The 144,179-nt window shown below is 37.9% G+C and overlaps 1 protein-coding gene across 3 annotated transcripts; it reads left to right on the top strand.

The window, feature by feature from the left end:
- The first annotated feature begins 47,213 nt into the window (after window positions 1–47,213).
- Window positions 47,214–124,832, top strand: ITGB8 (integrin subunit beta 8). 3 transcript variants are annotated; one of them, XM_045827538.1, is made up of 14 exons: window positions 47,214–47,351; window positions 74,899–74,984; window positions 83,368–83,539; window positions 90,132–90,378; window positions 91,762–91,927; window positions 92,516–92,674; window positions 103,108–103,203; window positions 105,355–105,444; window positions 109,258–109,392; window positions 110,807–111,212; window positions 113,533–113,758; window positions 116,222–116,325; window positions 119,219–119,382; window positions 119,477–124,832. In XM_045827538.1, exons 1-14 carry the CDS (start codon window positions 47,225–47,227, stop codon window positions 119,597–119,599), a joined length of 2,301 nt encoding a protein of 766 aa, XP_045683494.1. In that variant the 5' UTR covers window positions 47,214–47,224; the 3' UTR covers window positions 119,600–124,832. The 3 variants fall into 3 exon arrangements, with proteins under 3 accessions (XP_045683494.1, XP_045683495.1, XP_045683496.1); XM_045827539.1 differs by having other exon boundaries at window positions 47,228–47,351; window positions 83,381–83,539; XM_045827540.1 differs by lacking the exons at window positions 47,214–47,351; window positions 74,899–74,984 and adding an exon at window positions 82,470–82,488 and having other exon boundaries at window positions 83,381–83,539.
- The last annotated feature ends 19,347 nt before the right edge of the window (window positions 124,833–144,179 follow it).

Below are 144,179 nucleotides of genomic sequence, written 5' to 3'. Positions count from 1 at the left end.
TAAAAGTCTTAAAAAGGATTCACATTGGTGATTTTAAGGCTAAGGCACAGATATGGTCTTTCTTTTTCAAGATTAAGAAGAAACACATTTTTCTGCCCTGTACTTATTAATATGTATGTACTCAATCTCATCATAAATAAACATATTCTTTTAAAAATAACCAACAACATTTTATCAAAAGATGTTTAAACACATGGTGGAGGAATCTTAGGGAAAACCCAGAGGCTGAATCCAATTTATTCCAAGAAAAGGACAGGAAATCGAATCACTAAATAAACTCACTATTTGTGTTCTTGAAGTATTGCTGAGTTTGTGCATGGTTTGCTTACTGGTGATATAGGCATACTTCCTAAAAACTAGTGCTGAACTTTTCTACCTAGTCTAGTTACATGTGTTGTGATAAGGGAAATTTTTGCTTTTCCAGACTCTAGAAAATCTCCATTGCATTTTATATGTCTCACTATGTACAATTTTCTAAAACACAACTTCAAAGAATATATCATTGAAACACAAATGATTCTGGCAGCCTCATAAAGGATCTGATCCTCCTCTATGGGTAAAGGTGGGAAATAATCAAGGAGCAATACAAAGCATGGCATCACTTGAGTGCTGTCATAGTAGCCAGACTTTATTTTATTTTTGGCTCCAGTTAAATATTGTTTTCTTTTTTAATAAGTGTCTACTTTTCCAATACCAAATTTACAAAACAGCTGACATCAGTATTTATCAAGGTATAGGCTTATATTAAATTATTTAATTTTAATATGTAATATTGGTTGTCTTTGTCACCTTCAGCCTTTAGCAAGTGATGTTGTGACTGGCATCGGGTAATCTAAATCTTTGCTCCTGACAGGGCTCTTTATTCACAGGAAACAAACCTTACTCAAATTAACAAAATAATTGGGAGTAAAAAAGAGAAAACTGTATTTGAACAATGATTTAAAAAATTAACAAAATAAAATAGAGGTTTATTCAAAAATATAAAATATCCCAGAATACTAAGATAGAAAATGAAGTGTAGTTGGGCTTCTCGTGACCTGGGACTGCAAGATTGGAAACCAAAATTACCCAGTCTTTAGAGAACTGTCTAGACTGTTTTTCTCTATTTTACTCTATGAATATATTCAATCTGTAATATTTTGTATCATCTTCCTCTGTTTACCCATTTTTACGGTAGCCCAACATGACTATAAACCCAACTCTGTGTTACCACCAGTAAGTTCTATTGACTTACTCTGAATGACTCAGGTTCCTCAATAACTTGATTTCAAATTCCTAAAATAGATGTATGATTGTTCCTCTCTTTAATGTCTACTGCAGATTATCATAAACATCTAGTCAATGTATAGGTTCATTTAGCTGTGACTGTCTGAGATACAGTCAGGTGATCAACTGGAGCTGTGGGGAGGCAGACAGTGATTAATATGTGTATCACCATTTACTAAATACATTTTTGGGATACTAACATAGAAGAATCTCTGCTTCTTCACATATAAAAATAAAAAATGTTTGCTTCATGTTCACATTGCTTACCTTTAAATTTGATCTATAGGAACAAAGAATTAATAAAAAAACACATGGGCAAACATAAAGCATTGGAATACGTCCAATAATAATACATATCTACTACCAATCAAACTGTTGATAAGGAAACAGACTACAGATAAAAAAGTTTCTTGATTTTATGTCAACCATAATTTAATAAAAAAATAATGACAGTTTTTCAAGATGTTGGGGCTTAATAAAGCTCATTTTCAGTTGTCACTTAGATGAAATCAAGACTTTAATATAACCCAACTATTTTTTCTTCCCCAGTCATTCAAGTTTTAGTTCCTTTTCTAAAACAATTATGAAATGATACTTTCACCTTGATATACAATGTTTCAGAGATATACATTGATTTTTAAATCTAGTTTAAATACTCCTATTATTGCATGTGTGTTTATTTGGCTTGGAATTTGGGCACTTTCTTTGAGTTTTCTCTGCTCCTTTATTTCTATTTGATTTTTCTATAGTTGCTGCTGTTTCTGGTTTATTTTGTACTTTCTATTTTCTAGAAATCTGGTGGTGGTAAGGACATGAAGATAACACAGACTAGAGAAGAAGGAAAGTAATAAAAGTTCCAAGCTCAAAGAGCAAATGAGATTCATCCAAAAATTTGCTAAAACAAATGGAGCTCTATTGAAACATAAGTTATAAAGGCAGATGCTTGAAGTCTACATATTTCCTCTCATTATTCATTTTGGGATGAATGCTATATTCTTTGTAGATTCAAAATATTCTCAGAATCCCAAGGATGTTATGAGCCCTAGCAAGGACATAAATAAGCTTTTGTCAGTGGCAGAGAGATCTTTTTATTCACTAATTATAATAATCCATTGAGTTTTTAGCATTTCATATTTATCAATTATCATTTTTCCCCAAATTCAGTCATAAGTGTCTATGGGTGATATTGTCTTAATCAATCAGAATAGAGTATAGAACTAGCTAGGTTTTTAAAAGGCAAAATATTTACGTGATCTGAAGAGAAACCAGAGTATCTAGCTAGGATTTTTTTAAAATGTTTCCTACAAGACCAAATTAGCAAAACTAGGAATTCAGCATTCCTTTATTTCTGTGGAAATGTCCAACACATTATCCACAAGTGAAACACTTAGTATCAATGAAACCCATATGATAAATGACACAAAAAATACATGATTTTTAAAAGGAAAGTTGAGACTTCTAGTCAAGATGGTGGCATGGGCAGACATGGCTCACCTCTTCTCACAACCACATCAAAATGACAACTATAGAACAACCATCACTCTGAGCTGTCAGAAATCAAGTTGAATGGAAGTCTGACAACTACAGAATTGAAGAAACCACATTCATCCAGAATGGTAGGAGGGGCACAGACACGGAAAGGGCTGGTCCCTCACCCACGTGTAGTGAACAAAAATTCAAGAGGGATATTTTGGGGGCAAGTAGTCCCAGCCCCACACCAGGCCCCCTCCACTACAGGGTTCCAGTTCCAGGAAGATACGTCCCCACAATTTCTTGCTGCATAAACAAGCAGGGGCTGAATCAGTGGAAGAAACTTCTGGAGCCCCAAATAGTTCCTCTTAAAGAACCCACACATGGTGAGTCTTAAGGAACTCAGACTCACTCTGAGCTCCAGTACCAGGGTAGCAGCTTGAAAAGCACTAGTGGCATAAAGGGAGGAACTGAAGTATCTGTCATCAAGGTGAGTAGAAACCATTGTCCCTTTTATAAACCCTCCCCCCAAGAGCTGGCAAATTGGTGCCACATCTGAGACTCCATCAACCTGGCTAATACTATTCAAGCCTCCTTGGAGATCCTCATAGACTCTGCCCCACCCAACTTATAGACCCGCCCAAGCTGCTTTTCCATATGAATGGCTGGTCTTAGCTTATGCTTCACAACTTCGTAAATCTTCTCCAACAAGCAACAGCTGGCCTCAATGAGCCAGCCTAGCAGCAGCAGTCAGCCTAGCAGTAGCCAGCCTAGAGTCACGACTTCATTTTACCTGTGAATCTCCAAGCCCAGCACAAGTAGCAGCCATTTTATATTGCTTTAAGCTCAGGCAGGGTGGCCCCAAGCAAAACACTGGTGAGGGCTGACCTTGGCCTGTACCACCCACAAAACTCCAGGGACAGTGTACCCAGTGGACAGCTACAGACCATGCAGGAGCACCACTACCATGCCCCTGCACAGTTGATCCTCCACAGAGGGCAGAGATTGATGGTAAGTGGTCACAGCCAATCCTTGCAGCTGACTGGCGTAGGTAAATCCCTTCCATTGATCTGCCAACAGCAACCAAGTCTCAACTACTAAAGGAGGGTGTACTCAGCCTACATGAATGGCACACCTTGAGTACCCATCTTGGGTGATAGGGGAGGCTGTGCCAGTGGGCACCATAGGACACCTACTACATTAGGCCACACTACCAAGACATGGAGTCAAAGCAGCTCTACCTAATACATAGGAAAAACACAGGGAGGCTGCCAAAATGAGGAAATAAGAAAATATGGCCCAACTGAAAGAGTAGATCAAAACTCCAGAAAAAGAGCTAAATGAAATAGAAATAGAAATCTATCAGATACAGAGTTCAAAACACTGGTTATAAGGATGCTCAAGGAACTTAGTGAGGACCTCAACAGCATAAAACAGATCCAGTCATAAATGAAGGATACACTAATTGAAATAAAGAACAATTTACAAGGAACAGCAGTAGAGTAGATGAAACTGAGAATGAAATCAATGATTCGGAACATAAGGAAACAAAAAACAACCAAACACAACAACAAGAAGAAAAAAAACTCCAAAGAAATGAGGATAGTATAAGCAGCCTCTGGGACAACTTCAAGAGGCCCAACATTCGTATTATAGGAATGCCAGAAGAAGAGAAAGAGGAAGAAATTGGAAATCTATTTGAAACAATGATGAGAGAAAATTTCCCTAATTAGAGAATGAAATAGATGTACAAGTCTAGGAATCTCAAAGAGTCTCAAACAAGATAGATGCAAAGAGACCCACTCCAAGGCACTTCATGATTAAAATGCCGAAGTTTCAAGATAAAGAGAGAATCTTAAAAGCACCAAGAGAAAAGAAGTTACTTACAGGGGAGTTCCCATAAGACTGTCAGCTGATTTCTAAAAAGAAATTTTGTAGGCTAGAAAGGATTGGCAAGAAATATTCAAAGTCATGAAGAGCAGGTACCTACAGCCAGGATTGCTCCATCCAGCAAAGCTATCATTTAGAACCAAAGGGCAGATAAAGGGCTTCCAAGACAAGAAAAAAACTAAAGTAGCTCATCATCACAAAACTATTATTATATGACATGTTAAAGGGACTTGTTCTTTTAAAAAAAGATCTAAACCATTAACAATAAAATTGTAAAAAATAAATATCTATCAACAATTGAATCTAAAAAACAAACTAAGCAAAGAAGAATAGAAATAGAATCAGGGATATAGAGAGCATTTTGATGGTTGCCAGAGGAAAGGGAGGTGTGGGGTAATGGCTGAAGAGGTGAGGGGATTAAGATGTACAAATAGGTAATTACAGAATAGCCAGGAGGATGTCAAGTACAGTGTAGGAAATGGAGTAGCCAACAAACTTATACACCTGACTCACAGGCATGAACAATGGTGTGGGGATTGCCTAAGGGAGTGGAGGTTGCTGGGTGGAGTGGGGCAAGGGAGGAAAAACTGGGGCAACTAAAATAGCATAATCAATAAAATATAATTTTTAAAAAAGGAAAGTTGATTTTTAAAACATTTATTGAGCCCCTATATAAATAAGGCATAGTATTTATAACAATAAAAATTTCTGAAGTCTAGAAGAGGATTTGCTTCCAAAGGACAAAAATTCTTTATGGCAGATAGGCATATAAACCTGAAAAATAACCAATTTTAAAAGGCAATATAAGCATTATAAATGTCAAAAAAGTAAGAAGAGTGAGTGTCATACCAATTCAGGCAAGAGAACAAAAACTGATTTGAAGACTGGTTAGGGATTTCACTTCTCGAAGAAACTTAAAATTAATATTGACCTTAAAGTTAGGAAATATTTGGGAAAACAATGTAGCATTTTGGCCAGTGGGTGAGTGCTCAGAAGAAGACTGAGAGATAAAGTTCCACAGTCTGAAGTGGGAGAATTGGTTTAAGAGCCGTGAGAAATCTGCTTGGGGAAACTGCATTAGATGGGTCTCCGTCACCACACACACCGGCTCCCAAAACCACACTGAAGTAACAGAAACAAAGAAGTTACAAGATGAAAACCACAAAGGAAAGGGGGATCAGCAATAGATGAAAAATTTTGAGGGATTTCTGTAAATAGAAAGCAGATGAGATAAAATTGGCATAGAAACCAAAAGAGAGAACCCCAGTTTACAGAAAAGAAAAAAACCAACTACTGAGCTTATGAAAACTTTGGAGTCTTACTCTAATCTTTCACTTTGCCTCCTCTCTGTAATTCAGATTTATGGCTTCCACTATCACCTATTCAATGACTCCAAGGCACTGTATGTCTAACTCAGAACTCATCATTTTTTAGTATACAGTTCAGTATTATTAAGTGCTTTCATATTTTTGTGCAAGCATCACCACCATCCCCCCAAATATTTTCATCTTAAACTGAAACTCTATACCCATTAAACAATAACTCCACATTCTCTCTTTCCCTAACCACCTCCCAAAACCATCTGCTATTTTCTTTCTCTATCATTTTGACTACTTTAATTCACATAAGTGGAATCACACAGTATTTGCGACTGGCTTATTTCAGTCAGCAATATGTGCTCAAGTTTCATCCATTTTGAGCATATAACAGAATTTCCTCTCTTTTTGAAGCTGAACAATATTCCAGTGTGTGTGTGTGTGTGTGTGTGTGTGTGTGTGTAATCACATTTTGCTTATCCATTCATGTATCAATGGACTGGGTTGCTTCCATGTGTTAACTATTATAAGTAATGCTGCTATAAACATGGGTGTACAAATAGCTCTTTGAGACCCTGCTTTCAATTCTTTTGGATATATACCCAGGTTAGTATTGGTGAATCATATAGCAACTCTATGTTTTATTTTTTTTACGAACCACCATATTGATTTCCATGGTGATGACATCATTTACATTCCCAGCAACTGTTCAACAGAGTTCCAATTTCTTCATATCTTAACCAACAACTTATTATTTTTCTTGGATTTTTTGTGTGTTATTTTTAAATAATAACCATCCTAATATGTGTGAGGTGCTATTTCATTGTAGTGTTGATTTGCATTTTCATAATAATTAGTGACACTGAACATCTTTTCACATGCCCATTGGCCAGTCTATTTATTCATCATCTTTGGGGGAAAGTATTCAAGTCCCCTGCCTATTGTTGAATCAGGTTCTATGTTCTTGTTGCTGTTGAGTTTTAGAATTTCTCTATACATTCTGGGTATTAAGCTCTTGTTGGACATCTGATTTGTAAATATTTTTTCTCATTCTGTGGGTTGCTTTTTTACTTTGTTGATGGTGTTTTTTGATGAACAAATATTTTTACTTTTCATTAAATCTTATTTATGTATTTTTTATTTTTTTTACTGTGTCTATGGTGTCATCTTCAAAAATCATTGCCAAATCCAATGTCACGAATCTTTTGTCCTAGGTTTTCTTCTAAGAGTTTTATACTTTTTGGTCTTACACTTATATGTTTGGTAAATTTTGAGTTAATTTTTCTATATGGTGTTAGGTAAACTTCTCTACTCTAATCTTTATCATTTCCTTCCTTCCTCTCCCTTTGGGTTTAGTTTGTTCTTTTTCTAGTTCCTTAATTTGTAAACATAGGTTGTTGATGTGAGTTGTTTCTTCTTTTTAAATATAAACATTTATGGCTATAATTTCCCCCTTTGCACTGTTTTCACAATATCCCAAGTATTGAGTTTTGGTATGTTGTGTTTTTCTTTTCTTTCAACTCTAAGTATTTTCTAACTTCCCTTGTGATTTTTCCTTTAATACATTGGTTGTTGAAGTGTGTGCTGTTTAACTGCAACAAATATATGGCTTTTTTAGTTTTCTGTGTTAATTTCTAACTTCATCCATTGTGGTTGGAAAAGATATTTTGTATAGCATTGAACTTTTTAGAATCTAGACTTAATTTATTATCTATCCTGGAAAATGTCCCATGTGTGCTTGAAAAAATGTGTATTCTGTTGTTGCTGAGTAGAGTGTTCTTTATATGTCTGTTCGATCTAGTTAGTTTACTATAAGTTGTCAGTTTCCTTATGTAACACCTCTCCGGCTGTCCTCTCCATTACTGAGGTGAAGTATTGAAGTCTACAACTACTATTTAGAACTACATGACAGTTTTGTTTTTGTATATTTTGATGGTCTGTTAATAAATACATAAATGTTTGTAACTGTTATCTCTTTTGCTGTATTGAATCTTTTATTAACATATAATGTCCTTTCTTGTAAACTTTGTTGACATGAAATCAATTTTGTCACATATTGATTGGTATAGCCACCCTGGCTCTCTTTTGGTTACTATTTGCAAGGATAATATCTTTTCCTATCCTTTCACTTGACCTTACTTGTATCTTTAGATCTGAGTCTCTTGTAGATAGCATATAACTGTATCATATTTTTAAGTTTTTAATCCATTCTGCCGATCTCTGTCCTTTGATTAGAAAGTTTAATCCATGTACACTTAATTACTGATAAGGAGAGACTCACTTGTCATTTTGCTTTTTATTTTCTATATGCCTTATGCCTTTTTGTATCTCTCATTTCTTGCACTAGTACCTTCTGTTGTATTATTGTTTTGTAGTGAAGTGTTTTAATTCCCTTCTCATTTTGTTTTGTGTCTGCACTTCTATGGTCAGAAGCAGTAACCAGCAATCAGAACAGAGTCCTGATGTTTTGAGAACAGGATCCTTATTGCCACTCTGGCTCCTGCAAGCTGTGTGTAAACTGCTTCAGGAACATGTGCATGATGGCCTAACAACAGGCTGGGTGTGAAAACAGGTAGCCCAGAAGTAATGAAACTGGCTGAAATTAATCACAATGTAATGTCCAAGCCTTCCCCTGGAAGCAGCAAGCCTTCAGTAAACTGCAGAGCTCTAAGATGGTTACATGAGACAAATTCTGCCACTGTAACTGTTGTCTGGGTGGAAAGCTGGACTTCTGGTCCTTTCTACTGCACCATCCTCCCAGAATCCTCTCATGCCCACATAAATGTTTTTAACAGTCATCAGTAGCTCCCTGTACTTGCAATAAATATAACAGCTCATTGGAATGAGAATATAATTTTCAAAAAATAATTTTTAAGTGAAGATAAAATATGATGGCAGAACCATTTCCTATTGCTTTCTCAATACATTTGTACAATTTTGAGTCTTTTTTCCCCACTGTTTCCAAAATATACTCTAGTAGATGTGTTGAAGAATTAGTATTGAATATTTTTAACAATTCTCATTTTCAACATTCTTTTTTATATATTATTCTGCTTAGTGACTCTCTAACTCAAACACAAAGCAGTGTGCTTCCCCTGTGGGTTCCATGAATATCTATTTACAGAAATGATTTTCTTTGCCTGGATATGTGGCCTGCAGTATCTAAAGTATTCACTCTCACAGTCCCAAGTTAGACATTGGGAAAGAGCAAGAAGTAAAAAGCAAAAAGTAAATACCATCTGAGTTATAGCTTTTAAAATGTTATGTCCATATGACATTTAAAAGAACAGTAGTCTGTGAGGTAAGAATAAAACCAATGCACAAAACTATAATGTGATATAAATATCACTATGTTGTTTCTGAAATGATAGGGTTTGAAGTATGAAAATACATGTTCTGACCTGAGCAATTTTGTTCATTTGCTTATGATTATGAACAATGGTGAGACTGAAATAGGGGATTCTCCTTTCCCTTGGGAAATCCCTACTTCTTCCCTCTAAGAACTGAAAGGGGCTATCTCCATGTTATAAGGCTATGGGGGGATTTCAGCTAACTCCTGTGGGCAAAGAGATGGAATCAAGCATTCCTCAATAATCCTTCTGATCAACCACAGATTTCTCATAAGCACCTTTTGAATTCCCGTAGGTCCCACTGAGGGATAAGTGGGCAAAATGGAATTGCCACATTTAGTCATCCTTATACTGATTGCCACTGATTGTAACAGCTCCTCATTCTTCCTGAAGCCCAGACCCATCTGGCACATGTCAGAGGGTGTGAAGTAACAGGAGGCCTTAATGGTCACCGTAACTTCCTGGAAGTCTGGATCAGCTCAGTACTGGTAGGGAGCAGGATGCCTACCGAATCAGATAGCCAGAAACTTGTTTCCATGCCACTACCAAAGTTATGTAAAATAAAATTTCCATTAATTGCATGGAATCCCACCTGTGTCACTTATGGAAAACCCAAAGAACCCACCTCCCTTTCCACCATGGTCACCAGTGATTGAGCTCTTTAGTCCTAGTGTCCCGTCTACCCTCTGCTCCCTTTCCTCTGGATGCTTCCACTTCTGCTTTCGGCCCAGACCTTTCCACAGGTCTTTGGAATCTTCCATTCTGAAACACCAACAAGCAAACCAAATCCTCTACATCCTTCAATATTTACCCTCTCCCAGGGCACGTCCTGCACCATTTTTTTAACTGAAACATAATTTGGATGGGAGGTAAATTCTTTCATGTCGATGTCTCCAGTAGGGTCTGCACATTCTCCCATAAGCAACATGAACAGCTCAGCCTCTGAGACGGGGGTGCCATCCTCCTGGCTCCCTACTGCCACTTCCTATTGATTGCACATTTATTTTCATTGAAGAAGCTTCTTCTCCTTTTAAGCTCATGCTGTCTGGCTTTACATACATTTATCTGAACCTGTTGCTCTCATCTTCTAATCTTCAAACGATTTCACAACATTTAATGAGGACATTGTCATGTGACCCACAGTCTTCATCCTCACCTATCCAACATCCTATCCCACACTCAGTGATTCAACTGACCTCCTCTATCCCAAAGATAGACCTCCAGTTGAATGATCTCCTTTCAACTCCTAAAGAGTACTTCCAAAGTCAGACCATAGATGTAGTCAACCTCTAGAATTAATTCACCTCCAGAACCTTAAACTCTGACTTACAGTCCAGTATCCTAACTCTTTTATCCTATTAAAAAACAGAAGGAGGGGAAAAAAGAAAGAACAAAGAAGCAAGGAAATAAGGGAGGGAAGAAGGAAGAGTGAGAGGTGAAGGAAATTCCGTTCATCTTGTCTAGTTGCTGTTTCCTTTCCTTTCCTTCCTTTCCAGCCACATTTCTTAAAGGAATTATCTGCCCTCCCTACCTCTAGTTCCTCTCCAACCCCCCCCCCCCGCCCCAGGTTAACACTGTCTTCCTAATCACTTGATACTACCTCCTGTCTGAAATCCTTTTTTGGTTGGCTTTCCTGACTCCTCTCTCCTCCAGTTTTGCTCTGAGTATTCCTCATTTAGTTCTCAATACTCTTCTTAACTTTTAGTGGCTCCCAGAGCTCCAGCTGTGTTTACTCTGTTCACTCTTCTAAAACATCCTCTCCTCTGTCATTACTTTGCCCACCACTGGTGTACAATGACTGCCCAGTCTATAAATATGAACCCACAACACTCTCCCAAATTCAAACCAGACTTTTGTTTGCCCCTCAAATAGCTGCACTTCAGTGAACTACAGATATGTCAATATCAATGTGCTCTTTCTCCATTTATTTATGGAATACATCATACCACACAGAAACAGGTGCAGCCACAAGATAAAATATCACAGGACTCAGAGCTTTCTTTTCCATTTCTATGGCTGCTTACTAAAACATGAATTATTTCTCACTTGAATTGTTGCAATCACCACCTAGGTTACATGTCCAATGCTGTCTTTTTACACCTTTATATTTCATACTCACATCTCTTTTCCTCTGAATATTTAAGATATATAACTAACAGTAAAACTTTTCTAAAAATTTGAAAAAAAACACTGATACCACCTTATACAAAATTTAAGAAGATGGTATCTCCTTTTGAACTGACAAAAAATTTTCCTACTGCTCTGATTTGTTAATAAAATCTACATTTGTGACACAAACCTCCCTATATTATTCTAGTCAAATGAGAAACCATTGCAGCAAAGGTCATTAGAAAATCATTTCAGAAGTCACTAACTCATTAGCATAGTTTAAAAAAAATAACTTCAAGAATATTGTAATATTGATTGATCTAACCAAACTGGAATTCTAACAATAGAAAAAGGCATTTCCAAAATAATGGTCAAGTGTATGATAAATGAGTTAGTGGTATGAGCAGGACATCTTTCATTTGCCATTCAGATCCATTATCCATTCTTCTCTATTCTGTTCTATTCTGGGTGGCTGTTTGGACAAAGAAAAGAGAAAGAGAGGAGAAAAAAGTTGGATTACTTCTTTTCCAATTCTTGCCTGTGTGATGATTAACTTTATGTGTGAATTTGGCTGAGCCACAATGGCCAGATTTATAGTCAAACATTATTTTGATTTTATATGAGAGGGATTTTAGATGAGATTAATTTTTATATGGTGGACTTCAAGTAAAGCAGATTGACCTTCATAAAGTGGGTGGGCTTCATCCCATCAGTTCAAGGCCTGAACAGAATGAAAGGCTGACCTCTCTCTGTGGAACACCCTGCGTGTGTGTGTGTGTGTGTGTGTGTGTGTGTGTGTATCCTCTCAGTCTTGCTGTGTGTGTGTGTGTGTACACACATCTGTCTGTCTGAAAACAGTCCAGCCATTGTTAATATAATGAAATATAATGAGAATTGTTTATGTGACATCAAGGTAACATAGCAGACAAATAGAGTGGACTGGAATGTGCATGTGTGAACAATGACAGCTTCACTGTACTAGTCAGTGGGGGTGGTAGATGCTACTGAGTGAACATGTGTTGAGGTTCCGGAAATTAAGATGGAGCAGCTCATGGTGATTGGGAGAACTGTGTGAGGTCCCAAGGTCCCAAGACCTACTTTGAAGGGGACTGAGGCATCATTGTCCTATATACAATGTTTCTTGTATCTTGTATCTTCTTCAATATCTCTATTTTTTCATAGTACATGGCTGGATGCCTTCTCTATGAGAGGGAGTTTGAGAGGGAGATGGTTCTTTCTTTGGAAAACCCTGACAAATGCACCCAGCTTCAGCACTGAGTATTTGAAAGTAGTTCATTCCCACCAGTACTACAGCTCTGATTAAAATGGCCTCTTCTTCACTTTTCTGTTGTTCCAGCTCTCACTGGGCCAATCTATTGTCTCCTTTGTTCATTGGCCATAAAGGTGGTAATGTCTCCCCCCATTACTAGTTTCTGGTGTCTTACCACCCTTTATTTCTTAACACTGCCCACACCTCTGAATGCAGTCCTTTCATTAAAGAAGTGGTTCTCAACTCAGGCTGCCTGTTGTGATCAGCTGCAAAGCTTTTAAAAATCCCAAGTGGCTAGGCCATAACAAGACCAAGTAAAGCAGAACCTCTGGGACAGGACACAGCATCAGTATTTTTTGAAGCTCCCCAGTACTTCCAACGTATAGCCAAGGTTAAGAACCACAGCATCAACGTTTCATTTTCAGTCATTTGAGATGAATTTGTTTCCAGCCACAATCCCAACCAATGTGTTGTCATCATCTAATATCCCCTTCTATAAATTCCTCTCAGAGTCTAAAGAAAAAAAAAGATTCTTGAAATCCTAGAAGCATTTATTTCTCATATTTTTCATATAATTATTTTCTATACTACTAAGGGTTATTTTACTTTTAAGACTGACTGTTTTACTTCTCTCCCTTTCTCTCCAAATATCACAATTCATTCATTTGTGCCCAGAAAACTGTCTCCCAACTACCATTCTCAGCCACTTTTTTATCCCCCTGCAATTCTTACAGAATAATCTTTCTAAAAATATATCTGACCATGTTGTGCCATGATGCAAATTTAATATTTCTATTAATGAAGATCTGTTGCCTGTATGATAACTTGAAGCTTCTTGGTTAGGCATTAAAACCTCTCTTCACCCATCACAATCTAACATTCCTAATTGTCAACAATCTTCCACTATCCCTGATCCCTATATCTTATACTCTACAAAACTATTGCTTGTTTCTTTGACTCCCCTTGTCCCTTCATGCCTCCTTTTCATATTGACAAAGATCATTTTTTCTGCCTGAAACTCCATTCTGTTCCTCAGCAGCCTGGCATTCAGTCTTTCAAGATTCAACTCAGATGTCACCTCCTCTGTGAGGACATCTCCTGGTTTTCTGTAATTCCTAATAAAGGGTAACTACTATTTGTTAGTTCTCTTGAGGGATTGGGGAGATTTCCTGAAAGAAGGGACTTGTAAACTGGGACTGAAGAAAAGAATGAAGGGGTAAGGAGTAAGGGATGGAGAGCTGGAAAAGAAAGGTTCATAAAAGCCCAAAGATGGGATAGCATCCATACCACATGTGTGAGTAGCTGCAAATATGTTTGTATGGACAAACAAGAGATTGATGAATAATGAGCCCTGTAAGAAGTTTTGTTTTAATCCTAATAGCAATGGAGTGTTCAACTTTACAAACATCATTTGCTGAATAACAGAAAATAAATTGGAGATAAAAATTAGGAACCACTAGGAGACTGTCACAGAAACCCACAAATTTCTCACCTGAGATAGGTCAGTGGCAATGAAAAAGAAGGCATGTGGCCCTGGCTGGCGTAGCTCAGTGGATTGAGTGCGGGCTGTGAACCAAAGTATCGCAGGTTTGATTCCCAGCCAGGGCACATGCCAGGGTTGCAGGCCATGGCCCCCAGGAACTGCACATTCATGTTTCTCTCTCTCTTTCTCCCTCCCTTCCCTCTCTAAAATAAGTAAATAAATCTTAAAAAAAAGAAGGCATGTAAATGATTGGATCAAAAACTGTGGTACATTTACACAATGGAATACTACATGGCAGAAAGAAAGAAGGAGCTCCTACCCTTCATGACAGTATGGATAGATCTGGACAGCATTATGCTAAGTTAAATAAGCCAGGTGGAATCTGGGCTGTAGTGGGGCTGAGTCACCTGGATGATCTGATGTTTTGTCAAAAATCTCTGTATGAAATGTGATACGTGAGAGGGCACATTGTGGTGATGAAGTTGCCAATCACCAGTTGCCCATTGCTGTAGCCTTCTGAATCATCTGAATAGTTTCTGTGGAGGAATGTTGAAGCTTAATGCAAAATTTGATGCAGATTCATTGCTCTACTGGCTCAGTCATTTTGAATGTGATGGCAACACAGTACACATGCACACTCAACAGTGTCTACCACCCCCACTGAGTAGTACAGTGAAGTCGTCATTGTTCATGCATGCACATTCCATTCTCATTGGCTGCCAGGTTACATTGATGTTTTGCAAACCGTTCTCATTATATTAACAATGGCTGGACTTTTTGTGGACATACCTCGTGGTATATGTACAAAATCAATTACTATCAGCCATGGAAGTAAAAGTCAACCATTCCTTTGTTTCCTTCAAAAGTTACATTCTACAACAGCTTTTTCTCATTCCACTATCATATTTCTTTTTCTAATTGACAGGCTTGCTGGTCATTTGAGTATATTGTTGAGATACTTTTTGTCTCAAAAAAATCTTTTGTCAGTGTATAAAATGGACTTTTCATGAACACAGCAAAAAAATAAATAATGTTAAAATGTTGGTAACTAGAAATAAGGATAGAATCTTCTTTACTAGCTTTGCTGTTGTCATAAGAGAACACAATCTGACCTATAGCACAACTCAGAGTAGAACTTTATTAAAGGATTTTGCTTTATATATGGAAAATATATTGACTACAAAAAGTTAAGAAGTAAACATTTCTATTTCAAAATAGTTCTAGTGTGTTATACATGTATTATAAATGCAGTAATGTGGACCATAGTACTCTACATATTGATGATTGAAATGACATACAGTCATGTATAAAGTAAATGTCACTCAAAACCCTCACATGCAGACCAAAATGAGTCTCATTCAAACCATCAGTTTGAGTTTGATGCTCCAAACCTTCCCTGTGAAGATTATTACTATACCTGCATATTTCTTAGGGTTTACATTTTTAGGTCCCTGTTGCTTCTATTCCTAAATCCATGGAGCCAGGTGGCCTGGAATGGATTTTTTCTGGGATCCACAAAAACCCACTCACAACAAGTGTTCTGTGAGTCCAGTAACTTAACTCAGCAGTCATGAGAAAAGCAACATTACCCATAGAATAGCTATCTTCCATCTCCTGTTGCCTCTGCTTTGTCCCCATTTTCATCTCTCTCATTCCTTAATTCTGCCCTCCTTTGCCCCCTTGTACACAAAAAAACCTTATCTCTGCATCATACACATGATTCCTGAACTCCAAATGAGTCCACCTCCATACCTACAAAAACTTACCTCATCTACAAACTTACCGAGGGCTTTCCAAGTAAATTGTGTTATCCATCTGCTAAACAAGTAAAAATTGCTCTGTCTCATCATGCATGTAGCACATGTGAATGCAGAAGACAATCCTGCCTAATGGGGCTGGATAATCACAGACCATGATCTGTTTGGTGTTTGCCATTATCTGTCATTACCTACCATTGTCTGTCACACATCTTCACAGATTTTAGCAAATCATCTGTAATCAAGAAATGAATGACAGTGAGGAAAAAAAATTCTCTTCTAAGGAAGAAAAGGGGGATAGTATGGGGAATTTGGAGAAAAACAAACCATATTCTTGGTGACAATAAACTATCTGAGGAATTTTTCAAATATGAGTACATTCAATAGCTTTTTAGTAGAGTCTTCACAGCAAATAAATAAAGGAGGTATTATAAACCCTCTGTGTTCAGATGAGAACCCTGAGACTGAAAAAGACTAACTTTCTCAAGTTCACAACTGCTAGGTAGAGTAGGTGAATTCCATATTAAATACTGAATTAAAGATTGGAATAGATGTATAAGTTTTCTTGGATATCCCTGTTGTCATAGCTATTGACATCACTCTTTAACCTACATTCTTGTTACTGTACATGCAAGCTGACCAAAAATTAAGCAAGGAGGATGTCTCTCAGTAAGAATTTAGGCTCCTTATAGACTCATGGAAGAGTATTTCAGAAACCCATGGCTTGGAATAACACCTGTTCCTACTAGAGATAATAAGAGGAAAAAAGTTAAGTTTTTACCTACTAAATCAGTCATAACTTCATTGGTTTATCTTAATAACCCCATCACCTTATTTTAAAGTCATGATAAAATTCAAAACTGAACTTGAGTTCGGAACCGTAACAAATGTCTGTGACCTTAACATATTTACCCAGACTTTACCACTTATAGTCATCTCCCAGACAGAGGAAGTGACTCATCACTTTAAAAACTGGAAGTGTTAAAGTTAAAATAAAAATACTTCTTTAAATAAATTATAGGAAGTAATATACTTGTGTTTTTATTAGTCTAATCCCTTTGTAGGCCTTTGATTCTTGCGTACTCATGTCAAAGTTTCACTACAAGTAAGCCTATAATTAGAAAATAATAGGTAAGCAGTAGAGAAGAGCAACTGCTCTTGGATTTACTTATAACACTAAGTTTCATATGAAAATATAAAACCTTACTTATTTAAAAATGAACATCTATTACTATATCTCAAAATGTAACAACATTTCCAAAAATGTTAAAAACAAGAAACCATCAAGCACTTCTTTGATTATAAACAGTCTATGATAAATTTAAAATATGACCATGCTAATTTTTCACTTAAAGATTTATCTATTCTAAGATTCCATTTGAAGGAATCCATTGAAATTAAAAGGCAGAATGACCTCACCACGGATACTCAGCAGGCAAAAGCCATCTTCAAGGAGATGGTACCCAGTACGCAGTACATACTTTTTTATATGACAGAGCACAGCACCTCAGAAGACAGAGAGAATAGCTTCAGATGAAAGCCTCAATCAAAGAGAAACTCAAAAGAAAAAGATAGTGATTTCAAAATGAAGAAACAAGTTTGAAGTCTTGCTCAAAAAGAGGGATTTTGCTTTAAACTACTCCATCGGTGATATCCAATGGTGAAGAGGCTTTGGCATTTCTGACCTTGGATACTTTAGTGCATGATACAAAAGAAGCCCTATACTGCCAAGTTCCATTATGAAGTCCCCATGAAAGAGCGGAATCATCCTGTGAGGGAAAGGATACATACACAAGACAAGTTTCTGCCAGACGAGCAGGCGCTGGTGCCAGCACCTCGGACTTGAGTCAAAGCTTGGCTGGATATAGTATTCCAAAAATGCCCAAATTGAAAGCAATAAAATAAAGACCAAAGAAAATTCTGAAGTTTAAGGTCAAGACCAAAGTACACTAGGAACAAAGGATACAACCTAGAGTTAATGCGTGGTAGGAGAAAAGAAAGTAACTTGAGTATGTTACAGGTGAAGCAAAGCAGCAAGACATCATGTTTTGCAAACAGGGTTATTTTTATGGCTTTCTTTCTTTCTTTCTTTCTTTCTTTCTTTCTTTCTTTCTTTCTTTCTTGTTTGCTGTATAGTAGAAAACATCAAGCTGCATGTTGAGTATGACTTTAAAGTAATGGGATCTTGGAAGACAGTAGGTCTAAATAAACTTTGTTAGACATCCAGTAATAATAGACAAGGCATTTCTTATTCTTGGCTTCTGTTTCCCTTTTCTTTGCTCTGGCTGCTTTCCTGTGGCCCCCACCATAGTTAACAGCACCACCATGGCCCTCTTTGAGCAACACAAAAGCAGAGGGGTCATCTTGACTCTTCTTTCTCCCACTGTACTTAATATCTGTCTTCAAATAGATTCAGCATTTTCAAAACTTAAGTAAGTATGTTTAAAGGGAACTCTTCATATTGTTAATTAAAATGGACAACCACTATCAGTTGCTATAAAGGAAATATATTTTTAAAAAATTCAATAAAAATAAAGCAAAATCATTATATTTTAGCAGAAATCAACCCCTCTTTATATAAAAGACTAACTGATTAGCAAATACCATTTAAGACACATTAGTATCAACCTAAGACTTTCTTCTTAAAGTGATTAACAGATAGTTGAAAAGAAAATTCTTTTTTCCGATGTGACTTATGATTTAACACTGCATACTTGTACAATCAAAATGTCATCTGTAGCCCTGGCTAGTGTGGCTCAGTGGATTGAGTGCAGGACTGCAAACCAAAGGGTTGCTGGTTCAATTCCCAGTCAGAGCACATACCTGGGTTGTGGCCCAGGTCCCCAGTTGGGGACACAGGAGAGGTAAACACACATTGATGTTTCTCTCCCTCTCTTTCTCCCTCCCTTCTTCTCTCTCTAAAAATAAATAAATAAAATCTCTTTTAAAAATGTCATCTGTAGATGAGTGACATACTTTAGGAAGCACTGCCAGGGGTGTCAAATTCATTTTCACCAGGGGCCACATCAGCCTCACGGTGGCCTTCAAAGGGCTGAATGTAATTTCAACTCCTTAACAGTTAAGGAGTAGTTACATTTATGCAGTCCTAAAATTATTTTGACCCTTTGAAGGCAACCACAAGGCTGATGTGGCCCCTGGTGAAAAAGAGTTTGACACCCCTGCACTAGACTGAGAGATAAAATCCAAACTTGAATAGCCTGCTGTGACCTTACTCCTCAACCTCATGTCCTGCCACCCCACAAGCTATATACCCTGATTCTTTTTGACCCCATTAATTTCCCCATTGTGTTGGCTACGAAAACTTTTATGCCTCCCTCATGATGTTTCACATGTGAAGTCTTGAGGGACCTCCCAGGTACGTTTCTCCTAAACATTGACAAAGATTCCTCTTTGACCAAACTCTGAGGTTCCTCTAAGTCCTCTTCCCAGCTAGGCTTCAACCTCAGCCTATAAAGACTTCAATAAATACTGCTACAGTTTCTAACCACTCTAGGCTGCACCCCTAGGATGCCCCTGATGCCTCTTGAAGTGTCTGCCTAGAGGCTGCCAAAGTATTCGCTGTTTACTCCAGCCAACACCTGGAGATAAGGCCCTGTCTCCCAGTCTCTTTGGGAAAAAAGGAGCCCCACTTTGCAAAACACCAATTAGCAAACCCAGATGGATTTCAGTGGACCAAATACCCACTTCCTGCTTTTTGTAATTTTTTAAGTTTCCCTGAGAAAGTGTATTGAACGCTTGCTCACTCCCGTGTCTGCTCCCTTATTCTCCCTTTACAACGCCCAGTCACCTTCGTACAAATCAAAGCTGAGTTCTGTTCACACTGGACTCTTTTCCCTGCTGCAATAGTTATTACTGATTAAACTCTATCTTCACCACCTTAATCATGTCTGTCTTTCTCTCCACTTTGTTATTATTGAGTCCCTCTTACTTGCCACGCTGTGCTCCGAGTGCCCAGATCAGTACCTGCGCTGTGTCTCCCATGTTGGAAATAGCAAACTTCTGTTTTCTCACAGGTGAGTAAAGCGAAAGGGTGAAACAGATAGTGTCCTGTCAGATAAATTTTGGCACTGCATGTGAACTATGTACAAAATAACTAAACTGAGTTTTGTCACATGGATGCCACCCACCACTAATGTGGTAAATGACGGCATACAAAGGAAGGGGGAACTAGTTGTATGGCCACTGTGAACAGGGCCACATGGAGAAGATCCAACACATCGCTTTAGCGTTTGTCTCAAGTTACAAATCATAATAGGAACAGCATACACCACATTAAATTTACAGCTTAAAATAATTTAAAATCTTCGTCAGCTTGTTTTCCTTCTTTCTTAGCTTCATCAGTATCATTTTTTAAAAATTCTAGCGTTTCCAGTAACCTCACATCTTCCCCTTTTGGATGTCTACTTCCTTTTAAAATAACAATTGTCTACTTCTTTTCATATCTTTTATATTAGTAAGAGCATTTCTATAACTAGAGCATGGGGAATTTACAAGCAAGTTATGGGAGATGCTGGGTTTTTACCTCAAAATTTGCTATGTTTTATTTGCTTCAAACTTGGTTGGAGAAAAAACCTACTTTATGTAGAGGCCCATTTTATTCCACGAAATTTAACGCACCGTGACCCGAAGCGCAGTGAGGCACACCAGCCTGACCACAATTTCCCAGGAAGCTGAAGGCTGGCCAGCGCTCCAGCGCAGACTCCAGGAACCACAGGGCAGCTCTGGTTGGTTGCCTGCAGTAGCTTTGAGCTTCTGGAGAGCAGCCACTGCAGCACTCTGGAAATCACAAGGTAGGGAGATGGCACCTAGACACATTTTTTTATGATGTTCTCTCTTTCACTGACGTTTATTTTGTTACTTTTATTTAAAAGGGTTGGTGTCACATCATTTATTTGTCTCACTTAAAGGTGATACACAATAATTGCTAGGACAGCATACTACTGAACACGTAAAGCTAAGGGTGGGGCCTGCATGAGTGTCCTTATTTTGCCAATAATTTGTAAATGCTTCTTCCTATATACAGTGGTACTAGCATTAAACAATAAATGTAGAATTCTTATTAGGGGTTGATCTATGGCAAATCAAGTCTGTTTATTTTTGTGTTTGTGTGTTGTTTTTAATCACCACTTGTATCAGATCAGCCCATTGCCTATAAAGCCTTGTTGTTTCAGTCTCTGCCCCACGCCTCTCCTAGTCGATCTGGCTACAGCCTGGCAATGTCCGTAGTCATTAAGTGAAGCCTGGAATGAACCACTTGTTCCCCGGGCCCAGAATCCAGGGTGCCTGTGGAGTGCCCTGCACATTCACGAACCTGGCAAACTGCAACCACTCTCCCACCCAGCAACTACATTGCCTGGTCCTCATTGTTGGATGCTTGTCCTAGAAACATCCTCCATGCCCCGGGCTGCAACTGGTATCCTAAGCTAAACCACCATTGGCTTAACAGAGGCCCTGTCCCCACGCTAGAATCTGCCTGCACTTCACACCCTGTCCCTGGACAGGGGCTGGAGCTCAGATTCCAAAAGAATGAGCTCTTTCCCTCCCTTGCCTGGAGGTAAAGCCATAGCACTGCCAGGAATTCCTGTTGCTATGTCCTCCTCCACCAGATTCCAACCCCTTATAATAAATTATTCAAGGCCCAGAAGGCCAGTCCCCCTTCCTGCAGATACTGTGATTGTAAATGCTGGTCATTCACCCACTTTAGACCCTTGGTCCCAGCCCCCCTTGCCCGCTTACCTCTCTTTCCTTGACCTGAGACTCAGCACACCTCACTGAGGCACGGGATAAGTCCATATGAGTGTGCAAAGGGCACTCATCCCATAAAAAAATCCAGGAGACATCTTTTTTTATTGAATGCAAACAATCACCACAATTCATCTGTTTGGTGGTTTCTTTTTTAATGAAAATTAAATGGTTACATTTTTCTCTAATGACAAAACAGCATAGTTTCCTTTGTTCTATTGTTCCAGAATGTAATAAGCCACAGGATCAAGTTACTCTTTTTGAGATGCCCTAATACATTAGATGCTAGAGAGCCCAGCTAGCACTCAAGTTTAGTAGTTAACTTTGTGTTATGAGCTTGATTCTTTCTATAAAGATTTCTGTACTATCTATAGTTTGTGCTACTCAGTTTCCATGGCAACATGTTTGTTCCCATGGAGAAACAAAAATGAACACCTAAACAGAGTTGAACTTGAAGATATAAAACTTCACTCAATGAATAATTGGCTCAGAGGCTATTAAAGAACTAACAAAACAAGACAGAAAAGCAGAAAATGTATCTAGGTTTCAAGTTTAAGCTCAAAGCTGACAAACTACTTCTGATTTCTTTTGACCTGGTAAGCAACAAATCATTCTTGGTGTCCTTAATAACAACTTTAAACAGACAGTTCTTTCCCCAAAGGCAGTTTTTAAAACTCCCTACCTAGGCAAAGAGCCTTTTTAATGGTGATTTGATGGTTTATTTTTAGCAATTTGATTCTCATAGTGGCAATTTGTTTTTACATGCATCAAGAATTATTGGAATTTTCATAAAGCTGCCTAAATTTAAGTTAACTTGCTTTGAAAAAATCTATACACTAATGTAATGAAACTGAACAAATGGGCATAAGGTTATTTTTCATAAAAACAGATTATGTTTCTTTCTTTCTTTCTTTAATGTCCAGACTTTTTCAAACCCATCAAATGCCAGTTTATGCCCTTTGAATAGAGCTTGCCAACTGTACATGGGTGGAATTTCAGCTGCCTTGGTTGAACATGAAGGGAAGTCAGCCTTAGTTAAGGCTCACACTATGGTGACAAATTCCTAGCACTATTACAGCAGGACTTCCAATGATACCAGTAAAACAATTCACACCCATCTGCAAGCTGCACTAAAGTGACATAAAGTCCAATTGAAAAACTTGAAAAAGACAAAGCCAGGCGCCCCTGGCTCTTTGCTCTGCAGCCTCTCTCCTCCCTTCTGCCTGCCCACCTCTCCCCACACTTAGACACCTCCATCTCTATCCCACTTCTCTGTTATGTGCTCTCCAGCCTCTGTGTTTTGTTTGCCCCGAAGCCTTGACTTCCTTTCCGCATTCTGTTGTGGTGTTCTAGCTCTACATTTTTCCTCGCTTTTTTTCTGGCTTCACTCTTGTTTCATACTCTCTTCCCTCTTCAATCTTTAGCTTTACTTTCTTTGTCCTTATTTTCAGTGTCCTTCTCTGCCTTCAGTATTTTCATTCTTGCCACCTTTTCTTCCTCTTCTTGCACTCCTTCTTTTCCCGAAAGTTTGTACATTTTGCTGTATCTTTTTTTTTTAGTTACTATGTATTGTTTCTGGGCGCATTCTTTTTCTCTGTCATTCTGTGTACTATTTTTTCCTCATCATTTGAATCCCAGTCTCACTGACTTCGTGCAAACAATTATGACTGGAACAATTTAAAGTATTTATTTAATATAATAAAAGTGAGAAGAAAAGTTAGCCTCAGAAAATAGCATCTTATACATTAAACTGCCTTTTTAAAAATCAGTGTCTTTGTCCTCCAGTAGGCTCACAGTGAATAGAATCAATGTGATCTGTCATCTTCTGTATTTGCCTAGATCAGGCATTATATACAGGCATCTTCTGTATTTGCCTAGATCAGACAATTATTACTTGATTTGGAAATTAGATGTTTATCTTTCTTATATAGACTTTCACCTAATTTCTAAAAGCATGCAATAGTGGATTGCATGTAAAGATAAATGGTCCATTCAGGGCTAAATGCATTGCTTTGAAGTATGAGAATACTGTAAATTATATAATATAATGTAATATATTTATATAATATTTAATATAATTATATAATATAATTTATACTGTAAATCATATATTATATAATTATATAATTTACAGTTACATAAATTATATGAGAGAGCTACATGCAACTAAACCCATCAGCACAGCAGCAGATTCTTTATACTTGGGCACAATGGAAATTAAACTTTAAAGTACATTATATTTATTAAGCACCTAAAAGTCATGCTCATCCATTGATGAATTTTCAATCTTTTTAATCTATGAGAAAATATTGATGTCCCTTAACATCTACTGGTTTTATAGCACTCAAAGACTTAGTCCCTCATTCTCACATATCTTTCTGTTTCCCCCAGTTCACTGCTTTTATATTTAAGTTTTTATCTTGCTTAAAGACCCCAGATTCTGGAAAAAGACCATGACTTAGAAACTAAACCACTATTACATAAAACTCTTTAGTACAGAGAAATTTTCCTTATATTCTTTCTTTACTCCTGATTTAATCATGGAGCCAACACATGCAGAGATGCAAATTGAGCATTGCACAATGGTAGGGGGCCATTCTTGCCCTATGTGTGGTGTCCTGTATGCAGTTGGATTCATTTTGCAGTGCTTGCTGAAACTATGTCATGCTCTTTCCCATCATATGGACAAAATTTTTTACTTTGATAATGTTTGGTTTATTCTTTTTAAAAAATACTGAAATGTAATATTTTAGACTTAAGAAGAAACTTAGAGATCATCTGGTTCCTTTCATGTTACAGAGAAGGAAGACATTTCCAGAGAAACAATTTATAGGCATAACTCATTTTATTGCACTTTGCTTTATGGTGCTTCACAGATATTTAATTTTTAAAAGATTTTATTTATTTATTTTTAGAGAGGGAAGGGAGGGAGAAAGAGAGAGAGAGAGAAACATCAATGTGCAGTTGCTGGGGGCCGTGGCCTGCAACCCAGGCACGTGCCCTGACTGGGAATTGAACCTGCGATGCTTTGGTTCGCAGCCCATGCTCAATCCACTGAGCTATGCCAGCCAGGGCACAGATACTGAATTTTTACAAATTGAGGTTCGGTGGCAAGTCTATCAGCTCTATTTTTCCAACAGTATTTGCTCACTTCATTGTCTCTGGGTCAGATTTTGGTAATTATCACAATATTTCAAACTTTTTCATTATTATTATATTTGTTAGAGTAATCTGTGACCAGTGACCTTTGACATTGCTATTATAATTGTTTTAGGGGAACCCACACTACACCCATACAAGATGAAAAACTTAATTGATAAATGTTGTGTGTATTCTGACTGTCCCACCAACTGGCCATTCCCCATCTCTCTCTTTTTCCTTGGGCCTCTCTATTCCCAGAGACACAACCATATTGAAATTGGGCCAATTAATGACCCTACAATGACCTCTAAGTGCTCGTGTGAAAGAAAGAAGCCATGAATCTTTTATGTTAAAGTGCTACTCCTGTGAAAATGGGGCTGATAAGAAAGCAAAATAGCCTTATTACTGATATAGAGAAAGGTTTAGTGGTCTGTACAGATCAAATTAAGCACAACATTCCCTTAAATCAGAGCCTGATTCAGACCAAGACTCTAACTCTCTTCAATTCTCATAAGGCTGAGATACATGAGTAAGCTGCAGAAGAAAAGTTTGAAGCTAGCAAAGGTTGGCTGATGAGATTTAAAGAAAGCAGCCACCTCCATAACATAAGAGTGTGAGGTAAAGCAGCAAGTGCTAATATAGAAGTTGCAGTAAGTTATCCAGAAGATAATTAATGAAGGTAGCTATACTAAACAACAGATGTTCAATGTAGGCAAAACAGTCTCCTATTGAAAAAAAGATGCCACCCAGAACACCCATAGCTAGAGAGAAGTCAATGCCAGGCTTCAAGTTTTCAAAGGATAGGTTGACTCTCTTGTTAGGGGATAATGCAGCTGGAGACTTTATGTTGAAGCCAATGCTCATTTACTACTCTAAAACTCCTAGGATCCTTATGAATAATGCTAAATCTATTCTGCTTATACTCTATAAATGGAACAACAAAGCCTGGGTGACAGCACATCAGTTTACAATATTTTAAGCCCACTGCTGAGACCTGCTACTGAGACCTGCTGAATATCCTTTCAACATATCCCTGTTCATTGACAATGTACCTCATCATCCAAGACCTCTGATGGAGATGTTCAATGAGATTAATGTTGTTTTCATGCCTGCTAATACAACATCCATTCTGCAGCCAGTGGATCAAAGAGTAATTTCAACTTTCAAGTCTTATTATTTAAGAAATGCATTTCATAGGGCTTTAAGTCCCATAGATAGTGATTCCTGGATGGACCTAAGTAAAGTAAATTAAAAAGTTTTGGGAAAGGATTCACCATTCTTGATGCCAATAAGAACATTCATGATTCATGGGGAGAGGTCAAAATATCAACATTAACAGGAGTTTGGAAGCAATTGATTTCAGCCCTCATAGGTGACTTTGAGGGATTCAAGACTTCAGAGGAGGTACTAATTACAAACGTAGCAAAAATAGCAAAAGAACTAGAATTCAAAGTGGAACCTGAAAATGAGGCTGAATTGCTGCAATTTCATGATAAAATTATAACAGATGAGGAGTTGCTTGTATAAATGAGCAAAGAAAATGGTTTCTTGAGATGGAATCTACTCCTGGGGAAGATGATGTGAAGACTTGAATTGACAAAGGACTTGGAATATTAAATAAACATAGTTGATAAAACAGAGGCAGAATTTGAGAGAACTGAGTCCGATTTTGAAAGAAGTTCTACTGTGAGTAAATGCCATCAAAGAGCATCTCATGTAACGGAGAATTTTTTCATGAAGATGAGTCAATTAATACAGAAAACATCATAGTTGTCTTATTTTAAGAAATTGCCACACCCATACCAACCTTCAGCAACTACCACCCTGATCAGTCAGCAGCCATCAAAATCAAGACAAAACCCTCCACCAGCAAAAATATTACAACGCATTGAAGGTTCAGATGATGATTAGCATTTTTAGCAATAAAGTATTTTAAGTATATTTTATTGATTATGCTATTACAGTTGTCCCAATATTTCTCCCTTTGCCCCCCTTCCTTCCAGCAATGCCCTCCCCCACTTAGTTCATGTCCATAGGTCATACATATGTTCTTTGACTTCTCCATTGTCTATTCTGTTCTTTAAACCCCCTTGTCTATTTTGTACCTACCAATTCTGCTTCTTAAATGCTTTCCTTTCCCCCCCATTCCCCCTCTTCCTCCTCCCAGCTGATAACCCTTCAAATAATCTTCATATCTATGATTCTGTTCCTATTCTGGTTGTTTGCTTATTTTTTGTTTTTGTTTCTTAGATTCAGTTGTTGATAGTTTTGAGTTTGTTGTCATTTAATGCTCATAGTCTTGATCTTCATCTTAAATATGTCCCTTTAGCATTTCATGCAATAATGGCTTGGTGATTACCTTGTCTGGGAAGCACTTTATCTACCCTTCCATTTTCAATGACAACTTTGTGGGATAGAGTAATCTTGGTTACAGATCCTTGCTTTTCATAACTTTGAATACTTCTTGCCAGTCCTTTCTTGCCTGCAAAGTTTCTTTTGAGAAATCAGCTAATAGTCTTATGGGAACTCCTTTGTCGGTAACTCTCTCCTTTTCTCTTCCTGTTTTTAATATTCTCTCTTTATCTTTAACCCTCGGCATTTTAATTATGATGGGCCTTGGTGTGGTCCTCTTTGGGACTCACTGTGCTTCCTGGACTTGCATGTCTATATCCTTTGACACATTAGGGAAGTTTTCTTTCATTATTTTTTAAAATAAGTTTTCAATTTCTTGAATTTCCTCTTCTCTTTCTGGCATCTCTGTGATTCAGATGTTGGTATGTTTGGAGATGTCCCAGAGGCTCCTTATACTATCCTCATTTTTTTAATTCATTTTTCTTCTTGCTGTTCTAGTTGAATGCTTATTTCTCTCTTACGTTCATATCATTGATTTGAATCCCAGTTCATCCCCTCCACTGTTGGTTCCCTGTAGATGTTTCTTTATTTTACTTAGTGTAACCTTAGTTTCTTCCCTATATTTTTGCCATATTCAGTGGGTTCTCTGAGCATACTGATCACCAGTGTTTTGAACTCTACTTCTGATAAGTTGACTATCTCCATTTCATTTCATTCTTTTTTCTGGGGTTTTGTTCTGTTCTTTCATTTGGGCCATATTTCTTTGTCTCCTCAATTTGGTAGCCTCTTTGTGTTTGTTTCTGGTAGGGCTGCTTTGACTCCCTGTCTTAGCACATCTATTAAGTTGTATGGGACAGAGCCTTAGGTAATCGCCAGGGCAAGGCAAGCTGCTTTGCCATCCTGTGGTTCTGTGTAGGGGGCGGGGTCAGAGAGGGGACAATGCCACCACCTGGCTTCTGTAGGTTTGCCCAGCACTTTCCCTGTTTCCAATCACTTCATCCACTTCATATATGCACTGGCACCCTTCCAGCTATTGCCCTGGTGGGGATTCCCAGAGTATATGTGTTTGTGTACATTCTAAGTCCTTGAGGCTCTTTAAATGTACTCTTCTGAGAAATCAGCAGTTTCTTCCACCACCACAACCCCCACTGGTTTTTACAGCCAGAGGTAATGGGGCTTTATCTTCCCAGTGCTGGAACTTTGGTCTGGCCTGGGGCTGGGATCACTCACTCCCAAAATATTCCTCCCAGTCTTTATCCACCACACATGAATGTGGGACTCCCTGTTCTGCCACCACCACTACCTCCATCGCCTCACTGCACCACATCACCTCACTGCACCACACTGCCTCTCTTCCTATCTCCATGACTCTGCCCCTCCTACTCATCTGGATGAACGTGGCTCTTTAAATCCTTGGTTGTTGGACTGGCAGTTCTGGGTGTTTATCATTTTGAGGTTAGTTGCAATTCTTCTTGTGGTTGTGCAAGGAGGTGAAGCATGTCTACTTACACCTCTATCTTGACCAGAGTCTACCAATAAAGTATTTTTAATTAAGGCATGTGCATTTTTTAGACATAATGCTTTGCATACTTAATAGACTACAGTATACTGTAAACAGAACTTTTATATGCACTGGAAAAAAAATTTGAATTGCACCATTGTGATTTTCATTATATTGCAATAATGTGAAACTGAATCCACAATATCTCCAATATCCTGACCATAATTATATATATATATATATACATATATATATATATATATATATATATATATATATATATTCAAAAAAGTCCAGATCAGAGCCAGTTTTCCTAATTCCTAGCCTCAGGAATATCATTTTGAAGATATTTGTGGTGACATAGAAAATACTACATCCCTACCATGTAAATCCCATAGGTACATCTTTGTAGATTTTTAGCCCAACTTTACTTCTAGACAATGATATTACAAACTGTCAGAAAATGGAAATAATTTCTGGCTAATTCTCCTTGTGCAGCTTGCTATGTAATCTAGCAGCATACTAAGTGGTTTTCTGAGAAAGGATGCCATCTCCATTGAGTAATGTAGTCGAGAATACTTAGATAAGGAACTGTTCAATGCTACAGTTTTGTCTGTATTACTTCAGTATAGTTTTAGAATGTTAACATTAAGTAATTGAAATAGAATTTCTTAGGAACTGAGGTGTTTATTTTCCCAATAATATATTGGCAAATGACCAGTCTATTTATCTCCTGTATGGAACATTTCCTTATTAATATCAAATCACACTTTTCCTGGCCTTTCTTTTTACTATTCACCAATAACATGTGGTTTGCACTATAGTATTTTGTCTCTGCTCTGTTGTTGCATATAGAAAGCTTATTAACTCCATGTGTACCAAGTTTGTCTTTTATTTGTTTTTTTCTCCTCTATGATCTTGGGTGTGCATATGGTTGAGGTTAAATGTGAGCTATTTAAGTAGACAAGAATTGGACTAGATAAACTTCATCACAAATGTCCTGACTAACTAGAGGCAAATATCCAAATTTAGTCTATGTTGCTAAACTTGTCTAAAGGATTCATCATAAATCTAAATGCTAACAGAATTAATCATTAATGGTAAAAAATATTAAATGAAAATTACTATAAAGCAATATCTAATAGTGATGTTTTAAAATGCTTCTTCTTCTAGTAAACATACATATTAATGAAAAGAACAGGCAGGGAGGAAAAACTAGTGCATACCATCACAAAATCTTGATGCTTTATAAAAAAATTCATCTCCCCCCCTTTTTTTAAGAATTGAAAGAGGTATCTGATAGATCTGATCATAAACTGTCATGTCAGAAAGCAATGAGAGAAGGACAGAAAAACACATACGTACACCAAGAAGCCACAGCTTCTGGCAGATGTGGCAAACGAGTCAGATCACTGACCTTCTTTTTCCTTCTGGGGCCTTGTGTCAACTTTGAGTGGAGTTTCCAATTGCACAACGAGTATCTGGACAATTTTGACATTTTTATTATACTCTGTGAGTTCTTAAACTGCTACCATTTTGTTTAAAGATAATTTCTCTCAAGATTAAAACAGTTATTTAACTGCCAAGGATAATTAATCCCAACCCCATGACTCAATATCAAACAATTATCTTTCCAGATCTGGTTTCTTAACTCATATTCATAATCAGAATACCTGTAATGAATCAAATTAAGATTTGATTGACTGTTTGATGATATGAACAGTCAAATCCATTTTTTTCTAGGCCTAATTCTGTTTCTTGTACTTCCTTTGTACTGAATTACTGTAGTTTAAATAGCCCGTTTAACACAACTACTTTCAAACTAGATAATAAATTCTCAAAAAAGCATACTAAGGAATTCATAATCATAGCTCTTGGCCGCCACCTAAAGGTTTCTTTCTTGTTTTATTTTATGTAAGACCTACTGTGCATGCCTTTTATAATAACATTGTTGCCTGCAATGTCACATTTCTATATAAGTATACGGTAAAGAGATTACTTATTTCACTATGTCTTTTTTACTTTTGTGTATTTATATTAGCAGCCTATATAATTATATCCACTTCCCAACCTATTCCTCTTTACAAAAGCAATGTAAACTAGGTCCTCTAAGTGGTGTGAAGATTATCTATTCATTCAAGAAAGAGTGTGTTCTTATTATGTGCCACCCCCAATCCCAGGCACATCTTGAAAATAGGAAATTAAGTCATGGTCACTGGTTCAAGAAGCATGCACCAGGTCCAATGATTTAAGAAACTGGATTCTCTTTTGTCACAATCTGGGTTAGAGTTATCATTAATGGGATGTCATGGAGTGAATCTGGTAGTCTAAACAAGGAGAAATGTTTCTGATTTACAACTTTCCAAGGGAAACTCACTGAAACTCAGGTTTATGAAACCATTTCTGACTGCAATGTATGTGCTAAACTCTTTAGATTTCACAGGTATAACCTCTTGATTATGCTTAAAGGTAGATGAAATACCAGAATTAATAATTCCTTGCTCTATATCCTATTCTCACTCCCTTTACTATCCTCTGAGGTGATATTCAAACAGATGGAAAGAATAAGCAGCCAGCTTTGCCAAGAATATAAGGAGACTGAAGGAATTGTCAGTGCAAAAGCCAAAATACTAAGGGAGGGCCGAGGGACCCGGAGCAGAGTAAGCAAAGGGGAGTTCCATGAGATGGGGCTGGAGGAGTCAGGAGGAACCCAGTCATGTAGGTGAAAGACTTCAGGTTGATTTGAATAAAATGGAAAACGATTGTATCAGATTAGTAACTTGATCTTCTGGCTGTGTGGAGAAGGAGTTGGAGGCAGCCAAGAGAAGATGGAGACAGAAATCTAGAACAGAAATGCAGATGGGAGACTTGATGGTGACGTGAGCAAGGGTGGTAACAGCAGAGGCAAAGAGAAGTGAATACATTTGAGAGAATTTTGGAGCTAGACTCAATAAGATCTGGCAGTAGATCAGATGACCCCTTGGTTCTGCCATTCCTTTCAAGATTGTTAGCATTTGCTGATATGAAGATAGATTTGAAATGCTGATACTGTTTTCCAAAATAAATTTAAGTATCTAAATTAGATTTATGTCACATCTAAGCTTTAATTTATCAAAAACAATAGTTTCATGAAAATATCTTATTAGAATTATCTATTTGTATGCCAGTAGAGAAACACTTATTGTCTAACACCTTCTACAAATGAAGCCATCTACAAAAAATAACTTTATGGATGATGAGAGTTTGTCTATTAAAAGCATCAAAGCTTATTTAATTTAGCCACTTAATGGATTTTTCTCTAAAATTGTTACATACTTCTCTAATTTCTTAAGCAGAATATATTTTAAATGAACTTTTCAAAAACTCGGGTTCACCATTTTGAAGAAATAGTTGCTGTGCTTCTGTAATCTAGTAGTACCTCTAAAAATAGTGAGAAAAAGAGGGTTTCCCTACTCTGAAAAATAAAACTTCTGCTTTGAAATAACTGAATTTGTTGTTGTTGTTGCTTCAGTTGCTCCTAGCTCCCACTGTGCCAGACTATAGCCATCCACTTCTGACCATTCTAACATGATGCTTTTCCTCTGCTATAAAGCTGGGAGCTCTGCTATCAGATTTTCAGGCAAGTTAATAGCAGTAGACTCCATGGAAAGTATGAACTTTTGTATCTATGACTGCACAGAGGGTTTTTTTACATGGTGTTTTCTCAGGAATATTTTAGGTCATTGAACTTGCTTGGTCAGCAGAATTGAAGTTAAGGAGATATCCTATGGTAGCATTTTATTTCCCACATTTTTCATGGTTATCCTCAAAAATGGAATTTACATTACCCTATACATTATCATTTTAAGTTTCTAAAAGGATCAGTCCTTATGGCACAACTTCAGCTACACCATTATAAATGTTGCTTTTCATTTGAGGCCTACAGTTTTCAAATGTAACAAAAGCATATAAAAATTGACCATAAAACCAGACTTAAAAAAATCCCAAATTTCTTGACTTGTACTATGTTATCTCTTTCCTTTTTCCATTCTGACATGTATGGAAACTAAAACAAATCAAATGTCCACAAAACTCCAATTAGCAACACTACTTTCAAAGTGTCTTTTGACAAGTAACATGTGCGTATTACCAATGCAAAGTCACATTTGCAACAGCTCTTCTGAATAGCTACATCCCTCGAAGCTTTCTCTGTATCACCACCTTGTTTCATGGAGGGGAAATTATGTAAATATGTAATAGAAATGTGTAAATGATTAAAGCATTTGTATAAACAAAGAACAGTCTTAATGCACATAAGAATTATTTTGAGAAAATCAGATATGGATACCTAAAGCTGACCTGCCAAGTGAGAATCTTTAAAAAGGTGTAAGTCCAGAAACTGGTATTTGAAACAAGTATTCCCCCAGCTTATTGATATTGGTGGTCCTTAGAAGAATCTTTAGATAGCATTGTCATAAGACTCCAGGTAAGCAATCCTAAATGATCTGCCTTTTCAACTTTGTGGCAGATTGTATTTTCCAAAGATGACTGTACCAATACATACCATCCTTTATGCTCTTTCTTTAAGGTGACATTGACATCTCTCCACCAAAAGAAGGGGTTTATGTTTCCTCTCCTTAAATCTGGGCAGACTTTGACTCAGTGGAAGTGATATTATGTGACTTCCAAGACCAATGAATAAAATGCAATACAACTTCCGCCTGGTTCTCTTGGGAGACTTGCCCTTGGAATCCAGCCACTGTGCTGTGAGAAAGCTAAGCAGCCACAAGTAAAGGCCACGTGCAGATCTTTCAGCTATGGCTCCCGATGAAACTCCTGTCGACAGCCAGCCATCAACCACCAGTCATGTGAGTGAGCTTTTAGATGATTCCAGCCCCCCGCATGCGGGCAACCCCAGTAAAGTAGAAACAAGTTCTCTCATCTTGTTAAGGCTAAATTTCAAATCTGTGAATAAAACTATCGTCATCACCATTCTAAGTTACTGAGTTTGAAGAGGGTTTTTACAGAGCAATTGGTAACTAGATCAAATTCCAAATATTACTGTTGCTTCTTTGGTTGAAACTGAAAACCCTAGATGAACCTTCATGCATTCTAGTTTGCATTCAAGGATATTTGATTCTAACCAGCCAGATGCACCCCAGACCCCCTTGACTGGTTTCACTTTAGTTTATAGCCTAGATCTGCGGTTTTCAATCAGAAATATCCCCAGGAGACGTAAGGCAATTTCTAAAGACATTATTATTCTTACAACTGGAAAGAAAATGCAATTGACATCTGGTAGGTACGTAGATAGAAGCTAGGGATGTCAGGTAAACACCCTACAATGCACTGTACAGCCCCTTCCCCCAACAGTGAAGAATCATGAAGCCTAAATAGTGTAGAAGTTGAGAAACTTGGGCCTAGATCTGGTCCAGCAGTAAGGTACTCCACTTTTACCCACGATTCTCTCCACCATCATATAGGTCTGGAGTTCTCAACCTGGACTTGAAGAAATGGTGTGTTGGGGAGTTGGGAGATGAGAAATGGAATATTAGAATTATCTGTGAGGATTTTCAGCCCACACAGGTGAGCCTGTGATACTCAACCCTAGCTGAAAAATTAAAATAATTCATCAAATTTTATTTTCTCCCAAAACTTTTATTTTTACTATAATGTTTTGGTATTTTTAAATACTAACTTTATTTATACCAACTTGATCCCCAACTCTAAATTCTGATTCAAAAAGTTTCTGGATGTCAGTAGTTTTTAAAAGCACCTAGGTGGTTCTAATGTGTAAATCTCAGTGTGAGAAGAAGAGATAGGGGGAGGAGAAGTATTGGTAAGGTATAGAGAATGAAGCTGGAAAATCCTGGCAGGCGATTCTGTTGGCACCTCTCTCCCCATTGCCCCACGGAGAACCTTTGGCCAACATGCTTTCCTTCACTAGCTTGCCATGTTTGGCAAGAAAAGAATCTGGTATACACTCTTACTTCATTCTTCTGCAGTTATTTGGGGTAAAAACAAAACCTAAAGCTTAGTTAATTCTTGTTAAGCCAGAAAATGCTGAACAGCTAATTCTTATATAATGGGCCCAGTCTGCTCCTCATCTCTCCACCAATAATATCAGCTCTCTCCACTAGATTCTCTCACTTGCTTAAGATGGATATAAAACATCAGTCAATATGTCTATAATTTTACCCTTGGAAAGTCAAGCTGAATCATATAATTTATATAATTTTTTCAGTTCAAGATGTTGACTGAAGTTCATAGGTTGCCATCCTGCTGATGTTCATCTCCTTCTAAATAGGAATTGTCTTCCCCCCCCCGAAAAACACCAGTGAGGCATATGCATTGCCATCTGCCTCAGATACTAAGCAGATAGATGAATGTCTGTTCATTTAAAAAAGTGTGAAAAATCCTATTATTATAATAACTACCCTGGCAAAAATGTGTTATTTCATCATGGCAATCAGCTTTTCTGAACATTTGATTATTATAAAAAAACTATTCTTTTCAGAATGTATTTGTTGAAGGAAAACACTAATTTAATAAATTTCTCAACAATTATCGAGTTGCAGCTTTTCTGTATTTAACTCTTTTCCACTCAAGGCAGAACCGGAAACAACCTTTAATGACATAATTACACTTCCTGTCTATAGAAGAGGAACACGAGTGTCTCTGACAGTTTCGAGTGCTAACTGTGCAGTGCATGTGCCTGTCTGTGCTAGAACACAGTCATGATGAAGACCATTAGCTCTCTACTCAGGTTGCCTAGATTTAAATTCTAACTCCACCATTTACAAAGGGATCTTGGGCATGTTATCTTATCTCTTTTGTCTCAATTTCATCTTTTCCAAAATGTTAATAGTACTGATGTCATAATTAGTTTTGAAGACTAAAAGATAATATAAATAACCCTGGCCAGCTCGCTCAGTTGTTTGGAGCGACGTCCCCATGACCAAAGGGTTGTGGGGTCAATTACTGATCATATCTAGGCTCCCCAGTCCAGGTGCATGTGGAGGGCAACCAATCAATGTTTATGTCTCACATCAATGTTTCTCTCTCTCCATTCCTCTTTCCCTTCCCGTCTCTCTTACACAAATGAAAAAAAAAAAAGTCTTCAGGTGAGGATAAAAAAAATATAAATGAAAAGTGCTTAGTATAGTGCCTGGCACATAACATGTATTTAATGAATAAAACATCAAATCTAACTGTCAAATCTAATTGATAGTGACTCTGTCAATAAATGCTTGGGCAACTTTGTCACTTCATCTCTCTAATATTCAATGTTTCATTTGTATTATACAAGCCTTAATTCCTAAAATTTATTATATTTCCCTTTGGACTGAAATCTGAAATATCAATTCCTACTCCCAGGCAAGCTGTTGACAGTTAAGCCGTCTTAGCAATATGGCTTATGTTATCATACCAAACAAAAGTTTCCATACTTTGTTACTAAAATATGAACTATGGCAGGATACATCAAGCTGCTGTGAGAAATGTAGAAGTCTCGCTCTCTCAGGTGACTCTCTGACCTCTGTCATCCTCTTCTCATCTCAGCGTCTACAAAAGATGTCTCCTGCTTGTTCACGTGCTGAGGTCTGGCTTCCAACATGCCCTTCATGGAGGAAGGTCATAGAGCAATTATGCTTCCGGCCGTTATTTCTCTCCCTTCTCTAGAGATATATTATTTGGTATCTGGGTAAAATATTTAAGATGAACCTTTAAGTTCTTCAAACTCTTGTTATCTTTTATCCTTCTAATACTCTCAAGAGTATTTCTAAATAGTTTCTTAAAGGTGCTAGGCCTAATGCCATACTGAACACTTCACGTAAATAATAAAATCTGAGGTTGCCCAACTCTAGGTATATCTTTCCTTAAGCATCTACTATATCGTCAGTGTCCTGTCAATAATAATAGACAGTTACATTATTATATAGTTTCAGGACCTGGTCAGTTCATAGATAACTGGTCAGGGTCTAGTTTCATAAAATTAAAGTGTCTTAATGGAAGAGAAGCTGTTGTTCATATGGAAAATAATATAATAACTGATAAATAGTAATGCAAGAATAAACTGTGTTTCACGTACTCACAACTGTAAACCTACTTTTTCCGCACCCTGTGTATTAGCAAAAGTGGTGAATACAATATGAACAAAGCTACATAAAAATAAAGCAAATAAAATCCACCATGAAAATGTATTATATGCTTCAAATTTTCTATAATAAAAACACGTTATATTTTTTATCTTCACTTAAGGACATGCTTATTGATTTTAGAGAGAGGGGAGTGGAGGGAGAGAGAGAGGAAGAGAAGCATCAGTGTGAAAGAGAAACAACAATTGGTTGCCTCTCCCATGCAGCCTGACTGGGGACTGAACCCACAACCCAGGCATGTGCCCTGACTGGTAATTGAATCTTTGACCTTCTGGTTTGTGGAAAAATGCTCCAACCAACTAAGCCACACTGGCCAGGGCAAAACACATTACTTTTTTAATGAAAACTTTTTAATTTAAAGACTACTTCAAAGAGCAAGTCATTGTAGATTATGCCTAGAGAAATTCAGAAAGCTTTTACAGATGTTATCATTATAAGTGATTCTTGACAATCAAGTAGGACAATAAGAAGGAAAGGGGGAAGAAACCATGCCCAGCTGAGGATAAAGCCTACAAAAAGGAAAGTGAAAGTGCATGTAGAAAAATCAGGATTCTGTTCTGTAGAGCACAGGGTGGATGGAGCTGGCTAGAGGGAAGGGGGATGGGGTGGAAAATGGTGCTGGGAATGTGATGGAGACCAGAATATTCAAGGTTTCAGAGTTGATGCTAAGGATCTTTCATGGCCAGGAGCAGAATTGGGGAATGGCATGAGATAAACCATAAAAAGCTCTTTTTTAAGGATAAGTGTAGATTTGTGTTTCAGAAGAAAAACTCTCGTAGCAATGTGGGGATGAGATGGCTGGGATTTCAAGAAAAGAAGAGAAAAGTCTGAACTAAGGCAGTAAAGACGTTAAATAGAAAGGAAAAGACTGGAGACGCTGCACTGAAGTGGGATGAGTGTAACTCATGAGAGATGGGGGTTAGGCAGCGTACAGCCCTAAGACAGAACAATAATACCTAGGGCACACGAAAAACTTGATCTTCTCTGCTACTTTAGCCTGGAAAGGTTTCAAATTACTAAAAACATCATTTGCAGTTTTGTTGTGACTGTATACCATACTGAAATGTGCATCTTTATAAACAATTTCCTTATGTTACTGAATCTTTAGAGGACAACCCTCACAGACATGACATTAATGCTTCAAATACTTTAAAGATTATATTACATGTTCTCAACTGATTGAAAGTTTGAGCCAATCCAGCCCTGGCTGGCGTAGCTCAGTGGATTGAGCGCGGGCTGGGAACCAAAGTGTCCCAGGTTCGATTCCCAGCCAGGGTGCATTCCTGGGTTGCAGGCCAGAACCCCCAGCAACCACACATTGATGTTTCTCTCTCTCTCTATCTCTCTATCTCCCTCCCTTCCCTCTCTAAAAATAAATAAATAAATAAAATCTTTAAAAAAAATGTTTGAGCCAATCCATTATTCTGCTATAAATGAGTTCCTACTTCAACCCTCTACTATTAGCATTAGGTATTGTCGTTTCAAAAAATCTTTGAGCATTTAATGGATGTGTGTCATCTCAGTCTTTAAATTAGTATTTTTAATAACTGATGAAGCTGAACTTTTCCCAGGTTTTAAGCATTTGTATTCCTTATCCTTGAATCATATGCTGATACTCTTTGCCTATTTTATCTACTGTACATTTTTTTCAGATTTAGTTGCAGGAACATATTCTATGGGATGTATTTTATCTGTTTCTGAAATATTTACAACACCTAAGTTTTAAAGAAATCATCATCAGATTTGTTCATTTGTTCTTTGAAATTGGATAAATTATTTTTTACATTTAGATAAAACTTGTATTACTTATACTGGGAAAAAATAATATGTATAGTTTTGCAGTTTACACTAAGCCCTTCAATCAATCATGAATGTATTTTGGTATAAAGTACGTTTCTAAATTAATGTCTTTTCCAAATAGCTATAAATTGTCCCAACATCATTTATTAAAGTATTTATTCCTGTTCCATTAATTTCAAAACATATTTTGTGTTATATTAAATTATTTTTCATATCAGGATATATTTCTGAGCTATTCTACTTACCAACTCAGTCATTTTTTCTTATTATTACATATTATTTCCAAGTAAGATAATATCTGAAAAATGATTGTTACCAATGCTTGTATTTTTCCATACTACTTATCAATTTACACATACTAAATGTTCAATAAATATTTACGTATTTATTAAATGAATGTTTAAGTTGAATGCCCTGTGCCTAATTTACAAAGAATTTCCTCACTATGTTAAAAGGTCACATTCTTCAAGGTGAAACATGAAGTAATTTTGAAATCAGAGAAGGGGGCTGAGAATGGAAGCATTCCAAGTATAAAAATACCATGTGAATTTGATTAGAATAATTTAAATTTTGTAGTGACTTCATTCTCCAGAGGCAATGTGATCATGAGAAAATGCTGAAAGGGGGAATGTTAGTCGTGGGCTCACTGTGAGTTATTGAAGTTCACAAAGACCTTTAGCTGTATAATGATGTGCAAATCAGTCCACATACCACCATGGCCCAACAGATGAACTATGTCAATAGTGAAATGTTGTCTTTATAATGTCTGCTGATTCCTTTACTTGGAAGAACCAGCCATGGGCCCCTAACACTGCTGTACATTTAGAGTACTGGTCAATGAAACAATAACATTTAAAATGTACTATATACTTACTCTCCTGAGTACATGTAAGTTTAAACATGTTAAATTGTAAATGAAAGGCAGTATGAAGTATATTGTCCCTGTCATGTACAAATTAGTGAAGCTTTCATTTGGTTTCATATCAAAATGTACAAGGATGACTTTAGGCTGAAAGGACTGGAACAATTTTGTTTGATTACAGATATATAAAACTAGACTGTCATAAAAAATGCTAGCTTACAGTCTTCTATATAAAGACATGCTCACTATATCTATTAATGTGGGTAAAGAATTGTATAGTCACCAGAAAAGGAAAGTTATGTATAAAGTAAGGCAAAGATATTTGGTGTTATTTTTATGACAATATGGAAATCTTGAAATAAGCATTTATGCATTTTCAATGGTGTTTATATTGTGAAATTTAAATAATCTAAATTAGCATTGCGAAAACCCTTGGGATAGTATATGGTGAATTCTAAAATGTTTCATTCATGACCTCTACTTTGATTCTCACAATAATTTTCTTTGGTAGCTGTGTGTGTGTGTGTGTGTTTTATAGGCCCTATTTTTTAGAGCAGTTTTAGGTTCACAGCAAAATCGCATGGAAAGTACAGAGAATTCCCATATGCCTCCTACTCCCCCCCCCCAACACACACAAAGGGTCCCCCACTGTCAACATCGCATACAAACAGTCCACTTGTAACAATGAATGAACCTACAGTGACACATCATTATCACTCAAAGGCCATAGTTTACATTAGAGTTCACTCTGATGTTATACATTCTGTGGGTTTGACAAATGTACAGTGACATGTTATCTACCACTGTAGTTTTATAGAGTAGTTTCACTGCCCTAAAAATCCCCTGTGCCCCATTGATTTATCCTTCCCTCTCCCTTTACCCTAGCAACCATTATTTTTTAATGTCTATATACTTTTGACACCAGAATGTCATGTAATTGGAATTATAGTGTGTAGCCTTTTCACATAGGGTTCTTTTTCTTAGCAATATACATTTTAGTTTCCCAAAGTTTATTTATCCATTCACCTATGAAAGGGCATCTTGCTTGCTTCGAAGTTTTGACAATGTGCAGGTTTTTTGTGAATATAAGTTTTCAGCTCCTTTGGGTAATTACCAAGGATAGCAATTGCGGGACTATATACTAAGAATGTTTAGTTTTATAAGAAACCATCAAAGCCTTCCAAAGTGGCTACGAAATTTTGCATTCCCACCAGCAGCAAATGAGAGTTCCTGTTGTTACATGCTCCCACCAGCATTTGGTGCTGTCAGTGTTTTAGAGTTCAGCCATTCTAATAGAAGTGCAGTGCCATCTTGGTGTTGAATTTGCAATTTCAGTAGTTATTTTAATTTCAGCATTGCATAAATAAATGAAGTGAGGTGCTGGAAAGTTAGATAACTTGCCCCTGGTTCTACAGCTGCTAAGTAGCCGATTCAAACTTAGCATTTTTGAGACTCCAAAGTCTTAGTGCTTTTTTATTCTGGGGGTTGCCTTATATATAGACAAGAATAAAATTTGAATTCACACATGGAAGACACCAAGAGAGTACTTTCAGGGCTCATCAATTACCTGTTTTAGTTTAGGTTCCTCCAGAAGAGGACACTGGGACAAGGAAATACCAGGAAGCAGTTGGGAAATGAGGGAGGGAAAGGCAGCCAGTGGAGGATGTGTTTGAATACAGTTACCACTGTGGGCAACTGCACTTACTCCTTTAGGGAACCTGAGGCAGAAGTGCTCAGTATTACTCAGAATGTGGGGTGTGTCAGCACCTGTCCTTGAACTGCTTGAGACTGGTTCAGTATAAAGAATGTATAAAAAGTTAAAGTATTGAGAAACTTTTATAACAATTCTGCACTTTTATGACACTATTTTTCTTAATAACTCAGTTTCAAAGTACCAATCCATGATGGATTGAAATAAAAAACTGGTCTAACAATAGTTTGGGAAGCCCTAGCGAAGAACACAAGGCCCAAAGGGGTTCCATACAAGGAGCAAGAGCTAGGCAGGGTCTTTATCCATCACTTCCCATCAGGTCAGTCCTTAGTTGAGAAGTTTCATCCCCCAGTCTGCCTGGCTGGAGGGAGTGAAGCAGAGTGCCTGGAAGGACACAGGAAGGTCAGCAAAGCATCTGCTGTAGACTTGGTCAGTAAAGAATTTCACAAACCTAAAAAAATAATTCTAACACCACATCTCTATAATCTTTGTGATGATGAGTTAAAGGCTAAATAAACATTAGTTTGCGGCATGCTGTGGAGGGTTAACACAACACAAGTAAAATGTTTCATTCAAAAGTATCCGTGAAGGCAATTAATACTGCCAACCAAAGTATTGGTTAGTAGGCAGGGTAGCTAATTAAAGCTACATCATTGCCCAAAATCCAACTGTAATGAAAAGCTGTAGCATGTGGAAATCAGGATATGTGAGTAATGAATATTTGCCACGTTTCAGAGCTCCCTTCGTCTTGTTGGGAAACAGTATTAGATTTTCCACTGAGAAATCCAAAGGCAAGAGACCCTCCTCCCTACCCTCCGCCTTCAGAAAGCCAGGGGGACTGATATGTGACGAAAGTTCTGAAAATTAGACATTCCCAACCAAGATTCTGAATCATGAACAAGTTGTCCAGAAATGAAGGGATGATTAGAAAGCATTCTTGTTACCCGGCTACTTACTAACACTGCTTACACCTCCTCCCTTGATTTCTGCCCCATCCGATCCTGGTCTCTCAGCCCCCTGCTGATTCTGTAAGCTCCCAATTTCCTTCCAATAATTTCTTGTTCTTTCTTTCCTTCTTTCTCTGTTTACGTGGCAGCCACAGTCTGGCTGTTACTTGAAACCCAAAGTCATCATTGATATGAGGTGGTAGAGAAGAATCAGAGCTTTGATTCTTGCCCACTCAGTGATTCTCTCCAAGTGAGGTCAGTCTCCTCGCCAATCTGGTTCTCAGTTTCCACATTTGTAAAGTAGGATTAAGTCTCATCAGTGTGCTTTCTAGAAAATTAGCCTGTAAAATGTTCCCCGAATAAAGGGTTCTTCTTGGGAGAATCTAGTGTGTTTTGGCCTACTCAAGTTTCTGGAAAATCCGCCAGTAAAGAATTTAATTTAACTTTAACCCAGTACTTCCCACACTTAGTTATGGAAGTCTCGTGGCTTAAAGCAATAACATCTCATAGAGTTAATCATCCACAGGATCACCTGAGAAGAAACACTGGCTCAAGCATTTCCTTTTTCTCTGACTTTGCATCTGATACTGGGGTTTGTCAATAATCACACATGAGGCCTTTGAGGAACCTCTCTGTATTAATCCATTATGGTGGGGGTTATTAAACCTCAGCGCATAACGAACCATCTGAGAAACTCATAATAATGCATATTGCTTGGCACCACACCAGCTCTACGAATTCAGAATCTCCTGCAATACACCGAAGGGATCACTCTGCAGGTGATTATATTGAGGACAGGGTCAGTCCACAGTATGAGGAACACTAACTTATGTAATATTTCAGTGAAAAGTAACTTTCAGTGGCTTGCTTATGTGCTTTATTATTGGAAGAAGCTTGAAGTCATAGTCAAAGTAATACATCCCACTGGCTGGGCTGGATCATCTCTTAAGAGCTGTTGATGAAGCAAGCTTATAGACAACTTGTGAACATCTGCTTAAAGCCTATTAAATAACCTATTAGATACTACCTGTAATACCAACTTCTGATACAGGTGGTCCCAACTTACGATGGTGTGACTTACAATTTTTTAACTTTACAATGGTGTGAAAGCAGTGTGAATCCAGTAGAAACCATGCTTGGAATTTCTAATTTTGATCTTTCCTTGGCTAGGGATGTGCGGGTATGTATGCTCTCATGACGCTGGGCAGTGGCAGCCAGCCATAGCCTGGGATCAGCCATGTGATCGCAAGGGCAAACAGCTTGTCCTCCTCAGTGCGTTCATTGTGTTAGGTGATTTTGCCCAACTATATGCTCCTGTAAGTGTTCTGAGCATGCTTAAAATAGGCTAGGCTAAGCTACGATGTTCAGTAGGTTAGGTGGATGAAATGTATTTTTGACATGGTATTTTCAACTTACGATGGTTTTATCAGGACGTAACCCTATCATAATTTGAGAATCATCTGTTATATAAAATGTAAATATGGTTTTAGCTGTAACTATGAGGTCAACGATTTAGACAAAATCCTGTGAAAAAGCTGAATACACACTAAAAGGAGCATCCCTGCACTCCATCTATAGCTTACTCGTTTCTCACCATGAACTGAGTTAGTGAGGAAACAAGGGTAAAGAACCAAAAAAAACCATAATTCATCTAATTTTATGACTTTCTACCAACTAAAAGAATCTGATGATAGTAAGGCTAGAATGAATAGCTGAAATGTTATTTTCATACTACCTGTGAATTTCACTTGCTCTTATTATCACAAATGATGAAAAATTAGCTGTCAGAAATTTCAGAGTAACACAGGAGAACATGATAAAGACAGGGATTAATCTGGAACATTTTTTTCTCTGTTAGAATTCTTCAAGTAAAAAAATAATTTAAAAATTCTTCAGGTAAATGAGGAAGCTCATGCCACATTTCTTCACAATAAGCTGTACATTTTCTTACAGGAAGAGGAATGAGTGTCATGTGGTGATCAATGACACTTATTGGAAATAAGGAAACTGTTTTGTTCTTAGGCTACTGATTCTATTTACCGTAAGAAAACCCTACCGATGATTTGCAGGGTTCAAGAAAATTCACCTTTATCTTTATAGGCCAAAGTGTACAGATAACTTGTTCATAAATAACTTACAAGGATCACAGTCTCACAGCTAGGATATTCTGTTTTATTTTATTTTGATAACCAGAATTGTAACCTCTTTGTAACTGGGAAGTGGTGATGAATGGCACTGTGTTTATTCTTCAACAACTCCATAAAAGTGGCATCCTGAAATACGTTCGCCTGCGTTTCACAAAACAGAATGCAGATGTCTTTCTTTACAGTAAGCGCATTTACACACACCCTTATAGGTATTACAGGTTGACTTTTTTTTTCCTTATAGCGCTGCATTGCCTCAAGGGTGGCTGCATTCCTTTGGGCTGTGAAATAATCTCTGCGAAATACTTGTACACATGCTACACCCCTGGAGAGTACTCATTAGAGTCTGAATATGCTCATTTCGTGTTCAAATTTCAAGGCCCCATTCCCATCCAGCCACTTTTCAGGCCTTTCCTTTAAGGTCAGGAAAAGCAAAACTCTAGTTCAAACTTGGAACCAAGGAAAGAAAATAAATAGTGAAGCTGAGCAGGATTTCATTCTACATATTTACAGGACATTGCCTGTAGTGGGACTGTGCTTGTAAGTACTGGTCTGTCAGGTTTGCATCATTCGGTTGGTTTCAAGCAAAATAAAAACCGAAAAAACAAAAAACCTGCTTTGTAGATCCAAGGTACTTGTAATTTTCCAAGTGGGTTCCTGGTTTGCTTAGCTAATTCTGTGGGCTTCAGTGTGCAGTCCACACCTGAAAAGGGGGAGTTTTCAATGTTGTGGTTTATTAATCAGGTACTTTCCACTTGTTAACAATTAGAAAACAGAAAGAAAAAAGAGAGAGAGAGAGAAAGCCTCCTACTTGTTTTTACTCCAAATACGGCGATGGAAACTATCAAGCAAGTAAGGAGGGAAACTCCCGCATATTTCACCTTGACCTGGCTGGACGGATCTGATGCCTGTAAGAGAAGGCTGCTAGTGGAAAACGAGAGGTCGGATTATACCAGGGTGAAACGCTCCTGCCCCTGGAGGAAAAAGAGAAGCATCACTCTGTTTCAGATTGAAAACAGCGCCTTGTTTTCAATCCGGGCGGCTGGATTTTTTTTTCCCTCGGCTTAGCCTGGTGGTGACGCGACCCAAGGAGGCGCGCAGCTTCCCTGACAGTTGCCCACACCCGCTCCCTGCTTGCACCTAAATTTCTGACTTGCAGGCAGGCAGAAATGCTCTCTCACCTCCTTTCCTAGCTTCTCTCTTCCGTTTCGCCGCCCTCTGTAACTTCTTTGTTCCGTTTATAGGGAAGGTGACGATTAAGGTCAAAAAACCCACTCCGATAACCCTGCAAAGAGCTGGGCTGTCCAGCCCAAGGTCGATGTTCCCTCCGAGTGGAGGAGCCGAGAGAAATATCGGCCTGCAGTTCGGAGTACAGCCCCTGTGGACTGGCCCAACTCTCCAAGTGCTGGGGAGTCTTGGGGTGGGGCAAAGGGTGAGCTCCTAACTCTGCAAGCAAAGTGGGCAGTGCGCACCCGAGGGACAGAGGGTGTTGGAGGTGGGGAGAGGCTCTGGGACTCCACTTTGCGTACGGCAGCTGCCGAGCAGTGAGTATCTCCAAACAAAGGACTGCGTGGAGCCCGGTGAGAGGCTGGGGTTTGCGCGCAGCTACCACTCGTGCTGAGCGAGTCTCTACACCCGCTAGGCGAGCGCTGGGGTTCAGGAATTCGGGGAGAGAGGGAAAGGGAGCAGAGAGTGCCATTCCTGTTGCATGGGTACGCATCAGGAGATCTTGTGAACTACGGGAATGGCAACCATCGGAGCCAACGGGGAGAAAAGGAGCTGGAGTGAGCAAAACAAAGAACGAGTGTGGGCCGCAGTGACTTCATGCCTCATCAATGTCCCGCCCACGCTACTCCGAGCTTTTGCTGTTGCAGTGGCTGCCGAGGCGAGGCGCTCCATAGCGTGGGGCCGTTTCCTAGCAACTCATGGCCCTAAGTGCGCCTAACTATCCGCACATTGGGAGTCCCCCCGCCCCAACCCCTCACCCTGGGGCCCGGGCAGGACCACACCTCCCAGCCCACCCCCCCACCCCCACCAACTCGCCTACCTCTCTTACTCCCGGGGTGCGCCCCAGAGCGCGCTAGCAGCCCGGGCTCTGGACCGAAAGCCTGAACTGCACTCTGGGACCAAAAGCACCAGGGAACGAAGCTCCCGCCCCGCGAGGCCGGGCTTCTGCACCCCCGCGGAACCTCCCTCGCTCGCGGCGGTGCGCTCCACTCCTGGCCAAGCTGCGATGCCTCGCTCTGTATCCGCCAGCACCGGCACGGGCTTCTAGGGCGCTCCCAGAGCTGCCTCCTCTGACTGCTGGCACCCAGAGCTTTCTTCCTCGCCAGCCAGGACGCTACTGCTTCGACTCTGCCCGCTGTTCAGCTAACGGGGCTGCAAAGCTGCAACTAAGTGGAGTTGGCTTCCCTGCCCACCTGTGGAAGAAACTGGCGCTGATTGATGCGCCATCGACTTTTTTTTTCCCTTCGGCCTCACCGGCGTCCCCTCCCACAAATGCAGCATCACCCACTGAATGTACATTAGGCTGGTTTTTCCCCCCAGCTTCGGGCTTTGTTTGGGTTTGATTGTGTTTGGCTCTTCGCTAAGCTGATTTATGCAGCAGAATTCCCGTCGGCTGGAGAGAAACAAAAGCTCTTTTCTTTGTCCCAGAGCGGGCTGCGGAGCCCCGCTCGCGTCGCCGCCCCGGGCCACTGGCCGTCGGAGGAGGTGCTTCTCGCTGAGATTTCGAGACCCGCCGTGCGGAGCTGGGAGGGCCGCTGGGGCCCTGAAATGCCTAGTGGTGCCCGGGCCAGCGTACCTGCACCGCTTGTTCCGAGCCACCGGGTCCGCCTGCCGGGCCTGCTTAAAACGTCCTACCGACACTTGGTCCGCCCGCGCGGAGGTGCGCCTGGGAGGCGCGAGCGCGCATCCGGATAGCACCCAGGCGGGCGCTTAGCCGGCTGCTCTGCATTATGTGCTGCTCGGCCCTGGCTTTTTTTACTGCCACATTTGTCTGCTTGCAAAACTGCCGGCCAGGTCCTGCCCCATTTCTCCGGGCGGCCTGGGTGTTTTCAGTTATTCTTGGACTGGGCCAAAGTGGTAAGTTTTTCTTTTTCTTTTTTCTTTTGCTTTCTTCTCTAACTCAAAGGTCTTGGGCTGTCACGAAGAGCATCCCGGCCAGGTAAGTGGCCCGGTGTCAGCGTCCTCCCATCTACCCTTAGAATTTCAGAAGGGGGCGGTGTGTGGCAGCGTCCCCCATTACATGTGATCTGAGGGAGGCCAGGTGTCAAGCATTTCCGCCCTGGAGTGACAGCGATAATTACAAGTGGTGATACTGTGTGTGTCTCGTGGGTGCTGGGGAAGCAGTAATAGAATGGACGTTTGGAAGGGTGGGCGATCGTATTTACAAGAGCAAGTTTAGGGGTTCTGTCCCATCCTCGAAGGCATCCTTAAAGATGACCCCCATCTTTCTCGCATATGGAGCTAACCACTAACTAGCTCCCATTTGATTCAAGGCTGAGGATAAATGGGTGTCTTCCGCTTCTGAGGCCATAGAAGAAAAGGATGACGGCAGACAAGTTTCTCCCATCACAGTGACTAGCCTGAATGAATTAAAGTTGCAAAAGTGTTTTGGCACTTTTCAATTATGTGCAAATGTAAGGTGATACTACTGGGTTACCAGCAAACAGTAAAAACATGTAGCAAGTAATAACCGCCAGTTTGGGATGAGTTCATATTGTTTTATACATATGCCAAACAGGTAATTTTGCCAATGCAATGATTGTTGCCAGTTTATTTTTTAATTGACTTTATCTGTGTTTGGACATCCAGTCCTTCAGTTCTATTAGAATCTTTCTCTTACCTCTCCAGGTGAAGGAAAGTTATAATTGTGTTGTAGACTAAAATTTTCTCCAATGCTTTGAACTGGTGTAACAGGTTTCTGCCTGAAGCTAGTTAAAATGGTCAAGTCATTTCCTTATACATAAGGGTTTATACTGGAAACATCCAGCTAACTTCACTTATTTTTTTTGCTATATAGTTATCTAATATTTGTTTCAAAATGAGATTTACCCATTTATGTGAAATGAGAACAATTAGAGTAAATTTTTATCTTGTGGTTATTTCTTTGGCTTATGTGTTGATTTAAAAATAAGTGAAACTTAAGGCAAAGGAAAGAGTAGCATTCATTATCAATTATCTCTTAAGTGGAACATGCATTTGTTACAACAGATTTTCCACTGAGCATAATTCCATCCTGTGTTAATAAGTGACAAAGTATTTTTCTAGATTTAGTAAACACATACACACATAGTAGTAAAATGACCCAAACAGCATGTATTATGTCCTCAAAACATAGGCATGGAAAGAGTCCTACTTGCCTCTAGAATTTGCTAATAATAGTAATAATTTTTAAATATTCATTGTGCTTGTAAAGATTAGTCAAGTTCTCATGTGATAGCATTGTATTTCCAGCCAGTAACTATAACAGATTTGAAGCAAATATTATGAATGGGCTCTCTTGCACCTGCAGTTGTGAAAAGGGAATGCTCATCCGAAATCAGAACAAGGCATCCTTTTCCCAGTCCCTGTCAATGTACAAAGGTTTCTCATGTATGCTGGTTTGCAGTGCAGTTCAAAACATGCAAAAAATTTAAATTACAGCCAGCACAACACAGAAAATTAGAGATCAGCATAAACTGTTGTACTTTCGTGATATAGCTACAAGTCTCAAATTATATGTCCTCACAGTGCAAATTAGACGCTTAAAGCAGAATAGAAATTTAGGTATCAGTTACAAAGGAAATCTTGTTCCCCTGCTCAGTAGTTTACACCAAGGAAATGTTGAGGGCATTAAAGCCATACAAAAGAAACCAGAAACTACACAGCAGTGTAACTTTGGGTTTGATTTTTGAAGTGGAATTTATAGGTCCCAAATGAAAATGGGCTTTTTTTTAATGAATATATTGTGAGCAAGAGGAATATTACTAATAAGGCCTGAATATTCTTCTGATCTAGAAAATTTATTGGAGTTCGTTATTCAGATTTTCCCGGTGGAAATTACCAACAATTAGGGTAACAATAACACTAAAAAATGGTTAATGAGTAACTGGAAAACACTAAAGAATACCTAGTGGTTAATATTTGAAGACTTAATATAGCAACACTGTTATTTCTATATTTGCTAGTTTTGAAAGGTTAAAAATCTTATTTAACTAAATTTTAGAAATAATAGCAATATACAGCAATATAAGTGACACATTTCAGAAAATTTTAAAACATGGTAACTATTACTGCAATGTAATTTCACCTTCTGTGCATAATAAGTTATTTATTATTTTAAATAACAACCAAGTGGACTACCATTGCTTTTTAACTGTCTTATTACTTTACCTCAGAACGTATTTCATAATGTAAGTGTTCTTGGATTTTTTTATGCTTACCTAAAGTGAGAGGATATTTAAGAGAACCACACCTTTATTTGACAAATTCAATCTTCCAAATTATTTGCACACTAAGCATTCAAATTAAGTCTATCTCCAAGCAACTGAGACACTTACTGATTAAAAAAGATGTTTGTGCTGTATATAAAAGCAAAGTAACTGATAAGATTTGAAAATGCCAAAGAAATTCCTGTGCCTCAAATATTCACCTATTACCAAATTATCTGAAATGGATATCTTTGAATTAACATGTTATTGACACTACGTTTCTTCTAATTCTTAATTGATATTATGGAAATTTTGGAACACATGCAGAAGCAGAGTGAATGGTATAAGGAATTGCCATTATACCCATCACTTCAGCTTCATGGGAAAAAAGAGTTCGTCCCTTTTCCCCAGCTAAGTTATTTTGAAGCAAATCTCTCATATACTTTCATCCTAAATATTTCAGTACATTGAAATATTACAGGAGGAGTTACACACTCATTAACCCCAGAACATGAAATTTTTTAGTTGAAATTTAGGGCCACAAGAATGTCCATTACCTTTCATAGGAAGAATGCGGAAGTGAGGGAGGCAAGCAAAGACCATTTCAACCATTTACTTTTCAATGGTTCTATTATGGCTCCTTAAAAGCATTTTTCTTTAAAATATTCATATGTAACAACTTTTGGGTATGCATGTATATGAAGGAAAAAATAACATGGATAAATCTATTTCCCCAGGCAAATGTTGCCTGTGCCAATGGAATCCAGCAAGCATACCTTGTTTGAGTTTGTTGGAAGGATTGCTACCTGTGTCTCTTGAATCACCAGCTTTTCTCTTCTCTACTGGACCACTTACAGCATGTGCATATCCATACAGGCTGTAATATCCCTCTTCTATTTTTCACTCTCCTTTGTAGCCAAAAATCTTGAGTTGTCCAAACTCGCTCTCTCCAATTCTCCTTACCTGCTTTTTTGAATCCATTGCAGTTGGGCTTTCTTTATCACCTCTGCAAGTATATTACTCTGTTAAAATCACAATGACCCCCCTATTGCCAAATCCCATGGCCAACTCATAGTCTTCATTCTGCTTTACCTATTATCTGTCAGCAACGTGACACTGTTGACCACTCCCCCCTTCAAAACGCTTCTTTCATTGGTTCCTGGACACACATTCTCTTAGTTTAAGCTCCTTCTCTGATGTCAGTTCTTCATGTCTCAACCTCCAAACGTATGCGTGGCTCAGGACTCGGTCCTCAGACTTCCTTTTCTGGCTATAGACTAAGTTCTTAGGTGGACTGATCTAGTCTTGGGTCCTAAGTACCATTTCTATGGTGACAACTCCAGTCTGATCTCCAGAGGGTACAGCAAACTACCTGTTCACCATTTCCACTTATGTCTAAAGGCAAAATTACCCTAATGTATTAAAAAAACAAACTTCCAATTTTCTCCCTCAAGCTTGCTCCTTTTATACACTCCTTCATATGAGTAAGTGGTAAGTCAGACTTCCAGTAGTTCAGGTAACACTTTTGCAGCATCCTTGATCTCTCTGTTTCTCTAATTCTCACTAGAATTCACACTTTAAGAAATAGAGTTTCCTTTAAAAGGCAGTTCTACTATAAAAGATATAACACTACAAGACATTTGTTTCTGCCTTCTTAGTCAACCCTAAGAGCAGACTCTTGACCTTCTAGGGCAATCATTAGCCAAGATCAAAATAGAGGCTTTCTGATTTTTAATCTACTTTTTATAAAGTAATTTGCTTTCAAAAGTTCGGTGATAATTATTTTAGTTGATAATTAAGTATAAAAAGTAATCCTGATCTTTTACCTCAATATGTATTTTAATACTGATTTCTATTTAGGCTATGCAAACTGGAATTTGTAGTCACTTCTAACCAAACACCAAGAAAGGTAATAGAAAGACACACTATTCTCAACTATTTAATTATTATTCATTCAGAGTTTCTTAAAGCAACTACAGCCTCATGTCAGGCACTGTTCTGGGTTCTGGAGTTAAAAGAATAATAATAGTTCATATTTGTGACATATTTGCTATATGCCAGATACCCTCCTGGACTTATAATATGAAAGTAAATCCTTTAGTACCCACAACCTCTGAGGTATAGACTCTGACTGTTCCCATTTTATAGGTAAGTAAGCGAAGTAAAGAGACACTGAATAACTTCTTCAAGATGTCTTAGCTAATAAGTGATGGAACCAGGATTCAGATCTCTGTGGGTGTGGCTCTGAACCCTCAGTCACTGTTACAGACTATCCTTCAGGGGTGGAGACGTTCCTACCCTGCTCTGGCCCTCCTCACAGGCAACAAATCCATGAGCCATGCCTATCCAGAGTTTTCAAACTCCTTCTAGATCATCTCCAGAATTCTCTACCCAAACAGCCCCGAACCGTCTTCAGGGCCATCCTGTAGGATGACTGTGCCACCCATTTGCCCAACACTAGGAAAGGGGAGCTATACAAAGCTGGAGGGGACACATGCATGCAGGCTGGAGTGTCCATGCAGGTAATTCATAGGCCATTTTCAATACAGAATAAAACTAGAAGTGAGAGAGAAGCAGGGCAGATCAAGGGTTGGAGGAGCAACCCCTTAAACACTGCCAAGTTCTCAAGTAGAAATCTAAAGCGTGTGAAATTCTAAACTCAGACCTAGCCTTCTGGGGCTTTATAAATGTATATTTATCAAGTTAGGAAAAGAGAACTTATTTTACTTGATGGTTTCTTAGCCCGAGTTGTAAATATTCAGTCTTGTTATGCCCACCACCATTTGTACCCTTGTTTTGTTCCTGAAAAAGTTAGGGGCAGACTTGCCTATTAATTTAAATATTATGGGTGGGGGCCAGGGGTTGACACACAATGAAAGCACCAGAGGTCTTTGCCTAGAGAACTACCTCATGTCAAGGTACTTATATACGTTAGTAACTAAAAGCTTTTTGTTAAATTCTAAGATGTATGCAGATTACACTGAATTGTATTTTCTTGCAAATTGTGTTAGAGAGTCTAGTATATGCACATTATAGATTTAGTTTTATTTTTTATATTATTAACTTAAAACATGTCACAGAAAAGGACATTTTTACTGAAATGAATTAGCCAGATTTGGTTGAATTATTCAGCTGGCATATACTGAATAGCTATAAATAAATGAATGTGTAGAAAAAAACACTGCCTTACCGCCTTCAAGGACTGAAAGGACTAGTTTTCAATTTAAAAACCCATCTTAATGTGACCTGCTTTCTGTTTTCACAGCAAATGGCCATAATTTGCATATCAAAAAAATGAAATGAAAGTCAAAATTGTTTCCATTGGGATTTAATCATTTAATTAAAACAGTTATACAGATTAACAAAACTAATGGGATCATTACTAGTTTTTACTAGGAAACTACTAATACTAAACACACATTAAATTTATCTTTCTTGAGTTACTTTTAAAGTTTCCCAACTAAAATTTAGTTTAAGACATAAGAATAAGATCATAAAATTAAAATTAAGATGTTACCTTATTGGACATATAATCTTAAAATGATTTTTAAAAATATGCTTTTATTTTCCATGCTATTATTCCAAGTATTCAAAGGTCATATTGTAAGGTAGCATATAAGGTCTTAAAGAGTGGCCTTTTGGGCTGACCTTATCAGTAAGCCAATCTTCATGACTCAGTCGTTTTGGAGATGTTATCTCTCTTTCCCAGGTATTTTTGTTGTTTCATTTTCTTTTGTTTTAACGAGCAAATACTGTTACATTTGTCAAAGATGGGCAACAAACGGGGTCTGTTGCCATTCCAGGTCAGTACTGGTGCAGTTGGATTAGTCTAGAGAATGGCCTCCAGAAAATCCCAGTCCCCAGGTAGTTCAGAGTATGGAACCAAAGTAGCAGCCAAAGGCTCATTCAAGCCAAAACCCCTGGAAGAGACTGAGTTTGAAGTGGAGGGAAAGGCTAGCAATGAAGACGGGGGAGGATGAAGACGAGACAACTGTCAGTTCTGTAGCAACTGTGCCAAATAGGTCTTTATTAAGTATGTAAGATGTGCAGTGGCCTTTTGCCAGGAATGTTTTAACGTTTTGCATAATTTTGGACCCAAGTTTCTTTTAGAATAAAAAATTAATGTTTAGCCCTGGCTGGCGTAGCTCAGTGGATTGAGTGCCGGCTGCGAATCAAAGTGTCGCAGGTTCGATTCCCAGTCAGGGCACATGCCTGGGTTGCAGGCCACGGCTCCCAGTAACTGCACATTGATGTTTCTCTCTCTCTCTCTTTCTCCCTTCCCTCTCTAAAAATAAATAAATAAAATCTTTAAAAATTTTGATATTTAGGAAAAAAGTTAGCATGCCAATGTGGAAATGCAGCCAGAGTTGAGGAACTGCTGTTCCACATGTACACGAAGCACCAGGGTCCTATCCTTGGAATGAACTGCATTTCCCCAGGAGCAAGAATGTTTTTTCTGATTTTGATGAGGCCATATATTTAGTACAATTCCCTGGAAACTGTTAAAGATGCTGGGTAGGAAAAGGAGCTTGGTGAAAAGGTCATCCTTATGGAATGAGGTATTACCACTAAGCTTCAATGGCAGTTTAGAACATTATGAGGTCAAATGAAAAAGAATATATTAAAAGAAAAAATCAAAATTCTACAAAAGTACATTTATAGGAAGTACCTTAAAGGGTGCCGAACTAGGCAATGTCTTTCCTAATCGCTGGCTTTAGCTGGGTAAGGAGGCCAGGTTGGCTATGCCTAGGTATTCATTAACTGCAGTAGAACAAGGCATACAGGAAAGTTCAAGCATGTGCAGGAATTGCTGTGGAACTGGCTGTTCTGGTTGGAAACAAAGAACTCATTGTAGCAGAACTGCATTATTTGCAGAAAAATTATCTAGCCAGTTTCTTTCTTAGTACAAGGCACACCTCCCAAGGTATTGCTCTGTTGCCTTTTTGTGCATTTGGTTTGTATTTTTATGGTGAATTGAAGACATGTAGACCATAATTTATAAAAGAAAACTCTCTGGAAATGATACACTGTGCTCAAGTTCCAAGAGAATTTATCTGGAAGACAGTAACACTGAAAAAGACACCCAAGAAGGGACTCAGTTTCAGGCATCCTGAATTTTGGTTCAAAAGGTCCCTTTGGATGAGTGTTTCAACCATAACCATGGAGAACCGGAGCACTAAGGTGAGGGCCAATGTATATAATCACGGTGTCTGATCTTCAAGGTTGGTAATGGAAATAGGAGGACTAAATGTTATTAGTACTAGTCCTTAACTGAGAGGACCTAGCATGTTTAATGCCTCTTAAAGAATCCCAGGCCACATGATGCTCGGTGACATTGGATGGACCTGAGATGAGGTGGGAGAAGGGGAGGGAGTTGCTGAGCATGTACCTGTACCCTACTGTGGGCAGCCGAGAACATTTGGAGAATAAAGTCCAGGACACCCTGTCAGTGTTGATATATACACCCAGGGCTGACCACTGGCTACTTGAAGGTCAGCACAGCATTGATGCCAGAGGCGACTACTCTCTGAGAACAGTGTTGCAGACTAGATGATTGGGTGATAAACTTGTTGGAGTAGAAACTGCTTTATGGGCATTATGAAAATTCAGAATCAAGGATTTTTGCACAAAGCATCCCAGAAATGTATTTGATTTTGAAGTTCATAACAGAAACTTAGTCACTTTAGTAGTAACAGCGCTACTTCTGACTGAATTATTTGGCAGCGCAGAAACGTTTGGTTGGTTAGAACTATCCTTGCTGGATGTTACACGCTGCTTACCGCAGGATAGTCTGCTAAAATACTGCCCAGGCCCCAGCTGGTGTGGCTCAGTGGATTGAGCGCTGGCCTGCGAACCAAAGGGTTACTGGTTCAATTCCCAGTCAGGGCACACGCCTGGGCTGTGGGCCAGGTCCCCAGTAGGGAACACATGAGAGGCAACCACACATTGATGTTTCTCTCCTTGCCTCCCTCCCCCTGTCTAAAAATAAATAAATAAAATATTTAAAAAATAAATAAAAAATAAAATACTGCCCAGATGGCATGGGGTTCTTTTCTCCCACACTGGGTACTTAACAATTCCTTTGGGCTTATTTTTTTAAATAAGAAATCCTATGTATGGAACCAGGCTTTTCTTGACCTTTTGACCCAGTTAGGCACTTGCAGCTCTGTGTTAAAGAACTGAAGCTCCGGAGTACTCCACCAGAACTGGGCCTTCGAGTTCTGCAGAGCTCCCATGGTAGCAAGAACCTAATCACTGGTCAGTCCACTTTAGGGTATTTGTTAGGGGTCCTTATTGACAAGAAAGGAACTAAACACCCAGAAAATCCCCAGAAATTTGTTCTTATACAAACTTTAGAAGCCTGCCTCCCTCCAATATAGTGGCACTTCAATATATGAAGGAATTTGGGTTCAGTTCCCAAGAACTTCACCCATGATAGCACAAACTCACTTTTCTAAGGCTTTGAGGGTTCTGTACAGTTAAACGGCCCAGGGTGGTCCAAATGAGTTGGTTAAACAAGGTTGGATGTTGCACAGATATACAGTGAGCCCCACCCGCCAAAAGATCACAGGAGATACCACATGAACACTGGGAAACTGGCAAGGAATCCCAGAATCTGAAAAGATATTATTGATAACTTATATACCCATGGCATATTTGGGAAAAGTCCTTTCATTCATTCCCTTTCTAAATGTTGGTGCAAAAAGGTGAGGTGTGATGGACACCTGGGTATTTGGGGGTTGGGCAGGAGGTAAAGCCACAGGTGAGAGCACAGAAGCCTAGAACAGAGTTTGGAGTCTGGTTGTCATTTGTTTGGAAATAGAGCAGAGCTGTCCAGGCCAGAAGGGGTAGATAAACTGATGCATGTCTGCATACCCAATGGCTCTGTAACGTAGGTCTGACAGGGCAGGGAGGCACTCTATAAGCCTCAGTCACAGCAAGGGACTAGCTCCTTTCCCATTAAAATATAATTATACTTAATTGTGTATTTTTTAAACAGGCAGCTTGGGAATCTTTAGCAGAAGTGTGGAGGTTGAACCTAAAAAGGGTGATTAGGTGTTGGAAGGCAAAAGAGATCGGAGGTACAAGGGGAAGCTGAGTAGGAACCAGAGGGGATCAGGCATCAACGATTAGACCTGCGGTGTTGGATGTTGGGGGATGATTTCATTTCTCCGGGTGGATTGCTGCTGTTTTGCCAGATTTTACTGATCCAGCTAAAAGGGCTGCCTCTCAATAGCAACCTGACAATACTGTGTGATTTCTAACAGACAGCACACATTCTTGAGCCAGACAGAATAGAGAGGTAATCATGTAATAAAAGGACTTGGCAAATTCCTCAAGTTTTCATTGGCCCTCCCTGTCTCTCCTTGAGGTGACATCCTCCTGTCATCTGCTGCCGTAGCGCCCTGCTTGGCAGCACATTTGTTAAGGTTCTGTTATATCTTTGTGTTTGATGCTATTCTATAAGCTTCACAAGACAGGTACCCTATTTTCAATAGCCTGCATAATGCCATGGTTATAGCAGGTATTAAATAACTACCAACAATTCGTGGATGGATTAATGCTACCCAAATCATTACAATCCCCAATTCCTCAAGAAGTAAAATTTTCTGCTTTTTATTCCCAGAAGATAATGTCTTTTCCTTTTTTGACCTAATCTTTGCCCATCCTCTTCTTTGTAATCAAGAAATCTTATAATAATCTAACAGAGCACCCATGAGAATGTGAAAAAGGGTGATAGTAAAACCCTGGTTACTTAGAGTACACAAGAATGGTGGTATTTCAGTTAATTAAATTCATGATCATTCATATTTTGGCTCTTCTTTTTGAAAATAGTTTATAAAGATATATTTATAAAATTTCTTGTCATGGTAAGTGCATCTTCAACCTTTGAGATTTGAGGAACTCCTCACAGTTATCATTCCATGAGTAAATCAAAAGGTCTTTCCTGAGCACCTACTTAGTGCTTGTACTAGCAGCGGTGGGAACAGAGGAGAAGACATCGTGCAGATGGGAGAGCTGAGCGTGGGGACCTCTGTGGGTACGAGGCCCACGAGAGTGATGTGAGGCTGATGTGGGTGGTCTGGGCCCTTCGTGCTGCAGGGCTTCCGACTTGTGATTCACACAGGACGTAGGTCAGATGTGCCCTGACACCAAGGCAGAACCTTGCTGTCTCCTCTAAATAGTAACACTTAGTTTTAATATTTCCTATGCTTTTTCAGAGAATTACCCTGTGGAGCTTGACTAACTGAAGGTTCCAATTATTTAGATTTTACTACACATACAGTTCACCTTCTTAGGTAGAATGTATTCCCAGAGACTGCCGTAAAATGTATCAGCAGAAAGCAAAATCCAGGTTTTGTATCCTGTACTCCAACAGTACACATGATTAATTGTATCGTCTTCAGCTATTAGCAGAGACTGTTAAATGAGTGTGTAAAGAGGGGAAGAACAGAAGTGTAAGTGTTCATTTACCAAGTGAGTTTAGTAGGGGGGTCAAAGAGTGTTATGTGTGAGTGCTGGGGAGCAGGGGGTCATGGTCAGAGAGAGTGTGAGCAGTAACAGAATAAAGTTTCCCTCTCAAGAGGGGGCATCCTGAGCCAAGTCCCAGAGTTGATTGAGAGAAGGACAGTTACCTGAGCGACACAGAAGTGAACGCATCAGGTCAGAGACAGGAGCACATAGGACATGCTGGTCAGTGCAGAGGAGACATGCATTCACCCTCTCATTCCACAAATATGCTCCAAGTGCCAGGTATTGCCATAAGCCCTGGGAATAGGGCAGTAGACAAAACTGACAGAAATATCTGCCCTCATGGAGTTTACATTCTACTGGGAGAAGGCAGCCCACAGACAAAATAAGTAGAATGTATAGCAAACTAGAAGTTGTCTACATTCTATTTATTTTGTCTATGGTCTGCCTTCTCCCATTAGGATGCGGTATGAGAGCCAAGTCCCTAAACCTGGAGGGAAATATGAACAGGACAGCATCTACCTCAATGACATAACACTTTAAAGGAAGATTTTGGCATTTAAACGTATATTAGAATCCAATATATTCTACAACTGAAACTAAAATCCAATCATTGCTAGTCATTTAACAGAGATTTTTCATCAATAACTGTGAAAAGCACTGTCTAAGGTATGTAAAAGGCCTTAGGAAACAAAGGACAAAAAGCCTTGTTCTGACGAGTCATTTGGAGGCAGGAGAGATAAAATTAAAAGTAGACGCGCCCTGACTGGTGTGGCTTAGTGGGTTGGGCATCGTCCCGCAAACAAAGATCACTGGCTCAATACCCGAGCAGGGCGCAGGCCTGGCTGCAACGGCCCAGATCACCCGTTGGGGCAGTGAGAAGGGCAACTGATGGATGTTTCCCTCCCCCTCTTTCTCCTCCTCGGCCTCTCTCTAAAAATAAATAAATAAAATCCTTTAAAAAAAATAAAAAGTAAGCATGATTATAAGTAATTATATAGTTAGAAAGTGATAACGGCTATGGAAAACAGTAGAGAAGGATTGGGGGGACAGTGGAAGTTGCTGTTTTAAATGCATTAGATGGGATTGATTAAATTAAGAAAGGAGATGTTTGAGCAAAGTTTGGTTTTTTTATTTCTTTAATTATTTTTAAATTGTTGTTCAAGTACAGTTTTTTGCTTTCTACTCCTACCCCAGCCCACCCCCTAGCCCTCCCCACCTCCCTCCCGTTTCCACCCCTCCCTCTTGTTTTTGTCCATGTGTCCTTTGTACTTGTTCCTGTAAACCCTTCCCCTTTTCCCCTAAGCAAAGTTTTGAAGGCAGTGACAGCATTAGCCTTGTGGATACTTGGAGAAGGAGTCAAGAAAACAGAGAATGTTGCCCTGGCTGGTATGACTCAGTGGACTGAGCATCGGACTGTGAATTAAAGGCCGCTGGTTCAATTCCCAGTCAGGGCACATGCCTGGGTTGCAGATCAGGTACCCAGTCGCGGGGCATGTGAGAGGCAACTGATTGATGCATCTTCACACATCGGTGTTTCTCTCCTCTTTCTCCTTTCCTTCCTGTCTCTCTAAAAATGAATCAAACCTTTTTTTAAAAAGAGAGAAAACAATATATCAAGGGATGTAAGAGATGTGAAACAGGTGGGAGGATGGGAGGGCTGGAGGCGGCAGATTGTCGGTGTCAACATCCTACGGGGAGTGAGTTAGACTGAAAGACAGGAGGTGGCGGTCAGAGAGAGTGATAGAGGAAACTGAGATTGTAGAGAGGTTGCAGTTACTGGTAATTACAAGGTCCAAAGCTATGGCCGTGGAAGCAAGTAGTTAAATCAGAGTGGAAGACAAAATAATGGAGAACAAGGAAGTGAGGCATCTAGGTATTGCAAAGATGACCTGTATATACACTGGAATTTCCAAGAACTGAAATAGGAGTACAGTTGGAGAATGTGATGATAAGCAAGGAGTCAGAATTCTCACGAAATGAGAAGACATCACCCTGGGGTCAAAAAATGCCTGTAATAATTCAGGGTTCTGGATGACATAATCTGAGTACAAAGTACAAAAGCGGGGATGGGGAATACCCTGGAAGTGGCAATGAGGGCTAAGGAGGGCAGCTGTCTGCCTGCAGGCCCAGTGTCCTGACTTGTGGGAAAAACATCAGCAAGTTCAAAAACATCATCAGTTCATGAGGTCAGCAAGGGAAGCCCCATCCACAGGGGGAAGCCAGGTTTCATAAGAGCAGAAGGAATGGGAAAATTAGTAGAAAACTGATACAGGGACTTCTTCTGGAAAGGGACTATGAATTTTGGAGAGCACGAGGTGAGGGTTGTGAAGGAGTGCAGAAAGGGAGAGAGTAGACCCTGTAGAGCCACATAGGGATTAGAGCATGTGGGAAAAGGAGGGGCATCTGCAAGTCTTCGCCTCCTTGAAGGGCCTGAAGTAAATGTGAATAAGTGAGATCAATCTCTGGGTACTCAGGCAGATACAGTAGTGAGGCTCTGAGTGCTGAGGGGGTGGTTCTGGAGCTTGTTCTTGTTTTGTGGAAGGAAGGGAAGAGGCTTGAAGAAGCCCTGATTTACCTCTGGTGTGACAGGTGTCACTTAGCCCAGTCTCCTGCCAAGTGGGAGAGGGACTTGCTTTGAATGCCTTGGGATGCCCTTGGCCCCAGATGATGAAGCTGACTGACTGAAGAACTATATATACAATACCTAAGCGTTACACCTGAGGGGGCACAAGCCCACAATGTTTTGCGCTTACCAAAGTGAAAGCGCTTACCAAAGACTTCCCAAACTACTTAAGATCATCTCCTTCCTGGGGGAATTCGTTTCTTGCTAAATATATTTCCATATGTATAATATGTAAATTAGGTACACATGTGCAAAACACACAACTAACTAAACAAAACACAAATAACTAAGTAACATACATACAGATAACTGTAATTCAATGTAGAAGGTAAGAATCACAATGCAAATTTTAAAAGGATTCAAAAGTGGAGCGATCAGATACATCTGAAGGGAACAGGAAGGAAATAATGGCAGAAATGTGTACGTGAGATAAGTGTGTAAATTGCATACTGGAAGGATCGCAAAGAGGGAAATACCCAGGAAATACCCAGGAGAGAGGAGGCATACATATCGGTCAGGACATAGGGCATCCGAGGAGAAGTAAAAGCACAAAGTTAGATATAGGTAGATTTGTTTTAACTTTACTCTTCAGGTAGCAGGAAATAAAGCATCAAAGGCTTTTTATTTGATTGTTTAGTAAAGCAGTGATGTGCTACATTAAGGACAGTGTGTCAGGAAGTCAGTCTGGCGCCGATGTGTATGATGAATCTGAGCGGTAGGTGAGTGAGGTCAAAGACTGTGAGAAAGTTGTTACAATGAAGCACGTGATAAATATGTTTCTAAATTGGGGTGGAAGTTCATTAATGGAGAGATGAATGCTAAAGATGCCTAGGTAAAAGCAAAAAAATGCTTCGTGACTGGCAGGTTGTTAGGGTTATGGTAGAGGGAGGAGTCCAGGTTGACCACAAAGACAGAGGAATAACCAGGAAAATAACATCAACAGAAATGTCGGTCAAGTCAGGAAGAGTTACTCATGGACAGGAATAATTTTTACTTGACATTTACAGTTTGAAGTTCTCCAGGAATCTTAGTGGAATTTCCAGCAGATTGAAAATTTAAGACAGGAACATGGATGGGAGTTTGGAGCTACGGATACTCATAGCTGACATTAGTTTATGAAGCCATCAAGGATTAGTGTAGGGAGATGTGAAAATAGTCAAAGATATAGAAAGATAATCAGTTGTGAGGATGGAAACAGTGAAGTGCCTACTCCCTGTGAAAAGATGGAGGGCATTTGAACACCGCTAAATGCTAGTTGCTAAATAAAAACAGGAAATCATTGTTTGCCTTTGAGTGAGCAATTCACTAGACAGATAGAGGGAATGATCTTGGCAAGGAGGAAAATTCTTCCTCCTCTGAAAAGAGAACAAAGGCAATTTTATTTTTTTTAAGTAAAATTATTTGGCTATGCTAGGTAGTACAAAGGTAACGTTGGGGTCATATCTTAAGTATGAGGACTTGGTGGAAGAGTTTGGGGATGTGAGGAGAAAGGATTAGAATAGCGCATGTGAGAAATGATGATGGAAAGTCAACGAGAGATGAATAAAAGCAAGGCCTAGGGGCTAGGTGAGGTGAAAAAGGATCTTGGAAGAGACTCAGTCCTCGATGTGCCTATGACAGCATCCCACCATAAAGACAGCTTCGGATGCTAAGATTTAAGCTGTTGCATCACCCCATTTGTGTCTGATCTACTACTTATTTTCAACTTTGTGTTTAGAATTGTTGGCTCAGGAGCCTGCCTTCTGTCCTATCCTGTGGCTCCTCCTGAATTTGTCACTCTTTCTACTTCTCTATGGTTTTGGGGCCTGAGAACTCTTTCATGGTTTCATGATCCAGTGGCCCTTTTAGTTTATGAGAATTTCCCACCACAGTCTCCGGCCCCAGGAATTCCCAGTGACTCTGTCCAAGGTGAAGGCAGCGTGAGGTGGGGATGATTTGGACAATGACATGACTCTAGTGAGGCAGAAAGCGGTCAGCAAGGTAATGAATACATTGTCAACTTTAGAAAGGTATCCGGTGATGATAACAAAGATGGGGAAGGACATATTAAATAAGAGCTTTTTTACAAAAAGATTTTTTTTTTATTTTTACAGAGGGGAAGGGAGGGAGGAGAAGGAGAGAAACATCAATGTGTAGTTGCCTCTCTTGTGCCCCCTTACTGGGCACCTGGTCCACAACCCAGGCATGTGCCATGACGGGGAATCGAACTGCGACCCTTTGGTTCATAGGCCAGTACTCAGTCCACTGAGCCACATCAGCCAGGGCAAATAAGAACTTTGAATTCCAAAGGAATAGAGGTTGATACTGTTGGAAGGTGGAGAGTGGTAGAGAACTCTACAAGCATCCAGTGACAAGGAGGAAGTTAAAGTATTGGTTAAAGTATTGGTTGGAGATTTACCCAAAAAATGATAAAATCTGATAAGGCTGAGTTTTGATGAAGGAGAAATAGTAGTTGGACCATTTTGGGAAATATAAAGAATATGGATTAAGAGTTTCATAGTATAATATGGACTATAGATTAGTTAGTTTTATAGTATCAATAATAAATGCCCTAAATTAACCACTTCTATGATGATTTTGTAAGAAAATATCCTTGCTCTTAGGAAATACACACTGAAGACTATGAGGTAAAGCATAGGTAATTGATATATATATATATATATATATATATATATATATATATATATATATATATATATATATATATATGTATAAAGAAGGACCTAGTAAAATTTCTGCCAATCACATTAAATTGGGCAATTATTATATAAAATAATTTAAAGTAATTAAAGTATTGTAGAAGATTAAATTTCTATCCTATAAGATATTTAGGTGAAAATCTTTTGATTATAATTCAGAATTTCCTTTGAATTCAAAAGTAAAACCTTTAAATGCTATGTTAAATCAAAATTGATATAATTTGCAGCAATAAATTGCATCTACTGAAAGTGTCAATCAGTGGGTTTTCACAGATGTGTGTGTGGACCTGTGACACCACCGTTACAATCAGCATACAGAACACTTCCATGCTTCCAAAAGTTTGCTTCTGCCTCCTTGCTGACAATGTTAAAACATGAAGCAGTGAATGACTCTGCATTACTGGGCAACTGATAGACCTAACAGACAGAACATTGGATGGTCTTTAAAAATAATCCTTCCATGTTAAAATACATTACATCTTAAAATATTTCCATGAATTAACAGACTTGTACATGCCTTAAAGCACATGTTCTCCACCCATCCTGTCATTTAACTTACACTATACTTTTTAAAGCATTTTTACAACTCAATGGATGAATGCAGCACATGAATAGGAGGAGGAGCATTTTTCCTACCTCATCAGCAAGGAAGCATAACCTCAGCAAAGTTGAATTATGAAGCCAAGGTCAGAGGACAGGCAGAGCATAGAACAAGTTGCCTGCCACCTTATTCCAGATTTGGCTTCCAAGACAGAACTGGAAATTCACAAATGCAAACAGCAACTACAAACATCATTTCAAGTGCTTCAGCCTAATTAGCATGCAGCCCAGAACCATCCCCTGGCAAGAAGTTGGGGAAACACAGTTGTAAATGGAGAAGCGCTCCCCCATCCTGAAAGAGTGCCAACCAGTTTAATGCTAGCACTTGGTGAGATGTTCAGGCTGGGGCTTTAGTATTAAAACTCAGTTTCCTTGTGCATGGAAACAAAATGAATTACGAAAAGGGCCCTGAAGCATTTAGGGAGTATCTGGCACTAAAGATAAAAAATAATCCTACGGGGAAAATCTAGCTTCTTCATCTCTAAAGTGGGACTGATGACAGGAAAAATAATGACAGACTACTTTTGTGAAAGAATTGTCTTGACCCACATGAGAATTATTATTGAGTCATCACTTAAAGACTGAAAATAGTACAATCAGCAAAGGTTTTAAATTGTACTTTGGTATCATTGTCTTTCTGGTATTCCTGATTGCATGTAGTATTTAAGGAAAAAACGGCTCTATAGTCAGAACTGTGTTCAAAGTTAGTCTCTGTACTTAGTCGCTTTGGGATGATACTTCGCCTGAGCTTTAGTTCCCTATCTGTTAAATGGGTATGGTAATCCTTCCCTTATAGGATTTTCATAAAGTTTCAATGAGATAATACATATAAAGGGCTTGATATAGGACCCAAAACAGAGTAATCACTTAATAAATAGTTTTTATTTTCTCTAATTTTAACCTCTTGTGTATATAGATTTGATTTTTCAAAGTGGCAGAGTAAAATATAATTACAGAAAAACCAAATGTGAAATGAACTAAAATTCACTGTAGGTTTTAATTAATTAATTTGTACTTAGAACAAAAGTCTTTACTATACAGGATATTTTTGGCTGCTCTAATTAAGTGCACACCTGTGATGCGACTTCAGGTTTAGAAAATAGAATGTAGAAAGTGCATTTTTTTACTATCCTTAGGCATTTCTTTTACTTCCTTAACTATGGCATTTGAGGTTTTGACGTGAATTGTGGTGTGATTTTTTTTTTAGGGAGAAAAAGGAAATTCGTACCTGCCAAGAGTTAGAGAGGAAAATAGGAAGAGCCCCTGGAACTCTAGTGTGTTGGATTAAAAACATTATTTAGAGCAACAGAGTGGGAAATCGGTGAATATTTTGGCTTTTATAAAAAGGGAGTGTGCCTCATAAACAGGACAGTTGGAATGTATGGAAAAGTTCCAGTTAAAACAAGACACAAAGCACATGACTAATACTGCTTTTCCAAGTTAGACAAATGCAGCTTTAAACAGAATTTGCCTCTGAGGGGCCTCTGGAGCCCTCCCTGAATCTTGAGATTTGGATCCATTTTGAAGTTCCAAATCTGAAGCCATACTGAGGGGTGCTGTGTTTTGAACCCCATCTTTCTTCCTGAGTTTCTCCCACTTTCTCACACATTCCCACCAGGTGAGTGTCAGAAGACAAGCTTATGTACTCAGGTAAAGGAGCAATTTGCAAAACCGAATGTGATCCTCCTCAGGGATGATTATTATTGGAGACTGAGTACCTGCTGGGCCCACCAAAAGCAGCTTCGTTGTCTAGGAAATAATATGAACTGCAAGGTTGTTTTCAAATGCAAGTGACGACGATTCTTAATATTCTTTCATCTCTTTCCCACATCAGTGGATATATATCAAGGTGTAGGTGGCATATAATCTACAAACAAACAACTTTTAACCAGATTTCGGCATTGTACCTATCCTTCAAAACCTGTCAGACTCTCCTTAATGTGAAGATTCATCACTAACTTCATCACTAACTATGATGTTCTCTTTCTCCTTTCACATTTCCTGTCACCTTGACCATTGCTTTCATTTCTTGTTCTACACCACCAAACTACTGTGTATACACGGTGACTGTAGACGTCAGCTTACCTGGGAAATTCCAGTGTATACCTGCTGCACCACTCTAATTAATGGTGCCCCTTTCAACTTAAAAAGTATTCTCATGTAGACCATAAGTTACACAATCATCCAATGGATGCTGCCATCAAAACTTTTCCAAAGCAAAGTTGATTACAATGTGTGTAAATGAATACCAATGAATGGTTGTGATATGACCCCACCAGAGCACCCTCCTTGTGATGGGCCGTTTCAACACACATGAGCGTCTCAGTGGCTTCACAATGGTTCTTCTTGTAAATTCCAACATGAATAGAGTTTTTATTTATGCCATTCCAGCACACATGAAGTTCTGACTCATGTCGGGATTGCCCCAAACAGGGCAGGGCAGGCTGATGGAATGCATAGCGTTGCCCTAACATTTCCTAACCTGCCCAGTGTTGAAAGTGCCTTTCCCCATCCCCACCCCTTTCCTTCTCCAAAAACCTTTATACTGTGTAACAAGGGAGCTTGACATTTGCCTCTAAAACATAAGGATTACATATAATCAAAGTCTAATAAACCTGGTTAGTGAGAAGCAAAGATAAAGTGCTATTTCTTAACATTGGCATTATAAGGAAGTTCTGCTCAGAAAGAAATTACTTAACCTTGGGGAGGGGGGAGAAACTAACTGGACTGAAATTTGATTTAGATCTAAGCAATAAGGGAAAAAAGTGAATTTCATGTTTTTGCATTTGATAATGGTAGCATTTAAAAAGTGCTATTTCAATTCAGTCATTTCATGATATATTGAATTTAACTAGCCTTGCTTTAGAATGAATCAACAGCACTGTACAATATCAGAAAACTAATTATAACAAAAGGAAATTTGTCACCTAGGATGTTTGTTTTTTTTCATATTTGGAAACATCAAGATGAGTTCATGCATATGTGGATCATTAAGTAAATGTAATTATATTGCCTTTTTCAATAAATAGGTTTTGGAAATTCTCTTGCAGCCATTCGGGCTGCAAGGGATTCGGGCAGACGGAGAAAATTCACGGGGCCATCAGGATGTATGACATGCCTTTACTCTGGGGCGGGGTGATCCACGTGCACCGCAAACCCCGTGTCGTGCCGCAGGAAGTCCCAAACCTTTGTATACTAAATGCATGCAAAGCCGGCAGGGTGACAAGATATTATATAACAGAGCATGATTCTGCGCATGCAGGCCCACACTCAAGGTTATACGAATACTGCAAAGTCACAGTTGCCCAGATACCTGGGCCAGGGAGCCTGACTGACTCCATTTCCCCTACAGAAATGAAGATTCTTTCAAAATGTAAATAATCAAGAGCTACAAAAACCTAAGAGATTACATTGCCACGGTAATCTCAATTTAGAATATCATTTATTCATCACACATTTATTGAGTATGTTCCGGGTGCTGGGTTCAGATTCTGGGCCTAAAGGAAACGTGCAACCACCTGTCCTGCAAGAACGGACAGCCTGGTAGTCTTACTTTTCCAAGGAAAAGGAAAACATGAAAAAAAAAATCTCTTCATAGTGTATGGTCTGTTTTATGTGAAGTAATGTTCTGCTATAAAAGCATTTACATTAATCTTGCTCAAGTCTTTCTCTATACTATAAACACTCAGTTGAATTTTCCTCTTACATCAGAACCAGTTCTGAGAGACAATCCAAAATGGGGGCAGCAATTCCCCAGTGAGGTGAGTGGCACTGAGGGTAGCGTACATTAAAGTCCTTTACTTTTTGCCACCCTTAGCACTGGCTTCCATTGGAAGGGCTCCCTTCAGTCCGGAGATGGCTGCTGCTGGTCTAGACCTTCTTTCGTAGGGGTGCCACACTATTCCCCAGCTGCTCTGAGTTCTGTTCTGGCCATGAATGGCTCACAGCTGCCATCTTCTCAAAAGGATTAGCCTTCATCAGAGCAAGCCGCATGGCTCAGAGATGCCTGGAGATTAACCCACCCTAACCCCTTAGCCCCCTCCAGCATGCTGGCACCAGGATTGACGGAGAGGAGGGTATAAAAGCCGGAACCCTCTGCCCTGAAGGGGCACAACATTGTCGTGACATTTGTGCTCTGAGTGGAATGCCTTGAGGATGACTTCAACTGGACTAACATCTTTGCTCAGCACCTTGTCCGGTCCTGACCTTCTTACCGCACTGGACTTTTCAGTGAATCACTTGCCAAGAATCTCTGTGTCAGGTTCTTCCTCCGGGGAGCTATGACAATTAGACTTTCTTATGATGTCCCCATTCCCTCACCCTTTCTTCTGAGCCCCTATATAAGAATTGAATGTTATCATACCACCACCTATTCCTCCAAATATACCTTTAGGTGATCAAATAAAGTTGTTCACTGGGACAACTAACAGAGAAGACAAGAAATGAGTCCAAGCTGCTTTTCCCTGGACATAAATATGGGTATATGTTTTCTCAAGTGCAAGGAGAAGCAAGCTTATTTAGACAAACTGGTTTTCCCCATAAAGATAACTCATTTTCATTTTAATGAGCTGAATGCTTATTTGCTACAGGCTTGAAACAATCAATATGGTAGAGGCAGAGGAGAATACTGGAGGCTGGGTTTTCTTGCTAAGGAGTAGCACTTTCTGAATGTATAATTTTGTAGCAAACTACAATAATTAAAATGCATTTTTCAACTAATTTTGTATGAGTACAGTTGAAATATGCACTTGTTGCAAAAAATATTTTAAGCTGACATTTTGCCACATGTGTATTATTTTAATTCTTTTCATTATATCTGCTTCTTGGTCTATTTCAATGGTAAAATTATGTTTCATAAATTCTGAATGCTAAGTAAAAGAGCAAATGAAAAATGCTATAAATAAAGAATGCAGTTTTGCATTGTGTTTATAGGAAGTTCCAGGGGGAGAAAAAGAAAACTAGGAGAAAGAGAGAAGCACCAGTGGTTGTACTGCTGCCTTGCTTCCTCTGCTTTCAGACACTGCCTGAGGTGCTGCCTTCCCCTGCCCACATTTCTAGCTCCTCAGAGCTCCCTACACACATCTACCTTTTCCAGAGAGCTCCCCATGGTTCCAGTTGACTTTGGTTTGGCTTCTTGTGCCTGCTTATCCAAGAAATAGCCCTAACCATGCCTTCCCTCCCTGTATTTTTAAAGGGGCTTTTAGGTATCAATTTCTCCATCAAAACTTGGAATAACTGCCCTGGATGGTGTGGCTCAGTGGATTGAGTGCTGGCCTGTGGACCAAAAGGTTGCAGGTTCAATTCCTAGTCAGGGCACATGCCTGGGTTGTGGGCTAGGTCTCCTCAGTTGGGGGCATGAGAGAGGCAACAAATTGCTTTCTCCTTCCTTTCTCCTCTCTCTAAAAATAAATAAAATCTTAAAAAAAAACAACAAAAAACTTGGAATAACTAGGGAATGGCAAGTGATTAGAACACTAATCTATTTCTTCATTTTGATTCTTTTTATCAAAAGATAGCATATATTAAATTCCTGGGTAAAGCGAGCTTTCAATGATCAGGTGATTTTGAAGGTATCTATAAAATTTACATGCACATGATTTACATCTAGAGCAAGGAAATCCCAAAGCTATACTCCAAACTTTATTCTATGTATGCTCAACTAGCCTGGTTTTGAATGTTATCAAAGTAGAACACGTACTAATTATAACGGTGTTTACTTTGTCATTGTTTTTAAAAGGAAGTAGCTTTTATAATTATCCAAGTTTAATTTAATTTGTAGAGTAAATATAATTAGGAAGAGGATACTGCCTGGAAAAAAGTGCTTTTCTGCATTTTTCACAAATCATTCTGTCTAGGAGTAACAAGAGACTCAGAATCATTGGTTCTTAACATTAAGGACTACCATGTCTATCAGTTTTAGTGGCTTCTTTTACCGGATAACGATGGATATCCTTTAAATTTTGTTAAAGTTTTTTGTCTTAGACTTTAGAGCAGAAAAACATTAAACATGTTTCCTAAAACTTTCACTGATCTGATCACTTGATTTACAGAAATATCCCAATCTATCAGAGAATTTTCTATTGCCTTCTTTAGTTTTATTTATTTTTCAGTCCATTTTCTTTTTCCTTTCACTTCTGTAGATTAAACATTCTCAAGAGAATATGGATAAACCCACATCCAAAACAAAGAACACCTAAAAGAGTGTCATAAATATGTAGTAGCTGATTTTTGTGTACTCTAGCCAGTTAACAATGGATATTTATTATACTTCCTGACAGACAGTTATAGCACTCATTTTACATACATCATAAACATTTAATTCTGGGAAATAATTCAAAAATCATTCAGGTTAAGTCAATGTTCACTTTGCAAGAAGTGAACAAAACGAAGGTGTCCCAAGACATTTTTAGAACTTCAATTATATTCACGCCAAAACTGTATTTGTGATAGATGAGACTCATGTGTGTATACCTGATTAAAATGGCTTCGAAGAATCATTTTTAAATAACAAAAATACAGAAAATTTTACCTTAATAGGTATTTTATATATTAGCTAGATTTTTAAAACTTTGCCTTTACAAACCAAGTGACTTTCATTTTAAAGACAGCTAATTACATTTACAACAAATTTAAAGATGCCTAATGCCTCCCTTATTTTAAAGCTAGAATTGAATGCAAGGCTATGAATACATATATGTGTATATATGCATATAACTTATACAATACTAATTATAATCATACTACAATAGTCCCTGTACTCAGTGTCTACTATACCATAAGCTCTATTCTTGGCATGCTTATACTTGCTCATTTCACCTTATATTGGTATTTTGATATATGAGGTCTGTCCAGAAGTTATCCAGCCATGTAATATGAAAAATAGAGCCATTTATTGAAGAAGATGCAAAATACAAGAAACACTGTATATAGGACAATGATGCCTTCAAAGTAGGTACCTTGGGACCTCACACAGTTCTCTCAGTCACCATCAGCTGCCCCACTGTATTTTCCTGAATCTCATTGGCAGTGTGAAATCTCTTCCCTTTCAATGATGATTTTAGTTTTGGGAAAATCCAGAAATTACAGGGCACCAAATCTGGGCTCTAGGGGGTCTAAGCCACCTGGATGTTTTGATGTTTCACCAAAAAACTGCACAAGACGTGATGCAGGAGAGGGTGCTTCATCGTGATGAAGCTGCCAATCACCAGCTAACCGTAGCTGTGGCCTTCTGGGTCACCTAAATAGTTTCCACAGAAGAATGTTCAAGCTTAACTCAAAATTTGATGCAAATTCATTGCTCTACTCAGTTAGTTTGAATGCAATAGCAACACAGTACTCATACTCACTCAACAGCATCTACTGCCCCCACTGACTAGTACAGTGAAGTCATCATTGTTCACACATGTGCAATCCAGTTAACTCTCCTTGCCTGCCAGATTACATCAATGTTACACAAACCGTTCTCGTTATATTAACAATGGCTGGACTTTTTCTGGACCAACCTCAGAGGAATAGTTAGCTCTGTGTTACAGTGTAGGAAATGAAGCCTCAGAGAATTTAGGTAAGTAGTCTAAGGGCACATGATTACTATGGAGCAGTGCTACAAAAATTGGGGACTTTGTTCCTAGTACCCATTTAGCAATGCTACCTCATCACATCTGTTACTTCCAATTATAACAAAATGAGAAAAAGTGAGACTCTCAGCCCATGCTCAGAGATGAAGGGATAGACGTATTTAGCATGTACACACTTACTGACAATATGATATTAAATTCTCTACTGATTTCTGCCATAGCAGCACATTTCTTTAATGATGTGATGTTTGAGACAATTAGGACTAAAAAACGCATGATACAAAAGAGGGTTCTGAGGATATGTGGCTTCAAATATTGTCACTTTACTTCCATTGGCTTAAGAATTTCCAGTACAATCCATTAAAAAACTATCCTTAATGAAAACTAGTGCTAACATATAAAGAACAAGGTGTTTCATTTCACATCACTGGACAAAGAACTGGGCAAGAAGCTACCACTGTCCCAGAGGGAAGAAGAACCACATAGGCACAACCTCTCATGAGGGGTCAGCAATGAGAACTGCTAGGAAACCATGTCTGGAAAGTAGCCTTCCTGTGACGTTGAATCAGGGATGGGAAGGAAATGAGTAGCTCCACAGGCAGATGACAAACTGCCTGTGTCTCTAAACAGAAGTCACACATTGACGTGTGTGCAGTATAAAGACCTGTTTGCACAGAAGTGTGTGTGAGAGACAAACATGCACAGATTCCCCACACATAGTGACAAACAGCCCCCAGAAGGGCATGTCCATTTAGTAGAAAGAATTGCTGTAACTGGTGTGTTATTTTTGTGTTGGGTGTTTACTTACTTGCACATTTTAAAATTAAAAAGAAAATCCTTAACATTCTATTTACCAAAGTGTATCTGGCTTGTCTTCTGTGAGGTCTAACGATGACACTCCCCAGCAATAACATTTGACTATTCCCATGGCGTTCCATTTATGGCCTTCCTCCAGTTCTGCAGAACTGTGAGGCCCACCTCCTCCACATCCATTTATGGGGTATTTTCCAGTAGCTATGTAGACTCTGAGTAATATCAGCTTTGGAACCTGGGAGGTATAGACAGAACCAAAGTCTCTATCCCTCTTGGTCATCATCCTTAGGTGTCGAAAGTTTGAGAACAGAGGATGGCCTAGAACTCTGTAAAGAAAGCGGTCAGAAAGCAGAAGTCAGAGAAAACATATTTGCTTGTACATTCATTATTAACCTCATGTGCTGTGGAAGTAGGAGCCTGATTTGAACTTGAATCTGGGTTAACTTAGGACAGAGTCAGAAAACTATTGCAAACATGAAGACCAGAGTCACAGAATCTGCTGCTTCCCATCTGGAAGACTGAGGTCTTAACTGCCAGAGCAAAAGCCCTACCTATTCAGGAAAAGGCATGGTCAAGTCTGACCTGTAATAAACTTAATTCCATGTTCCAGTTGGGTCAAGTTTAAGGGCTGGTAAAGGTCAACTTTGGTCTGCAAATATGCTTGATTTCTAGACCTAAATCCTTTTTCTTTCTGGGACAAGTTAAAAGGTCACTCCCTCTTCTGAATATTTTAGGAATAAGTAGGTTTTATAGTTTTGCAGGCTAAGTTACATGGAAGGATTCTAGGCTTCGTAGTCTTCATAGTTAGGTGGCCGCACTGGTAGTAAAAGGAGACTCAAACATTAGTTATTTTTTTTTGTCCTTGGTATTCTAGGCCAGTGCATCTATATTAGTGAAGAATTTTTTAGATAATGTATTTTTAAAGTTGATATAAAGCCAAGGACAAAGGGTGCAAGGGAGGAGGTAACAGAACAGCAGGGATGTGAGGAAAGGATGCTTTCGGCTTAACTCCTTGGTGTCTGAGGAGTTATGGGGAAGAGTACTCACTCCGCCACGGTTAGCAACTTTCCGCCGTGATTGCTCCCCTACAGTTCCTCTCTCTTTCTTCCCACTGCCAACACCCATACCCATGGGATGGGAACAGCTAGAGATTTTGTGGGCTCTGTCCTCTTTCAAACTCCCATGTCAGAGTGATTGTGCACACACAGTCTTCTTTCACACCTATTATATTTTTCAAAAGATATAAACACAGATCAGAGTAAGTAAAGTGAGGTGGCGAAGGAACACACTAGATACCATGGCCTCTGGGGAGCCACCCTTAAACACCCCCTCTCCCTAACCCCTGCCCGTCCCTCTGCAGCAGAGTGAGAAGCTCCTCACTGCATTCATAGGGCCTTGGGGATATCTCTCTTGTGCTTATCACACTGTATTTTACTGTTTGCTGATACAGTTCTCCTCTCACCTGGGCTGTGAGCCGCTTACAACCAGCATGACTGGGTTATTTACTGTGCGCCTGTGAGTGAGCTGGATGGGATGTGGTAGTTTCCAGCATCCTTGGAGCGCTTTGTAGCAAATAGAATGCAGAGAGCATGTGGGAAGAATATAGAAAGTATGTGATTATTCCACTAAAAACTCATAAAAGAATTTGACTCATTATATTTTATGTATTTAAATCTATAATGATGAGCCTTTTTTAATGGTGTAAGTAGTGGCTAGAGAGATAAAGGTAAATATTTTCTAGGCATAACTATGTTATTAAAATGTCACAGCCAAGTGTAGGTATCAATGGAAAAGTGAATTGGTAATGATTTTAAAGTGATCCAGTCAGATAAATTACACTAACTAAAATAACTCATTCATTTTAACCACTTCTTTCCCTTTAAAATACTGAATCAATTATCTGGTTCTGATACCCTTTAAGCCAAAATAATCAATATGACAATATTAACCCAAATTAATTACAGTATATGTCCAGCAAGATTATTCCTCAGGAAATTCATTCACTATGACTCAACATGGATTTACATGTTGAGATTGAGGCCTGCATTTGATTATTTTTACAGGAAAAATTCTAAATCCAAAAACACTTCATTGGTTCAAATAATATGAAATACAGTGAAACTTCAGCACATTAAAAACTTTGGAGGGTCCTCTACTATTGCAGCAGAATGCAAGCCAAACCCCCAAACTTGGCTAAAATCACATTTTTACCACTCTCATTTTCCCCAAATAATAACTCTTTAGGAAATGCAGTATCTATTAATAGCTGTGAGCAGGTTAACTTTTCCCAAAGAAGTTCCATATATTTTTTGATGCCATGTCCTTAAAGCTATTGGTCAGTTATTTCAGTTTTCAGAAAACACTTGGTCTAGAATTGCATGTACTTCCCGACGGGAGAGTAAACGCTAACGCCTCATTTTGTCCTCCACACAGAAAACAATAGATGTGCGTCTTCGAACGCAGCGTCCTGCACCCGGTGCCTCGCCCTGGATCCGCAGTGTGGATGGTGTGCTCAAGAGGTGTGCCTATTTTTCCCTTTCTTCCTTTTTTTTTTTTGCTCTTTTCTGTTTTTCTCACAGTTGCCCTTCTCTCTAGCGTAACTTCCTTGCCCTGACATTCTGTGTCTTGAAGGTGCATCAGGAAAAAAAAATACTGATGAGCATCAGGAAATTTTATTTGGTTTTATGCTTGGAAACAGCCTATCTGACTGAATATAAAGTATAACCATTTTATTAGGAAAATTATGGTAATTTAGAAACAAAGTGCAAACCATTTTATGTTTTCCATCTGTTCCATAGAGAAAAATTGGCAAACACAGAAGAGTAACTTTTGCTGGGTCAGAAGGCTTTGTGTGAAATTCTTGCTGCAGCTTTGGGGCATTAGGTTGTGTATCCAAGTTGGATCATTGTCTTATACTTGCTTAGTAAAGAGGAACAAGCTAATTTATTGGTCTATTTCATTTGTTTTTATTTGACATACTTGGAGATAAGTGATTTACTCGATTGTAACACTGTGCATCAATTCTTTAGTTACTTATGGGAAATGGGGGGGTGCTCTTCTTTCCCATGCGGTACAGTTCATGTGGTCTTGTGTAGGTCCACATTCTGTGGAGTGGAAAATAGCTCAGCAATGTTTATTGTTCAAAATTAGTGTTTTATATTCTAACAAGAGAAGCATATCCCAGTAACTTGTCAGTAAAATAATTATAATGCATTCCTTCTTTCTTGGGTCTAAAGTTGTTTTATGAATGTTGTTGGAAATCTTCAGGCAGAACTACCTTATACAGTAAGTTGCAATGAAACAGCCATCTGCTAATTTGTGCTTTCTTTTATAAGACTGCCTAGGTAATTTTGTATTTATTTTATGTAGCTCCTGAAAGTGGAACAGGCAGATCTTTAATGGCCTTTTGCTTGACATGAAGAGAAATCTCTAGCTTTACCTCCTCTAATTTAGCTCAAAAACTGTACCTACACTCCTCTTTCCACCCTCTCCTATCACTGCTTGCTCTTCTGCATCTCCCAGGAGGAAGAAGAAAGGTAAAAAGTAGTACAGGATGGTGGACATTGCATTCTTCTGTGAAGCTAGTCAAGAAAGAGACATGGAGAGGTTTCACAAAACAGTAGCCATGTCTGAAAGTAAGCGCCCCTCCTACTGACAGACTCAAGGCCTCCTGGGCCTTTTTACCAGTGGGAAAATCAGATGTCACTCAAAACTAAGCAGTGCTTTGCCAGAATCCATGGAGCCAAGCAATGTTACAGAGAAGGCAATTCCCAAGTTTCCAAGACCAATCTCATTTCTTCCAGTTTTTATGAGCCAAATGACCACGCAAAATTCACTCCATCCTCTGAGCCTCCTTTTCCTCATCTCTGCAATCTTGACTTTAGAGTTTACTTCCAGGATTTTCTCTCTCAAGAATGTGTCGTTGCTTGATAGTCCCTGACCCTAACCCAATACTGCATTTTAGATTTTTACTGTATCACTAAGGAAGATCCTTAGAGTCATGAAGTTTGTGCCAACTTGACATCAGTTGCTGAGAACTTTAGTGAGTGTTGTTCAGAAGAACTTTCAAAGCATGGTTCAGAAACCCCGTTGTCAGCTAAATGCACCATGCCTGCCACACAGAACGTTCCAGAGGAACCCCTTCTCCATCTCACACTTCTGCTGGCGTGGAAAGGCTGGAGAGTCACAGCTGTAGGAGTTGCAGCGTCAGTCCTGCCAGAGGAGAAGGGGTTTTGAGAGGAGCGGTGGCCAAATGGAAGGAGGCTAGCCAGGGGCAAAGCTGGGGTTGTCAAAACAAGAAAAACAAACCTGTGTTTGCTGTGGGCCAAACCTGTATCAGGGATCTCAGAAAATACTCACATATGACTGGGCTGTTCATGTCTCAAAGTATTCTGTGTAGTGAACAGCGGTCTAATTAAAAGGCTGAAAAAGGAGGCTCTGAAATGAGATCAACTTGGACTCTGATCCCACTTCCATCCATTTCTAACTGCACAGATGTGGGCATGTCAGCTTGCCCATGCTGAAGCTCAGTTTTACCTAGCTCTAGGATGGACATAGTAACTGCACCTATGACACACTGTTGTGAAGACTAAGTGAAATAGTATGTGGGAAGCATTTGGCAAACAGATATTGCCTGCGAAATGGGCGTTGTTATTATAAGAACTTCGGTGAGACTCTGGACCAATTCATTCAAGCTCAGGGAAATCAGAGAATTGCCTGTGTTAAGAACACAACCTTAGGGAAAGCAACCAGCATTAGGACTCAGAAGGAGTTGTCCACTTCCTATAGGCTGACCTGACATCACCAAGAGAAAGAATGTAAGGTTAGTTGTGAAAGGTCAGCCACCACTTAGGCATGCACGCAGCTGATGCCTTTTATGCCTCCATCAGCCAGGGTGGGGGGACAAGGAAAGAAGATGCTGTTTTCTGTGTTCATGAATAGAAGAGATAAACAGTAACAAATTAAGCCTGTTTCATATAATTTTCAAAGCTGATCAAAAGTAAAAGAAAAGCTGAAGAAGTTCATCCTAGCAAACCAGTATTACATGAAATATTAAAGGAACTTCTTCAAAAAGAAGAAAATAAAAAATGTGAACTAGAAAATATCACAGAGAAAAAATCTCACTGACAAAAGCAAACCCACTGTAACAGCAGTGGATCAACCAACACTAAAGCTAGTACACAGGTTAAAAGGCAAAAGCAAGAAGGTCATGTGTAATTACAACAGTAAATTAAGGGATACACACAAACACACAAAAGAAGTAAAATATAATGACCAAAAAAATCCATAAACATGGAAGGGGTGAGTAAAAATGGTAGTGATTGTAGAATGGGTTTGAACTTAAGTGACTGTTAACTTAAAATAGCCTGCTATAAACACAGCTTGGTATATATGAAGCATGTGGAAACCACAAACCAAAAATCTACACGAGATATACAAGAAATAAAGAGAAAGGAATCCAAACACAACATTACAGAAAGTCATCAACATATAAGAGAAGAGACTGAGAGAATAAGAACAGAGAACAACAAAAACCATGAGAAAACGATTAATAAAATGACAATAAGTACATGCCTATCAATAATTACATGTAAATGGACCAGCCAAAAGGCCAATGAATAAAGAAAAAATGGTACATATAGACACTGGAATATTAGTCAGCCATAAAAAAGAACAAGGCCTTACCATTTGGGACAACACAGAGGGACCTAGAGAGCATTGTCCTGGGTGAAATGAGTCATATGATGAAGGACAAACACCATATATTTACACTTATATGTGGAATTTAAAAATGAGAATTAAAAAAATGAAACAGAAACAAACTCATAGATACAGAAATGAACTGATGGTTCCCAGATGGAACAGGGTTTGGAGGGCTGGGTGAAAAAGGTGAAAGAATTAAGAAGTATAGATTGGCAGTTATAAGATAGTGACAGGATGTGAAGTACAGCTTAAGGGAATACAGTCAATAGCATTGTAATAACTATGTGTGGTGTCAGACTTATCGGGGTGGTCACTTCATGAGTGACATAAATATCTAACCACTGTGCTGTATACTTCATACTGATATAGCTCCAAATGTCAGCTGTAATTTAAAGATTTTTTTTTAAGTTGAAAGAAATATTATTGGTATCTTTTTTTCTTTATTATTCATGACCTGAAGCTAAATTAACCATCAGTTAGTTTTAAGTACTTCAGCTGAGAGACTCTTATGACTTTTGAATAAAATTAAACCTAGGACCATATAGCAGATAAAATGACTAGTACTAAGGTAAGAATTACAACTGTACTATAAATAACAAAGTGTTAAAAACCTCTCTTTCTCTCTCTTCCCCTCCTCTACCCGCCTCTCTCACTAACAACAACAAAAAGTAAAAAAGATCACTAGAAAATTTATACAGAATATACAAGGTCTGTTCAGAAGGTATCCAGCCATGTGATATGAAAAATAGAGACATTTATTAAACAAGATACAAGAAATATTGTACATAGGACAATGATGCCTCAGTCCCTGTCAAAGTAGGCACCTTGGGACCTCACACAGTTCTCCCAATTGCCACCAGCTGACCTGTCGTATTTTCCTGAATCTCATCGATGGTCTGAAATCTCTTCCCTTTCAAAGGTGATTTTAGTTTTGAGAAAAGCCAGAAGTCGCAGGGCACCAAATCTGGACTGTGTGAGGGCTGAGCCACCTGGTGATTTGATGTTTCACCAAAAACCCTACATGAGACATGATGCATGAGCAGGCGCTTCATCGTGATGAAGTCGTCAATCTCTGGCTGTCCATAGTTGCAGCCTTCTGAATTGTCTAAATAGTTTCCACAGAGAAATGTTCAAGCTTAACGAAAAATTGGATGCAGATTCATTGCTCTACTCAGTCATTTTGAATGCCAACAACCACACAGTACACATGCTCATTCAACGGTGTCTACCACCCCCATTGACTAGTACAGTGAAGTCATCATTGTTCACGCATGTGCATTCCAGTCCACTCTCCTTGGCTGGCAGGATACATTGATGTTTTACAAACTGTTCTCGTTATACTAACAATGGCTGCATTTTTTCTGGACAGACCTCATATACTCAATTTGCATACATTCTTGTGTAGCATGTTAATCTGCCATTCCATATATTTTATCTTCTCTTTCTCTCTATGCTACATAAAGGTAATTGAAAAATATTTAAGATAGGCAGATTCTTATTAATATGACCTAGTTTAATGTCTCCTGTTCCTTTTTAACATATGCGGAAGACTTTACCAGTTTCTCTTCCTCTTCTGGCTGGTAAGTCAGATACAGATTGTCATTGCGTAGGCAGACACATATTTAGAGGGCAGCCCTGGAGCGTAATTATATTAAAATGTGATACAGTCCTGGCCAGGTACCTTCAGTGGGTTAGAGCATTGTCCCAGTACGCCAAGGTTGAGTGTTTGATCCCCAGTCAGGGCACATACAAGAATCAACCAACAAATGCATAAATAGGTAGGACAACAAGGTTGCTGTTTCTCTCTCTGTCTCTCTCTCTCCCTCCCTCTCTCTTTAGAACCATCATTTTTAAAAAATGATACAAAGGACATTCACTATCAAAAAGAAAATTCTTTTATTTCTATACAGATTGCCAAATTTGAAAATCAAAAGGACTCAGAAATGAGTAGGAGAAAACACTTTTCTTATTTATCTCCCCAGATTATTACATTAAATGGGTGAAAGTAATAAGTGAAGAAAAGCCAACCAGGATAACTTCAACATGGGCATTTCATTCCAAACAGATTCTATTTTTTTATTCTTATTTTTTTAAATATAAAGTAATATATTTTAGAAAGAACAGGATACTTAAGTTATATAATAAACACAATGAAACACTTTTGAGAAAATTTTTATATGACATAAAATTTCCATAACTATAATACAAATTCAATTAGTAACCTCAAAATAACTAAACTTACACTATAGAATGTGATGCCAAATTTAAAAACTCAACAGTTGATCCTAGGTTTCTTTTTAGTTTATTGGGGTGATATTGATTAACTAAACTGTATAGATTTCAAGTCTACAACTGAAAACATCATCACCAAATTGGTTTTAGATGCAGACAGTTGAAGTATGAGTTTGCTTGAGTATTTCTTATAGAAAAAGTAAAACATAAAACATAAGAATTAGAAGAAATTAAAATGCCACAAAACACCGAAAATTAAACGGGTGTGGCCTCGAATTCCTTTCTTTTACGCAAAGTGGAAAGTAGGCCACAGTGGACACGGCAGCATTCCTTTCTTTACTTCTTTTGATGCCATGGTCTTTTCTTCCCTTTTCAATCCTAATTGTTGAATTGGCGATATTTTTGTAACTTAGGGTTTTTTCTCAACAGAAGTTAGCTACTTTATTCCTATTATTATTATTTCTGGCCCCTGCTTTGGCCTCCTTATTGTTCCTTGCCCAAGCCAGACATGCCTCTTTCTGCCTGGGGCATTTACTCAGTATGTTTCCTCTTCATGTATTTTTTTCCTCCAGAAATTCTTGTAGTTTCCTAATACTTCACAGGTTTGTTCTAATGTCATCTGACTATCCTGCTTAAAAATGCAAACAACATTCCATCTCCTTTTCACATTTTTAAAAAATGTTTTAAAATTATAGTTGGCATACAATATTCGTTTCATGCACACACTAAGTTTTTACAGTGGGGTAAAAACAGCCATGCTGGTTTAGACATTGCACAACAATTGAGGCTATTTGGCCCATTTCAGCAAACTGATTTGACATTTAAAGGTCACATGGCATAGCTTGATGTATAGTTGCAGTGAATTAACCATACTCCTTCCTTTTCCATTCTGTATACACAAATAGCAAAATCCCTGGCTGAAAAGAAAAATCGGAGTTATTTGTACTTTATTCCCTTGCTGATCCGAAGGCTTGGGGTTTTGCATCCATAAAGCACATGTGGCCCTTGGTCTGCGTCCTGTCATGTGAGCACAAATTAGCACATGCTCCCCAGGTGCCCAGGCTCCGGGACAGGGGGGATCCACCCCCCTATCTAGCCTGAGGCTTTCTGAAGGGAAGTTACACAGATGATAGAAGTATATGCCACTTCTTTCTGAGGAACTCCAAATTGTTTATAGCCCAAATCTCACATTCAGTCCCTCTAAGTTTTATTACCTAGGATAAATTTGGATACATGAAATTAAGGCTTTGAACATTGTAAACTTCAGACTAAAATCTTGGTGTATGGTCAATAGCAAAGCAAACTGGATTTTTCTGTTTCCATGAAGTCATTTACCAAATGAAACCTGAAAGCCTTGAATGAAAAGGAAATGTTCTTCATTACCTTTTAATTACATTGCATTACAAGTGCACTCCACACTCTAAGGATCAGTACTGTGAAGAGTCACATAGTAAAATTTTTTGAGTTTTGTGGGCTACACACTGTCTCTGTTGCCTATTCTTCTTCTTTGCTGTTTTATAGCATTTTAAAAATGTAAAAAGAATTTTTTTATTACTAAAGCCATATGAAAACAGGCCATGGGTTGTTATTTGTCCCACTGTTCCTACTTTTCCAACTCTTGTTCTAAATTGAGACGGGAATTAAATGAAAATCCTTGTATGAATGTTTTTATATCGCCTACCACCATCCCATCTAATTACTCTCCACTGCCAGGGATGTCCCTGTTCATAATTAGTGAACTCATATACCACTAATATTAAACTTAATCATCTCCATAACCTTATGACAATCTCTGCTTTCCCCTAACTTTAACACTGCTGATAATTACATTTACCTGCTCAATGGCAGAATTCGCTGATGGTCCATTGAGTCTTTGATAACAGACACTCACTCTGCCTTGTCCCATCCTGTATCCTCAGCACCTAACAACCTCCTGTCTCTAAGTATTCAATCAACATTCTTTGATTGAATGATTAATTGACAGTTAATCCAGTTCTGTGAATCAGCTGAACTAAAGGAGGAATGACTGAATGCCAGATCAAAACAGCCACTGCCAGGAAGATCACTGAGCAAATGTCTAGCTAATGTGTAAGCAAATATCACAAACAATTCAGGCCAACATTATCTATAATAAAATATATATTTCTATACTTTTCAATGCATATCCTGTTCTTAGGGAAACAACCTGAATGATTACACGATGCAAAAAGTATCAGTTCTTTTTCCTCAGTTGAGATAAACAATATTTTGAGGTTGCTCCATTAATTCCAAGTTTATTGGCTAAACATCAACTAGCCAATGCTGAATAGTAATGAAAGTTGTAGATTCAGTTGCAAAATCAGGAAAATTTGAGCTGCCATCTCATCTCCCTGCCTCGTTATAAGCATTGATCATTCTTAGTTTATTGAATTACTGTTGGGTGAATAAGAAGTTGGCAGATTTCATAGTCTAGAATCAAAACATAGATTTCCAATTCATTCTCTTATGAATTTTCTGTACCTAATTAGGCTTGTGACTTTTGAAGACTTGCTCTCATATTCCAGACATAATAGTATATAATAAACATACCAGTTGAGTTCTTTGAGAGCTGAGGCGTACATTTGGAACCACTGAATGGTCTATTTTGGATAAGTTTTCTTTTGGAGCAGTCTTTCCAAAGTAAAATATTTTGAAGGAATTAAGTTGGTATAATTTTACAGTGATCAGTTAACAACATTTAAAGTACTTGGTTTAAATCTTCTCTTTAATATGCATTTTCTTCTTTTTAAATAAGATTTAGAAATTAAAGCCTTGCTTAAGATAAACTTGCCAGTACCCTTATTGGAAACAGGCAGCTATTTCGAATAGTTGCACAATTTGTACAATATTAGAAGATGGCCTCTTTGCAATATTTGTAATGTGATTTTCTTTGGTTATAATTAAGATAATATGCCTAAAAATGTCAGTGATTTTCCTTCTTTTAAACAGGATTTCATTTCAGGTGGATCAAGGAGTGAACGCTGTGATATTGTTTCCAATTTAATAAGCAAAGGATGTTCAATTGATTCAATAGAATACCCTTCTGTGCATGTAATGCCAAGTGAAAATGAAATTAATACCCAGGTGACACCAGGAGAAGTGTTGGTCCAGCTGCGTCCAGGTTTGGTGCTTTCCAAATAAATCTATGATGATTTTTTTTAATTTGAAATTGCCTTTAGTTTTATTTGCTCATATTTAATACTTTGTGGCAGGCAATATTATTGTAGTGAAAATAAAAGTAGGCTCAGAATCAAGAAATCAGAATTCGACTCTTTGCTGTGCCTACAATTAGCTAGCTGTGTGGCCTCAGACATTCTCTGCAAACCTGACCACACTGTATTATAATAATGTGTTACCAGACTTGATCATGCTGTAGTGTGATTGTGTTCCTGCTCTACTGGGAGCTCTGGAACACAGAGAACACATTTTATTCCACTCTGTCTCTCCAATGCTTAGCAAAGTGCTGGCATACAGTAAGCATTCCATAAGTATTTGTTGAATTTATTAGTGGAATAATCAATTAGTAAGAGATGTGAATTAAGCTAAGTCCCTATAACCTTTGTGACACAAAAATTACAATTCAAAATTGTCATAATAACTTGAGCAGCTTTGTCATGGCCCCTGAGATTAATACACACTTTTCCTCCAGTAATTATTTTGTACTTTCCCTTTCATCACATTGTATTCCGGAGTTTGGTATATGTAGTAGGCCACTAAGAAACTATTAATTTCCCTCCAGTGCTAGAGAATCCTAGTGTACAACCTCATGTGGCAAAATCAGTTCAGGTGCACAGGGACGCATCACTCAATTAAATGCATTTAGTTTTAACCAGTGTGCAGTTACCTTCAAGCCTTCATTATTTCATTCAGGGTGATCTTGTCATTAAATTCTTAAATGACCATTATTGACATACAACCTCCTTACTCCAAAGCAAAACTATTTCTTCCACACTCTTGGATTACCAGATAAACAAAGTTCATTTCTTTTTTGGCCCTAAGTATATTACCAGCTTCTAATTAAAGCTGTGCCCTTCACCATACAAAACAATTATATGGCACAGTATGGATATATATGAGAAACAGCCAGAAAGGGATACATAAAAAACAAAAATAAGATTGTGATGCTTGCCACCTTCTATTGCTGCCATAACCAAATGCCATACACAAGGGGGCTTAAATAAAAAATTTATTTTCTCATAGTTCTGGAAGCGAGAAGTCTGAGACCAAGGTGCAGTGCTAGGAGGTTTCATTCCTGAAAAGGAACAGAGAGTGACTGGGAGAGAGACAGAGACAGAGAAAGAGCTCTCTGGTGTTTCTTCTTATTAAGGGCACTGATCACATCATAAGGGGCCCATCCTCATGATGTCATCTAAACCTCATTAGCTCCCAAGGCCCAATCTTCAAACACCATTGCATTGTAGGTTAGGGCTTCAACATGTAAATGGGCGAGACACAATTCAGTCCATAGTGCGTGCTATATATAATAATATTTTCAAAGGCCATAAAATATTTTCAGAAATTTGTCATATTTTAGATAAGAAAACTGAATCCCAAAAAGTAAAACTGATGTTAGAAGCCAATATCTGTGAGCACTGTGCAATAAAATTTGATATCAATATAAGAGGATGAACAAATATTAAATGACAGAGAAACTAAGAAAAGCTTCTCTTAAATAAATTCTGTCTCTAAGAATAAATCACAACAATAGTCATAGACTATTTAATAATAGCAATAATAACATCAATACATATCAAAATATATAGAATGTGACTGTAGTTGCTCTCAGGAAAATTCAAACTTTAAATGCTTTTATTATTAAAGAAGAATGAACAAAAATTAACTATCCAAATAAAAATATAGGAACAACAAAAACAAAATTGCTATAAGAAAAACAAAAACAAGAAGGAATTCATAAGTTAAAAATGAAACAAAATTAATGAAATGTAAAATTAGAAATAGAAAAGTAAAATGAATGTAAATCCAAGCACTGGTTCTTTGTAAAGCCCAATCAAATAAATAAATTGTTAGCAAATCTAATTAAGAAAAGAGGACAAAAAGCAAATAAACTAATTATACAGACTATAACCAGAGAAATAACAAGGGAAAAAAACTTTAAGAAAATATTAAACATAAAAATCTATAGTAAAATGTATAAATCTTTTTTTAAAGATTTTATTTATTTATTTTTAGAGAGGGAAGGGAGGGAGAAAGAGAGAGAAACATCAATGTGCAGTTGCTGGGGGCCATGGCCTGCAGCCCAGGCATGTGCCCTGACTGGGAATTGAACCTGCGATGCTTTTGTTTGCAGCCTGCACTCAATCCACTGAGCTACGCCATCCAGGGCAAAATGTATAAATCTTGATGACATAGATAATTTTATAGAAAAATACATGATTAAAAATTGACTCAACAAGAGGAGAAACCCTAGCAAATCGAAAAAGTTAAGATATAAGAAGTTAAGAACACATGAAGCTTGTATGTTCTGTATATCTGATTAATGACTATATCCTTTAAAAATGTCTTTTAAAAAATATTTAAAGATTTGAAATTATTAATACAAGGTACATTTTTATGAGTGTGTTACATTTAAATGAATTTAGCTTGTTCCTTTTTGTAGATAGGATGTAGTTGAATCCCCCCAAGACTATAAATCAACAGTTAAAAAGTTGGAAAACTGTTTCAGTGCTGTTTCCACAGTGACAGTACTGATAATGCCAGCAATGGTAGTGATGGCAATGAGGCAGGGGAAAAATGGACAGACTCGAGACATAATGGGAAGGTAGCACCCTGAGGGGCTGGTGATTGGTGATGAGCATTGGCATACCTGGGCTCTGGCTCAAGCAGCTAGGTGAGATGGGGAAGGCTGCCCTCTGTGGAGCAGGTGGCCGTGAGTTCAGATTGAGACTGCTGAGGTCGAGGTAGTGACTCATCTGTGTGAGGCTGGAGTTCAGGGCAGAGAGAGATACAGGCTGGAGACAGAGACACGGGAGATGTCCACAAGAGACGGTAAGCGAAGGCAGTGTGGGTGAGATCATGGGTAGGAGACGAGTGAAAATGGAAATGCTTTAATGTCTATGTCAACCATTATGGGACTTGGTTTTACTCCATTTCCCACCACTATTTGAATTTACATATGCAAATTACTATAAATGTCTAATGTGTGTAGGTCATCTTTCCAACATAGCTATGACATAACTTTGTAGATTATTTTATAATCTACATATATAGCAAATAGTTATTAAATTAGATTTATTTAGTTCATTTAAATAATATACTGTGACATCAAAGACATGCCAGCTTTTGGGCATAATATAAAAAGCTTGTTGTACCAACTCCAGACATAGAGGAACATTACCCCTCACAATGTTCAATAAAAGTCTTTTCCACTATGGTACATACAAGACTTGAGGGTTTGATAAAATGCACACCTAAGTGTAAAATTTATTTATTCCCCAATTGACATTTACTTGATTTAGTTATAAATAATCACTTTACTCTTTTCTGATAAAAGTTCATGACTTTCAATGTAGCATCTATTAAGATGTTTTTTAAAATTTCCATGGATATTTTTATTCCTTCATATATTGACTAATTTTTAAAAGGATGTTAGTAAATGTATACAATAATAAATATTTAAAGTGAGATTTTAAAATGACATTTTCTTTTATGTTTCACTTCTTAAACTATACATTTTTATTATTTTACCTATCAAACGTATGGAGCAATAATAACAGAAATAAGTCACTGATCCTAGTTGATGTTCCCTAAAAACTGAAATTAAATCTTTAGGAAGATAGGAGACAGAAGAGAATTCTCTAGTTCTGCTTCAGAGTAACACACTGTATATGATGAGGATTAATATAATCTATACTTCACTAATTCAAAAAATACTTCAAATTTGATTCACTTTAATGTTGAAAAGAAAAAAAAGTCTCTTATTTAGTGTGGCTTAATTTAAAATAAAAGATTTTTCAGGTATTCTTTTTAAATTAAGTTTTTTTTTCAAGAAACATAACACAGAAATTAGCATTTCCCCCCACCCCTACACATGTACCCCATTTCCCCCACAACAAAACTTCAGAACTGTGTTGGGGTCTGTGCCTGGCTATTCAAACCAGTCTCATTCTTGGGAAGTCTCCTTCCCCTGCCCGAGTATAATTCATAGTAATCACCTGCTCTTTCTTCCTGCTACACTCTTACACATTCTGTTACGGTTTCTCAATTTCATCTAACGCAGAACATTTTAAAATTATCTTTACTTAATGCCCAGTCGTATTTGTGGCAGCCAAGACTTCAGAGTGTTCACACCATTATCTGAGTGTTTCAAAATCACTCTAACAACTTTTAATTAATTCTTTGGACTATTCAAACCAATACTGGCAGTAGCTCTAAGTAGGTCTCAACTTTTCTCCAAGTCCTCTTTCTTATTCTGTGTGATAGACTCACTTCTTCCTTTTGAAGTGAATTGAAGGAAAGGAGGGTCTGAGCCTTTAGAATCTCAAAAGGTATGAGGATGAAGCTTTCCTGGAGATAATAACGCACATGGTAGCACAAGCATTTTGGGGCTAGATGATACTCTTTTCCTCTTAAAGAGAGACACTATTTAAGTTTCCCCTAACCTGTGGGAAAGAAATCATGGATATTAGCTTCTTTCTGTCAGAAATATGTGGCCTTTTGAACAGCTATTTAAAAATAGGTTTCAAATATTGTCTAGTTAAACATTTATGAGTGGCCATGCATATACCAAACCCAGAGGATTCAGAAATGAATAAACAGTTCTTACCCTAATGTTGCTTAGACTCTAGTAATAGTAACGGTAATAATTACTAACACTGCGTGAGACCAGGATTTGCTTGCTAGTCTATGAGCAGCTGGTGTGTGTTGAGGGCCCTTGTGTGGCTGGCATTTGGTTGGAGCTCCCTGAATAGCTTAGGCCACGGGCTCTGCCTGTTGGCCAGATAACTAACAATATAACAACCTGCAAAATATGTGTAACTGGTTTATTATGCTATGACTATATAAAAACAAACAGCCATTCATCTTTAGATAGAGCCACGATAAACTGCAATGATCCACCGAGATGAAAATACCGTGCGGCCAGTGCCTAAGGCCTTCAGCCATATGTCCAAGTCAATGATTAAAAAGCATGCACACAATTTGTAAAAAAAAAAAAAAAAAACCTCTCAGTACTGACCCACGCATTCAAGTTCAAGCTCCTCCTCATGAACCACTCTCCCCAGTTACACTCCACTTCTGTTTCTCACTGATCCAGCCCTGTCGGCCGGATTCTGTCATTCTCCTGAATTGAAATTCTCTGCTCAAACTGCAGGACACTTCCAGACGGGCAGGCTTTTTCACCAGGTCCCCGAAAAGCCAGAGCCTCTGTGCAGGCAGCCCACCTCCTCCACGGAAGGAATGGGAGGGTTGGCTGGGCCGGGCAACACACGCCCAGTTCCTCCTCCCAAACTCTTGGGCCAGAAAGTTTGGAGTGCTGCAGTAAAAGGGGTTCCCTGAACTTATTGGCAAGTAAGGGATGAGTAAATAGCCCCTTTCTCCCATAATTATTATGTATCAGAAAAAAAAAAAGCCTACTGTTATGAATTCATTCCTTCATCTGGCTGAAAAACATCTGATTTGTGAAATAATTTAAGAGAAAATATTGCTACTTTTAAGCACATTAAGACCGAAAATATGGTTTACTAGAGGATCCCTTTAATAGGTAGGTCAGACTACCAAAAATGTATACAGTATACAAATTGGTATTCATTAAAATTTTTTCCACTCAAAATATTCTCTATGGACAAATGATGACTTACAAAACATTTGTTTTATTGTTAACAAAAGTAAAATTCACCAAGTATTTAAACTGGTAACTTTTCACCATGTCCTTCAAAAATTTAAATACAGAGCTGCCAGGTCTACAGAGCTGTCCTTGGGCAGTGCCCACGATTCTCCTTGTGGTGACACTCTTCTCAGCTGCTTCCCTTCCACTGTGATGCCTCCTGAACACGTGTTTACTGGGAACCCAGTATGCACTGGACAAGTGCTGTCCCCCACACTGCCCGGGTCCTCAGTGTGGCGCTGCTGGGTGCTCTTCTTTAGACCACTGTCTCATTCCTTCTAACAACTAACTGCTGAGAAGAATCTTATCATGTAATTCTTGATGAGGTGCTAATTATTTTGAATAGCTTAATGTACTTCTTAAAGAAGTAACGGAGTTTTCACAGCTCCTATGTAAATACGCCTTAACCCAAAAGCATGAATTTATACCTGAGTCTAATAAGAAGCCATTTTTCTTAAGATACCTTTCTGGTTTTCTTCAAACCTGAAAGCCAACTTCAAACAAACACAGCCGCCTACTCTCTGCTGAGACAGAATGCTGCTCCCTGTCTCCTGCTGTGCTTTTCTCCACACTAGAAAGACACGTGCACATGGTAATAAATACATTCCCTAGTACATTGACATTGAGCTGGTCCATTTGCTGTTATTTCTATCTGCCCTATAAAATTGTGAGACATACATTGTAGAAGTTGGAGACTCATAATTTGGATGGTTTTCAAATTGCCTTTAAATTATTCCAGAGTATTCCAAATTTCACTTACTATACACGAATCTGTGATCATTGTTCCATATCCAAACTACAACTGATTCATTGACAGCTTATCCTGAGATATTTAAAATAAATACATGATATCTGTCTTTCTTTGAACTAGGAGCTGAAGCTAATTTTATGCTGAAAATTCATCCCCTGAAGAAATATCCTGTGGATCTTTATTATCTGGTTGATGTCTCAGCATCAATGCACAATAATATTGAAAAATTAAATTCCGTTGGAAATGATTTATCCAGGAAAATGGCATTTTTCTCCCGAGACTTCCGTCTTGGGTTTGGCTCGTACGTTGACAAAACAGTTTCACCGTACATCAGCATCCACCCAGAAAGGATTCATAATCAATGCAGGTACCGTGTGCTGGAGGTGCATTTCATACTGCTAAGTGAATTTTTTTTTCTTATAAAAACTCAGTTTGTTTTTATGTAAAGGAATTACTAAATTTTATATTTTTGTTTTATCAAATGAGAAGTGAAAATATTTGGAGGGGAAGTATGTACTTATCTGAAAACTTCTGAGGTTACCTGGAGCTTGGGCTTTTTATTTTATATATTTTTTAAATATCAAAAACACAAATAATATGAGTACTTTGGGACAAGCTTCCTAATAATTAGGGTCCCGTGTATATAAATACCTCTTCGAAAATTTTGTGTTTCTCCTTTTTGATGGCTTCATATTTGTTGAATAAGGTTTGTCAAAGACTTGTCAAATTTGTAGTACGCACATTGGCAGTACTGCATCTATCTTCCCATTACTGTGTTGTGGCTGTTTATAATTTCGTTGCTTAAGATGTGACTTCACAGAAAACTCAGCTAGCACTTGGAGGGCAGGTCAAAAGATGAGAATCTGCTTGCTAGATCAGAAGAGCCCTCTTTCTTATCATTTCAGTGGTCTAATTTTAAATAGTACATGCCCCAGTATGAAACTAAAACTGACTAAAAATTCAACTTTCTCATGCAATATTCTAATTAGCCTGTTGAATTTTCAGAGAGAAATATAAATGCTTAGCTCTTCTTTAATAAAACTGCTTATTTTAACATCTCCATTCCTACTTCCATAAATTGCCCAAACCACTTTACAGTACACACTCTAATTTCCCAAAACAACTCTGCTGCAGTGGGCGGGGCTGAAACATCTGCCTCCTGCGGTGAGGATGCACCTGAGGAATGACTCTCGCTTTGTGGAACATCATGGAATTCTCCGAGCCATTTTAATGAGCTTTGACAGCTCACCAGTAATTGCATACCAAGCATCACTTTTAAACATAGCACAATATTTTAAAATAATCTAACAATAGCATATATACAATTTTACCTAAATTCCTAAAAAAACATTTCCCAAGATGTGCTTTTCAGCTGCTTCATGGTCAAATGTGATAGGAAACCACTACAAATTCTTATCCCTTCTGAAAATTAATATGTTAGTGAAATATAACCCCTTTGGTGTCCTGTATTATATAAGAAACATGTTTAATCTTCTTCATTTTTGAACACCAAACTGCTATATTCCTCTTTCCAAATTGCCAAGAAATATTCACCAATATTGAACTTTTCTCTGACTTTATAAAGTACAAACTTTCTCTAATATCATTTCCTTGGTAAAAAAAATAAAACAAAAACCAAAAGCTGTACTACCTTCTCACACCAACCACATGATTTTACTGTGAGCAGTATTTTGGCTCTCTGAAGAGAGCACAGCAAAGCAAAACCTGCATTTCTTCTTTCCCCACACAGTGACTACAACTTAGACTGCATGCCTCCCCACGGGTACATCCACGTGCTGTCTTTGACGGAGAACGTCACTGAGTTTGAAAAAGCGGTTCATAGACAGAAGATCTCTGGAAATATAGATACACCTGAAGGAGGTTTTGATGCGATGCTCCAGGCTGCTGTCTGTGAGGTAAGAAGTTTCACACCATTGAGTGTTTGCTCAAAAGGAAACCTCCCCAAGAATTCAGGATTCCTGTTTTATTTTTGATTTATGGATTGAAAACAGCATAGAAGAATAATTTCTACCTCTTATTCATCACCCGTGTTACTCATTTTGGTATGTGTTCAGGACAGAGAAGCTAAATTTGGGGCAGGCTATAAATAGGAAAAGATAAAAGGGAATAAGTAGCGTATGCACTTGGAAATGCTTCCCAAAAGGCTGCTGTTTTTACTCACCACCATCCAAGGAAGAACCAGAAAGTGCCTGCTGTCCTCATCACGTGACATGAGTGCTCTGCACTTCTTAACCATGACTTGCTCTTCCTCTAGGGGAACACCAGACAGCTCCAGCCCAGGGCTTGTGTGGTCAAATGACTGTGGTAAAATAGAGAATATACAAATAAAAGTCAATTCTGTTTATGAAACAGCATTGCATTTATGCACATCATTCTAGCCTGACTTAATGTTTGTGCACTTGGATTTAATGTTTACTTAAGATAAAGACCACAATACAGATCTATGTTATTGTACAAGGTCTAATTACATGTTTATCTTTAAGAGTCATATTGGATGGAGAAAAGAAGCTAAAAGATTGCTGCTGGTGATGACAGATCAGACATCTCATCTTGCTCTCGACAGCAAATTGGCAGGCATAGTGGTGCCAAATGACGGAAACTGCCACCTGAAGAACAATGTCTACGTCAGGTCAACAAGCATGGTAATTAACGCAGCTGCTGCCGCTTAGTCGTTATGACTCCTGCTTGAAGTATAAGTTTAAGTGGGCAATTTAAGCTATTCTTGTACCAAGAAATTACCTCAATGAGCATCATACGTAGTCAGGACAAGCCATGAGAGAGTTCTGGGACAATGAAATCTATAAATGCTGGTCAATAAAATATAAAGCTGAGATATTTTGACAATATCTAACAGCTGACTTTCTGATATGCTACAAAGCACTTTATAATTTATGAAAGCAAAAATGATAGAAGGCCTTACTTTTTGTGCAACTGAAGGACCGTATAAGGGAAATGTGTGTGTGTGTGTGTGTGTATAAAATAAATGTATATATAAATGTGTATATATTATATATAATGTATATATATGCACATATAATATATGCATTATACAATGTATACATACATTATATATGCACATTTAATATATATTTGGCTTAATATTATATATATGTTTGGCTTAATATATATACGTTTGCCCTAATAAAAATAAACTCCTTTGGTAGGGTTGGTACCTAAAAACATATTAAGGATTGGTAAGAAAAGTGTATTTGAAGCCCCGGCTGGCGTAGCTCAGTGGATTGAGCTCGGGCTGTGAACCAAAGCATCGCAGGTTTGATTCCCAGTCAGGGCACATGCCTGGGTTGCAGGCCACGGCCCCCAGCAACCGCACATTGATGTTTCTCTCTCTCTCTTTCTCCCTCCCTTCCCTCTCTAAAAATAAGTAAATAAAAAATCTTAAAAAAAAAAGAAAGAAAAGTGTATTTGGCCTGAGGAAACTTCACAGTGTACAGACAGAATCCAAGTAGAGACAAGGAAAAAAAAGGCCAGCTTTCAGTATTCTGTACCTCAATTCTTCCCTGTGAAGCTTATCTGTGTTCAGGGGTTCTTTTTTTTTTTTAAATCATCAAATACCTGGATTGCTTCCTCAGAGCATTTCAGCTCTGAGTCATATGTTTACATGCACTCTTCTAGTACCATATATTTCCCAGAATCATCTGCTCTACATGTGGGAAATTGACCACATGAAGCATCATTTATTTCTGACACTGACAGATATTTTCACAGTCACACAAATGTTGGAACAGAAACTTCCGCACTTTCCCAGATCTTTGTACCCTAGTGTCTCGGGATTTTTTTCCCTGGTTCCCCTAGGTCAAAACAAAAACAAAACAAAATAAAAACACAAATCTGACAATTCTATTTATTAAGTAGTCAGGTCCAAATAACTTAACTATTTATGTCCTAAAACTTAGCAGCCAGTTAAAAAATAGTATACATCATGAATCACATATACATATATTTGTGTCACTCTTCGTGAGTTATTTATGGGAACCTCCAAGCCTTGGAATCAGATTGGACATCACCACCCTCATTTCCTGTTTCACACTGACTTTCATCCTGCCCAGCTTTGTAAAGGCTCCATGTCCTCCAAAGGAACGGAGCCAAGTGTGGTCTTAAAACTGTGAACAACTTCCAGGCACCTGAGGGAAGCCAAGGACCTCTATGTTTCCCTTGAAATTTTAAGACATTGTGAGGCACCCTGGTGAGTGGGCTGCAGTGTTCCAAGGTACCTCATGCGCAGATTGGGAACTGCAATATTAAAAGCATATAAATTATGCTGAACTGTGTGTTGTTCCCACGAGTGAAATTTAAATTGATTAAATTTAGTTCATCTGAACACTGTGCCAGACATATTGGAAGTCGAGAGGAGCAACTGCACTCTCGCATAAAACAGGTTCAATCCTCGGTTAGTTTAGTCTCTTGAAGGCAGCCTCATATTGTAAAGATTTTAAAAGTTAACTAGAGTTTGAATTTAAAAATTTAGGATTGGGAGTTATTCCCCCCCTGTGTCTTTTCCCTTTGTTAATTCTCTTTTACTTGGCCACATTTCACTTTGGTAGATCCATCCACTTCAATTTAGTCATTTCCTATCTTTCCTTCCTTCTAGTTAACCTCTTTTAATCTGCTGTAGAGTTTGAATTTACTTACTGGGGAGTGGAGGAGGAGACAAGAGGAATTATTTTGTTGTGAGACAAAAAGCAGCTTTCATTAAGGAAAAATGATAATCACGTTATTCTCAAATTGCATTGAATTATCCTTCTGAAGTTTGGCCAAGTCCCTGAAGTCATCTCTCCATAATTGTATTTTAGAGGGTGCTGTTGTTCAGCTAGAAAGGATTCCTTAAGGCAAAGAAATGCTCTCATAATTTTTGACATAGGCCACACCATGTAAACTTAGGGAAATAAATTCTAATCTCGTGGAACTTTACAAAGTATTGGGACAGGCTCCTATGAGACCAGGAATTTGTATATTCTACCATGAACTTCATTTGCATCCTTCGACATTGATCCACCTACTTAAAAGGATGCACATTCAATGTGTCATTGATATGTATTGAGTAAAAAACAAAAGAAACAAAAACGAGTAGTGTATTTGTTAATATCTTAGAAAATACTTTTATCTCATTTTAGATCTGCGTTTAGGGGATCCTCTTCTTAAGAATTCTCATTCCTTCCATTTCTAGGACACTGTCCTAAAATAAAAGTTGAAGCATTTTGATTCACCTTGACTATGCATTTATATATACACGACATGCTATTGCTTCAGATGCAAAGCTACCCTGAGCCTGACTCGACACATATTTACTGTTGATTTTTAAATGACCTCCATCCTCTCCTATTTGGCCATTATAGAGAAATCGTAAAAGGTGTAAGACAAGCAATCAAACACTCTGCTTCCTGAATTTATCTCAGCCAACCATACTCATAATGTCAAATGCCATCTGAGTTTCTTGGTCCAAGATTCTGGTTGTTTTATTTATAGAAGGAAATAACTGATAAAAGACTTCTTTATATGTCTCAGTTACCTGGGCCAGAGCTCTGCTGCATGTACACTTAGCTATTGCAATGTGACCTCCAAACTAAAAACAACTACCTTGTTTTGAATATTTGCTCATCAAAACCACTGCAGCAAACACTGCATACAGAATCCAACTTATCTTACAACAACTATTTAGGGCAGTCATAATTATTTTTTATAAACACAAAACTAATGGTAGAAGAATTGAACTGACTAAGGAGAGACAGATAAAAAGTTAAAAAAGTAACAAAGCTGGGGCTCAGTCTAACTCAATCTTATAATATGAAAATCTGTATTCTTAACCACTTTGCCACAGTTTTTCAGGGGAAAAGTAGAAGAAATAGTACAATTTTTGCTCTTTCTGGTTGCAGTCTTACTTATGGAAGAAATAAAGCACATAATTTGGCTTACATAAATTACAAAAAAGATATAATTTAAAGGATTTTATAGTTACACATTATTACAGTATTTTATATGGCAAATGATGATACTATTAAATAAATTACATTTTCCACAGCTTTTTCTCCCAAGTGCTAAAATGAAAAACTAGAGTAGTAATGTAATTTTATAATTTATCCAATAATAATGGCAGTTTAAGATATGGTATTCTTTTGAAAATGGTAGATACAAGTATAAAAATTGTTAGTGGTGTACAAGATAGGTTATTAATACTAAGGGTCTGGAATTTCTCCCTGTCTTCCCACCCACCACCTCCAGGGTAAATCCCAGCCTCACACAGAGTCCTTACAGTCATTCACCCTACCCTTGGCAGAGGCCAAGAACAACACCAGGGTCTCCAGTAACAACAGAAGGGGGCTAAGGAACAAGCATTTGGAAGAGGTGCACAGGTCATACGATGAACGATTGTTAGTGGGATTTTTAAATGTTGCCATGACTCTCAGTCCTGGATGGAGAGAGGCACACAGGCATGATCGCACCATCATTTTCTCCATTGTATTTAGTTGCTTAGGTTTGGTGTTTCTTTCTCTACTTCGTCTTCTTTTTCTCTGTGCCTCATCATATTCTAGCCAGTGTTTCTCCATCCCTCCTGTCATATAAAGTTTATTTTGTTCCTTCTCATTTGGACAGAGTAGCTGCTGAACTGATCACTGTCTTAGGGGACTCAAGCTGAATTGCAGAAGGCATGTTAGGCATTACTCAAGGGTTTTACTTCCTTATGGGTAAAAAATGTTAATGCCTCTGACTTTCCATGCAACTTTGTTTAACGTGCTCTTGGTTTATAGTAAGTCGTTTAGAAAGCTTCCTCTTTACCATGTACCTCAACTACTTGGAATTATATTAGATTTTTCCAGGACTGCAGATGAGAAAGAAAGCTTGAGAAGATATTTTGCTAATTTAATCCATAACTTTGCTACCTGAGCAGGGGACCTTTCATGAAGTTATTATATCTATCTCTGTTTTATTCTTTTCTGATTGGGCTATTTCTGATATTTTGCTGTATCTGCTGATACCAGACAGCATGCCGTGTAAAGATACAATTTTAATCTTTTAGTAAAGAGACAATTATTTTGCTCTGTGACTAAGAAATAGTCTCTTCAACTTCAGAAAAGGTTAAGTGTCTCTTTTTTTTTCTGCATCTGGGCTTCTTTGTTCCAGACACATTTTCATTTTACCAATAAAATTACTAATTCACTGAGCAGTTATTTTGAGCTGGGCACCATGCTAATCATACTGCTTATATTATCTTCTTCAGGCTTCACCACAACCTTTTATAGTTGAGGAAACTGAAACTTAGAGGCATCAGGTAATTTTATGCAAGGTCATGGAGCTACTGCAAATATCCGAGTTGAGACCCACACCTAAGCTCCCTAATGCCAGAATCCACTGATGTGCTTCAACCGGATGCTGTGTTGGCTGCCTCCATTTATTGTCCTTGACCCTGAGCTAGGTCACCTGCCAGACCCTCAACATACCTCAGCTCATTAGATCTCCATATCAGTTTGGCTTGTTAGGCATCATCATACCCATCCACAATAAATAAAGTGGGGGGGGGAATAAATATCTTTCCCAAGGTACCTGATTCGCAGACTTCTAGCTTGCTCCATATGCCTCAGTCTTAATACTAAGTCAGTACGGCCGCCGGTCAGGAAACCTGTGAATGCAGGTGGTCACACTGAAAGGACCTGTAGTGCAAGTCATTTTAAAAAATATTTGAAGTACTTTCAACTCTGAAGACTCTCCTTAAATGTTTTAAACACTTGAAAAAGATGCACTTCCTAAGCTCAAATTCATACAGTGTTCCTAATTTTGCATAATACTGAATCCTATAGAAAAGAAAAAAAGAAAATCTGGAACAACCTAGATCTGCTACCTGCTGTCATAGACTAGGGCTTATCAGCACAAAATAGTTACTTAAAGTCAAGTAGAGAAGCCACCTAAATCAAAACAATCATTTTAAGGGGAAAAAGAGGGATGTATTAATAGACATTTGGTCTCAGAATAAAATTAACAGTAATTCTAATTTGGCCAAACTAAAGCATATAATACAAATTTTAACCTTATTTCCTGATTTTTACTTTATTTTTCTCTGCTTAACATTGCATAAAAATATAACTTTTTCAATTAATTAAAGAGATAAGATCTGTTTACAGTGTTGGCACTTTGGGGCTTTAGGAACATGCAAAATTGGGAAAATAAAGGAAATGTCACCTAGGCGGAACGTACCTAAAAATGTTTAAGCCCATATGTATGTGTTTTTAAAAACACAACTTTTAAAACCAGCACAATGCCTGGTATCAGCTGCTCTGTGAACGATCTGTTTTAAATGGTAAATGCCATGCGAACAACACTGACCTCAGTAACTTCAGGTGAGACCTAATTTGAATGCTTTTCATGGTAGCAGCCAAATAGCCAGGAAATGATTTCTGAAAACAATATTTAGTTTCTTTTTTTTTAATTCAAAGCAAAAGTTGCACCCAGAATTGCCTGGGCCAGACTTAGACTAGCACTGCTTTTATTGATACAATGGCCCTGATGCTGAGAACAAATAATGGTTTGCTAAATAAAGTGACACAATGAAAACAAAATTTGATGAAAATATTTATGAAACGGAATGTTCCAATTAAATGATATGTTTCAGTTCACATGTAAGCACAGAACTTTTTTTTATTTAAAGCATCTTTTTTTTAGATTTTATTTTTAGAGAGGGAAGGGAGGGAGAAAGAGAGAGAGAAACATCAATGTGCAGTTGCTGGGGGCCGTGGCCTGCAACCCAGGCATGTGCCCTGACTGGGAATCGAACCTGCGATGCTTTGGTTCACAGCCCGAGCTCAATCCACTGAGCTACACCAGCCAGGGCTAGCACAGAACTTTTTCTGACCACTCCCACTGATTGAAAAGCTTGCAGAAATTATCAGTCCATGCCCCTCGGTCCCTTCGGTAACTAGGATATCATGGTTACCACTGATACTGTGTTGGATAGAAGGCACACACTCAAACACTTCAGAAGCCAGGTGCTTAGGGTAAATACCTAAGTCAGGCAAGTCAAATAAAGCATATGCAAGAGCCCAACCTCTAGCCTTTAGTAATGGCCTCCAAGTTCATTAGATTAAGTCTGTTGTTGAAAGCTGTCTTTTATTAGGCAGTCCTATGGTGCTTGTCCCTTACATTTATGTAATACCACCCAACAACCCAGTGAGGTGTAGATACTGCTATCACCTCCCTTTTATATGTGAGAAAATAGAAACACTAAAGGGAGCAGGAACTTGCGTGTGGTCACACAGCCCTACAGAGTATTGCCATGGTAAATGCCAAGCAGTGTGACATCAGCACGTGAGCTCCTGCTCACCACTAATCTCAGTTTAGTAATTACAGACTGGTAAGTAAAGCCTTTACACACGCTAACGCATTTACTCCCCACCAGCACTCTGAGAGGTCAATACTAGTATTTGCACCTATTTTATACATATGGAAACTGGATCACAGAGAGTTTGAGACAGCTGGCCGGTGTTACATAGCTAGTAATTGCAGAGCCAGGAGTTGAGGTCCCAAGTGGTCTGTGTTTGGAGCCCCTGCTCTTCCTATGGTTCTCAGCTGGAGCGATTTTGCCCCCCAGAGGACATTTCAGTGTCCAGAGTCATTCTGGCTGTTTCAACGGGCAGAAGGGGGAGAAACTGGAATCTAGTATACAGAGGCTAGGGATGTTGCTAAATATCCCACTACACTGGACAGGCCCCCCCACCACAGCACAGCATTCCTGGCTCTCAAATGTCTATAGTGGCACTGATAAGAAAACCTGATCCAAGCAATTACTGCTGTGTAGTCATGTACATAGAACATAAGCTGAAAACACATAAAGCCTTCAACTCTAAATAAATCTGCTATAGGATTGCTTTCATGCTATTTGTCTCTTTCCTCTAAAAAGTGAATTGTAAAAAAATAATCCAGATAACTGAATACTTTAATGAATACATTGGGATTTTTTTGCATATTATGATATTCAGTACTACAAAGTCTATATTATTTTACAAAATATTTTTTTATCCTTACTTTTATGAAGTCTTAACATCCTAAACATTTCTTTTTCACCATTGCATATGCACATTATTAAAATTCTCCCATACATTTCTACACAGTTATCTCTTCAACCAAAATTGCTGTCAGTGAATCTTTAACTCCTCTTCCCTTCGGACATTTTTAAGTTATTTCCCACAAGTCACAGCGAAGGTGTTAGTGAAGAAGAAAAATGTGAAAGGAATCCTTTGCCTTTAATTACATAGCAGCTGTCTTGGCACTTTGCTTCCCCTTCTTCCTGGAATGCCTGTTATCTCTATTAATTATTTTCAGAGTTTAGAGCAACAATATGTAGTGGGTTAGACAAAGGGGGAGTCAGGGATGAGGAGCAGTGACGTCACGAGAACAGCTGGCTGAGAGGGAGTGTTCCTGCTAGGGAGATACAAGACATAAAAGATAAAATGCTTAAAGGATAATGTGCTTCAGGGGGGGAAGGGGAAGGGGTTTCAACAATGGTCATTAATCCACAGCTCTCCTGTCAACGTGGTTTATTTAAACATCTGTTAGACATTTGTAATTTTAACAAATCTGCGTCAAGGTACTTGGAATTTTCTCTAAAACAGATGTCTTTCTATGGTTCAGAAAAAAATGTGTTCTTTTAAGCTTAAAAATCCACTGACCTTTTTTTAATGAGCTTCTGACTGAACTAGAACTTTCTAGATTTAAAATTTGTGTACTTTTGGTCAATGTGATTTCCTGTTTTTGAAAGGGGAAAGAGATTAAGAAGGCTCTAAACGCTGCTTACATCTTGGACTGTTGTTTAAATATTGATTTTATGTGAGTTAAGTATAAGCTGGTTAAAAACATATGGATTAAATTACCCTTACAATATGAATGGTTTGAAAAATTAACAAGAGGGAATACTTGGCAAATTGTGATTATTTTTTGTAAAAGCACCAATATATGAAAAGTAGTTGTTGCCATTAAAAAATATTTCAGATACAGCTGGATGTACCCTTCCTCGTTCTCTTTAAACTTCCCAGCTTCGTGCAAACTGTCATAAATCTATTTTAAGAGTATATATATTGTTAGGAACAAGGAATAAGAATTTATCTGGTAGAATTCATACTTGGGGGATTATTTTTCTATTACTTTAAAATTATATTTTAAGAATTGCTCTGGGTAAAATGTTTCTTATGGAAACCCATGTGGTAATATTTTTAAGCCTTCTTCATAAATTGGTTTCATATCATATTTAAATGCAGGCCACAAAAATTTGATTTGCTTATACCACAGCAATTATAGATTATATAAAAATAAAAGCATATTTGTTATGGTTATTTTCTGAGTCCATTTGGGCTGCTATAACAACAACAACAAAAAAACCCATAAACTGGGTGTCTTATAAACAACAGAAATTTATTTCTCACAGTTCTGGAAGTTGGGTAGTTCAAGAACAAGGCACTGGCAGATTCAGGCTCTGGTGAGGGCCTACTTTCTGTTTCACAGATGACACGTTCTAGCTGTAACCTCACTTGTGGACGGGGGAGGGAGCTTCTTTCACTGGTCCTCTTGTGTAAGGGAACCAATCCATTCATGAAGTCTCCTCCTTAATGACCTAATCATCTCCCCAGTGCCCACCTCCTAATACCATCACCTTGGGGGTTAGGGTTTCAACATATAAATTTGGGGAGAGGGGACACATTCAGATCACAGCACTTGCTCATGTTAGTGATAATATCTTTAAGCACAAGACTATCTCTTATATCTTGTATATAAATTTAATATCTGGGTCACAGAACTTAGGCTATAACCAAAACTAATAAGATTAGCTCTTTAATAAGTCCACATATTTGCTAAAATTCAGAAAAGTCAGACAAGATGGTTTAGCGAAATTTCCCTTAAGAAAACAATTAGCATTGGAGGAGAAAGGGGAGTAAAAACTACAGCGTAATTTGAACGTGAATCACATGATACTAATTAGGCTCAGCATGGCCTTTGCCTAATGTGACCAGGCACCAAGGGACAGGTGGCGACCAGTGCAGGTAAAGTTCGACATCACCCCTTGGAGAGGTATCTAGAATGAAGTTGTCAAACGAGATTATTAGTTTTTCCTAGAAGAGCATCTGTAGAAAGAAAAAATATCAAGTACAGTATCTAACTATGTAACTTTAGATACAGCAATTTCCAAGTTGTCAGATTTCTCATACTTACTACATTTTATTCTCCTTCTACTCATCCCAAGCTTTTTCACTACTACAAAGAATGACACAGTTGGCTCTACATAGCTTTATTTATCAAAGTAAAACAGATTTAAAAAATATACATCTATATGACAGAAAAGTTCAGCAGAATGGTAGTAACTTGAGAGATCTGTACTCTGCACCTTGTGTAAGCTGAGGGGAGTACAAATCATGATCATTGACACCAGTTTTGAGCACCTACCCTGAAACTGCACTAAATGGTTCACATACTAATGTTACCTTCTTCATTTTGCCGGCAATCACGGAAAGCAGATACCATTCATGTGTTAGAGAGGATGGGCCCGAGGTAGAATTTTTATCATAAAGTGACAACCTGGGATTTGAGTACAGGATTTTCTGGTTTTAAACAGAGTTCATACTATATCACGTTACATATCAAATGTATATATGTATGTATGTGTGTGAGTGTATATGTGTGCTCATACTTGCCTTTCAACACTTTTTAATGAATTTTGCCGCAGAATTTGATTATCCCAAATGAGTCTGTTTCTGAGTACCACATTATCTTTCCATCACTTTGATCCCCACATGAACCTAAAGGGGTGCTGAACACTCCATAGTATGTTGACTTCAGCACTTTTCATTTTTCTGAGATATACGTTGTCATGGAGCTTCTATCTATTAAAACTCCTTAATGCATTAGTGTTGATCTTATTTTTTAAAGAAGTTTAATGTCTCTAGTAAAACCATAACCCTTCCCAACAACAAAACACATTTTCATGTGAGTCATAAGTTTTCCCCCTCAAGAAATGTTTGCGTATGTGTGGGATCGAGCTACTCAATTTCACTCTCTTCCTTATTTCATCACCCATTCACAGGAACATCCCTCACTAGGCCAACTCTCGGAAAAGTTAATAGACAACAACATTAATGTCATCTTTGCAGTTCAAGGAAAACAGTTTCATTGGTATAAGGTATGTGCATTCCCAAAATGCAAAAATTAAAATGTTCGCCTTGGTAGTTGAAATGAAAATACTTCTTAAAATCCCAAGTAAGAATTCTAGAGTTATTGTATTTCGTATGATTGAAGCTGAATGCTGTATTAGCTAATGTACACTGTGCAGTATCGTGAGTGAGCATTTACGTATAAATTCTATCCCTAGGACCTAGAGCCAAGTGTGGGCACTAAAACTCAGTGTGGTACTGTGAAAATAATGGAAAGGACTTGAATGTACCTCACAAAGTGATCACCCCGATAAGACTATTACCTATCTGGCACTGTACATACTTACTATAATGTTACCGACTATATTCCTTATGCCGCTTTTATTGCTTTTGCCTCTTTGACCACTATTTTAGTATTTCTTGATGGTGTTATTGGTTCTAGCAGTTTCTGCCTGCTCTGTTCTAAAAAGAGAATTTCACTGCCTGGTAAACTATAAAACCAGGCAGGCTTATTGTTAGTTGAGCTGTGTGCAAAGTAAGAATCAACAGGTTCTGAGCACCTGACAAGCTCTGCTCTGGTCCTGCGTGTATTCTTATAGTCGCCTACTTTAGCCGCCCAGAGACATTTTTATCAGCCGCCTTCATCTGAGTTGTAATAGCTTCTTAACATATCTCCCAAATCCATCATCCACCTGGCTGCAAGGCAGGATGATCTGTTGAAATCAAAAGTGTAGGCAGAGTGCTCCCTCAAGTCAAATGTTCCCAGAGTCCCCTCTGATCTAGAGGATCAAGTCTTTAATGTGGCCTAAGAGACCATCTGGTCCCTGCTTGCTTCTCTGGACACATCCCCTACTGCTCTCTGCCTCACACGTGTCCCTCCAGCCCTGCTTCTGATCCTGTGCACACCACTCACCAAACCCTTTCTCCCCTCTGTGCCAATGTTCTTGCTAAGTACCCACCATGCCTGGAAGCCCTTCTCCCTCCTCCCTCGTTACCTGGCTAACTCTTACGCATCCTACAAGGCACAGCTCATGTGTCACCTCCAGGAAACAGTCCCTGACAACCTTCCCCAGCCATCAGATGCTTACTGGGTATCCCTCTCGTTAGGGTCTACACATTCTTTCTATTGCTTGGCTATACATTGTTTTTTTGAAATTGTCATTTATGTACCAGGGGGATCCATAAAAATGGAAACTAAGTGGTCTAGTGATTGAGCATCTACAACGTGGTCCCAATAGGTGCTTAACAAAGGTTTTATAAATGGGTTTTAAAAAATCAGTAAGAGATACATTTTCCCTGTTACCTGAGATACCAAGAGGTTAGTGTCTAAGTGTCAGCTGGCACACAGCAGGAACTTAACGATGCTTGTGAATGACAAAAATGAGTGCACAAATGGATTCCGAGACCTCAGCATCTGATTTCATGTCAGTTACACATCCTTCACAACTACCCAGACTGGTTTGTTCTCTGTTCTCATTTCATCTAACGTAAACCTTTAAGCCTCCACTAATGCTTTTTCTCACTAGGAATACCTGGAGTCTTCTCCATCCTTATTCAATAATTAAGAACATCCCTCAAGAACAGTTGCTCCACGAAGCTTCCACTTGTGACTGATTTTTTTCTCCAGTCTGGGCCAACATGTGATCAAGCTTGTTCCACAGAACAGTCTTTCTACAAAATGTTTATATTTGCTGTTATATGAGAAAACAGTTTTGTAATTAAAGAAATGTTGAGAAATACTGCACTAAATAATGCTACATTGTTTCTAAATTGCAGGACTTCTCTGAACCTTTAATTTGAAAGTATACATTTTGAGTCACTAAGTGGAAGAAACCATGCATAGAACTTGGCAAACTTATCTGCCCTTAGAATCCTTTCATATTTAAAACCTCTGGAGACTATGTTCCATGGAAGATACTCTGGGAAATGCCGGTCTGTGCTTTGACTAGGTTTGGGGGGCAGCATGTCATTTGTGCAATGCACACACTCTCTTGCACATACACATACACACTACCATTTCATGTTTTAGCTGCCCTAGCTGGTTGCATACATTTCTCTTTTCTCTAATCTTTTCTGATTCATGTCACCTTCCACTGGTAACTACAAGAGTTTTTACTGTTTGTTGATTGCTGAACCATAGCATACAATTATCATTAAATGTTATTGGTATGTTTTTTTAGGACCTTCTACCCCTCTTGCCTGGCACCATTGCTGGTGAAATAGAATCAAAGGCTGCAAACCTCAATAATTTGGTAGTAGAAGCCTATCAGGTATGTGCACATATATTTCACATAATTTTTAGAATAAACTTTTAACCCCAATTTCTATGGCAAGGTACAAACCAGTGCCCTATTGTCTTGAAAGGGTGGTGGAAAGAACATAACATTTGGGCTGAAGAACCTAATTCAGCCCTTCCACTCACTAGCCATGGGGCCTTGGGGAAAGGCCATTTCAGCCCTCTGCCAGTATCTCACTGACAGTAAGCCCGGGGGCTACAGGCAATCTAAATCTCCTTCCACATCAAATATTCCATGAGTCACCAAATCACAGCTATAGACTATACCTTATGGCCAAGAAATTTCACAATTTCCTATGTAAAAGATAAATAAGATAAATATCAAAGGGAATAGTCCCAGAACATGTATGAACGACTTTATCTTTCCAAGATAAATAAGAAATTATACTGCTGTTTCAAGCAGCAATCTGTCAGGTAAAATGATCTACCTTGGATGTAGAGATTACTAAGAGGACTCTGTTGGGGTTTCCTAAATGAATCACTCGAATATTCAATCAGTTATTTTAGCAGTTTTATAGAACTAGTTTATTAAAAGAATCACCTTAAGAGATATATTATTTTATTGATAGTTGTATGCTGTCCCCAGTCTGTGAAGAGTGGGTGTCAAATGCCACGGTTTAGAGAAACGTCTGCTCTTTCAACCTAGGCCATCCCTGGAAAGAATTCTCTGTTAGGGTGTTATGACAATAGTCACTGTTACTTTAATTCCACTAAGAGCCAGTTACTTTCCATACACGACCTCATTTAATCTGCACAACTGACCCATAAGGCAGGTGATAGTATTCCCATTGTGTATTTGTAGAACCCCAAAGAAGCTAAGCACATTAACCAAAGGTGAAACAACTAACAAGCAGAAGAAGCAGGAACAGAACCCAGATCTTCCTTAATGCCAGGACCAGGTGATACCACCTGTTTTGGATTTTATATTTTACATACTCTCCAAAGATGTGCTTTATTCGACCCTGAATTTATGGGGCATTAATAAAGTCTCACTCCCCAAATTTCTCTGATTCCCTTTCTGACACAATAGAGTTGAACAGGGAAGCAGTAGCCCAAGCGCTGTGAGAAACCTCAGGCTTCTCTTCGCAGTGTCTCCACGCAACATCCGCCTTCAGCTCGGGGACAACAGGGACGGGCCGAAAGCAGTCAGAGGACAGAAAATGAAGGACTTGTTTAAACTTCCTTTTTTGTTTTTTATATATACTTTTGTAAAAGTTTTGTTGTTATTCTATTACAGTAGTCCCAATTTTTCCCCCTTTGCCCTCCTCCACCCAGCCCATCCCCACTCCCAGTCAATCCCCACCCGGTGGTCCATGTCCATGGGTCATTCATGCATGTTCTGGGACTATTCCCTTTGAGTTAATCTTGTGAGGTTTTTTAAAAAAGGAAAACAAATCTTGTGAGGTTCTTTTTTTTTCTGGCCAAAGAGTTGTTCTATGTCTGAAAATACATTGCATCTTTAATTATATTTCTTTCTCACTGTTACAAAGGAACTTAAGGACTGGGGGAGCTTCTTATCAACAAAAATCAACTGTGTGTATAACATTCCCATCCACAGTTTGTTCCCAGGAATAATTAAAATAAGGAAGGAGCCCCCAGTATTAGAAGCCACTCTAGTTTTTGTAGTATGAACCCATTTATTACCCCAAAGAATAGAAATTGACATATGTGACTGTATGTAAGACTGCACCAAGGAAAAGAAAAACGGCAGCATATGATTTTATGTTCCTTATTTGCCTAATAGGTGTGTAATGCCTTAGCTAATTTCAGTCCCAATTAACCTTAAACAATGGAAAAATACTGGTATATCCAACAAAAACTTACTTTGGCTAACTAATATCCTTAAGTTGGGATTCTGTTATTATTTTATATATGTCTATATTTTTTAAATCCTTCCAAAATTTCACTTTGCCTTTATAGTCCAAAAGAAACAATTCACAATTCATTGATGAAAAACAAAGGAGAAAAATATTTTCATTTTAACTTTTCATTTTTTGCACCTCCTTTTTAAGATTTTAGCACATGGTGAATGCAATTACATTTTACTTTTTAGCGTTTATATCGGGACAGCCATTAGAATTAAAATTATATAAAAATAATAACTCTAGTAGTAATAGTAATTTAGCTGAAATTAAGAAAGGAAAAATAAATTACATTGAATGAAAAAGAATAATACATTATAAAAAAATAGATTCTGCCACGGTACCTTTTAGATCTTAAAAGAGAAGCTTAAGCTTGTGTCTGGAGCTTAACTTCTAAATTCCAAAACTGAGGCACATTTTAGTTATTTGTCTTCACACCCTTCTTGAAACACATTAGTATAACTAGCTCAAGGTTTCCAAAGAGCAAAATTTTAGAAGGCCAGGCTGAGAACACTCAGAATATTAGGAATTTCCTTCTGATCTGTCAAACCATCACTGTATCGACACTATTTGTATACTATTAGAAGTCTCTGTTGGTTTGCCAAAATCATTCAGTTAAGTGATTACAATGTATGAGTTCTTTGGGAAATAAAAATGTGGCTGACACAGTCTTACCTAATCCAAATAAAATTTACTAAGTTGAGGAAGCATCTTGCTTTCAAGATTTATTATCATAATTCCATGATAAATTATTAATTAGCACATATCTCTTTATTGATGATACAATTGAAGAAGAAAAATTACTCAGGTAAAAAATTAGACATCATTGGAAATTCTTCCTTCATACCCTGCTATTCACTCTTTCCTTAGGTACGCTTGTCATCTTTTCCCTTCCTTGGTTTACAAGTATATATTAAGGGCATTTACATGTGGTAGATTCATAGTTTTATGAAATGAAATAGATGCAGATCTACAGTATATAATGTAGCTAGAATATCTTTCTTGATTATTGAATTTAATGGGGTGACATTGGTTAATAAAATTATATCCGTCTTAGGTACACAGTTCTATAACACATCATCTGTATATTGTATTGTATGTTCACTACCCAAAGTCAAGTCTCCTTCCATCACCATTTATCCCCATTTTACCCTCTCCTACTTTCCTCCCACCCCTTCTCTCTGGCCATCACCGTACTGTTATCTATGTCCATGATTGTAATGAAAGAAATTGGTGTGTGCCTAAATCATGATAGGCATTACATAGATGGTTTTTGAAAGATTGCATAAATGAGCAAATGGTTTTCTGCTCAGTAAGGGGTTCTATTTCAGTATTAAGAAATGGAACAGATTTTATTGACACAAGCACGCTTCAGGAACTTGGCAAAAACCCTAGTCCATTCATGGACAATTTATAGGACCATATCTGGCAGGTAATTCTTATGCTTACTGTATAGAAGTGGCCTCCCATAAATTTCCTTTTAATTCTGTGTTAATAAGGCATTTTAGCTTTCATTATAGCCTGAAGTATTTGACACTGAAATGTTTCTTTAATAGCTGTAAATGTGAGAAATATGTTTCAGATTTGAAGCTGTCAAGATTTACTCTTTTTGATGATATGTGATTATTTTTGAAACACAGGCTGTGTGAGGTTTATCTCTGAAGGGATCGAAATTCAAGAAATGCATGGAGATATGCTTTAAAAATAGAGCACTTAAATGCAAATAGTCTAAGCTTCAGTATTCTCTATGTATTTCACATATAATTGGGTCATTATATGGAAATGCTGTTTCATTCATCTTTTTCTAGAGACAGACTCTTTTAGTTAAACCTAAGTGATTACAATGATTTAATAAAATTGGCACTGTTGAGTTGCTTACATTTGATACTGCTATAGTATAAAATTTAAAAATGATGTTTCTGCAGAAACTTATTTCAGAAGTCAAAGTGCAAGTGGAAAACCAGGTGAAAGGCATCCATGTAAACATTACTGCCATCTGTCCAGATGGGACCCGGAGGCCAGGCGCAGAAGGATGTGGCAATGTGACAAGCAACGACGAAGTATGTGGGTGCGCGTGGTTCCCATTTCAAGTAAACTAAGTTGTTTGGCATGTTTTCTCACAGAAAATCAAACCATTCTGAGAAACTTTACTTACTCCTGACTCAAGGATCTTATTTACACTTCAAAGCAACTTTTACTGTTTCTGCAAAGTTCCTACTTGTTTTAACTTCACTGATGGTTCTCTCAAACTCTCAAGTTAAAATAAATAAATATTATGTTACATACTTATTCAATGATAATGTCTTTAAACTTAGGTGACACGGCCATTATGTATTAGGAAATCACATGTCCTGAAATAAGTAGTGTCTATACTTATGATGATGATAATATCTTTTATTTCAAATCTGAAAATTCTCAGAGCAAATGTAAAACTGAAGGTTAATGAGCCACAGAAAGGAATGAAAGTGATGGATCAATTGATAAAGACTAAAAATTCCAAAATCTTTCACTTTGAGATTTTCCTAATACACTCTTAATGATGTAGGAGGAGGTAGGGAAATTTGTTAAAACAATAGAAAGAAGTGTCATCATTTAACTAAAAAAGGATGGAATGTGGAAAAAAGAGGCCCGGATTATAGTAGCTTCAGGAAATGGGACCAGAGGAAAGAGGGATTCCCTTGGGACCAGCACAATAGAGAGTAAACACACAGATTAAAAAAAAAACTTTTAAAGGGAAATTCTTCTTGAATAAGGTGATTTTCGGTGAGTCATTTACCTCTTGAGACATCAGTTGCCCCATATTTAAGTGAACAGTGTGGACTAGATTTATAAACCCTTTTGTTTCCATCTCTAAGGCTTATAGGATGTTATTAATTATTTTAATGTCATGATGTAGGAAAAAGAACAAAAGTTATTGAAAAAGATGAAAAGGTCCTAAGATCCTAAGATTGAATAAAATACAATCTTCCTTTCTCTTTAGTTTGACTATATTTTTTCTCCTGGTAAATTTAGAATCTGCAGGTGGTATAGATGCTCCCACAAGTTGTATACTTGAAATTAATTATTGCTAGTTTATTTGACCTACCCTTAGTATCAAATAGTCAGTAACCGCCCATGTTAAGGCCAAATCCAGAAAATGACCTAGGCTCTCTCAAGCTTGTTAAAAAATCAACAGAGGACATGTATTAATCATTGAAAGTTGAACAGACATTTCAAATACTCTTTAACCCCCATATATTTAGTAGGATAACATAAGTGAGTAGTAGTCATTGCATCCTTTAACTTTCTAGTTCATTAATTAGGAAATAAATTAAAAAGGGATTAAAATCTACAAATGGAAGATTACATGTATAATTTATAAATACTAATTTCTGTAAGATGGAATGTTGATTCAAAATATCATTAACAAATGTAATATTGGTAATAAAAATAATCAAGACATATATGTTTTCTTCCTCCCTGTCCTAAATTTAGGTTCTTTTCAATGTAACAGTTACAATGAAAAAATGTGATGTCACAGGAGGAAAAAGCTATGCCATCATCAAACCTATTGGTTTCAATGAAACCACTAAAATTCACATACACAGAAACTGCAGCTGTCAGTGTGATGACAGCCGAGGACCTAAAAGGAAGTGTGTAGATGAAACTTTTCTCGATTCCAAGTGTTTCCAGTGTGAAGAGAATAAATGTCACTTTGATGAAGATCAATTTCCTTCAGAGAGCTGCAAGTCACACGAGGATCAACCTGTTTGCAGCGGTCGAGGAGTGTGTATTTGTGGGAAATGCTTGTGTCACAAAATTAAGCTTGGGAAAGTATATGGAAAATACTGTGAAAAGGATGACTTTTCTTGTCCATATCACCATGGAAAGCTGTGTGCTGGTGAGTATAAATATATAAATGTAAGCATGAGTTTTTACTAGCCACTATCAAACTAGCATACATGTTAAAGTACTTTTAAATCACATCTTTTATAATTATTAACCCTGAACCTGAATTTCATACTCAGAGTTTCAAGGTCTGTGCAATTGGGGCATAGCAACAGATTTATATCACATGATTCTGATGTTTCTATTTTAAGTTCTTAAAAAATAAAAACCAAAAATTGTTATCCTCAAGTATGCCTTGACTTTGTGAAGATATATACCAGAAAAGGAAATTACCAATGATGTCTGACAGGATTTCTACAATCAGGGTATTCTTCTAGAAGGATCTGATTCATTCTTATCAGTGGCCACTCCCTCCAGCTTGCTCAGAGGACAGTGAGCTGTAAAAATACACTTACCATTCATTGGCAAATTCTTAATGCATTATATAGATGATATTCAATATTTGTAGTCATTTAAATCTCTCCAGTTTATTTTGGGAACAATACCAGACATAAAATTGTCAAAAGATAGCATTCTTCAAGAAAAACTGGTTTCATTAGTAATCTAAGAGATTAGTCCCAGAGGCCACACACAGACCAAATCTTAAAGCAAAAACATCTGAAGTACTTTTTGGCTAATTCAGTTTACTGCCACCTAGAGGTTAGAATCCAGAAAATCTGCAGCATTTAAAAATTAATACAAATCATTGTTTTTAAGTGAATTAATTTTTCTGTGCCAAGGTGCTAATCACTTATTGTTAAAATACCTTTTTAGTCTTTGCATTTTGTTAAGTAAATATCAATTAAATTATTGACAAATGTTTTATTGTTATAAGCATATGGAAAGTAAAAAATGATATAAGATATATTACTATTCTTGTGTAAGCTAAAAATTTGCCCTATATTACACAAATATGTAATGACAAATTGCCTTTTTATTCTATTATATACACAAAATATTTTATATTTTAAACATTTATTCAGCTCAACCTGCTATCATGGGTAGAATAGATTATAGATGACTTTAGAACAAACCAGTAATTATCTGCTAATGTTTCAGAGCTAATCCTATTTGGGACAGAGAAAAGAAAAAGTTCTGAGATCATTTCCCTCAACTGTCAATGTCTTGAAAATTCCAGTTTCTGTTTATAGCAAATATCAAAAATCAATGTAGTGGCACTCTTCTATAAAACTGTGATACTACTGACACAGGCAGTTGAGAACCTGCTTTGAATTATTTGTGTATAAATTATAAGCGCAATCTGTAGGCTGACAAGCATTTTCTTCACTAGCCTCCTTGGAGAATAAAAACACATGTTCACAGGTCGACTGCCTAGAGTTAGCCGAGCAGCCTGCTCACAGGGAACAGGGCCTGGCAGGCGTTTGTTTGGCCTGGACCTCATTAGCTTTACACTTAGCACACAGAGCCGATCCAACAGTAGACTCTGTGGAACAGGAGCCTTGTGAGGGGCTCTGCAATAAAGGCAGGGGGAAGGAGGCAAGGGAAGGGAGGGAGGGAGGGAAGGCAGGTGGGGGGAGAAGTTTGTGGCTAAATAAGTTTGAGAAGCACTATATAACCCTGTAAAATGTACCCGTCTAGTTCTCATTATCATGTTAAATTTCGGACACCTGTGCAGTCTCACATTCACTACATACAACCAGTGCTTTTCCTCAACTTACTTGTCTGCACCCAACACCAACACACACGCACACCTACCGCCTTGCTTGCTCTTGCTACCTGTAATAATAGCGCACAGCCCACTTTTGACAGGCCCTGCCAACCTGCTCGATCCATAATGCCCTGCAAATGTAAAAGATTGGTCTGACTTCCTGGAGATCTGATCTTTAAACATGGCACTCACCAAACTGAAGCACTAGAAGAAGGGTTTGCCTCACGGACCTTCAAATTGATCCCAGGCCCTTGGCAATAATGAGAGACAGACAGAATAAATTATGGAAGCTATTAATAAGATAACCCTGTTTTTAAGTCAGGCAATTAACATTACTTCAGCCTTTGTAACTTTATATTCATGTTTTTTCATTTAAAACTGAATGTACAGTGACCTTCAAGTAGACAGGCACTGCAGCCGGGCGGACCTCACGCTTGTCAGCACAACACAATAGCATCAGGAGATTATCTCCAGTAGAACAGCTTTGAAAATAGACATTCCTACGTCTTGGCTTGTTTATGTCAGACAAACAGAAAGTGACGCTATTTCCATTCACTGGACTGTCCGTGTGTTTCCATGGAGATGGGAGGGGAATTCACGTTTGGAAAAGCTTCCCAGTGTCGGCGGCCCCAATAACTTAGGTCCTGGAGTGTCTCTGTCACAGGGCATGGAGAGTGCGAAGTGGGCAGATGCCAGTGCTTCAGTGGCTGGGAAGGAGACCGGTGCCAGTGCCCATCAGCATCAGCCCAGCACTGCATCAACCCAAAGGGCCAAGTGTGCAGTGGCAGAGGCACATGTGTATGCGGCAGGTGCGAGTGCACCGACCCCAGGAGCATCGGCCGCTTCTGTGAACACTGCCCCACGTGTCCCACAGCCTGCAATGAAAACTGGTATGTGTTCTCTGACTCCAGACACGCATAAAGCAGTCCCTTCGTAACAGCTTTGTTGCTCCTTTTTTATTCTGCCTTCCATAATCTTAGAAGTGCTGGATGTTCTCATCCAATTAAATTGTTACCATCGTGCTAAAAAAGAACTGAATGGGGAATTTTCAGGCTTAGATTCTAATCTTTGACCACTAGATACCTGTGGAAGTATCAGAATTTATCCAGGCATTCACTGCCTTTGCTTTTGTAAATTAGTTTTTTTTAAAGAATAATATTCAGTATTCATAAAAGTTCACTGGGTTTTTGCCAGCTTCATTGATATATATAATTGGCACATAACCTCATGCAAGTTTAAGTTTTCCAGTATGACGATTTAGGGGCTGCCTGTCCTGCTTACTCTTACTTAGCTGTTGGACCAGGGCAAGTTGTTGAAATTCTCTGAGAGTTTTCTGGTAATATTCTCTGTTAATATTTCTGATATCAAAGGCAGAGGATAATAATGATACCTTGCTATATATAGTTCTATATAGTTCTGTGAGATAATTAGATTAGATGTTTCATGTTAAAAAATAATTTGTACTTAGTACACAGTTATCTAATAGAAAAATGTTAGCTATTATCATTGTTTTATTTTTATTAAAGATAAAGAATGATGGTGGTTATGAAGCACTATAGAAATGAATGGTGGGTAAATGAAAGGCGCTATGTTAAATGAAGCAGCATTAGGGTTTCGTGCCAATGGTTAATGTCCCAGTGACAGTGTGAGTCCTGCTCTAACACGACCACTACTGTAAACATCACTGTGCCTTCCAATTTGTTCTATTCAAATTTTTATGACCTTCACTTCTTTGGATTGGTAGTGCAAGTAAAATTGTTTAAAGTATGCATAGCCAATTCTGTAACTCTCTTAGAAACACAGTGCTTAAACATAATGATAATGTTGAACTGTGTAGTCAATTGCTAAACTTTTCTGATGGTGTCTAAATATTCATCTTCTAAAGCATCTATGCTATTTGTATGTGTGTGTGGTGAGAGCATTATCTATTTCCTGTAGATTTTCCCCTCAGATAGAAAAGTCATTTTTTTAGTTTTATTTTTCGATTATAATTTACATTCAATATTATTTTGTGTTAGTTTCAGGTGTATAACATAGTGACTAGACAATCATATACTTTACAAAGTGCTTCCCTGGATATTTCCAGCATTCACACGGCACCATACATAGTTATTACAATATTATTGACTATATTCCCTGTGCTGTACTTTACTTCCCTGTGACTATTTTGTAACAACCAGTCTGTACTTCTTAATCCCTTCACTTTTTTCACCCAGTCCCCCAATTCCCCTCCCTTCTGGCAACCATCAGTCTGTTCTCTGTATCTATGAGTCTGTTTCTGTTTTGTGTGTGTGTTTGTTTTATTCTTTAGATTCCACGTATAAGTGAAATCATATGGTATTTGTCTTTATCTGACTGATTTATTTAATTTAGCATAATACTCTACCCTCTAAGTCAGAAATTAGTTGCATTTTCATATACCAATAATGAACTACCAGAAAGGGAAACTAAGAAAACAATCCCACTTACAATCACATCAAAAAAATTAAAGTACCGAGGGATAAATTTAACCAAGGAGGTATAAAAGACCTGTACTCAGAAAATTATGACACTCAAGAAAGAAAAAATCAGAAGAAGATACAAATATACTCTGCTCATGGATAGGAATTAACATTATTAAAATGTCCATACTACCCAAAGCAATCAACAGATTCAAGGCAATTCCTATCAAAATACCAAAGTTCACTTTTCACAGAACCAAAAAAAATGGTCCAAAAATGTTTAGGAAACCCCCAAAACCACAAATAGCCATAGCAATCTTGAGACAAAGTTGGAGGTATCATGCTACTTGCCATCAAACTATACTACAAGGCTATGGTAATCAAAACAAGATGGTACTAGTATAGAAACAGACACATAGAACAATGGAACAGACTAGAGAGCCCAGAAATAAACCATGCCTATATGGTCAATTAATATATGCAGAGGAGGCAAGAGCACATAATAAGATAAACAAAGTCTACATTCAAGAAATGTTGGTGGGAAAATTGGACAGATATATGCAAAAAATGAAACTAGACCACCTTCTCACACCATATACAAAAATAAACATAAAATGGATTAAAGGCTCAAATGTAGGACTCGCAACCATAAAATCGTAGATGAAAACATAAGCAGAAAAATCATTATTTTGATTTTATACATTATGAAACTATTTTAAATGCATAGAAAGTGACTCTGCCATGGTATTAAATTCAGCCAGGATTAAAAATAAGTGTCATAGCTTTCTTTCCCAGTTCCACAAGGCTGCTATACTAAAGCAATATTCTATCTTATTTTATTTCTTATAGAAGACACTACAGGCTATAACCTTGGTAAAGACTGTATGTTTTCCCTTCTGTTTCTCCTTTCAGGAATTGCATGCAATGCCTTCACCCCCACAACCTGTCTCAAGCAATACTTGATCGGTGTAAATCCTCATGTGCTTTCATGGAACATTATATGGACCAAACATCAGGTACACCAAAGCTTAATAACCAAAGCACTGAGAACATATCTGTAGAGAATCATGTTCCCCCATAAGGGTCCTAGCGAACCATCCTAAAGAATGGACTAACTGCTTCAGTGTTTTCAATCTCCCGGAGATGGGACTCTATAAAACCAGCTGAGTATGTTTGCTATCGTTGGCTGAATTGTTAGATCTCGGATCTCAACAACCCAGCTCAGTTTCCATGCTGTGCACCCCCATGGAAGTACAGCAAACATATTTTCTAGAGAGACCTCAGCGAGCCAAAGAGTTTCCTACGTGGAGTCCATTTCACCATTAGAAACATCTATGGCACCATAATCACCCTTCATAACTGGCTTCAGTTATAAACTTCTTTGTGTCAAACATTTTCATATTTTGGGTGAAGCCAGAAAATTCTAAGTAGCAATGATGTGTTTTTGCCAGGTGCATAACTTCAAAAAGGGCCATTCCTTCATGGTACTTTTGATTCTGACATCAATAAATTTTGGGGTGAATGATAATGAAAGTGGCATAATGGGAAGGGTATGGAACTTTCAGTCTGAAGACCTTGGCCTAGGACGTGCCCCTTGACACTATCAGCCTCTTACAATATTTCCCTGAGCCTCAGTTTCTTCACCTGTAAAATGGAGATGGTAACACCAATCTCAGAGTTGTGTACGATTAAATGAGCCAGTCAACATGAAAGAATTATGTAAATTTAAACACTGACACATAAATGAGGGACAGCAGTGTTCAAAGACCATTTCATTAATGAGAACCCAGAAGCCAGCACTCCACCATGCTCAAGTGTCAGGTGTTAAGATACACATGAATCTGAAATTACGTCTTCACTGAAAATGTTCACCTGTAAAAACAATTCTAACGTTAGGGAGAGTGCACAAAAAAATAAACTTTCTCCATAAAGTGTTGTTTGCCTCTTCCCTAGAATCCATATTGATGTTAGCCCCCAGTGAACTGGCCTCTGCAAAAAGCCATGTGCTGCCAGCTGCGGCTGTAGCAATCACTCCAGAAAGCCAAGTGCCTTTTCTAATAAATAGAGCCCTTACTGTCAACATGTCCTCTATTATGTTAAGTAAATAAACCTACTATGACCTAAGTATGGTTACAAAGAGTTTCCATTAAAGCTCCTTAGGAAAAGCCCTTGCTTGACCTGAACTAAGAAGATAGTCATGGCCAGGGCACTCAGATTGGGGCCCTGAAAATGTCCTCCATCCTAACCTATTAGAAATGTTAGTAAAATGTTATCGGTAGCTAGGGGACTCCCCTCCTCTTCACAACTATTGTGCAAGGAGAGGGAAAGGGCATTTGTTAGCCACCTCTATTATCTATCCACTCAATCACACTTAAAGGGTGTTCTTTGCTCTTTCTGGCTAAGCTTCTGTTAGGCAAGGAGCCAGTAAGTGGGATCAAGCTACATGCCCCCTATAAAGATCGTAGCTGATTGAGTAGTTCTGAGTCAGCCAAGGGAAATGACAGCCTGTCAGAATTAAAGGCGTGCGTGTTACAAACTTTAGGTCACTGTGAAAGACTCTGAGGTCATCACCTTTGAATAGAGCCTCGTGGATTCTCTGTGTGTGAGAGACCTATAACAAAAGAAAACTTGCATTTTGTGTTTGGTGCTTCTATTCCAATTAGTGGTCCGCCAGCCTATCATTAGCCTTTCTTTCAAGGAATCTTATTATTGACCAAAAGAAAACTGGGCTCTGTCTTCCCACTTGGAGATGAGCCCTTGCCCTTATTACTGAGTTCTTGGCATACTTAGAAGCATGCTTGATCATCCCTGATAATGCAGACACAAATCACTCACGATTGGGTGATTGCTTTTCTAAATCTTGGCAGGTCCCCTCCTCAAAGGCCCTCTCAGGGAGAGACCTTCAGACATTTAGGTGAAGTCCCCAAAGTCTGGAGAACAGGCAAAAAACAGATGCCTCTTTAGGCCAGGAGGTAATTTTTTGAGTCTGGGACAGCTGGTAAGTTCTGTGGAATACTTGCATATTGTGCAACCTTGTTCCTCTTAGATTTGGATAATACCCCTGGCAGCCACAGAGTCTGTAGACTTTCCAGCTAGAGTTTGCCAAAAGTCTAGTGCTAAAGCAGAGACAGAGTATGCCCCTCCTCTCAATGCGGCATATCCTTTTCCAGCCAGTAAATGAGTTCTGAAAACTGCAAGTAGAATACTTAGATACAAAAAAAAAAAAAAAAGATTTGGTTAACAGACAAGTAAAAAATAAATAAATAAAAACTGAGGAAAGAGATTTGTATATTGTCCTGAATTGGACACTCCTATTTCCTGGAGAAGCTATGTGTAATACTCATGAAAAGTTGCACTGCAATCTCATAGGAAATATTTACTCTTCTGTTAGAGTGGTACTGATTTTAGCCTCAGCAGATGTTTACTTTATCTTCCATTACTGTGTGCAACAAATGAAGAGCAAGCACAACAAGAGAAACATAAACTAATGAGGAGAGCTGTTAAGTCATTTTTTTAGATCCTATCTTCCACTAGTGCTCAAGGGTATACACCATGAGAATTGTCCCTCTCTCTGTAATGGATATGGTTATATTTGGTTAAGGGCTTTGGATATATTCCAGTTAATACTACTATGGAATCAAGCTGCAAAAAAAAAAAAAATACTCTTATTAAATACCTTCATTGTGATTATTCTACAAAGAGGAGTTTTGTGTTGAAATATTTTAATAATAAATGTGTAATAAAAAATCGAGAGTTACTCTTTGAATCAATAGTAATGGCAGTCCTCTGTTTTCGAAATGTAGATTTGCAAATGTCTCTGGTCCTATTAATTGAGATGTTTACTTGTTGGAATCCTTTGATTTGCTCATTCCAGTTTTTTAACCCATTTATTTGTCTGCTTTATTACAGAATGCTTCTCTAGCCCAAGCTACTTGAGGATATTTTTCATCATTTTCATAGTTACATTCTTGATTGGGTTGCTTAAAGTCCTTATCATTAGACAGGTGATATTGCAGTGGAACAGTAACAAAATAAAGTCCTCGGCAGATTACAGGGTGTCGGCCTCAAAAAAGGTCAGTGAATTCTAAAAAAAGAATTACTACCAGTATGTGATTGCCTACTTCCAATATGTATGATAATTAATGATAATATTTCTTCTCCATCAAGGACAAGTTGATTCTGCAAAGTGTTTGCACAAGAGCAGTAACCTACCGACGTGAGAAACCTGAAGAAATAAAAATGGATATCAGCAAATTAAATGCTCATGAAACTTTCAGGTGCAACTTCTAAAAAAGATAAAAAAGTACTTTACAGGAAACTGGATTTTTAATAATTGCTCCTAAAAATTATAGTTGTAGAAGTCACAGGAGGAGACAAATTGTTCTAGATCGTGCTAGTTGCTGGTTTTCACTCGAATGAAGACTGACAAGCATCCTCATCGTCATGTGACTCACATCGCTGCTGACTTTTTCCGAGAAACATGTGTCTTACTACTGTTTGAGACTAGTGTCATTGTAGCACTTTACTGTAATATATAACTTATTTAGATCAGCATAGAATGTAGATCATCTGAAGAGCACTGATTACACTTTACAGGTACCTGCCGTTCCTACGCTTCCCAGAGAGACACAATGCTGTCGAGAGTTTTGGCATCGTGTCACTGCAAGGGTACAGTGATCCCTGCACAGAACGTGCAAATGAAAAAAAAAAATAAGGCAATTATACTAATGTTGCCAAACACTTCAACATTTGGCAGTGAACAGACAAGAATAGCTAGATGAATAAATGGTTAGTGTTTCACTCTTTCAGGAGCTGAACAGGTGAAACCTTCATCTTGAGGGATATTGCTTTTGAAACTGTGTCGTTTTATTCATGTGTGTTTCTTTTCTTTTCTTTTCTTTTTTTTTTTTACAAAATGGATACTAATTCCAACATTCTCTCCTCTTTGCTTTTATAGTTTGGTTTTCTTTCTTACAGGATAAGTTTATATATGTCACAGATGACTGGATTAAATAAGTGCTAAATTACTACTGCCATAAAAACGTATTAGTACAATGTCACTTTATTAGAATACTGGTTTTAAAAGCTGAATGTTTAATAAGGGACACTGTAAAGTAACATCAAAACCTGAACAGCTTCGTTGTTTGCAGATGTGGAGTTTTATTTCTTACCTGGTCAACTGGATGGACTGTTTCACCATTTCATTTGTCTCATCATCAGGTTAAAATGCACAAGATACTTAGAAACTCTGCCTCAAGCAAACTGCCACACTTTTGACTGAGCTTTCTCAGATATTTACTCCAAGTAGATGTCAGCATTTTCAAATTAAATGCTATATTAAGCTATATTATTTTTGCCTTTCGATGAAGCCTATGGACATGCTTCCCCTGTATCACCTCAACTTCACTGCCAGAATTCTAAAGTATGTGATTGGAGGAAGACAGACAACATCTTAGAAATAAGATCATTCATCCTTTTAGTTAGTCAGGCAATCAAGGCTCAGAAGGTTTAAACGATTTCTCAAAAGCCATCCCCGCCATTACGTGGCAGCATTCAAAGGAAACTTCTCTTATTGCCAGGCTAGTGTTTATTGCACAATATCATGCTACCTCGTGAGTCTTTAAAATATCTAATTGGCAAATGTCTTTAAATGTGATTTACTGAAGTCTTAAGTATATGGGCATAAGAAAATGTCAAAGCAAAGCAGAAAAGAGTCATTCAAACTGAACGGGCCATGACTGGCTTCCAATCTTTCCTGCTAATCAGCTTCTAAGCACTAACTACAGGGAAATCCGTTCCCGCCTTAGCCTGTGCAGAGTTCAAGCTGGGAGACGGACACAGAGATCGTGAGCTTTCATCCGCCGCAGTGGAAACTTCTTCACAATTACCGCAGCCCACAGGCTCAGTCCACCTGTCCTGTGAGTAGTACTGAGCTTTGCCTCCGACAACCATGTCTTCTTATAGTTATTAACAGTTCAGCACTTGAATTAATCAAAGTGCATTTCAATGAAGACTAACTCCCCACCCCATATTCTACCCTGAAGAGCATTTTAAAACATATAATAAGTTGTTCTGGAGCCAACAAACACAGCAGCTCCATTAGCTGTCCCCTCCAGCCAAGCAATTATGACTCTAAGTTAAACTGTATTTCCTTCCCCAAATGAGAGACTGGGGACACTGACATAATTCAGTACTGTGACTCACTTGTGTAAGACACCCTTGACCACTAAGGATAACGTAAAAATCGTATTTTGCTATCTGCCTCACACACAGCATCCTTTTAAAAAGGAAAATAAATGGATACCTGACAGACCCCCGAAAGGAAAAAGTGGGGAAAATCCATTAATTAAAATGCTGACAACTTAGAAATGAACATTATGATGTTCATAAAACAATTTTCATGTGGAATGAAGTATCTATCCAAAAAAGCAAAATAAAATGAAACCCTTAAACATCTAGGGTTTATATTTTTTACACTCTCACTGGTTTGCACTAATTTGTAATGAACCGAGGCTGTCATCACAGGAAAGGACAAACCTCCTGATGGGCAGTTCAACGCTGGATGATGACTGAAGTTATGCTTGCTATGTGCTTTCCTGTTTTACTTAAGGATCTAATTCTTAAAGATTTTAGAGCTTCTATTGTACTTGAATAATCAGTATGTTCCTATGTAGTGGTTTGTGAGAAGAGAATTAATATTTGACTAGTTAGAATTAATTAAAAGGTAAGGGAAAACAGGGTATTATTAGATTAAATAGTATCTGTAAATAGAGGCTATTTTCAATGTGTCCACAGGAGCCTTTTCAGATTCACTGATATTAAACACAAGTCATGAATTTTAAATGGTTAACAACGTTAATAACTTGAACACTTTTGGTACGACAGCACTTCTGCACCCATAAGTATGCAATGACTTAGAAATGTGCCATCCATACACTACAATATAATTGCATGCCTTTTATTTCTCTAGGGCATCTTTACACTGCAGTGCACATGGACTTATAAGCATTTGATATCTTTTACAAAATTTGTTAATATTTATGATTTCATATTCTCTGCAAGACTCAGAAATTCGCTAAAAACCTGATTATATCTTAAATGTTCAATGTAGCTTAGATAATAAAGATTTTAAAAACTTGAATTCAAAAATAGATTTTTTTCTACAGATTTTTCAAACATCAAAATTAAAATTAGTGTATGTATCAGATGCAATACTTCACTAAGGAATAAATTCCAAATATTTCCTAATATATACTCAATCTCCATTGGACATATTCTTATGTATAACAACAGGCATCCATGAGACACCAAAACATTTTTATGAAGAACTATGAAATTTTTTCTCCGTAGAATATACTCCTCCAGGTACCTGATATAGCAAATTAAACTCAGTGGCTTTTACTTCCATTCCTTACTCCTGTTTTTTTCTACTCAGTTTTCCTAAGGGATTACACTAAAACTTGAAACTCAATAAGCCTAATTGTGGAAAAATAAGAAATGTAATGGTATAGTAAAGTTCTTCATTTCCAAACATCTCTTAATGATTTTAAAACTCATTTGAATCTATACACCTGAACAAAGACAGATCCATTAAAATTTTTAAATTTTCACAATTGTTAGAGATCCAGTTTTAAAGGATTCAAGACATTATTTTAGTAACAGTTTCAAGTGAAATACATACAGCTACTTGGGAGTTCAAGCATGTGCATATTGTATTGCTTTATTTGCTCTTAACATTTATTTTATGATGGTCCTTATCAATATTGACCTTTAAAAATCCATTTCATGAAATGCAAATTGAAATGTATTTCTTGTCAAAGAAATGTAGAACTAGCTTTCAGATCATTTCCCTTTTCTTTAATAATTCCTCTATGGGCAACTGATTATATGTTCATGTTTCATTGATTCTGAGAAAACTCCCTTTTCGATAGAACATCTCTGAAATTGTGCTGTATCTTGCAATTGTTGGTGTGTTAGATACAGTGTTGGAAGTTGTGCTTAAATAAATATTACACTAATTAATTTTTAACTAAATGTTCATAGACATAGGGACATTCCTTTCTTACAAATATTTGAGAAGTCATTTATGATAACATATGAGCCAGTTTTCAGTACAACTGAATCACATATGATTCAACATGGAGCCTGATTATGAGCTCATGCCCTACAGACCTTATGTTATGAAAGCTTTTGGCCTCCTATTTATGCTAGTGGATATGATTTCTGCAAACCCTACCTTAACTGACAAGAATGAGTTTTGTTGACAATTTTTTATTCTTTCTATTCCTTTGTAAAGAATACTTTTGTATTATGATCTTGCTGTTAAACAGAATTGAGTGGAAGAATACTACATGGAAACATCATAATTAGATTTTGCAGCATCTTGCACGTGTTACTTCAGTGACAGGAGAAAATATGATACAACCATCAATGCTGTTGGAAAAAGTACTTTCTCTTTGAGCCCTTCTACTTTTTTATTCTTCCTTAACATGTCTGTTCTTTTGATTGATTTTTCTTCTTTGGCTTTGCTTAATTTACCTACAAGTCCATGTAATAAGTTTCATAAAACTGCATATTTAAGTTATTTTAATTATATGAAGCAATCGTTCAGCTATCTGGGCAGCTGTTAATGAAATACCTGAGAGTAACAACACTACTCTTTTATCTACCTGAAATTCCCTCCTGCATAAAACTTATCTTTGTAAGCTAACTCTATTAATCACGTTTCTAACCTCTATAACCTACTTCAGTTAAAGTATTTAACCCAACAGTTAAAAAAATAAAAAACTGCAGTCACCAAGGAAGGAAAATGTGATTTATAGAAAGAACTTTTACTAACTTTACACTGTACACAGATAAATGTGATTTTGACAAGAATTCCACACAGTGACAAGTATGGTACATAAATTTTATTAAGAATATTGAATATAAAGTATTTTAATTCTAAATTATAATAAAGTATAAATGTGCACATATTAATATAGCAATTCATTTTGTGTCTATTTAACATAACTTTAAAATAATTTTACATTTACCAGCTACTTCATTTTTAAACCTCTGAAAAAATGTTTAGAAATGTTTTTAAATTATCAGTAATATAACCTTATTTGTTTCATTTAACAAGTTTTGCCTTTGTAAAAATTTTTTAACATAGTGTGTATTTTTAAGTTAAAATATTTGAATATAAGATAGCTCTAAGAAACAAATTCTCATTAAACAAGTGTCTTGTTATTTCTGGGTTTGAATTATACATAGAATTAAACCTCCTTAAAGGACACAGAAGATTGGGGGGTATGATGATTTCATATAATATACTACAAAACTGTTCAAATAATTCTGACTGACTACTAACTGCTGTATTATGTATTTATTAAAGAGCTGATGCTGTAGTTGTGAGATGTCTATTTTTCTAATGGAGCTTATAATAGTTATGACAAGGCATTTAATTAATGCATCATTCTGTTTAAAAGTAGGTGTTAATCACTATAAAATTTTGTTTTAAAATAAAAACGCAAAAATCTAAGAATTCTCCTTGATTTACCATTGTGTTTTCCATGATCCTCAGAGCTGCCAGATGACAGCACATTGCCACACGAGGAAAAGTAATGACATCCATATGTTGTCATTGGTAGAGGACATTACATAATTCCAAAACTATTATTTCTAGAAAGTTGTAGGGCCAATGACAAGGTGTGGGGCCATCCTAATCGCTCTATTTGCCTTTTGACTGCTGCCCAATGAAGGAAGCAGAATGCATATCCTAATCACAAAAAAACTGAAAAAGTACCTGAAAGGTAAATCAGGCTTTTTATATCAGCCAGAGACTTCTATCAGCACCTTGATAAAAATATAGCGTGTTTATAAACTTCAATCACACATCCTCTAGAGCCATATTTAAACTATAGAAATTTGTGGAATACCCCTATGATGTGACATTTTTTTATTTAACCTACAGGGGAGAGAAAAGCAGATGAGGGGACATATTAAAATTTGAGTAAGACATGTAGACAGATTCCCTGTCCTTTAGGAGTTTTAACAGTTTGAAGGAAAAGTATGTGAAGCAAATCTATAGATAGAAGAATGGCTCTGGAGAGATCAGAGGGAAGCTATCAGCTGGTCTCACAAGGTCTTCATTTTGGAATTCATCGAAGTTGGGTGTGCGTTACAGTCTTCGAGGGTCAGAATCCTGATTTTATTACTAATATTGTTTATCTTTCCCTCCCCTTTATTAAAAGGACCCTCCCTCTGAATTTCACTAGAGCACACAGCTGAGACTTAACCACCCAGACTCCTTTGCAGCTAACTGTGATTACAGGACTAAATGTTGGTCAGTGGCATGGGAGTTGGTCATCTGGATTCAACCCCAGAGCTTACTTCCTTTTTTCCCCTTTTTGTTGTCTGGGACAACTCGAGCACATGTCTTAGCAAAGGAAGCTCTGTGCTGAAATTGTCAAAGCTTCCCTTTCAGCCCTCAAATGTTCACCGCAAGACATCCATGGTGGGAAAACAATCTCTTTTTAGCTAAACCACTGCATTTGATGTTATATCAGATTATCTGTATTTTTTATATAATTGTCTCACTGAATTCTTAGCAATACTAAATACCATTTTCCTCAACTTTTCAAATAAGAAAAACAAGGCACAGATCAGGTGGGAACCGAGGCCTTGGAGGAAAGGTGAGTGGGGACATGCTGAAAGGCGAGGTCAAGGAGAGCCAGGAAACAGTGAAGCACAAAAGAGTGGGGACTCCGTCCAAGAACATGGAAATACTGTTGAGGCAAAACACTGGTAACGAAAGACAAGAACCTGTAGGTCCTAAGTTATGGAGTGCTTGATTTCCAGGCTAAGAACGTTGAATTTTGGTTACTAGGAAAATCAAGCCCTGAAATATTTGCACAGAAAAGAAATATTACTAAAATTATATATGATCTGGCATATATTTCCATAAACTAAATGTAATCTTATATGAACATTAATTTTATACCCTGTAATACAAACTGTAAATACTATTTAAAACTACTAAATATTTAGTGCTACTAAATGCAACTTAATACTAAATTTAAACACTATTTAGTTACCAGAATAAAAAAATTGAAGTATACGAAGGCAGAAAAAAATTCAAAATCCCACTCCCTAATAGCAATCACTTTCAAATATAGACATATTTTCATTTTATTCTGTTGTGTACTTTATAACTCTTAATGTGCTGATGATGCATATTTACTGTAAAATATCCTAAATTACATACCAGTCTAATCCAACCACCTAGAGTTGACCTTTCCATAGCTAGCTCGCTACATAGATATCCTTTTGTAACTAATACATAAATATGCTATACATAGTCTGGTGTAAAGATATTTTTATGCAAAAACATTTCAAACATTTTCCATTGCAATTTAAACAATCATTTTACTAGATGGGTATATCCCATCCATGAATGTGCCATAATCATAGCTCTTAAATTCATTAAGAAAAAAAATGAACAGGATATGATACCAAATCTAAAAGATCGGTTAACAACTTCAATATTTGACAAGAGGAGATTGGTTAAATAACCAGTTTTTTGAATGGGAGAGATTTACATATTTATCATGGAAAAGCAGCCAACGTAGAGAGAAATGTTTATGTTGGGAAGGTTTTGGATTGGTCTAAGGTTCAATAGGGGGACATTTCAAATTGTGATGAAAAGGAGTCAAATGAGCTTAGAGAATTTTTATGAGAAAGTAAAGATCTAGACAAAAGTACAAAATGATGAAATATGAGCTATTGTTGCAAGGAAGATGTGAGAGAACTTGAGGACTGGCCAGGCACAGGTGATAGAAATTTAGTATTAAGGAAAGAAGTTAGTCTAAGAGAATTCTAATGCCAACTCTGAAAGTCACTACAAACTTCTATCCAAATTGGATAAAACTCCCAATCTGGTTTCACACACCACATTGTTCTTGCCAATCCATGACTTTTAGACTAAATTCTAACTTCATCAAAATACTTGGCCAGACAAAACTAAAACTGTGAATTTTTAAACTATGTCAATGATCATGCTTTTATTATTATCAAAATAAACCTATCTAAAAGATACACAATATCTCATTTTTATCTAGTTTTTTATATATGAATATTTTATCACAATTAAAAGCAGTGGTGGGTTGCAAAGGGGGGATGGGAGCATCTGTTAATAGTGTCAACAATAAAAATAAAGTTAAAAAATGGTACCTTGACTTTCAACTTGGTAATCCGTTAGCACTTCCTTGGTCTAGCATACTATTTAGTACTTAGGACCTGGTGCTGCTTAGACTTCTCCCAATGAATTGCCTTAGGTCTAAAATAATTCTCAGACTATAGTGATGAAAGGGAAACTTTGTTTATTGGGCTTTGCCATTTTCTATGCCATTTTTCCATTGTTATGACTACAAAATACATGCTAGCCATCACTGAAGTCATAAGAGATAATTATCCACTTAAGAAAACCTTACTTTGCCATTAACAAAATTTTTCTCTACCTTTCCCTGTACTAAATTCAAGATAAGCCATAAGTACAGTTCTCAAAGACTAGTCCCCAGACCAGAGGCATCAGTGTCACATGAAATCTTGTCAGAAATGAAGACTTTTAGTCTCTACCCCAACTCTTCCAAGACAGAAACTCTGGGAATGGGGCCCAGTGATCTGTGTTTTAATAGGTTCTTTAAGTAATTTCGATGACTGCGAAAGTATGAGAAACATTTACATAAAAAGTGAAAACTAGCATCAGGAGATGGCAGTTATAGATTATGCTTACTGGTGCACCTAGGCCAGTACCTGATACCCAATACCCAGTGCAGGCACTCAAGTAAGTACTGAGTGAGTCAAAGATGTTCTTTCTTCTATGAGCCCCTCAGACCTGTCCCTGAGAAAATACTGCACTCAAAATGTACACAATGTAATACTACACAGCAGAAATAAGGAAGGAACTCCTACCCTTTGTGACAGCATGGATGGAACTGGAGAACATTACACTATGTGAAATAAGCCAGGTGGTAAAAGACAAAATACTATATGATCTCACCTGTAAGTGGAACCTAATCAACAAAACAAACAAGGAAAATATAACCAGAGACACTGAAATGAAGAACAAACTGACAGTAATCAGAGGGGAGGTGGGAGGGAATAATGGGAGGGAAAGGGGGAAGGGTTTTCAGGAACAACTATAAAGGACACATGGACAAAACCAAGGGGGGTGGGAGCAGGGGTGGGAGGTGGGGATGGCTGGGGTTGGGGGGAGTGGAGTGAGGAATGGAGACATCTTTACGTGAACAACAATAAAAAAATGTGTCTGTATTTGTTATAGTTAAAATCAAAGTAATAAAATAATTCTCTGCATATTGTTTAAAAAATAAGGTTGACTATCAGTTACTTTTTACAACAAGACTAACATCTCATATGTAGAGGCCTACATTAAATACTTTTTAAAATTACAGCCAAGTCTCATTATTCTGTCACTGAAACCCTCCCTGTTCTCAGCCAAAGCTAAATGCATGTAGATTCGTGCACATGTCTGAAACAGTTGGAGGATCTCCACCACTGCCCTAGGGAAATTCCTAACGTGGTCCGTGGGGTTCCATTTTAGCCAGAGGACTAAATCTCCTCACACTCTCATCTCCACCACACTGTCTCCTTCCTCCCTCAAAGACACTTAGAACTGTCTGGGTCTGTGGTCTGCAGGGAACACACGTGGGCAGTCCCACCAAGGACAGCTGGGCACAGTATCCCTCCATTCTACTTGGTCACTGGAGTAGAAAATCCTTCTGCTCTGTCACACTTTGAAGTATCACATTTGTTAACTCTTTTTCTCTCGGGTCTAAAACATCCCTTTCCCCAGGTCCAATTTTATAGCATCTTTTAAAAAAACGTAGTTCTACCCGTATGTATCTAAATCTGTCTCCAAACCACTAAATGTTGTGCTTATTTTGGTAGTATTTTCAGGCTTGGAAAAGGGAAAAAACCGTATGGTGCCGATGAATAGCAAAAGTGAAAGGAGATGTGTATATATGTGTGTGTAAGGGTAACATAAGCTCAAAGAATGAAAAGTGGTGCTGAGAACGTGCTCTGGGACTCCAATCCCTCAGGCCAAGAGGCAGCAGAGATGGGAAGGAAAGATTAAGGAAAAAAATGTTAGAGATCCCTGCTTCAAGTCCCTATGACACCTCTCTTTGAGGGTTGGGGCGGCGGGGGGGATATTCCCTCTACCTCCAGACTAGTGGCACTTCAAGGAAACCACTAGGAGCTTTGAAATGCATTCCCTAAATCAGAAAGACAGAAGACTGGTGCCTGGCTCCTGCCGAAAAAGAAGCCCCATCACAGATATAGATTTGTATAACACAAAAAGAAAGCTATGGCCTGGGTCTTGTCTCCTCCCAGGAAAACTAAACAGGGGAAATGGCTAGGACTAGGTGTGTCTATACTAATTCTAACTAAGTGTCTATTCTTATTCCATAGGTTAAGGTATAATTTTAAACAGAGTAAATAAATGCCATTTTGACCTTTCAAATATTAAAATAATATCAGATTATATATCATTACATCAAAATAATCATTCTCAAGAATGATTTTGGATCTAACAATTCCCTCTCACCTGACTAGAGAATCTGAAAAAAACAAAACACATATGTTGAAAACATGCTCAATAATAGTGTTTATCATATTCTTTAAATTAATTAGAGTTTATATTTTAGTGCATTTAAAATTTAGGAGATTACACAATATTTGCATAAAAATACTCACCTTAATCTACAGATTGATTTTGCAAATATAGGTTACTTTTCACTTGGTAATTTCCTAGCTTCCTGCTGTTTGGCTAAGAGCTTATATTTTTAAAAAATAGAAATCCAAGCTGTTTTTCAACACTTATCCACATTAACATTTAAAAAGTGCCCCTTTACCCTTGGAAGTATTGTGAAAGACCAGTTACTAAGCTTCAAGATTTCATTGCCTTGTCCTTTGATGACATTGAGTTTGAGTGAAAAATATGTAGAACTCCTTGACTCAAAATGGGATGACTAGAATGGTAACTATATATGTCATCATTTAAATTGCTTTTATTAATAAAAAATAATGCAATTTAAGTTTCTTCCTATCTCCTTAGTCACTTAGTAAGAATAAGCATATATCTTAACTCTCTATTCTCTAGTAATGGGTAGATAATTGCCTCATTAGTCAGTAATCATTTGAAAATAAGATAAGAATAGATAAAGAAACCCACACACTTCTGAAGAATTAGGGAGAAAGTAATGCATCCTTAAAATGATGGTGAGAGAAGGTGTCAGTGAGTCTTTGTAATGGGTGTGGGTGGTTCAAGAACAAGAGAGAGACAAATGGGGAAGAAAATGTCACAGCAACAAAAATGTTGATCATTTATCTACCAGCCCTTACACACACACACTCACACTCACACACTCACACATATTTACGCTCTCACATACACATAATCTGTATGAGATATCATATCAGTAATACACAGTTGCCCAGAGCCCCTTTAGGATTTTTTTCTTATGTATATTTACAGACAATATAATGCACAGATTTTAAGTTTACAACTTGAGTTTCAGTAAATGTACACACTCATGTCACCTCCCCCAATTAAGATGAAGAACATTTCTGTCACTTCAGGTGGTTCTTTATGTCCCTTTCCAGTCAATAAATTCCCTCCTGTGATGGTTAATTTTATGTGTCAACTCTACTGAGACACAGATACTTAGTCAAACATTATTCTGGATATTTCTGTGAGAGTATTTTAGAGTGAGATTTACCTTTAAATTAGTGGACTTTGAGTAAAGCAGATTGCCCTCCACACTGGGCTGAATCCAATCAGTTCAAGTGGATTAGGTCTGTTCTGTCACTGAATAGAACAGTAGGCTGAACTCCCTCAAGCAAGAACAAATTCTCTAGCAGACTGCCTTTGGAGCAACATCAATTCTTGGGCTTCATCTGCAACATCAGCTTTTCTGCTTCTCCAGCAGACCGACTTTGAAATCAAACTTCAATTCTTTCCTGAGTTTCTAGCCTCCCCTATCAGATATTGTACTTATCAAGCTGCCACAATTCCATGAGCCAATTCCTTAACATAAATCCTTTTAATTACACATGCATATATTAATACACACCCCCTACTGGTCCCGTTCCTCTACAAAATCTAGTACACCTCTTCTCCAATACCATCACTGATTTCTCTTGCCATAACCAAACAGCTTTTATTTTTCAATTAAAGTTTACATTCAATATTATTCTGTATTAGTTTTAGATGTAAAGCAAAGTAGTTAGAAAATCATGTACTTACAGAGTGTCCCCACACCACCGTTTCAAGTACCCACCTAGCCCCATACACAGTATTACAATATTACTGATATATTCCCTAGGCTATAATCTATATCTCTGTGGCTATTCTCTAACTATCAAATTGTACTGCTTAATACTTTCACCTTTTGCACCCAACCTCCCAAACCCTCCCCTCAGACAACAATCAGTCTGTTGTCTGTTTCTATTTAAACAGCTTTCTTATTTGTCCTTTCTCTCAGAATTAATAGCACTCACCTCACAATTACCCAAACCCAATCTTTTCATGACAATACTAAAGTATGGAAGCTAACAGAACATTTAAATAAACTATACTTGCTTTTCTTTTTAAAGTCAGTCTTGGTATAATAGAAAACTACACTTTTTACAGAAGAATCTTGACAAATGTATGCATATGAGGTCTGTCCAGAAGCTATCCAGACATATAATATGAAAAACAGAGACATTTACTGAAGAAGACACAAAATACAAGAAACATTGTACATAGGACAATGATGCCTCAGTCCCCTTCAAAGTAGGCACCTTGGGGACTCACACAATTCTAATCACCGTCAGCTAGCTGCCCCATCATATTTTCCTGAATCTTGTCGGCCTTCTGAAATCTCTTCCCTTTCAAAGGTGATTTTAGATTTGGGAAAATTCAGAAGTTGTAGGATGCCAAATCTGGGCTGTAGTGGGGCTGCACCACCTGGGTGATTCGATGTTTGACCAAAAAACTCTGCACAAGACGTGATGCATTAGTGGGTACACTGTCGTGTACCAACTGCCAATCACCAGTTGCCCATAGTTATGGCCTTCTGAATCACCAAATAGTTTCTGTGGAAGAATGTTCAAGCTTAATGCAAAATTTGATGCAGATCCATTGCTCTACTCACTCAGTCATTTTGAATGTGATGGCCACCCAGTACACATGTTCACTCAACAGTGTCTACTGACCCCACTGATTAGTACAGTGAAGTTGTCATTGTTCACACACACACATTCCAATCCACTCTCCTTGGCTGCCAGGTTACATTGGTGTTGCCCAAACCGTTCTGTTATATTAACAACAGCTGGACTTTTTCCAGACAGACTTCATATAGTTGTATAACCACTACCACAATCAAGATACAGAATTATTTCCATCATACCCAAAAGTTTCCAGTATCTATTATAGTCAATTCTCTCTCCCTATCCCCAGCCTCTGGCAATCACTAACCTGATTTCTGTTCCTATAGCAGGGGTGTCAAACTCATTTTCACCAGGGGCCACATCACCCTCATAGTTGCCTTTAAAGGGCCAGATGTAATTTTAGAACTATATAAATGTAATTACTGCTTAACAGTTAAGCAAGAGGTCGGTACTACCACTGGGTAGAAACAAGGTGCCGGGCCAGATAAAACAAGGTGGAGGGCCAGGTTCAGCCCTCGGGCCTTGTGTTTGCCACCTGTGCCCTGTAGTCTCTTTTTTCCAGAATGTCATAAAAATGTAATCATATGATATATAACCTTTTATGTATGGCTCCTTTTCCTTAGCACAATGCTTTTTGAGATCCAACTATGCTAGGATGTATATAGAATTCCTTTCATTGCTGAATTGCATTGAATCTACTGTATGGATGTACCACAAATTGATGATCCACTCATTGTTTAAACAACATTGACTATTACCAGTTTTGGGTTATTATGAGTAAAGCTGCTATGTTGGGAACCACCCTGCCTGGTTTCAAGAGCTGTAACCCCCCATGGCTAAAGCTGAGTGAGAGACCTTGGGACCATAAAGCACTAAGGAGACAAAGCTTATTTCCCTGGCAGGGGCGCAGCCTCTGCCCCCTTTCATTTCACCCTGCTTGGCCCCAGGCAGATGAGTGGTTAGCCAATGATGGGTAAGATTCCTCAAAGGAGGGATGACCTAAGACAGGCACAGTCATTAAGGGGCCCTCAGGGAAGGACTTGGGGGCCTATAGAAAAAGGGAGTGATGGACATTTGCCCCTCAGCTTTGACATAGCCTGAGTCCTCATTCTGTCTGCAAGAAGTCTCCTAACCTCTTAGCTGCCTTACTTCCCCTGCCTGACTTAAGCCTGAAACAATGCCAGAGGGCAGTGCAGCCCTGGGCAGGAATGGGCGGTTCCCTGGGGCAATCAGGCCTAAGGAAGAATACATAAAATCCTGTAAAACCTGCTTTGCTAAGAATGTCATCAATTTTCTGATAAGGACCCAAGCGTGAACTGAGTTTGTTCCCCAAAGTTTTATGGCCCTTTAGCTATCTGACCCTGACTCAGAATAAGCCCTCATACTTCTTTGTGTGTTATCTATTGTTTGATCATTATTGCCTGACAATGATGATATTCACCTGTATTCCTGTGCAAATTGAACCCAATAAAAGCCCATTGAGGAACTGGCTCCCAGCCCTTTTCTTTGAGAGATCAGCCACCTTTCCTCCCCAAGCAGATCATGTCTTGGTAGAGTCATTCTCAGCAGGCAAAGCCCCCTCAACACATAGCTATCCTGGGCCACATGAGACCCAAGGGTCATGGGTTAGACACCCCCAGATAGGGTGTCCTAGAGGTCCTGCTGAGGATAGCAGACTAGCAACTCAAACATCTTCCCAGATTTCCCCATACTCATCTGGATGTGACAGTGGCACCCCATGTCCCCATACCTACTGCCATGATATTCCCCCAAAAAAGGAACAAGCAAAGACACTGAACTTGGCTCCCTTTCAAATCATTTACTGAAAAAGTCTAATATTGTTTAAATTAAATTCTCACTATGAAAAACCACAGAATCCAAACATAACCCAACTACATGATTTTAGATAAGTCAGAACCTCAATGAAGTTGAAATGTCAGAAGTTTAGGTCTTCCAGTTCCAAGTTCATCATTCTTTCCACAGTACTTCTTGCCTTCTTAGTTATGTCCTCCCCAAGCAGATCATGACTTGGTAGACTTATTCTCATCTACGGCAGACAAGGGCTCTGTGGGCACAGTTCCCCCACACTGCTATAAGCCTTTTCATAAAGGCCTTTGTAGACATGTTTTATTTCTCATTTAAATACTTAGGAGTAAACTTGTTAGGTTAATGGTAAGTGTATGGTAAACTACATCAAACTGTTTTTGCAAACTGGCTGCAATATATGAGTATCCCAATTGCACTGAATCTTTAAGACTAGTGTCAGGGTTCAAAGAGCCATTCTGGTAGGTGTTTGCTGCTCTGTGGCTTCAGTTTGCACTTCCCTACTGACTAAAGATGCGGAACTTCTCTGCTGTCTGTAGTGATGAGCATTCAAGATAACCCCCCAAATAATCCCTAGACACTGGTATTCACACCTCTGTGTAACTAGGTCCCAAATTTCATAGGGCTGGGTAACAAATAGAATACCATGGAAATGATATGTGTGACTTCTAAGGCTAAGTCATAAAAGCCATTGCTGCTTCCTCCTTGATCTGTCTTGGCTTCACTCTCTTTGAGGCAAACCAGCTGCCCTGCAATGCGAACATTCAAAAACCCCTATGGAGAGAAGCACATGATGAAGAATTCAGGTCTCCTGACAGCAGCCAGCACCAACTTGCGAGCAACATGAGTGAGCCATTTCGAAGGCAGATCCTCAGCCCCAGCTAAGGTTTTAGAGGACTGCAGTCCCAGCCAACATCTTGGCAACATCTTGGCTACAGTTTCAATGAAAACCAGAACCACCCCAGTTAAGCCGCTTCTGATTTCCTGACCTACAAAATCTATGAGATAAATGTTTATCATTATTTTAAGCCACCATGTAGTAAGTTATTATGCAATAACAGATAACTAACATACCATTCATATCTTTACTTTGGTAAAATGTCTGTTCAACTTTTTGCATTTTTTAAACTGGATTGTCTTCTTGTTATTGGGTTAAGGACTTCTCTATGTACTTTGTGTATAAGTCCCATCATAAGACAGGTGTTCTTCCAGTGTCTCATTCCAGCTTTTCACTTGTTTTTTCACTTTCTTCATAGAATTCCTCAAGGAAAATGATAATTTGTATTTTATGCAGTCTAATTTGTCTACTTTTTTCCTTATAATTCATGTTTTTGGTGTCATAGCTAAGAAATCTTGGCCTAATGAAAGGTCAATGGATTTTTCCCTATGTTTCCTTCTGGAAGTTTTATAAATTTAGGTTTTACTTTTAGATATATGATCCATTTTTTAGGGTTTCTTTAAGATTTTATTTATTTATCTTTAGACAGATGGGAAGGGAGAAAGAGAGGGAAAGAAACACCAATATGTGGTTGCCTCTCAACGTCTCCTACTGGGAACCTGGCCCAAAACCAAGCATGAACCCTGACTAGGAATCAAATTGATGAGCCTTTGGTTCGAAGGCTGGCACTCAATCCACTGAGCCACACCAGCCAGGGCCATTTTTGAGTTTTAAAAAAAATATTGTCTGAGTTCAATTTCTGAAAGTCTAATGGTTTCAGCATTATTTCTTAGAAAGACTATTCTTTCTCCATTAAATAAATTTGGCACCTTTGTAAAAAAAATAAATAAATAAATTGGCCCTGGCTAGTGTAGCTCAGTGGATTGAGTGTGGGCTGCAAACCAAAGCATAGCAGGTTCAATTCCCAGTCAGGGCACATGCCTGGGTTGCAGGCTATAGCCCCCAGCAACCACACATTGATGTTTCTCTCTCTTTCTCCCTCCCTTCCCTCTCTGAAAATAAATAAATAAAATCTTTAAAATAAATAAATAAATTGACTGCATGTTCATGGTTCTATTTCTAGACTCTTTTCTATTCTGTTGATCTATTTATCTATCTTTATGCCAATATTGCACTGACCTTATTATGCTAGCTTTATAGTATAAATCTTGAAATCAGGTACTATGACTTCTCCAGCTTTGTTTTTCATTTCCAAAATTTCTTTGGTTATTCTAGGTATTTTGCTTTTCTATGTACATTTTAAAATAAGTTGTTTAGTTTCTATTAAAAAACTTGCTGAGATTTTAATTAGGGCTCTATTGAATATAGATCTATTTGGGGAGAATCGACATCTTAATAATCTTAATTCCTCTGGTCCATAATAAGATGCATCTCCATTTATTCAGATGCTCTTTGATTTCTCTCATTAATGATTTATACCTTTCCTCATACAAATATTACACATATTTAGTTAGATTTATCCCTATGTATTTTACACTTTAATGTACTTTTAAGAATACTATTTTATCCATTTAAATTTTTTCCCATTGTCAGTATAGAGAAATATAATTAACTGTTGTGTATTAACCTTTTATCTTGTGATCTTGCTAAACTCACTTACTAGTTTTAGTAGCTTTTTCACAGACTTTTGGGGATTTTATAGTTAGACAATCATGTCACCTATAAATAAAAATAACATTATTTCTGCCTTTATATGTATAGCTTTTATTATTTGTTTTTTGTCTTAGCCTATTGCTCTGACTAGGATCTCCAGTACAATGTTGCATAGGAATGATGAGAGCAGACATTTTGCATTGTTTCCAATTTTGAGTGAAGGCACTCAGTCTTTCATTATTAGGTTATTAGCTATTGGCTTTTATATGTATGTCCTTTATCAAGTTGAGAAAATTCCCTTCTGCTCCTCATTTGCTGAGATAATGAAATAATGGATGTTGAATTTTTTCAAATGTCTTTACTGTATCTACTGATGATCATTTTTTAGTTTGTTGATATGATTTACACTCATTGATTTTTTAAGTGTTGAATTAACCTAGCTACTTTTAAAGATACTCTATCATACAATCTCACTCTACATATTCAACCATATTTTGCACAACGTGCAATCGCAAACCCTAAGCAGTGATACCTCATTATCTGATGTTCATCTTTTGAGCCACAATGCTCTTTTCCCTTCACTTATCTGTATCTCTATCTCCCTTCAAGGTCTAATTTAATTCTACCTCCTTCATGAACCTTTCTCCAGTTATCTAAATTTCCTCTTCATAGGCCAATCATTTGGACTTGAGCACTTTTCCAGTCCATTTTTATTAGCAATAAGCCATGTCAAGAAGAGGGCACAATTGCTGGGGATTAGTGGATGGAAATAAGAGTCAATGTGAGAAAGTACTAGGAAACATATTTGAGTATTATAATTGGTATTTTTCTCCTAGTACAATAACACAGGGAGTCCATTGTTCTAGTTCTGGGGAGATTCCAGTAATGTTATGCGCATAGACAATCCTCCTTCCACCCTTACTGCTCTTGTAACAATTCTGAAAGACTGTGCTCATTTTTTTTTGATGGAACGGCAAAGATGAGGACAATGTCCTGCTTCTCTGAAAATCTTTTATAAAAATATGGGTAAAAGAATAAGGTAAAATGTGATATCCATTCAATCAATGAATGCTTAGAAGTACCTTGTATGAAACATTGTGTTAAATTTTGTGGGGATACAAAAATAAATCTATTTGACATCTCTAAATTTAAACTACACATAATTTAATAATTATTCTTTCTTGTAATCCTGGATCTAATTATTCTTTCTTGTGTTGAAATTCCTATTTCTTTGTAGTCCACTACCCCAGACATACACATTCAACTTCCTTCCAACACTGAAAAAGTGCTATTCAATATACAAACACTAAAATACATGAGTACATAAACACACAATCAACTTTAATTTAGCATTCTTTTGCATCATTTTACATAACCAGTTTCAAACAATTATGAAATAATTTGTAAAACGCACTTTGAATATTTTCTCACCTTTGAATAGAAAACCCAGTTGCATACAAAAAACTGGTTTTCATTAAAAGTTAAAAGTAAAAAGCACGTTGGTTAAAGCCAGCTTTTAGGATGAAAACTGTATGGGGTCTCTGAACAGCACAACTTCTGGTGCTGTCAGAATTTCCTGTGACACAGCTGGCACCTGTTTTTGTGGAAGCATTTTGTCACCTATGCTTTCAGATATTTTCAGGTTTGGCCTTCATAACTCTCTAGATGATGATTCAATTACCTGGGTAAGGAACTGCAAATTCCTTTTTGAAATTTATTAATTTGGCAGACAGTACAGAGTAACTGGGTAAACAGAAATGGCCAAATGGTGGATTAGCACTACTCCCTGCCCCCCACCACAACCCCTGGATCAGAATCTTAAAACACAGCAGTAAAACTTTGGTGATTTCCATGATCCAAGATGAAAAACAATGAAGAAAGTCTTATACTGTAAATGATAGTGGGGATTTTTCTCCCTTATATTGGAATTCAGCTCATTAAAAGTTCAGCTGGAATTTACAGCACTTAATGGTCAAAGTCAAATGTATAACTTGAACTACAAACAAAAATCAATTGCAGTAGGAATTACAGATGAGAATACTTACTGAATCATAGTTTCTTAATGTGTTACCCACAATCAAATTCTGTGTGCAAGTCTTAATTCTACCTTGAATAATTTAGGAGTTATCTGCCTAAGAAAGTCTGTGTATTCCCCTTTCTTCTATCCTTGATTTTTGGTATGTTTTTCTAGTTAATCCTTGTCAACCTAAAGTAAATATTTATTAGATCTGGTAAAAATGTGAAGGGAGAAGAACAAACAGCATAAAACAATTTCTAAAAGGCATGTTTTTAAAGTCTACTGCTATGTGAAAAGTCTTCTTGAAGAAGATTTCTTCTGTAAATCATCCATGAAAACCAGTATGGAAAATCCGTAGTATTTGAGCTGAGAGAAAATACAAGAAGTAGCTGGAAGAAAGAAGAGTACTGTAGTTTGTTCGCCTTTTGCCAGCTCCTGCAGAGTCACACCCCACTGAAGAAGTAATGTCCACAGACACACCGAAGTCTTCCCCCTGTATGTCCCTGGACCCCTATCTGTTGCTCTTCACACCCTCCCCTTCGTAAGATATGTTTGCCATATTATTTGAGAATAATCAGTTCTATAGAAGACAAGAGATGCAAATGGAATCAATGAAACTCGTAAGAAATATTTAATATACATACTAAATATAAATATAAAAGTAGCTTGTGAGACACAGGAGAAACTTGTATGTGTTATGCATAGATAATAAGTTAGTAAGCTATGAGGTACCTTAGACATGGATAAAGTAAAAAAAAGCTTATATGATAAACATAGGTAAGGACAGAAGACCAAAGGTACCAAATATTAATATGTCACATGAGACACCAAAAATTCATTCTCTATTGAATATTTATGAGGAAAGAAATACAAGATATTCATGAGCTATTCAATATTTATGAGATTTTAATTTTCCCCCACCCATTAGTGACAGCCATTCTGACTCACATGTCCTCTATGTGAGGCATGCAGATGAAATCTACAACTGCTCAGCACGCTAATGAACAAGCTACAGCTGTGGCCAGGCGTCCCTGGCCCTGTGTTTCTCCTATGGCACAAGCATTTATTGACTCCAGGCACCTTCCATTGCCTGGATTTTTTGCCTATTCTCAAATCGGGTCCTTGTAATCACACTGATGGTGGAGAATGATGATAAGGCAGAAAGAAAGATAAGACATAGCAACAACACTGTGTAACATAAAATTCACATATGTGGTCCTTCTAACTCTCTGCCCTTTCCTAAGTGTGTTAGCCTACATCATCTCTTTTCTCTGGTTTTTCTCACTCTTTGTTTTATGTTGATTGAATAAACCATAAACTTTGATGATCTTAGTTCACTTTCTCAGTCCTTCTGTTCTGTGACCTCTGGGAAAGCTCCTCTCATTGTATACTGAAACTCCTTGAGAAACAAATATAATACTAGATACATGATCACAGGAAAGTTTTTTAACCTCTCTATGGTTCAGTTCCTTCATCCTGTTAAAATGAAAATAACAATAGTGCTTATCTTATAAGGTTATTTTACTAAAATACTGTGAATGAATGTAAAGTACTTACAGTAAATGCCTAGCACTTACTGACTTTAATCTCTTTTGTAAATTATTTATGTTTGTTTATTTCTCTATGACATATTCATCTTCTTTAAAAAATATTGTAAGGGTTCACTATTTATAAAACATGTAAACCAGTTGTAAAGATAATTCTTAGAATTAAATTTCATTGAACTCTTGCCATTTTCCAGGCATTCTGCAAAAATACTTTATCTCAATAATCCCTTTTAATACTCAAAACAATCTTATTAGTAAATGTATGCTTTCTCCTTTAAACAGGTAAGAAAATGAAGACTCATCATGGTTAATTACTTCCAACAATGTTAGACAGCCAGAAATATAGTCAAATCTTAAACCAATGAATTTATCCATTTCTGTCTCTAAAGTCCATAATATTAATATTATGTCTTAGTGCCTTTTATCAAAACTTTTTCCTATAACTTTGCAGTAGAGTTTGCAGTCAAGGAGCATGATGCCTCCAGCTTTGTCCATCTTTCTCACAATTGTTTTGGCTACTCAGAGATTTCTGTGGCTTCATATAAATTTTAAGGTTATTTTTCTATTTCTTTGAATAATGCCATTAGAATTTTGATAGGAATTGCACTGACTCTGTAGAGTGCCTTGAGTAGAATGGGCACTTTAACAATATTAATTCAATCCATGAACAAGAAATATCTTTCCACTTATTTCTGTCTTCTTCAGTTTATTCATTGATGTCTTGTAGTTTTCAGTATACAGGTCTTTCACCTCCTTGGTGAAATTTATTCCTAGGTATTTTGATGCAATTATAAATGAGATTGTTTTCTTTATGTCTCTTTCTGACAGTTTATTATTAGTGTATGGAAACAGAGCAAATTTCTATGTATTGATTTTGCATCCTGTAATTTTACTAAATTTGCTTATTCCAACAATTTTTTAAGGACTAGTTAGGGTTTTTATCTGCAAAATAATGATAGCTTTACATCTTCTCTCCCATTTGGATGCCTTTTCTTTTTTTTATCTAATTGCTCTGGCTAGGACTTCCAACAATACTACGCTGAATAGACATGGCAACAGTGGACATCCTTGTCTTGTTCCTGATCTTTGCTGAAAGGCTTTCATCTTCTCAGTGCTGAGTATGATGTTATCTGTTGGCCTGTCATACATGGCTTTCAGTATGTTGAAGTACATTCCCGAGTCAGTTTATGCAGCAAGTCCATCAGTCTATCACTGAAAGCTGCTCTCAGTGGTAATTGAGCACTTCCAGCACTTCCAGCCACTTCCTGGGGTGAACCTGTTGTCAGCAGCCTGATAATAAGGGAGGAGGACCAGGGAAGTGTGTTATAGAGAGGCCCAGGGAATTGGGATGGAGATTGACAGCTGCTGCTCCAGCTGGTAAAAAGAAATGTTATTAGTCAGGATTCATGTTGAAAGAGTTGTTGAATTATGGGAAATCTTCAGGAATAAGTCCCTTGTGATTGCTGTGAATGAAGTGTAAATAGTTATTAAGATGATCCATCCTTCCATTCTATGTATTCTAAGATGATTATCTATTACTCTGTCAATCTACTCTTGCAATATTTTAATCACAATAGTTATGCATTTTAGCGCAAATAACTCCATTTTATATTATTCTTCAGAATTTTGCATCAAGTCCCAAGCTCACTCAAGAAAGAAATGCTATTAAGAATTATATCAAAATTTCGGCACTACCCAGAGCACACGTTGCAGTGTCTCAAGCTACTGCTAGAAGGTGAATGCGCACGGTTGGGTGAGCACCACCCCGCCTCCACCCTAGGCTACTGGCTGGAGCCCCGGGCATGGCCTGGGGAGCGTGGATGGAAGCCCAGAGGGGAGTCCTCAGCTAGGGTACCGCAATTTCTCTCCTCACAGCTGCCTGAGGAGCGCTTAGCACTGCCTCTGAGGCCAGCCAGGAGCCCGGCCTTGGCGTGAGTGGGCCTGGGGGCATGGGTACCGAGGCCAGGACCCCTCCTTACCTAGGCTCAGTTTTCTCATTGGAAAAAAGGGCCAAGTTTTGTGACTCTTTAGGAATTTTTTATTAAAATAAGTACCCCACATTCTTATTTGCAGCAACTTAATTGCCATTTACACACTTCACAGACAGGAAGACAGTAAGCTTCAAAGTTAAGTAATTGTGAGTTTTTCTGAAATAATGGGACGCCCCCGGGACGCCCCCGGGATGCATTTCAGAATAAACTAGTTGATGACGGAATGTGGGTGGGGATAGAGGTAAAACAAGATTGGCTATGAGTTGATGATTGAAGTTACTGTAATATTTTGTCAATTTTTGTATATGTTTGCAATTTGGCATTAAAATTTTTTCTAAAAAAACAATTACATCACAATTTCAAAAATTAATTTAGTAAGAACTGACCTCTTTACAAACAAATACATTCTTCCTGTGCATATCTGCAAATTCAACTCTTCTTTTATATCTGTAAATACAATGTTGTAGGTTAAGTCATAGGCCAAAAAAATTATCACTGTATATGCTAAAAGGTTTTCTTTTTTTCTATTCAATAAGGCAGTGATTTTCAACTGGTGTGCCATAAGAATTTTTAAACTATTTAATCAGGGGCACTGATCTCTTTTCCTTTAGATTTTTAAATTAAAAAAACGACAACAGCCAAAATGAATCAAAATTATACCTATTTTTTGTCAGATTGTCAAAAAATATGTTTTTGGTGTGCTGTAGAATTTTAGTAATTAGTTTATGTGTACCACAAATGAGATGAAAATCTTTCATTATATCTTCATTATCTTTTAACTAGATATAAATTGTATATAAGAAAGTTACTGATTTTTTAAAATTTCTATTATATTCTATTTTTTAATTCTAAGAATTTTGTATTAGTTTCTTGTGTTGGCAAGGTTATAACCAAGTCATCTGTAAAAAGTATCATCTCTTCTTCCTTCATAAAGTTCTTTTATTAAATGTTTGTTCCTTTGAATCAAAGCATCATCTCAAGGTTACAATATCCTTCTCAGATAGTAAGAACATATTGGCTCTAATCAATCATTATCACCTTAGTGTCGTTTCACTAATCAGATCCTTTATAAGAGGATATCTAATTGACATAATATACTGGCCGGGGGAGCTGCATTATTTCTAAACCTGTGGAGGTAGGATATGAACAAAGCTATTAATCTTGGCTGGGAAAATACCAAAGAAGACTGTCTTCTGTTCTGCAGTGATGATTAGGGAAGGCCCTGATCTCCAGTGTCCTTTCCATTTATCAAACTGGCCTTTTTCTAGGTCTCCATCCAGCTACTGCTTCCCCACTACTTGATGACAAGAAAGAACAGAGTGAGAAAGACTTCACAAAGAGCTTGGCTCAATACCCACACACTTTCTAAACTGCCTAGGGCTGCATACTGAGGCTATGAATAGTAGAATATGCTGGGTTTGATTATTACATAGCTGCATTATAAAGCATTTTGCTAAGCTTCTGGAAGTGTGTTAACACACAAAAATAAAAAGCTTCATTACATTTTATTCTAGGATCCTAAGAGATTTTCTCTTTTTTTTCAAAAAGTGCTGAAATTTAACATTACAAGCAGTCAACTTTAAATAGAATATTAGCAGCATTTTAAATAACTGTATATCACTAGCAGGAAGAAAGCCTTTATCTGTAAATTCAAAACTTCTCTTTCAACATATGGTTGAAAATAAGAAAGCAAAGGAGGGAGGGAGGGAAAGAAAAAAAAGTG

This window comes from Phyllostomus hastatus, unplaced genomic scaffold (genome assembly GCF_019186645.2).
Source record: "Phyllostomus hastatus isolate PE091 unplaced genomic scaffold, TTU_PhHast_1.1 phas_scaffold_78, whole genome shotgun sequence".
Lineage (NCBI taxonomy): Eukaryota > Metazoa > Chordata > Mammalia > Chiroptera > Phyllostomidae > Phyllostomus > Phyllostomus hastatus.
Note: the sequence above shows the minus strand (reverse complement) of the source record. Positions and strands in the feature narration are given on the sequence as shown.

What these genes read in the sequence shown, in the direction of transcription:
- ITGB8 (XM_045827538.1), top strand. Translation starts at nt 47,225, where the DNA reads ATGTGCTGCTCGGCCCTGGCTTTTTTTACTGCCACATTTGTCTGCTTG. An exon ending in GTTGGTCCAGCTGCGTCCAG is followed by an intron (nt 83,540 to 90,131) that starts GTTTGGTGCTTT and finishes TCTTTGAACTAG; the next exon opens with GAGCTGAAGCTAATTTTATG. An exon ending in TCCAGGCTGCTGTCTGTGAG is followed by an intron (nt 91,928 to 92,515) that starts GTAAGAAGTTTC and finishes TTTATCTTTAAG; the next exon opens with AGTCATATTGGATGGAGAAA.